The sequence below is a fragment of the Oratosquilla oratoria genome, chromosome 1, assembly GCF_046742065.1.
Source record: "Oratosquilla oratoria isolate Oo_2021 chromosome 1, ASM4674206v1, whole genome shotgun sequence".
Taxonomy (NCBI): Eukaryota; Metazoa; Arthropoda; class Malacostraca; order Stomatopoda; family Squillidae; genus Oratosquilla; species Oratosquilla oratoria.
This window is the reverse complement of record NC_134777.1, coordinates 134,348,463-134,478,968: the sequence shown is the minus strand read 5'-3', so window position 1 is coordinate 134,478,968 and position 130,506 is coordinate 134,348,463. Positions and strand designations below refer to the sequence as shown.

General features: G+C 41.1%; 1 protein-coding gene across 6 annotated transcripts; it reads left to right on the top strand.

Moving 5' to 3' along the window:
• The first annotated feature begins 25,646 nt into the window (after positions 1–25,646).
• Positions 25,647–122,837, top strand: LOC143027242 (SPRY domain-containing SOCS box protein 3). Of its 6 annotated transcripts, none has more exons than XM_076188522.1 (7): positions 25,647–25,815; positions 32,153–32,212; positions 36,050–36,181; positions 59,564–59,763; positions 66,716–66,818; positions 107,708–107,833; positions 122,101–122,837. In XM_076188522.1, the coding sequence occupies exons 2-7, from the start codon at positions 32,185–32,187 to the stop codon at positions 122,712–122,714; spliced, it is 1,203 nt and encodes a 400-aa protein (XP_076044637.1). In that variant the 5' UTR covers positions 25,647–25,815; positions 32,153–32,184; the 3' UTR covers positions 122,715–122,837. The 6 variants fall into 6 exon arrangements, with proteins under 6 accessions (XP_076044637.1, XP_076044661.1, XP_076044616.1 ...); XM_076188501.1 differs by lacking the exon at positions 25,647–25,815 and adding an exon at positions 26,207–26,302; XM_076188511.1 differs by lacking the exon at positions 25,647–25,815 and adding an exon at positions 30,631–30,767.
• The last annotated feature ends 7,669 nt before the right edge of the window (positions 122,838–130,506 follow it).

Here is a 130,506-nt window from a genome sequence, read left to right as displayed (position 1 = left end):
TACTTCGGACCTTAAGGGCAGCCAACACGGGACATGATGGCTACCCCCGATGTATAAGCACAAGTGTCCAGATTCATCCCCCGAAAAAGATACTTTTAGTGGTAAACCACTACAAAGTTGTGATTTGTGCTTCTAGCACCGCACTTTTCACACGGAACACTTCACTACACTATACTTTTAACACCGCACTCGGAATTATAATATCACTTAATCCCTTGCACTGCACTTTTTTCGGAAGTATAATAATTATACTTCTAACTCCACACTTTTCACACGCTAATTTTAAACCACAAAAATCTTCACGAGTTTCACTTCACCACTACGCAACGAGGCGGAGCACTCTGCAGACGAGCGAAACCACGTTGACCGACTGCTGGTCCACGGTGGCCGGAGGTGGAGTGCCGACTGGGTAACGTAAAGATTTCCACTGCAATATGTCAAGGTTCGCAACGAGGACTGTGCCGGTCCTTCTAGACGAGCGCGACGACAGAATCCAAGTTCCTGCTAAGCAGGATGTATCCCACGAGGAAGATGCTCACTTATCGAGACCGCGACGACGAACTCCCACGAGGGAGAGGTTTACTAGACGAAAGCGCTCGCTGAACTCCTGCGCGACGCATCCCGACCTAAGCTTTTATATGACCCATAATGGGCAAGCATAGTCAGCAAGAGCGTCTCCACCGAAAATGAATGGACCAATCAGGACCCAGGACAGTTCGCTTGGGCCCACACCAGCATTCTTTATAAGGAGGGGGACCAAGCCAAAGCAGCAGGCGAACAGCTTAGAGATTCGAGCAGAAGACACCATCGTGTACGGACGTACGAACGCTTGCTCCGCTACAACGCTTCTTCAGCGAACATTACTTCAGACGCCGTTACCCGAGCTAAGGCATTTCCTTCGCCTCTCGCTCTGACGGCATATGCCCTTATAACCCCCCTTTCGATTGAGCATATCCCGTGCGGTCTTAAAACTTGCTCAGTCGACTGGTGGGGAAGGGAACCCCCCTCCCGGGAGACCGGGAGGGGGAACCGGCATAGCGGAACCGGCATAGGTTCGAGATCCGACGACCGAGCCGTTACATTTGCTGCGAGTGGACACTCGGGCACCAGCCGACGCTGTCGCTTCCCCTTAACCACCGTAGGCCAATAGACACGCGAGTATAGACCAAACCCCTGCGACCTTCCCCCCTCCCCAATACCAATTTCTTCTTCCTTTTTTCTCAATTTACACAACTGTCATACACACACTAACAGGAACACACACACTCACAAGCCCAATGTGCTTCGGCGCAATGGGCCGCATTAACATAAGGGAAAACCGGCCCACGGCCGGCCAATCAAAACGCTCCACAGTCTGGAAGCTATTATCCAAATTGGAAATAGCTATCCAGAAACTGTACACCAATGGCACTCAACACACAGCCATAGCTGACGACAAAACAATTGAAGAACTGACCAAGCGTACCACCAAAACTGAATTTAGCAAAGAAGGCCTCGACATCATAGACCCTCCGGAACTGAATGCCAAGAGGACTCTGGTGATAAGACAAGTTGATGACCACATCTACAACGAAGACACAGAAACCATCAAGAATGAAATGGAGCGACTGAACACCTTTATTAAGATAAAGAGTATCATCAAAATGCCAAATACCAAGACAATCATTAAGGCCAAATTAGAAACGACAACCATGGTGACGAAATGCCTGGAAAAAGGAATCTTAATATTTAGCCAGTCATTCCCCCCACACACACTTAGCCAAGAGACATACATACACCTACCACAGTGCACACGCTGCTATGCATATGACCACACACTCAAACACTGTACACAACCAAACATATACACCATCTGCTCAGGCTGCTGCTCTAGAGACCACCGTATAAACAATTGCCACAACGCACTGAAGAAATGCATCGCCTGTGGCCTAAATCACCCAACATACGCAGCCAGATGCCAAGTAAGGAAGGATCTGATCAAGAAGAAGATTCAAGAGAGCAAAGAACAAAACACACACACATACTCCAACACCTCATATGCAAACATAGCTTCAGGCAATACTGCTCAGTCTTCACCGACACCGACACCGACACCCAACCCCATAACCCTCAAGCACCTAACAGTTATTAACACAGCAATCATATATGCCAACATAACAGAAGCTGCAATTCCAGGGACATGTCAACAGACAATAGACGAATACTACAAAGCAAACGGACTCCCCACAATCATAATCCCTTCAGTCATAAAACCCACAGCAATACTGAACATGATAAACAACACAACACACTCAATCACAACCAGAGGCAATGGAAACAGAGGAACAAAGGAATAAAAGACCGCACATCACAGAACATCAGAAACTGAACAACCCACTAAGACAAAGAAAACAGACCACAACACAGACACAATACAAATAATAACACCCAACACAACAAACATGACAGACGAAGAAATCCACCAAAACGTACACACACTCCTACAAAGCTTGAAGATCAAATACATATACACCAAGGAAATGCCTGAAGAAACCGTAGACACCTTAATAACACAAAAGCTAATTGACTTAACCAAAGCCCCTATATAAAGACTGACAGAGACAAAATACAGGAAAACACAACATGGATACTTCGACATCCGTAAAAACAAACCAACAGATACACCTCACTGGACAGTCAACAGCCAATAAATCAAACACACATGAACACAATACGCATAATACAACATAACGTACAACACTGGACATTCCACAGAAGAAACCAACTATGCAACCACTACTAACACAAACACCAGACATCATATTACTCAACTCTATAGGTAAACACACAGTCAAAATATTCAATTACAACACATACACACAAAACACTTACAACGAAGACAACGCAGGAATTGCCACAGCCATAAAACAAAACATAAGATACAAACTATTAGACGACTTTGATGAAGACATGTTAGCCATTGAAATACACACAAACAAAGGACCCATAATCATAGCCACAACATACCTCCCACCACGAAGACCATACCTACCAACACAAGACATACTAAAAATCACACAAAAACCACAACCAACATACATCATTGGAGACTTTAATGCAAAACACAAAACACTAAAACACACATACAACAATCACGTAGGAAAAAGCATACACCAATTAATAACACAGAACCACCTCACCTTCCTCGGCCCAGACTTCCCAACAAGCATTACACACACCGGAACAAGCAACCCAGACATGATATTCACCAACCGACACCACCACCTCACATACAGAATACACCCAGGCGACATAACTTCATCAGATCACATACCATTACACTTCACACTATCCACCACAGCGATCACTATCCCCACACCACCTAGACTACTATACAAACAAGCAGACTGGAAGAAATTTAAAACAATACTAGAAACAACAACAGAAGAATACAACAACACAGAAGCACAAACCAACACAAACACTCAAATAAAAAACACAAAATACATAGACGACAAAATAGAAAACTGGTACAAACTACACAACGCAATCGCACAGAGTATACCTACAACACACCACAAACAACTACCCACCCCAAAAACATCTAAAACACTAAAACAATTAATATAGAAGGCAAACAACATAAAAAATAAAGCCATAACAGAAAACAACTGGACTCCACACACAGCACAAACAATTAAACAATTACAAACACAAATACTAGACAAATACAAAAGAAACTACGAAGAAACATGGAACAAATTAATATCAAACATCAAATTCAACCCCAAAAAACCACAAGACTTCGAGAACACAATAAAGAGACTACAAGGATCCAATACTAACACCTCACCATACATAACACATAACAACGACAAACTACACGACGCTAAAGACAAAGAAAACGCATTCAGACAGGTATGACAAAAAATTATTTCAGATCACACCAACAGAAAACACACAATTTGACACAAACCATGAAACAAAAATACTCACATACATAACACAACTCCACCAACAAACACAACCTTACACACACGTAGACTTAAACAGACTAGACACTGACAACTACATCGGACAACCCATACAACTAAAAGACGTTAAAAACATAATCAAACACACTAAAAACAAAGCTCCAGGACAATCAGGGATAACGAAACAAATACTCGCACACTTACCAAAAACAACAATACAACTACTCAAAGATATATACAACGAAACACTCAGCCTAGGATACTTTCCACAAACATTCAAAAACTCAATCATTACATGCATACCAAAACAAAACAAAGACACCACTCAAATACAAAACTACAGACCCATATCACTACTAGAAACACCTGGAAAAAATATACGAAAGACTAATCACATGCAGACTTATGGCACACTTACACGAACACATGTTAAACCCAAACCAACACGGATTCACACCTGGCAAAGGAACACACACAGCACTCGCCATTATATATGAAACAATCGCAGACGCACAAAGACACAAACATGCATGTAACATAAACATAATATCACGCGACATTTCCAAGGCCTTCGACAAAGTATGGCACGAAGGCCTTAAATACAAAATACTTCAAACACACCTTCCAGACACCATCACGAAAACACTGTGTAGCTTCCTAGGCAATAGAACAGCCAAAATAAAAATAAACCACTACATAGGACCAGCCTTCCCTCTCCACAGCGGAGTTCCCCCAAGGGAGCGTTCTCTCCCCAACACTGTTCAACTTATACACATCAGACATACCACCACCTTCACACGGAAGCTACACAATATACAATACGCAGACGACGTCACACAGATAATCACATACCCTAACACTACAGGAAAACACATGCTTGCCAGAAAGACAGAACACGAAATCAACAAAATTAACACATACGAAAAACAATGGAAACTTTCCACAAACACAAACAAATTCCAACTACTAGCCATCTCAACACGACAACCAGCACCTATAAGAATAAACAACAACATAATACCATATAATAAACAAGCACACATCCTAGGCCTCACCATCAACACACAGGGTATAAAACACCACATCAAAAACAGAATACAAACCACAAAAAACACACTCAATAGACTTAGACGCTTCAGAGGACTCACAACAAAAACACAAATAAAACTTTACAAAACACTAGCACGACCACAACTGGAATACCCCCTAATAATCACAGTCACAGGCGCTCACACAAACATCAAAAACATGCAAACTTTACAAAACAAAACATTAAGGAAAATACTAAAACATAAACCACCATACCTAGAAACACAAGAACAACTTCATAAAACAGCAAACATAGAAACAATACACTCAAGACTCATAAGACTGAGTAGTAAAGCTTGGAATAACATACTAACAAACAATATAATACCACCACCTCCACAATCATCAAAACGAACACAAGATCACAAAAACTGGCCCAGAATTAAAACCATTTTAGGCTAAAATACAACCTTCCCTCCAAAAACGCGGCCAATAGCCAATAGCCAATATCTAATAAAAAAAAAAGGGAATGTTCCGTATATAGATATAAAATAGAATAAAAATAAAACAACATATAAGGCACATTGCCCCCAGAAAAACACACATATCCACAGGATATGTGTGTAACATTTAAGACATCTTAATAATTATATAATTCATACGGCACAGCCAAGTACTAACATACGTAACCTCCCCCCCCAAAAAAAAAAACATGTATATATATATATATATATAAATTAACTGGAAGCAGGTATAACACACTCTAATAGTTGCCTTAATATAAATCAAAATAAACTCAAATTAAATATTCAAACAATACTCAAGGCACAAAGCCACACCACTGTCACACCTGCTCCCACCCCCTGTAAATATTTATTATAAAATGTGCATAACGAAGGAAGTACTTGTAATAAAATAAATTAATCCTAATTAATAACAACATATTAAACTAAATATTCTTCAAACGTTAAGTAACACCAACAATGAATAACTAAATTACGAGTCCTTCCTTCAAATATATAGATATGATTAGCTAGCTAGGGAATAATGATTTAGAGTACATAGGATGACCATAACCATTACAAATAATACCATGCAAGTGGGTCCGCCCCACACTATCACACTTCTACTTCCTTCACTTTCTAAACTTTACCTTCACCTATCCCCCCCCCCTTTTTCTTCCTCCCAGAACTCTCACTTCACTATAATTAATTATTATTATTATTATATTAAGCAGCAGGTCACTCCGGGGTCACCACTTTGTTGTGATATGGTTCGGACAAGCCAGGGAAATGAAGCTCACGTAACACTTCGCACTCGGTTTTTATTTAACTCTAAACAGCAGAGGAGAACTTGAATCTTGGAGATGACTGTTGCTTGGAGAGGAGTACTGCTTCAAGAGGAGAGCTGCTTGTGGAGGAGAGCTGCTTGTGGAGGAGAGCGGGGAGTATTGTGGCGACGCGCCACCAGTCTAGGCCAGACTGACCGCGACGCATTGACATTTATTGATTACAAGAAATACATCTTGCTTGGGTCTCTACGCACTAATCCTAGAAGGCATACTAGTATGCCTTTTACATATGAAGTTATGTGTATATGTGTTTAACAAGTTATTAAATCATGTCGATTGTTACAGCGCTGCACGGTCCTGGTCGTTCCCCTCGGTCCAGCTGACGTGGTTAGTGTCCTCTGTGCCCGTCGAGTCCCATCCGGTCCAGCCGACGTGGTTAGTTTCCGGCACTCATCGCGTCCCATCCGGTCGGTCCAAGGCATCATGCGCAGTTACCTAGGTGGACAAGGAGAAGGTATTAGTCCTTTGGCTTGAATTGTTGTGGTGTGTCATAAGTCAAAATCACAAGTGAGTACAGTTAAGAACCCATCCGTATCTGGGGGCTGGCATTTGAAGGAGGCGTCCCAGCCGACTTGGTTGGTATCCTTTGCACCCGTCGCGTCCCATCCGGTCGGTTCAAAGCATCCTGCGCAGTTACCTAGGTGAAAAAGAGAAGGTATTAGTCCTTGGCTTAAGTTTGTGATGTGTCTTAAGTCAAAATCAGCAAGTAAGTACAGTTAACCAGAACCCATCCGTATCATCTGGGGGGCGGCACTTGAAGGAGGCGTCCCAGCTGATACGAGGTAAGTGTCCTTGACAGTCGACGGATGAGTCCCCCGGCCGAAGTCCTGGGGCCCGCACGCAGAAAACTGGTCGCTGGGCAGAGGGCCACATAATGATTTAGCCCGTTTGCTCCCGCTTCTCCACAGTGTATACAGGCCGCCGGCTGTCCCTTCACCTCCAAGAAACACCGATATCCGAGACGGAGGCGGTGAATGGTGACTTTCTCTACCTTGGAGAGACGGACTCCAGTGGTCAGCCGTTCACACCCTGTGGCAACTTGATACCAGCGTGCTGAAGGCCTCTGGGCTGCCAGGTTCCTGTGGGTTTACAGCTCCCACTTGGCCATCGTTCTCGTTGCAATGGCCAAGATCTCAGTTCGGCTCGGGAGGACACCAATTCCGCCTTCCATGTCTCCTGTGGCCGCTCTTCTAGCCACCCTGTCTGCCGCTTCATTCCCTTGAATGCCGATGTGTCCCGGCACCCAGTTGAGGACGACTGATCTCCCTTGCTGACGGAGGGCCTTGAGCTGAAATAGCAAAGAGGTCATTAGGTGTTTGTGATCATTATGGTAAATTCTAGATACTAGGTGTAATAGAGCTAGACTATCCGTATGCACAACTACATTACGTTGGTGGGTGTTGAGAGCATGGGTCAATGCTAGACCCACTGCAACACCCTCTGCTTGCGTCGAGCAGCGAGTGCCCAACACCCTTACTCCCTGTTGCACATCCTTCGTGACAAACGCTGCACCTGCCACGTTGTGTTCGGCATCCACGGAGCCGTCTGTGAAATAGACGACGCAGTTTTCAGGGGCGACAGATCTCATTGTGTCCTCCGCATCCGCCCGCAGGCGCGGCAGCGGCGTACTGCGTTGTGACGCCATTACACAGATTCTGGCCAGTGGATTCTCCCAGGGGGGAGACTACACATAACCTTCCACCGGCACATCCCTCCTTTTCTGAGGGATAAGGTCATGCAGTTAAAGGTCCCTTATACGGTGTGCAAACCTCGCTGACCACCTCTTCTGCGGGAAGAGATCCGGATCGTGCTGGAGGGCGCTGATTAGCCTTCGCCGCAGGAACGAGTCATGTTCCCTCTGAATGACTCTTATAGCAAAGGCTTCCACCAGTCCTGAGATCCTCGCAGTGATAGGCAAAAGTCCCGCCTCTTGTTGCATATTGGCGACCAGAGTCCAGCGCGGCGCGCCCAGTATTACGCGTAGCGCCTGGTACTGTACTGCCTCCAAGCCAGCCAACCGTGTTTCGGATAAACCAGCCAGAGCACTGCTGGCATAGTCTATCACCGGTCGAATTGCGCTGACGTAGAATGTCCGGAGGACAGCGCTGTTGGCACCTGCTTCTCTGGTCGCCAAGGACTTCAATACGTTAACCCGGCTGAGGGCCCTTCCCCTGATGTAGGCCACTTCGGTCTGGAAGGACAGCCTGGAGTCAAGCCAGACGCCAAGATACATGTGCATGCTGACCCACTCTACCTCATGTCCCTCGGTGTCACGCTAGTGCCAAAACACATGGCTTTAGTCTTTGGTGGCGAGATCTTGAGGCCAAGCTCTTCGCATTTTGAGGAAATGCGGTCGAGGCACAGTTGCGTCCTCCTGGCCTTGGTCCCTCTGCCTACTACCACCAGCGCAACATCGTCTGCGTACGATAGGAGGCGGCATCCTGTAGGCAGAGGGGTGGCTATCAATTCCGCCATCAGCACGTTAAACAGGGTGGGACTAAGAACCCCACCCTGGGGTGTACCATTTTCCAGGGGGTGATAGCAGGACTCCATTCCCTGTAGACGGACTCTGGCAGTTCTGTTGGAGAGGTAATCCGCTATCCACTGTAACAGTTTCCCCTGTACTCCTCTGGCAGCCAGACTGTCCAGAATTGCAGTGGGACTGGCAAGCTCAAATGCCTTCTCTAAGTCAAAGAATACGACCATGGCGTGACGTTGCTCCACATGGATCAAGAGCGTTGCGATGAACTGAGCCGCGCCCACCCCTTTGGTGAAGCCATAGAGGTTCTCTTGTGGTGGTCCCAGTTTCCACAAAAGTCTTTGGAGAACCATCTTCTCCATGGTCTTCCCCAGGCAGCTCGTCAGGGAGATAGGACGATACTTTCCGGGCTCCCTGGGCTTGGGGATAGGCACGATGTCGGCCCTCTTCCAGTTGGACGGAAGTCTTCCACAGGACCAACTACTGTTTACCACCTGGAGGAGTGCTTCTTCTCCAACATCCCCCAGGTGTGCAACCATGGAGTACGTCACTAGGTCGCTACAAGGAGCAGTGTCGGAGGATCTCTTACGTGAGGCTTGTAACTCATGGACGGTGAATGGCGTGTCCGTGTCACCCGGACACCCCATGGCGGCTTGTACCCTGGCCATTCTTGGTTGATGTAGCATGGCCTGCCTCTGCTGTAGCTCGACGGGTAGCGTGGCTGTATGCGTGCGTCTGGCAAACTCATGCGCCAGATTTTCTGCCTCGCACTGTGGTGCACGGGGAGCGCGCCGAGGTGGAGTACGGCTGGTCGCTATGTGGAGTTTCCTCCACAGTTCCTTTAGCGTGGTGGACTCGCTAAAGCTTTGGAACCATTCCAGCCACTTGTCGCTACGCACACGTCGAGCTGTCTCCTTGGCCTCTTCGACGGCACTCCGGAGGTTGGCCAGGTTGGCAGGGTTATGGTGTCGACGCAGGATCTTACGTAGGCGGTTGACCCTGTGGTTGGCATCCTTGATCTCCTGGTTGTAGTACCAACCATCACGATGTCTCCTCCTGTTGAGGGCGTTCTTAGGAATTGCCTCCTCTGCCGCTGCAGACGCATCCCGACCTAAGCTTTTATATGACCCAGAATGGGCAAGCATAGTCAGCAAGAGCGTCTCCACCGAAAATGAACGGACCAATCAGGACCCAGGACAGTTCGCCTGGTTCCACACCAGCCTCCTCTATAAAGAGGGGGACCAAGCCGAAGCAGCAGTTCACTCCAGGACAGATCTTCAAGCAGCTCCTCCCTTCAAGCAGCTCTTCTCCACAAGCAGCTCTCCCCATCAAGCAGCTCTCCTCCACAAGCAGCTCTCCTCTTGAAGCAGTACTCCTCTCCAAGCAACAGTCATCTCCAAGCTTCAAGTTCTCCTCTGCTCTGAAGCTCATCCCTTTACAAGTTTAGAGTTAGATAAAAACAGAGTCCGTAGTGTTACCGTGAGTTTCATTTCCCTGGCTTGTCCGAACCATATCACAACAACACCAGTAATTAAGGTAATTGTGGCACTAAATGAACAGCTCTCGTACGGGGGCCTAATCACTTACACTTAGGTCAGGTGTTGAAATGTGAGAAAAAGTCACCTTTGTTTAAAGACGACATCTAATTGACCCAGAAATTATCCCTAATTGGCCTAGGACACTATAAGAAGGGTCCTGTTCTGAGGTAGAGTAGATCAACTCGTGACCTCGGTACGTACAGATCTCTCTCTCGAATTGGAGATTTCGTCTCGAATTTACGCTCGTTTTTCACGGAACAATTTGAGATTTCGTCTCGAATTTAAGCTCGAATTTCACGGAAGATTTTGAGATTTCGTCTCGAATCACGCTCGATTTTCACGGTTAAGGATTTGAGATTTCGTCTCTGTTCACGATGGCTAAGACTTGAATCAACGAACACGCTATCCATGTGGAGTATGTGGCACTACTTGTAGTGTTGGGAAGGCGATTCTTTGTGACGGCTATAAGTGCTTGTTTCATCGACAGTGAGAATGCCTGTCCGTTGAGGATTTCCAGACGATGGAATCGATACCGCTCGGTTATCTCTGTCGCTCTTGTTGCCGAGATGAATCAGGTGCTTATATTATCGAATTAGCGGAGGAGAGGTTGAAACGGCGTCTGACCTTGCAATAGCTGCGACAAGGGAACGAATTCTCATTCGTGACCTCCCAGCTGAGTTTGGACAGGTGTCATTGGTTAGTTACGAGAAAGGTGACTCATCTCTCCGAAGTGATGATCATGCAGAATCGATTGTGCGTAAAACTGGCGGCGTTGCTGGTCGTATCCCTGTGTTCGCATCAGGCGATGGTGTTGCGAGCTTGCTTCAAACAATACCTCGACCCAGGATTTACCCGCGCGGTGTCCACACAAAGCCTTGACCTGGGGTCTTCCCGCGCGCCTGTTAGCGTGGGTACGCTAACCTCGGATCGCGACCGCGCATGCGCGGTTGTGTGTATTGTTACTGGTTATGCATTATTCTAGTTAGTTAGGAAAGTAGCTAGTTCCAATTATGATTGCTGAATACCTTTCAAGAGTATTCTTATTGTTGTTGCGTGCCTTGCTATGTGTGCTTGTGACTACAGAATGTATTAGGATTCTGTACTACGTCGCCGTATGGTGACGTCTGGCAACTCTCTTCACGCTGACCTCTGTTCAACTCGGCGTGGCGTGGGTTCGCGTCACTTCTCTTTCTACCCCTGACCCAAGTGGTCATGTCTCACCATTATCCTAAGTATTGTGTACCTTAAGTTAAGAAATAGGCTTTAGCTAGGTTGTAAGTGTGATGTAGTATTCTTGTATTAATTAAGTATCACTTAATAATTAGGTATTTTTATACATCACGCTTTTATTCAACCCCCCTCAGTGACAAGTAGAGTTCGTTGTTGTAGTCATATTTACCTAGACTGCAACAAGTGGGCCCACTTGTTGCAGTCTAGGTAAATATGACTACAACAACGAACTCTACTTGTCACTGAGGGGGGTTGAATAAAAGCGTGATGTATAAAAATACCTAATTATTAAGTGATACTTAATTAATACAAGAATACTACATCACACTTACAACCTAGCTAAAGCCTATTTCTTAACTTAAGGTACACAATACTTAGGATAATGGTGAGACATGACCACTTGGGTCAGGGGTAGAAAGAGAAGTGACGCGAACCCACGCCACGCCGAGTTGAACAGAGGTCAGCGTGAAGAGAGTTGCCAGACGTCACCATACGGCGACGTAGTACAGAATCCTAATACATTCTGTAGTCACAAGCACACATAGCAAGGCACGCAACAACAATAAGAATACTCTTGAAAGGTATTCAGCAATCATAATTGGAACTAGCTACTTTCCTAACTAACTAGAATAATGCATAACCAGTAACAATACACACAACCGCGCATACGCGGTCGCGATCCGAGGTTAGCGTACCCACGCTAACAGGCGCGCGGGAAGACCCCAGGTCAAGGCTTTGTGTGGACACGCCGCGGGTAAATCCTGGGTCGAGGTATTGTTTGAAGCAAGCTCGCAACAGATGGCGACTGCCTTTTTAATGGTGCCTCGCTGTCATTATTCAAGTCGGAACGACATACTCGTGAACTTCGTTTGCGTGTCCTGGTGTCGAAAATGATGGTGGGTTGGCTGAGGACGCTTCGTGTCCTGGTATTGGAAGCGAGAACGGAGAAAATGTCTACTTCCTCGTTGACAACGAGCGTAATATAGCGAGCCGGTCACGAGGTGAGAAGAGTGTTTTCCCTGACGATTGCGGTGTGTGGGATTCGAGATCATGCTCTTCGGCCATGAGGTTGTTCCGATTAGTCAAGGGTCGTTTGGAGTCTTCTGTTCAGAAGAACTGCACGGGAAAAATAGGAAGCCGTTCGTCCCATTTGATCCTCAGCCCGATGAGGCATCAATGTATCGGCTACACAGGATGTACATGACCTTGAAGTGGGATAGATCTTACAAGAAACGAATTTCGTGGTTTTCGAGTGGCGTAGAGGATAGTGTCAAGAACGTCGCTCTTCTCGAATATATCGGGTCATACCCCCAAACAATCAGTGTCCATGGCAATGCAAGAAACGGGTTTAACGATGAGTATGTCCGTACAGACCCGACTGTTACGGAAAGAATTCGGGATGCTGTTTGTTCTGGGAGGAAACCCTGTAATGTATACACCGACAAGTTGCTAGAAAACTCGAACTTGGCTCCGAGAGACTCCAAACAGGTCCAAAACACGAAATATAGGAAAGAGTGCGAGGTCAGAAAGCAAAACAGAAATGGCAATTACAGGGTTAACACTGCTGATGACATTCAGGGTTTGATGTCTAGCATACATGACCATGAGTTCGTACAGGAAATCATCCACACCAAGGGCAAACCACCTTCCATCATCCTATACACACCAACACAGATGGAGGATATGATAAAGTGTTGTACAACACAGCACGCTGTAGTTGGTGTAGATAGGACATTTAATCTGGGCCCATGCTTTGTGACGACTATGGTGTTCAAAAATGCAAAACTGCTCAGGAAAAGTACTCAGGCAACCCCCATCACATTAGGACCGATGTATCTTCACTGGGATGGTTCGTTTGCTACATGCCACTCGTTCTTTTCGCAAGTAGTTACGCGTTTCGAGAAGGCGAGTATTTCCAGTGTTGAGCTTAGCTTCGACGATGTCAACTTCGGCTGTGACGAGGAGGAAGCCCTAATTAAGGCTCTGAAGTCCTGCTTCCCAGGAGCCAATCTCCTACTCTGCACCAGACATTTGAAAGAGAATGCAGGGAGACAGCTGAGAGTCAAAGTCGGAGTCGATCAAAAGGTCCATAAGGAGGTGCTAGAGAAAATTTTCGGTTCCGACGGCTTGATAGAGGTGAACGAAAGTTTCGCTTTCGATTCCAAGGCTGAAGAATTGAGTGCGTGATTCGATGAGATTGTGCCACAGTTTGCCAGTTACTTCAGGGGTAAGCTAGTCCCATCGATCCGTGAATATGTGACCAAACCGAGGCTGGAGAACAAGGATCACATTCCCCTGAGGTGGACGAAAAATAAATGTGAGTCAATCAATAATATTCTGAAGCTAAACCTTCAATGGAAACCTCACAAAGTTGTCGACCTGGTGGAAAAGCTGCACGCTGATGTCAAGTTGCACAACAAAGATGCGCGTCGCGCACTATGTGTGAGAGGGTAATTTCAGACTCGCCGATCCGGTATTCTCCCTTAGTGTGCCTATTGCAGTCTGGAAAGGCATGAAATAAGAGCAGAGGGACAGGCATTTTGCTAAGCTGCTTAACTTCTGGTTGGTGGCTAAAGAGGAGGACGACTTTTTTCAATCCACTGATGGCCGCTTCAAGATTCCGAGGACCCCCAAACTTGGCTAATTACCCAGGTCAAACGAAACGAACACGTAATGCAAAGACGACATCGTTGTCTAAAAAGCATAAAAGTTGAAGATGCGAATTCTCACGTCAAGATCGATATCAACCTGGTTTCATTTTAAATGTCTAAAAAAAAAATTTGCTGGGCGTCGGTAGGCCGGGTCCTCGTCCCGCTCGGTGGGTGAAAGTGGATAAGCCACAGCCACTTTCAGCTAAGAGCCTACCAATGATCGTATATCAGCGAATTAGGCCACAGGCCTATCTCGGTAATTGCTCGTATATCAGTAAATGGCCCTAGGCCGGTCGGTTATTCCAAGTTGATCTCGGTGAACGGAAAATTCTCTATATGTATCGGTGATTTTAATACCGGTAAATATTCTATGTCGGCAAATTCGGGTTGATCTCAGTAATTCCTGTTGATCTCGGCAAGTCTTGTCTCAGTGAACGGAACCCACGTGGCTATCTGAGCACAACTCTGACTGCGCTTTCGTGCCTCATAAATGGCTGCCACTGCTCGATCTCGGTAAATCGCTACAACGTGGTTTATAGGACATATTACTCCGAAATTTAACTTCAAAATCTGACGCTCGAACTTCAATCAAATTTCGACTTCTGTTTGATTCTTTTCGCCAAATTACAGTTTGTACAGGCGAGAAATTCAATTCTTTGGATTCCTAATGCCTTATTTCGGTGAATTTTACTACATATCGGTAATTTCCATTTCACCTCGGTAATTAGTGTGACCCCCCCGTCTCGGCTAGGTTCCACTCCTTTTAAAGGAGGCTGGTTGGGAACCCGGCGAACTTTCCGAGCTCCTGATTGGCTGGTCTAGTTTGAGTATGGACATCTTTGCTAACTACGCTTGCCAACTATAGCGGGTAACCTTCATAGGCCTAGCTCGAGTTGTGTGCCGGCCGGTCTCCGGCGAGTTTTCCGAGCTCCTGATTGGCCGGTTTGGTTTGAGCACGGACGTCTTTGCTGACTACGAGTTGTGTGGCGGCCAGTCTGGTTTTGACCAGGGACGCGTCACTACAACAATTCCACTCACTGATTTGTACAATATAATAGATGATGGATAATTGTCGTGCCTCTGCTCTTCAATTTTCATATTCCAATCCTTAAACATCCCTAGGTTTGTTATGTTGTTGATTTCTTTCCCCTTTTCCGTATCCCAATTCAATATTCCTTTAATGTCGCCTCATGTCATTCTGTGAATATCCCTTACTCTTGATTCCATCTTACTCATATGTTACCTAATTTAGTTGTTTTCACACGGACGGTCTTTTCATGTTCATACAGCTCACTTTCAATGTTCTTCAATAACCTATTCACACTTCCGTTTAGAAAATTGTAGTGTATGCTAGTTATTATCATTTCTATTAGTATTTTGTATACATGTAGGAAATGAAAGTGATGCGTAATTGGATGTGTGTGTGTTCGTACGTGTAACGAATTCTGGAAGTTTCGGGAAGAAAGCAAAATTGTCATTTCTATTTACGTAATTAAATGATCATTTCTATTAGTGTATTGCAAAAGTTGAATGAATGTAGAATATATTATTATTAAATTAATTATTGTATTATTTTGAGTGTCTGTTATTTTTTGTGCACAAGTGGATAATTGAAAACAATTTGAGTAAAAGGAAACTCTCGGAGACGCCGTCAGTTCCAGGGTAACGCGCATCAGATTCTCAAGTGAACTCTGAGAGTGAGTGGAAGGAAATGGATAGTGGTGTACAATTTTTTCTGTTCAATAAAACGGTGAACCGGAAGCTCAGCTTTATTTCATTGTTGCCAAGCAACAAACTTGCAGTTCTTTAGTACATCAATGTACAAATATATTCTGCCAGAGATGCTCCAAGTATTTGTCAATTCGGCCGCCGAAGAGAGGTTGATATTTTTTTAAAACTAACAGCATTGAATTTGTGCTTATGTATGTTCATTTGACGAGTTCGGTTGGCAAGTTCAGTCGACGAGTTTGGTCTGCGACTCCGGTCTGCGAATTCCGTCGGCGATCTCAGTTGGCGAATCCGATCGGTAAATAAAGTCAGCGACTCCAGTCTGCGAGTTTGGTTGGCGACTCCGATCGACGAGTTTGGTCAGCAAGTTCAGACTGCGAATTCGACATCTTGTTGTGGTTTGGTTCGGACAAGCCAGGAAAATGAGACTCACAATAACTTTAACACCAAGATTTTATGGTTACTAGGCTCGGAGGTCACGGACGAGGGCTCGTAGAGGGAAGGTCCGGAGTGAGGGCCCCATCAAGTGTCGTGGGCTGGTGCAAAGGGCCGCGTGAAGCTTGGCGACGTTACTTGCTGGAGAGGACTGCGTCCGAGGCGACTTGCTGGAGAGAACTGGTCCCGAGTCGACTTGCTGGAGAGGACTGCTGCTTGGAGATGTGCCCGGGAGAGAACTGTTTGTCTCGGTGTGTGTGTTTAATTTGGGAGTTAAGCTCCCACGGGCTTTGGTTTTGAGCCCGTTTGGTGGGTGATTTGACTTATGAGTGTGTGTGGGCCCAACCACACACACTCATACATTCACAAGATGTGCATACGTATATGAAATACGTATGCACATCCCGGTGAATGCACCCTTCCCAACGTGAACTGTGTTCGGTGTTAAGTGGATGGTAACATGGTATAATAATTTTTAAGAAAAAAGAGGGGGTGATTCAATGTTTGAGTGGTCGTGGTTTGGCCACGCCCACCCATACATTTACCGGATGTGCATGCCTATGTGAAATACGCATGCACATCTCGGTGAATTCACCCTTCCTAACATGAACGGAGTACAAGTGTAAACATATAAAAGAATTAAAGGGGGGGCTGACACTCCACCAGCCGACGCAGTTCGTAAGCGCTTAGGTGGCGGCATAGGCGACGCACAAGACCCTCAGATGTTGTCGGAGGCCCTCTCCTCAGTAATGCAGTTGCGGGGCAATGCTGGAGGTAGTGCTTGAGGGTGGCTTCAGGGTGGCTACAATGGCGGCATCTTCTCTCTTCAGGTGTTGGGTTGCTTTTAATCTGCCAGACACAACGGTCCTCCAGTCGCAGACGGAAGAGCAGAGTTTCCACTTTTCTAAGTGTGGAGCGAGGAAGTACAAGGGGCTCGTAGTCTGTCACTGCCCTGTACCACCTCGCCCTTTCTGACACCTCTGCCTCCAGTCTGTGCTGAAGGAGCCGTTGTACCTGATTAAGAGCCCTGGTGCGTAGGCTCAACTGATTTCTGCTGAGAGGGACGACAACATCGACTTCGGGTCTTTGGCGCGCCGCTTCAGCTGCGGCGTCGGCTAGCTCGTTACCTGGGACACCTACGTGGCTTGGCACCCAGTTGAGCGTAACACTCCTGCCTTGCTGATGCAGCTTCAGCAGGAGTGCTAGGATGGAGGTCAGTAGGCGTACATTGTCGCTGGGCTGTATCGATTCCAAGCTGCCTAGCAGAGACTGTGAATCCGTGGAGATCACCACAGGACCAGTTCGTGATATTAGAGCATGCTCTAACGCTCCTTGGACTGCTATGGTCTCAGCTTGGAGAGTGGACGCATGATCAGATACTCTCCTGCCGTAGGTCAAACCATCCGTCACGAAAGCAGCCCCCGCACTGCGAGGCCTGTTGGGGTCTACGGAGCCATCCGTGTAATAGACCGCCATTCCAGGTTCCGACAGCGCGCGGATGCCTTATAGGGCCTGCGCTAGTACTCTTTCCTGATCACATAACTTCTTCTTACTAGGAAGCTTTGTGACAACGAAGGTTGCAGGTATCGACAGCCATGGTGGTGGGGGCTTGAACTCTGGGTGTGGAGAGTCCCTACCCTTCTCAAGGAGAGTGCTGGTGAGCCTGAAGGAGTCCAGGATCCCAGCCGCCTGTGATAACCAGGTATCGGAGTGGATAAGAGTATCCACCCGTCCCAGAGCTGTCACAAGGCTCTGACTCGGCTCAGTTATCCTGGGGCTCTGGACTATCTTGGCAAGAAAGTCGACCTCCAGCCTTCTGACCCGTGATGTTAATGAAGTCAATGAAGCCTCCATTTGGAGCTCCCAGGATAATCCTTGCTGCGGCATTTTGGCAAGGCTCCGGGTCTTCAAGCTTGGCCGTCGCCACATTTATGAGAGCTGGGGCGGCGTAGTCCACCAAACTGCGGACTGCGTGCACATAGAATGTGCGAAGGACCCGATGCGTGGCAACAAGTGCCTTCCCCGTCATTGCTCTCATAACTGTAGTTCTTGCCTTCAGTCTCTCCTTGAGATAGGTTAGTTCCTTCTGAAAGGTGAGCCTCTCATCAATCCACTGATACTGGTAAACCCAGTCCAGCCTAAGGTCCTGGATAGTGAGGTGCTTCCCTTCTTTCCAGAGTCTCAGTGCCATGGCCTTCGATTTTGTAGGGGAGATCTTTAACCTTAACCTGCAACATTCCGTCGCCAGTGCCGTTTCCCAGTAATTATGAGCGCAATGTCATCTGCATAGCAGATGACCTTGCACCCATGTGGTAGAGGTAGTTCCAGAATGCTGGAGACAAGCACATTGAACAGAGTGGGGCTGAGGACACCCCCCCCCCCACCTGTGGAGTGCCATTCTCCAGCATTCTGGCCTCTGATATATGATCTTGAAATCGTACTTTCGCAGACCGGTGACTGAGATAGTCAGCAGTCCAAGAAAGCAGCAGGCGAATCTTTTAACAAGATTGACCTGGGTTGGTATGGCAGATATGATGTACGAACGTACATCCCTGATCCTCTCCGTTGTTTCAGGTATCAGCGCTATGGTCATCACCAGGCGAGGTGCACTTCGAAACAGCCCAAGTGCGGCATTTGCAGTATGCCTCATGCCACTGAGACTTGTCTTAACAAGTTCAAGGCTGGCACTGAGACTGTTGCCAAATGCCCGAACTGTAGTAAGAAGCACCACGCCTGGAATACCTCATGCGCAGTGCGTAAAACGCAGGCCATTGCCTCTAAGGAGAGAACAGAGAAGCGACAGGACTTCATACCAGGAACATTTGTATGGGGCAGCAGGAAACACTCTCCTACCACAGCACCACCACCACCTACACACAGTGCTCCTGAGCATTTTCCAACACTGAACCCAGCTCCAACACAGACTAACACGAAAACACCACCAGCTCCCAAAAAAGCCACGCTCACCTCTAAACCCGTGCCCGCCTCTAAACCCGCGCCCACCTCCAAATCCACGCCTGCCTCCAATCCCACCCCCAAACCTATGTTTGTCTAATAATAATAATTAACTACAGTTAAGTGAGAGGGTGTGGGGCGAAGAAAGGGGTGGGGGGGATAGGTGAAGGTAAAGTTTAGAAAGTGAAGGAAGTAGGAGTGTTAGTGTGGGGCGGACCCACTTGCATGGTATTTTTGTGTTAGTTGTGGTCATCCTATTTACTCTAAATCATTGTTCCCTAGCTAGCTAATCATATTTATATATTTGAGGGAAGGACTCGTATTTTAGTTATTCATAGTTGATATTGGTTTGGGTTTGAGAATATTTAGTTTGTTGTCTTGTTAATAATTTGCTTTAATTTGTTTATTACGAGTACTTCCCTCGTTATGCACATAATATAATAAATATTCACATTAGGTGGGAGCAGGTGTGACAGTGGAGTGGCTTTGTGCCGTGAGTATTGGTTAGAATATTTAATTTGAGTTCTTATTTTTATTTATATCAAGGTAAGTAATGGAGTGTGTCACACCTGCTTCCAGTTAATTTATACGTATATATATAGTTTTTTTTTTTGGGGGGGGAGGTTACCAAGAGGTCTTGGCTAGTGTGCCATGTGAATTATATAACTATTATGATGTCTTAATTATTGCACATATATCCTGTGGATATGTGTGTTTTGTGGGGCAATGTGCCTTATATGATGTTTTTAATTTTTATTCTACGTTAAATCTATATACGTAACATCCCTTTTTTTTTTTTTTTTTTTTTTTTTTTTTATTAGCTAGTGGCCGCGGTTTTGGCGGGAGGATTGGTTTTTATCCTAAAATGGTTTTAATTCTGGGCCAGTTTTTGTGATCTTGTGTTCGTTTTGATGATTGTGGAGGTGGTGGTATTACAGTATATTGTTTGTTAGTATGTTATTACAAGCTTTACTACTCAGTCTTATTAGTCTTGAGTGTATTGTTTCTATGTTTGCTGTTTCATGAAGTTGTTCTTGTGTTTCTAGGTATGGTGGTTTATGTTTGAATATTTTTCTTAATGTTTTGTTTTGTAATGTTTGCATTTGTTTGATGTGTGTGTGTGTGCTTGTGACTGTGATTATTGGGGGGTATTCTAGTTGTGGTCGTGCTAGTGTTTTGTAGAGTTTTATTTGTGTCTTTGTTGTGAGTCCTCTGAAGCGTCTAAGTCTATTGAGTGTGTTGTTTGTGATTTGTATTCTGTTTTTGATGTGATGTTTTATTCCCTGTGTGTTGATGGTGAGGCCTAGGATGTGTGCTTGTTTATTGTATGGTATGATGTTTATTTTTATTGGTGGTGGTTGCCGTGTTGAGATGGCTAGTAATTGGAATTTGTTTGTGTTTGTAGATAGTTTCCATTGTTTTTCGTATGTGTTAATTTTGTTGATTTCGTGTTCTGTCTTCCTGGCAAGCATGTGTTTTCCTGTTGTGTTAGGGTATGTGATTATCTGTGTGACGTCGTCTGCGTATTGTATAGTGTAGCTTCCGTGTGAAGGTGGTGGTATGTCTGATGTGTATAAGTTGAATAGTGTTGGGGAGAGAACGCTTCCTTGTGGAACTCCGCTGTGGAGAGGGAAGGATGGTCCAATGTAGTGGTTTATTTTGATTTTTGCTGTTCTGTTGTCTAGGAAGCTACACAGTGTTTTCGTGATGGTGTCTGGAAGGTGTGTTTGAAGTATTTTGTATTTAAGGCCTTCGTGCCATACTTTGTCAAAGGCCTTGGATATGTCGCGTGATATTATGTTGCATGCATGTTTATGTCTTTGTGTGTCTGCGATTGTTTCATATATGATGGCGAGTGCTGTGTGTGTTCCTTTGCCAGGTGTGAATCCATGTTGGTTAGGGTTTAGCATGTCGTGTTCATGTAAGTGTGCCATGAGTCTGTTTGTGATTAGTCTTTCATATATTTTTCCCGGTGATTCTAGTAGTGATATAGGTCTGTAGTTTTGTATTTGTGTGGTGTCTTTGTTTTGTTTTGGTATGAATGTGATAATTGAGTTTTTGATTTTTTGTGGAAAGTATCCTAGGCTTAGTGTTTCGTTGTATAGTTGTATTGTTATGTTTGGCAGGTGTGCAAGTATTTGTTTCGTTATCCCTGATTGTCCTGGAGCTTTGTTTTTGGTGTGTTTGATTATGTTTTTAACGTCTTCTAGTTGTATGGGTTGTCTGGTGTAGTTGTCAGTGTCTAGTCTGTCTAAGTCTATGTTTGCGTAAGGTTGTGTTTGGTGGTAGTGTTGTGTTATGTGTGTGAGAATTTTGGTTTCGTGGTTTGTGTCAAATTGTGTGTTTTCTTCTGGTGTGATTTGAAAAATGTTTTGCCATACCTGTCTGAATGCGTTTTCTTTGTCTTTGGCGTCGTGTAGTTTGTCGTTGTTATGTGTTATGTATGGTGAAGTGTTAGTGTTAGATCCTTGTAGTTTCTTAATTGTGTTCCAGAAGTCTTGTGGTTTTTTTTGGGTTGAATTTAATGTTTGATATTAATTTGTTCCATGTCTCTTCGTAGTTTGTTTTGTGTTCCTCTAGTATTTGTGCTTGTAATTGTTTAATTTAATTGTTTGTGTTGTGTGTGGAGTCCAGTTGTTTTTTATTATGGCTTTGTTTTTTATGTTGTTTGCCTTCCATATTAATTGTTTTAAAGTTTTAGATGTTTTGGGGGTGGGTAGTTGTTTGTGGTGTGTTGTAGGTATACTCTGTGTGATTGCGTTGTGTATCAATTTGTACCAGTTTTCTATTTTGTCGTCTATGTATTTTGTGTCCTTTATTTGTGTGTTTGTGTTGATTTGTGTTTCTGTGTTGTATTCTTCTGTTGTTGTTTCTAGTATTGTTTTAAATTTCTTCCAGTCTGCTTGTTTGTATAGTAGTCTAGGTGGTGTGGGAATTGTGATTGCTGTGGTGGAAAGTGTGAAATGTAGTGGTATGTGATCTGATGAGGTTATGTCGCCTGGGTGTATTCTGTATGTGAGGTGGTGGTGTCGGTTGGTGAATATCATGTCTGGGTTGCTTGTTCCGAAGTGTGAAATGCATGTTGGGAAGTCTGGGCCTAGGAAGGTGAGGTGGTTCTGTGTTATTAATTGGTGTATGTTTTTACCTACGTGATTATTGTATGTGTGTTTTAGTGTTTTATGTTTTGCATTAAAGTCTCCTATGATGTATGTTGGTTGTGATTTCTGTGTGATTTTCAGTATGTCTTGTGTTGGTAGGTATGGTCTTCGTGGTGGGAGGTATGTTGTGGCTATGATTATGGGTCCTTTGTTGTGTGTATTTCAATGGCTAACATGTCTTCGTCAAAGTCGTCTAATAGTTTGTATTTTATGTTTTGTTTTATGGCTATGGCTATTCCTGCGTTGTCTTCATTGTACGTGTTTAGTGTGTGTGTGTTGTAGTTGAATATTTTAACTGTGTGTCTCCCTATAAAGTTGAGTAATATAATGTCTGGTGTTTGTGTTAGGTAGTGGTTGCTTAATTGGTTTCTTCTGTGGAATGTCCAGTGTTGTACGTTGTGTTGTATTATGTGTATTGTGTCCATGTTTGCTTGGTTTATTGGCTGTTGACTGTCCAGTGAGGTGTGTCTGTTGGTTTGTATTTACGAATGTCGTAGTATCCCTGTTGTGTTTTTCTGTATGCTGTTTCTGTCAGTCTTTGTATAGGGGCTTTGGTCAGGTCAATTAGGTTTTGTGTTATCAAGGTGTTTACAGTTTCCTCAGGCATTTCCTTGGTGTAAATGTATTTGATCTTTTTGTTTTGTAGGAGTGTGTGTACGTTTTGATGTATTTCTTCGTCTGTCATTTTTGTTGTGTTGGGTGTTATTATTTGAATTGTGTCTGTGTTGTGGTCTGTTTTCTTTGACTTTGTGGGTTGTTCTGTTACTGGTGTATGTTCTGTGTTGTGTGGTCTTTTGTTTCTCTGTTCTTCAGTTTCCATTGATTCTGGTTGTGATTGGGGGTGGGTAGTGTTGTTGATCATATTTAGTACTGCTGTGGGTTTCATGACAGAGGGTGGGATTATGATTGTTGGGAGTCCATTTGCTTTGTAATAGTCATCTATTGTCTGTTGGAATGTTCCTGGTTGTGCTGCTTCATTAATGTTGGCGTGTATGATTGCTGTGTTTATGACAGTGAGGTGTTTCAGGTTTATAGGGTTGGGTGTTGGTGTGGAGGAAGACTGAGCAGTGTTTCCTGTGGCTACGTTGGCATATGAAGTGTTGGAGTGTGTGTGTGTGTTTTGTACTTTATTGTCTTGTATCTTCTTCTTTATCAAGTCCTTTCTTACTTGGCATCGAGCTGCGTACGTAGGGTAATTGAGGCCGCAGGCGATGCACTTCTTAAGAGCGTTGTGACAATTGTTGTTTCTGTGGTCTCTTGAGCAGCAGCTTGAGCATATGGTGTATGTGGTTGGTTGAGGACAATGTTTGTGTGTGTGGTCATAAGCATAACAGCGTGTGCATTGTGGTAAGTGTATATATGTTTCTTGACTTAGTATATGTGGGGGGAATGACTGGCTGAATATTAGGATGCCTCTGTTCAAGCTCGTCGTCACCATTGTCGTTGTTTCCAGCTTTACTTTAATGATGGTCTTCGTGTTGGGCATCTTGATGATGTTTACAACTTTCATGTAGGAGTTAAGTCGTTCCATTTCTTGTTTGATTGTTTCCGGGTCTTCATTGTATATGTGTTCGTCTACTTGTTTAACTATCAGTGTTCTCTTGGCGTTCAATTCCGGGGGGTCAATAATGTCCAGTCCTTCTCTTGCAAATGCTGTCTTCGTTGTCTTCTTGGTCAGTTCTTCGATTATCTTGTCCTCTGCTATAGCCGTATGTTGAGTGCCGTTCGTAAAGAGTCTCTGGATAGCTATCTCCAGCTGGGCCAATAGCTTCCAGATTACAGGGCGTTTGGTTTGACCGGCCGTGGGCCGGATCTCTCTAAGGTTGATTCTGCCCATAGCGCCGAAGCGCTATTGGGCTTTAAAAAATGTGTGTGTGTGTGTCAGTGTCGTGTATAGAAAGAAAAGGAAAGTAAGGGAAATTGTATTGGGGGTGGGGGGTGGGGGGCTGTGGGATACGGTCTGTGCTCACGATTTACTAATGGCCTAACGGAGGTTAAAGGAAAGCGCTACGTTGGCTGGTGCCCGTGTGTCTATCGGTAGAGTTGGAATGGCTCGGTCGCCGGGGATCGAATTCTATGCCGAGTCCGCTAGAATGCGGGAGACCGGAAGGGGGTTCCCTCCCCCACCAGTCGACTGCGCAAGTTTTAAGACCCCAAGGGCAATGCACAGTCGAAAGGGGGGTTATGAGGCATAAAACCGTCAGAGCGAGAAGGCGAAGAGAATGCCCTTAGCTCGGGTAACGGCGTTGGGAAATCTTCGTGGTTCACGTTGGGAGCGAGTATGTACGTCCTCGGTGGTGTCTGAATTATCTCTCCCAAGCGTGTTTGTCTCGGCCAGACGCCGTCCTTTCAAAGGAGTCTGCCAGCTCAGCGATGGTCCCCGGATCCCCGGGGAGCTTTCCGAAGTTTCTGATTGGCTGCTGGCTGGCTGGACGAGACGTCTTGCTAACTACGCTTGCTAACTAAAGTGAGTATACGGGCCTAGCTCGAGTTGTGTGACGGCCAGTCTGGTTTTGACCAGCGGCGCGTCACTACAATACTCTCCCCCCTCCCTTCTTTGGGAGCGAGCGTCACGGAGGGTAGGGCGAGACGCGAGTGATGTGGCAGAATCGGGCCTTTTCACCACCCGACCGGAATGGGTGATTGTACCATCAGATGGCATCAATAAAGGTAAAAGAGCCCTGGTGAGTGCGCATGCTTCCGCTCGCGTTGGTAAGGTCATCAGTCCCGGATCGGTCTGCATGGGAGACGGTTGTCTCAGACGCGGTCGGTGTTGGCGGATGGAGTACCGCCACTACGCCAGTTCTTCGGAGACGGTCTTCATAATTAAGATGAGCTATGGCTGGAATCAATTTCGTTATTCATCGCTGTATTCTCTTCAACAAATCTACGTCATTTTGGTTGTATGGCCGCCAGGTTTGGACAAAGTACTGAAGATGTGGGCGTACCAGCGATTTGTAAAGGCAAATCACTGGTACGCCCAATTAAATAGGGGGAGGAGAAGCGAAACATGGAAGCAAGATGGCCTTTAGGGATCACGTGACGCTTACTCACCAACCACGCACCACCAGTGTAGTCTAAAAATGGCCAGTCTCCCACATACTACAATCAAGTAAATGCAACGGAGTGCCATTAGATTAGTCCCGAATCGACCCATAATCATGGACTCGGACGCCACTAGAAGATAGAAAAATACATCCGACATGATGTAGATGTAAAAAATACTTCACAGTGTTGATGAAGTCAAAGGAAACTTTGTTGAAATTGCATCAGGAACGAGAGCACACGATGAAGCTATTTAACAGCAGGTACCAAAATTCTAATACGAATGATAGTGAATAATTGGATGGTCTCCCGGATTAAATGGTCGCGAACCAGAATAGTAATTATTTTAACATCAGCATAATAAGTATGCTTAGAATAATAAACAAACATGCCAATCACCTTGGGTGACAACTAATTACCATGATTCACTATCAATGAAGGTAAAAGAAATGTTTATTACTATTTTCCCCATTGGTAAATGGATAATTGTAACAGACGAGTAACCACTATCTATGTGAAGGCTTGTAGCTTTCTTTTTAGTGTTTTATAAATCGTATTTTAGTACAATACTCCTTGTGGTTTAGTTTAATCCAAAAAGACATATCAACAATAAAAATAAAAAAAATTCAATGAAAGTTGTTTAGTCGTAAAAACAATATGGAAAAGTATGTTGTAGTACTAATCGATCAAAGGTGTTTGCATGACCCTGCTTTGGAAAAGTTAAGATCTACATAAACAATGAACACACAGGTATCGTAATATGTTGATGTAAAAACAAACCGTAAAGTTAAATGAGCTGTCTTGAGTTTGGTTTACGAGGTAGTCGATGTATTTGGAACACTGGAGGAGAGAAGGTTCGATCCTTTAGTATCAAGGAGTACTTTTTCATTTAATGGTGGCTGCCGCCTCGTCATTTTGTACGTCTCCGATGCATAACATCGACAAGAGAGGAATGATGAGATATTTATTAATAGTTGAACCTAATAGTAATTAACATATAGAGGAGTTCCTGAGTTGCGGAGGGGTCTTGTCACAGGTTACGAAGCAGTAAGGGGTTGCTTGGAATGTGCCAAACAGTTGAAATTGATACAGATGAGATTTTATGGAATGTGTAGATACGGGCGCATCCGCTCGTGGCGCCACTGATGTGTGTGTTTCAAGTTAAGTTAATAACCAGTTAACATTGGCGAATTTCTAGGTGCTTGATCCAAAAAGATAGTATCATAGTAAGGATAAAGGGACAATTTGCGACAGAAATAATGTACACCATTGTTCATATCACATTTCTCACCAGAAACACATAAGCCACATATCAAAATCGTTGGTTGGGTGAAACTATAAATTGTCCCTTTGGGATAGGTCAATTTATAGTTTCACCCAACCAACGATTTTGATATGTGGCTTATGTGTTTCTGATGAGAAATGTGATATGAACGATGGTGTACATAATTTCCGTCGCAAATGCTTACTTTCCAAGTTTTTGATTATTGAAGTTATGCACTTATGCCTACATCTCCCCAACGATCTGGAGGGACCTGTGGGAAATCGGGGTTTTTGGGTGGGGAGCACTAATAAATCGAGTAATGTGCATTGCAAAACAGGTATAAAATGAACAAGAACACATAAAAAAGATAAAAAAAAAAAATCACCTTTGAGGTCTGGAGCGTGATATCTAACATGAGTGGAAGCCATGTTTGTTTGCCAAGGTACCAATGATTCGAAATATTTGTCGCTACATTTAGCGAAGGCCACTCCACCTGCTCAGGAGTTGCTAACCATAAATTAACGTAACCTAACCTATCCTAACATAACCTAACCTAACCTATCCTAACCAAACCTAACGTAACCTAGTGTAACCTAACATAACGTAACCTAACCTAATGTAACCTAGTGTAAACTAACCTAACATAACCTAACCTATCTAACCTAGCATAACCTAACCTAACCTAATGTAACCTAACGTCACGTAACCTAGCGTAACCTAACCTAGTGTAACCTAACCTAACGTAACACCCTAGCGTAACCTAACCTACCTAACTGAACCTAGCTTAACCTAACCTAACATATCTTAATGTAATGTAACCTAGCGTAACCTAACGTAACCTAACCTAATGTAACCTAGCCTAGTGTAACCTAACATAACATAACCTGACATAACCTAACGTAACATAACCTAGGATAACATAACCTAACCTAGCGTAACCTAACGTAACGCAACCTAAACTAGCGTAACATAACCTAGCGGAACCTAACCCAATGTAACCTACCTAACCTAACGTAACCTAACCTAGCAGAACCTAACATAACCTAATGTAACGTAACCTAACCTAACGTGACCTAACATAACTTATCGTAACGTAACCTAGCATAACCTAACCTAATGTAACCTAACCTAGCGTAACCTAACATAACCTATCGTAACATAACCTAGCGTAACAAAACCTTATGTAACCTAACATAACGTAACCTAAACTAGCATAACGTAACCTAACCGAACAGTTAGGTTACATTAGTTTACGTCTAGCAACTCCTGCGCATGTGTAGTGGCCTTTGCTAAATGTATAGTGAAAAATATTTCGAATCGTTGGATACTTGGTAAACAAACATGGCTACCACTTGTTAGCCGACCACACTCCTGACCTCAAAGGTTAAATTTATGTTTTCTATATCTTTTTTCTTTGTTGTTCATTTTATACGTTTTGCAACGTGCATTACTCGATTTATTAGTGCTCCCCACCCAAAAACCCCGATTTTCCACAGGTCCCCCTCCAGATCGTTGGGGAGAAGTAGGCATAAGTGCATAACTTCAATAATTACTTGAAAAGTATGCATTTGCAACGGAAATGATGTACACCATCATTGATATCACAACATTTCTCACCAGAAACACATAAGCCATATATCAAAATCGTTGGTTGGGTGAAACTATAAATTGGTTAGGTTATGTTAGGATAGATTAAGTTAGTTTACAGTTAGCAACTCCTGCACAGGTGGAGTGGCCTTCACTAAATGTAGCGGATGTAGCGACAAATATTTCAAATCATTGGTAACTTGGTAAGCAAACATGGCTACCACTTGCGTTAGCCGACCACACTCCAGACCTCAAAGGTGTAATTTTTTTTTTTTTTTTATGTGGTCTTGTTCATTTTATACCTGTTTTGCAATGCGCATTACTAGATTTATTAGTGCTCCCTACCCAAAACCCCGATTTCCCACAGGTCCCCCCAGATCATTGGGGAGATGTAGGCGTAAGTGCATAATATCAATAATTAATTAATTACTAAAGTATGCATTTGCAACGGAAATTATGTACACCATCGTTCATATCACAACATTTCTCACCAGAAACACGTAAGCCACATATCAAAATCGTTGGTTGGGTGAAACTATAAATTGACTGGATAAAGGCCCTACCTGGTACACTGGGTGTTTCCATAGGGGACTCTTGACTTATGTACCTAGTAATATTATCAGATGTATTATGCCTTATATTGATATTATCTTTGATATTGCACTGATGCCCTGAAAAGTATATAAATGTATCATCTTTGAAGTAAAGGTGACCATAGTGCAACCTGTAAATTGAATGGTATACCTGTTATTATTTTACTTATCACATACAAGTTAATTTTTTCCCAGTGTGCTCTTAAGATTTTTTCTCACAATAGAGTGCCATTGTAAGTAAATAGAAATAGTTCCGGTGTTATGGAAAAAGGCCAGCCATTTAAATGAAAATATGGAATGTTGGTGCCCAAAGTGTGTCAGGATAAAGGATAAGAGTATGACAAAATTTTGAAAGTAATAAAAAAATGTTTTGGATAGAAATTAAGAGAGGAAGAGGAGGTGAATCAAGTAGAGAAGAAAAGGTAAAAGGTACAGACAGAGAGATGATAATGGAAGAGAAGGCAGTGAGAAGAAGGTGCCCAGAGTATTTTAGGGAGTTGTTAAATGTGAAGGATAGGGAGGGAAAGGTAGTTGCAGTGGGAAGCACTAAGAGAATGACAGTGATGAGTGAAGGAAATGGAGGAGAAATAAGGAAAGATAAGTGAAGGCAGCTGTTAAGATGATGGGAGCAGGTAAAGCACCTGGGTTGGATGGATACCATGCAGAATGTCTTAAAAAAGGAGGTACAGTGATGGTGGACAGGCTGGTGAGATTATTTAATGTTTAAGAGAGGGTAGATTGCCAGAGGACTGAAGGAGTGCCTGTATAATTCCACTTTACAAGGGAGCAGGATACAAGTGTGAGTGTAGTAGTTTCAGAGGGATCAGTTTGTTAAGTGTAGTTGGGAAGGCTTAGGAGAGGAACAGAGGGAGTAATTGGTGAGGAACAGTGTGGTTTTAGGAGAGGTAGGGTTTGTGTAGATCAGATTTTTGTGGTAAGACAGATATGCGAAAAAGCTATAGGAAAAGGTAAAGATGTATTTTGGGTTTTTATGCATGTGGAAAAGGCTTATGACAGGGTAGACAGGAAGGCACTGTGGGAGGTATTGCAGATATATGGGATAGGAGGAAAGCTGTTAAGAGCAGTCAAGAGTTTTTACGAGAGTAATAGAGTTTGTATTAGGATTAGAAATGGAGACAGTGGTTTGAGGTAAAGGTGGGACTTCGTCAGGGATGTGTTATGTCCCCCTGGCTGATGGTCAAATCATCCGTATGACATTTCATATTCAATTTCAAATAGGTTTTTATCATATCAAAATTGGCTCTTCTGAAGTCTGGTACTTGGATGTTATTTGTACTTTTTAATTCTTCCCAAATAATATTAAATCTTATTTCTTGATGATCGCTAGAGCCTAGACTATCTCCCACATTTCTTCTCTTGAATTTCCTTTGTTTCTTCTTCCTGTAGACCCTCAAGAGATTGAAATGAGTTCCTGCAATCGAGCAGGCCTGGTGAAGCCTTTTTCCCCATCTTTCTGTATCATATTTTTCACAGTTATCCATCCAGGCTTGGTTTGTCCAACTTGGTTTTTCTTTGGTATTTTTTAGCCTTCGAGCGGAGAACTCGATTCTCCTCTTTAAGGCACTTTACAGCATCCTCTAAGGCTTTAATTCTACTAAGTAGAGATTGTACCTCATCAGCGCTGAACACTTTAACACAACCATTCGCCATATCATTATATGAAGCAGCTACCAGTTGACCTGACCTGAGTGATAACTACTGCACAACTGGACAGAAGGAAGTTCTGAAGAAAGTGATGGCCCTGGAGAAAGTTTGTAGCAGTAGTTATTTGAAGAGGTTTTGTCTTTAACTTAATTGGGGAAAGGAATGATAATAGCTTGTCCCCAAGCAGTTGCGGGTACCCTCCATCCTTATTCTGTGTAAGAGGTGTATAGGATGTTGCAGATGGATTCAGGTACCTTATCATGTCACATGGTATGTTATCTGGGTCTGGGGTAGTTTTTTTACAGTTGAAGAAAATGTTGTATTCTGCTCTTGTGAATGGATGGTTGCAATCTTGTGGGGAGTGTGTGGGAGTTCCAGGGATGGCTCTGATTCAAGGGATATAAATTTGGATCTGTGATTTGTGTGGCCTAATGGTAGGGAGTGTTAACTATTTTGGATACATGGGGAGGTGAAGATATAATTTGACCATTGATTGGATGATTAATAAGGGTGTTCTACTGGAAATGTCTTTTTTTTTTTTTTTTTTTTTTTTTTTTTTTTTTTTTTTTTTTTTTTTTTTTTTTTTTTTTTTTTTTTTTTTTTTTTAATCTTTAAGAGATTGGGGTTTAGGAAGTAATTAATGAAATGTATGTTTGCTGTGAGTTTCAGCATGCTTGGCACATTGTTGTGCTTAGAAATTTTTATGGTTGTGCATCAGTTCTTGTTGACAAATATTTGAGTTAGGCCCTTTTTTGCCAGTTTCTTCTAATGTTTTTTTTTTTTTTTTTTTTTTTTTTTTTTTTTTTTTTTTTTTTAATGAGCACCACCTTTTTCACTCATTTCATCAGGAAATAGCATGATGAAATAATAATTATTATTTCATCATGCTAAAATGAAATGAGGCCAATGTTCTAAAATATGCTAATGTTAAAGATACGTTAATTTTTTTTTTTTTTTTTTTTTTTTTTTTTTTATAAATTAATGAGAAATAAGATTTGAGAAGTTAAATTTTAGAATAAATGGGTTGATGTTCCCATCATAGGACAGTGATGAGAACTAAACAGCATATTGCCATTCCCTAATCCAACTAATGTAACTAGCTGCTGACAGTGATATTTCATTTTGCTTACTTTGCCCAGTACCAATATTTTATCATCCAGTGGCAATGTGGTATTAAAAGAAACTTTAGATAGTGATAGAGAATTGAAAATACACTTGGCATTCTAGTTGATATTGATTGGGTGGGCTGAAAAACTTTGTTTATAATGGCTTTGTAGAACATTGAACATTTCAGAAAATACAAGAACAGTTCAGATGCTTACAAACAACTGCTACCATGGTAGATTTTCCTGAAATGATCTTAAACTATCAGGAAACTATTAGAATAACCTACCATGATTACTTCAAGAAATTTCATGATGCTGTAGTTGAACATATGAAACTATGTTTACAGGGATAATCATAATCTAGACTTGTTTCCAAAATTTTCAGAAAATTGAGTGACATTTCGACTGATTGATGATATGACAGACAGGCAACTGCACCATAAAGGTACAGAGACTCACATTGAATTTTATTTATATTGATATTTTCATTTTCATTTATTGTTGATTTAGTTGAGAATTTTATATTCAGTACTCAAAAACTGTACTCAGGTACTCATAAACTGGGAAAGGAGATGTGGGTTTTTGTAAGTGCATATGGGCCTGGTAGTGAGAAGAGTGTAGAAGAAAGGGAGGCTTTTTGGATAGATTTAAATGAGTGCATAGAGGGATTAGGGAGGAATGTCAATGTAGAAATATTGGAAGACCTTAATGCTAGGGTAGGAAATGAACCAATTGACGGAGTGGTTGGGAAATGTGGAGTCCCAGGAAAAAATTGCAGTGGAGAGTTGATGGTGGAGATGTGTCTAGAAAGAGAGTTGATGATAGCAAATAATGTTTTGGAAGAGAGTCAAGCATAAGTACACATGGGAGAGGGTGGTGAATGGAAGGGTGGTAGATAGAGTGTTAATGGACTATGTAGTGGTAGATAGGAGTATAATACGAAGAGTTAAGGATGTACATGTACTAAGGGGAGAGAGTGGGGGAATATCAGATAATTTTTTAGTGGAAGGCAAGTTGAGAGTGGAGGATAGATGGAGAAAGAGGAAAAGGACAAAAGATAGGGAGGTGCTTAGAGTGAACTCTTTACATGAAAAGGAAAAGGAGAAGGAGTACAAGAAGCAGCTGAGAAAGTTGAGTGATATTTCAACTGATTGATGATATGACAGACAGGCAACTGCACCATAAAGGTACAGAGACTCACATTGAATTTTATTTATATTGATATTTTCATTTTCATTTATTGTTGATTTAGTTGAGAATTTTATATTCAGTACTTAAAAATTATTCAAAAACTGTACTCATAAACTGGGAAAGGAGATGTGGGTTTTTGTAAGTGCATATGGGCCTGGTAGTGAGAAGAGTGTAGAAGAAAGGGAGGCTTTTTGGATAGATTTAAAGAGTGCATAGAGGGATTAGGGAGGAATGTCAATGTAGAAGTATTGGGAGACCTTAATGCTAGGGTAGAAATTAACCAATTGACGGAGTGGTTGGGAAATGTGGAGTTCCAGGAAAAAATAATAGTGGAGAGTTGATGGTGGAGATGTGTCTAGAGAGTTGATGATAGCAAATACAGTGATAGGAAGAGTTAAGGATGTACATATACTAAGGGGAGAGAGTGGGGGAATATCAGATCATTTTTTGGTGGAAGTTAAGTTGAGAGTGGAGGATAGATGGAGGAAGAGGTAAAGGACAAAAGGTAGGGAGGTGCTTAGAGTGAACTCTTTACATGAAAAGGAAAAGAGTTAAGGATGTACATGTTCTTAGGGGAAAATGGAGGAATATCAGATCAGTTTTTGGTGGAAGGTAAGTTGAGAATGGAGGATAGATGGAGAAAGAGGAAAAGGACAAAAGGTAGGGAGGTGCTTAGGGTGAATTCTTTAAATGAGAAGGAAAAGGAGAAGGAGTACAAAAAGAAGCTGAGAGAGGAGTGGGAGGGAGTGAAGGATAGAGTAGAACTAAGAGTGGAGGAGGAATGGGGATGATTCAAGGAGGGAGTCACAAAGTGTGTTAAGATGGTATGTGGAACAAGAAAGATGGGAGGAAATAGAAGGAAGGGTAGTGAGTGGTGGGATGAGGAACCAAAGAAGGTTGTAGAAGAGAAGAAGCAAGCTTTCACAGACTGGTTACAAAATAGGACGAGGGAGTCGTATGAGAGGTACAAACAAAAGAAGAGAAGTAAAGCACAAGGTAAAGGAGGCAAAGAGGAGAGATGTGAAATGGGGTAAGAGTATGACAGAAAATTTTGAAAGTAATAAAAAGATGTTTTGGAAAGAAATTAAGAGAGGAAGAGGCAAATCAGGTAGAGAAGAAAAGATAAAAGGTGCAGATGGAGAGATCATAATGGAAGAGAAGGCAGTAAGAGGAAGATGGGCAGAGTATTTTAGGGAGTTGCTAAATGTGAAGGAGGATAGGGAGGGAAAGATAGTTGCAGTGGGAGGTGCTAAGAAAATGAGAGTGATGAGTGAGGAGAATGGAGGAGAAATAAGGAAGGGTGAAGTGAAGGCAGTTGTTAAGATGATGAGAGCAGGAAAGCCACCTGGTCTGGATGGATGCCATGCAGAATGTCTAAAAAAAGGAGGTACAGCGATGGTCGACTGGCTGGTGAAGTTATTTAATGTTTGCTGGAGAGAGGGTAGAGTGCTGGAGGACTGGAGGAGTGCCTGTATAGTTACAAGGGAAAAAGAGACAAATGTGAGTGTAGTAGTTTCAGAGGGATTAGCTTGTTAAGTGTAGTTGGGAAGGCTTATGGGAAGATCTTGATTGAGAGGATTAGGAGAGGAACAGAGGGAGTGATTGGCGAGAAGCAGTGTGGATTTAGGACAGGTAGAGGTTGCGTAGATCAGATTTTTGTGGTAAGACAGATATGTGAGAAAGCTATAGGAAAAGGTAAGGATGTTTTTTTGGGCTTTTATGGATCTGGAAAAGGCTTACAACAGTGTAGACAGGAAGGCACTGTGGGAGGTTTTGCAGATATATGGGATAGGAAGAAAGCTTCTAGGACCTGTCAAGAGTTTTTACGAGAGTAGTGGAGCATGTGTCAGGATTAGAAATGGAGAGAGTGAGTGGTTTGAGGTAAAGGTGGGACTTCGTCAGGGATGCGTTATGTCGCCTTGGCTGTTCAACTTGTACATGGATGGGGTGGTGCGAGAGGTAAATGCAAGGGTGGTGGGTCAGGGATTGGAGATGTTAAAAGAAAATGGAGAAAAGTGGGAGGTGAGCCAGCTGTTGTTTGCAGACGACACTGCACTTTAGCAGGATTGGAGGAGGTATTGAGGAAGTTGGTCACAGAGTTTGGGAGAGTGTGTGAAAGAAGAAAGTTGAAGATAGATGTGGGTAAAAGTAAGGTGATGAGTTGTACAAGGGGTGAAAGTGGCAGCAGACAGGAAGTGAGCATTAAGAGAGAGCGATTGGAGGAGTTTGAATGTGTATGAGATAAGGTGTCTGAGAAGTATGATAGGCTAGATAGAGTGATATAGATAGATATGATAGGCTAGATAGTGAGGAATGAGGAGGTCAGGAGGAGAACAGGGGTGGTAATGGAGTTGGGAGATAGGGTGGAAGAAAGAGTATTGGGATGGTTTGGACACATGGAAAGAATGAGTGAAAAAAGACTAGTAAAAGAGGTATGGAAGGCAGATGTGGAGTGAGTGAACATGAGGGGATGACCTAGGATGAGATGGATAGGGTGAAAGGGGCTTTGGGGAAGAGGGGAATGTCTGTTGAGGAAGGACGGGAGAGGACAGAAGACAGGGGTGAATGGAGAATGGTTGTATATGGATGATGATGTGATGCATGAGGTGGAATGGGTGTGGGGATGGGGGTAAGGTAGTATGTGTGAGAAAAATTTGATGCAGTCCGAAGACATTTTTCCCCGTCTTCTGCTTTTCTGCATGAGGGGATGGAGAGGGGGGGGGGTCATTGATTTAATGAAGCGGCCTTGCTGTGGACGTGCTGTGCCTTGCAACATTGCCTCTGACCCAGGGGAGTGGAGTGTGTTGGGGATGGAATGGGTGGGAATTGTTTTTATGCCTTTTTCTTTTTGGCTATCTCCCTTGTAAGGGGGAAAAAGCCTTTGGTATTTGTATGTATGCATAAAGGTATAGACTTCGTTTCTCCCCAGTGTCTATAGTGTTCATGAATTCCTCCCTGTTGGCTTCTTCAAAGAATTCTACCAAACCCAAAGAAAGTATGTCTTGCTAGATATTTATGTAAATATTTACAACTACAAATCTTTGTATTTGAAGAAACTTCTGGATTTATATGGGAATAACCTTTATTGCAGGTTGCAGAATGAGTCACGAGAAACCATGCATCCTTTGTGTATCTGCTCGTTTACGTAACGTGCAGAGCAACTCTTTTTGTTCTCATATTGATGAAGAAATATTATCCTGTGCATGTGGGGAAGATGAGACAGGTAAGAGAGGTTTGATATGGTCATAAACTTTGTTTTATTTTGTTGGTATGCCGGTATCCTGCTAAGAAATCAAACGCTGGATGGGATTATTGTTTATTTTCCTACTATTGCAGCTTTATTTTAAACTAAAGGTTTGTTTTTCTTTCCTGTTGCTCAACAGACATTCCCCTCATGATCAAAACCTCTTTCACTCCACCTCATTCTCGGTCATCCCTTCAAGTTCACTTTATCCATCTCTGCTTTCCACACTCTTTTTGTTAATCTTTCTTCACTCACTCTATCCATGTGTCCAAACCATCCCAATACTCTTTCATCAGCTCCCTGTCCACACCTGTTCCCATAGTCTTATTTGGATTTGTTTACACTCCATAAGTTTTTTTTAACAAGAGGATTATTTCTGGTGAGTAAAGATATGGGGTAGTTTGATATACAGTGGACCCCTGCCTATCAGCTACTTGCCATTCATGACCCATATCTGCAGCTTTTCCCATGGAAACTAACTAATGCATATTCGCAATTCTCCCACCCATCTGCAAGGCTGCGCATCATGGCATTAATACTTTATTTTTTATTTATTTATTTTTATTCTTTTTTTTTTTTTTTTTTTTTTTTTTTTTTTTTTTTTTTTTTTAATTCAAACCAAGATTTTTTTTTTTTTTTTTTTTTTTTTATAACTACATTTATTAGTTAAAAGCAAGCAAAAGAGCAATATACAGTACATAAACTAATATTAGGTTTAAATATAAACAGTAAAAATGTAGTGTGGGATGCCAGTATCTCCAGAATCAATGTTTCTGGTCACGCTATTGGCTGTGATTTGAGAGTAGTCAATCAGTGCAAAAGATTCAATCAGTCTTTCATTATTGATGAGTACAGGTCTATTTTACTATGATTTTTAGAACAGGAAAGTCAAAAATGATCTTTTAAAGAAATAGTGGAGCAACAGGTCAAGGAAAATGCTAAAAAAAAACGGGTTTGCTTAGTCAGAATACATACACACACACACACACATACTCCAGCAGCAGTTGAAGTAAGACACGGAAAACAAGCTTCGAAGCACTAGGCAGCGCTTCACTGATGGACAAATTTGGAGCCAACCCTACCTAGTTGAAAAAAAAAATTGAAAATGGAGAAGTATACTACGTGTGACCAATAATGTAACTGTCTTTGTGTCTTTATTTTATTTTATTTTTATTTTTTCCACATCAGTTACTCAAAAAAATGGAAAAAAAAATAGAAACCCAAGGGACAAAGAACCAACAAAAAGATGCCTAGAAGTAAGTAGGATCGAATCGCCCTTGGGGGTGATCCCAAAAAGACATGCCTGAATGAAACACCAAAGACATACCAAAGGTGTGAAAAAAAATAATTTTATGGCTTTGATAGAGTGAATTATGTATAGAGGGATAGAAATGGAAAGAGAACCCATGTTTGAAAATATAATGAGAAATAGGGAAATCAACAACTTGCTAGATAAAATAATTGAACTCAAAAGTGAATATAAGATTATGTACAAAGAGGGAACCCTATTAATGAGGGCCAATGAAGAAAATAACAGGGAAATAGATGAGTTGAAAAAGGAACTAAATAGGATAAAGGGAGAGAATGAAAGATTGAAAAATGAAGATGTGAATAGGAATGAGGCATTAAAAAAAAGATGAAGGATCAAATGCAGGCAGTGACCGAGAAAGTGGAAGAGATCAAAGAAAATGACTTCCAAGAAATAGAGAAACAGTGGAAAGTAGAACAGGAAATACTGGAGCAACAGGTCAAGGAAAATGCTAAAAAAAAAAAAAAAAAAAAAAAAATGGTAATCCAAGTAATGAAAAAGAAAGGTAATTTGGTCACGGACACGGTAGATAAAAAAATATGCATTGTAATCTATGGTATTAAAGAGAAACATGATGTTCCTTGATATCAGAGAGAAAAGGAGGAGAAAGAGACCACTAAAGAAATTCTAAAAGAGATTCAAGAGAAAGGACAAAGTATAGATAAAGAAATTTAGGAGACATAGAATAAGATACTCAAGAAAAACCATATAGGCCACTAAAAGTAAAACTTAGGTCACAAATGATTGCAGAGGAAATACTATCTAGAAAAGCAAATCTAGCAAATAATGAACATTATAAAAATGTATGGATAAAGAAAGAAATGAGTGATGAAAAAAAAGAGAAAGAAAAGAACTTAGAAATGAAGCAAATGAAAAGAGAACTGAGACTGAATAGAATTATCTTTTTTTTTTGGAGAGTGGTGGACCTAAGGCTGAGAAAATGGTATTTCAAGAAAAAGGAAACAAAGCAGACAGAAGAAGACAAGAAAGGAAAAAATTAAAGTTAGCCTATACCAACATAGATGGAATGATTTCAGGACTAAATGAATTAAATTACTATCTGGCATTAGAAAAACCAGACATAATGGGAATAGTAGAAACTAAATTAAAAAGTACTCTACCACCAAATACTGTGGGACAAGGTCTATACAACTGTTGGATGAAGAATAGAAAGGAAAAACAGGGTGGGGGAGTATTATTTTTGACTAGGAAAGACTTAAATGTGATAAAGATAACAGAAGGAAAAAAACAATGTAGAATCAGTTATGATCAAAGTTGAAAGCAGTTACACAAAAAGTAGAAAAATTGTAGTACATGTGCCCCCCAAAACAGTCCTGGACAGAATGCGATAATTCCAAGCTGTTGGAAGATACCGAATATGAAGTAACTAATAAACTGAATGAAAGAGGAAATATAGTAATTATGGGTGATTTTCATTCTAAAGAAAAATATTGGGAAAAAATGACAGTGAAGGGTGGAAAAGACCTCTGGGGCAACATACTACTTGGTATGACCATTGAATACAAAATGACTCGGTGGATAAAAGAAAATACAGGATACAGAAACAATGAGGAACCATCAAGACTGGATTTAATACTTACGTCAGAACCTGAAATTGTGGACAGAATTGATTGCAAAACTCCAATAGGAAAGAATGACCCTGTACTAATAGAATTTGAACTAAAAGAGCAAATGGACTTAAGAAGAAATGAGAAACATAGAAAAAAACAGACTAATGTATAACAAAATGAATTTTGAGAAACTCAAAAAATTCTTTCATGACGGAAACTAGGAAAAATTCCTAAATGAAGAAACAAGGATGGAAGAGAAATGGAATATACTAAAAGAAATTTGTAATGAGGGAGTGAACAAATATGTACCACAACAAAAGCAAGAAAGAGTATACATAAAAAGCTGGTACAACAAAAAATGTAGTGAGGCTAAGGATAAAAGAGACAAAGCTTGGAAAAGATGGAAAAAAGACAAAAAAAAAATAAAAAAGAGCAAATGGCAAACATGCATCAAACTAAGAAATTATGTAAAAATATGCAAAGATTAAAAGAGAAACTATGAAAGAGAAATAATAGAAAAATGCGAGGAACAAACTAAACTATTTTATAGGTATGTAAATGGTAAACTAAAAAATAAACAAGAAATGGAAAAGCTGCCCCAGGGAAATTATGAATATACAGAAGAACTAGAAATGGCTGAAATTATGAGCATTCATTTCAAATCAGTATTCACAATTGAAAATTCACCTAAGTGTGAGGGAATAGAGAGAGAGAAATCACCCCCAATGAAGGAAATAACTGTAACACAGAAGGAAATCAGGGACCAAATAAAAAACCTTGATGTCAGAAAATCACATGGTCTGGATGGAATTGCAAATTGGATACTGAAAGAATGCATAGTGTTGATGGATAAAATATACAATATAATTAAATACTAACTCAAAGAAGGAAAGGTACCACAGGACTGGAAAAATGCAAATATTGCACCAATATATAAAGGAGGAAACAAGGAAGATCCAACCAACTATAGACTGGTCTCCCTAACAAGCACAGAAGCAAAAATATGAAAAAGTTATCAAAAGTAGATGGATTAAACGTCTGGAAAAAAAAACTATACTGAATCGAAATCAATTTGGATTTAGACAAGGAAGATCGTGTACAACAAACCTGACCTGCTTCTATTCGAGACTAATAGAAATAATACAAGAAAGGGATAGATGGGCAGACTATGCCTTTCTAGACCTACAAAAAACATTTGATAAGGTACCACACAAGAAACTAATAAGAAAAATAGAATCAATAGATGGCATCAGAGGAAAATTATTGAAATGGATGGAAGACTTCCTGACTGGGAGAAAAATGAGGGTAGTAAGTAGAGACAAATACTCGATTTGGGAAGAAATTATAAGTGGTGTCACGCAAGGTTCGGTACTGGCTCCAATCCTGTTTGCCACATATATAAATGACATGGATGAAGGAGTAGAGTGCTATATGAATTTCTTCGCAGATGACACAAAAATACTAAAGAAAGTAAGAACAGAGGAGGATTGTGAATCATTACAGTCAGACCTGGACAAAATCTGGAAATGGACTCAAAAGTGGGAAGTGAACTTCAATATCAAGAGTTTGGAAAAAGTAAAAATAGAATATCAAGAAATTATAAAATTGGTGAAGAAGTCAAAAAAGTTAACTTGGAAAGGGACCTTGGAGTAATAATCAGCAAAGACATGACACTGAACATATCAATAAAATAGAGAAACCTTCAACCTATTAAGGTCAATAAAAGTGGCATTTGATTTCTTGGATGAGGAAATGATTTAAGAAAATATTAGTTATACTAATAAGACCAAAACTGGAGTACACAGCAACACTATGGACACCCAGTACTAAAAAGAATATAAAGAAATTAGAATACAAAGAGCAATGACAAAGTTGGCACCAACTCTCTCCAAATTAACATACAAAGATTGTACAAATTAACTCTGGAACAGAGAAGAGAAAGAGGAGATCAGTTGACCATTTATAGAATCATGAAAGGAATGGAAATCCTAGATTGGAAAGGTTTATTAAAATGGAACAATGGAAAAAGCAAGAGGACATGAAAAAAACTCAAAAAGGATAACTATAGAAGAGATCTAAAAAAAAAAAAAAAAAAATAGCTTCACACACAGAGTACTGGATACCTGGAGTAATTTGAATAAAGAAACTGTGATGAGAATAGCTCCCTTCCCATGTAATACAACTAGGTAAATATACACACACATACTGACGAACCACAGTCTGGAACGGACATCTAGAATGAGCTCTGGAGTGTAGCGCTTTTATCGACAAGTTGGAGGAAATGCCAAGTCTGGTATTGTATTGGGACAGGGGAGCTTTGCTTATCAAGTGACCGAAATGATATGTTAGAGTAAATTCACTTAGTGGTAACAATTCAAAATGGAGGATGGTGAAGATAGAAAAAATATGGTGAACCAATGAAAAGAAGACTAGATGTGAGGAGGGTTGAATTGCCGTTGAGTGTCATCCCAGAAAAGAGCTGCAACATGGAAATGCCACAGAGGAATCAAAATTACAAAGATATTACATTTTCAGGGTTTGCAAAAGGAGGTAGAACACATGGCAATTTGGAAAAGGAAACAGGTTATAAAAATATTCTAAGAAATCAAGAGATTACAGAACTAATAAATGAAATTATAGATCTGAAACCAGAATACAAGGCAGTGTATAGAGAAGTGAACGAGTTGAAAAGACAAAATGCTGAAACAGACGGAGCTTAATGACCTAAAAAAAGGAATTGAACATAGTAAAAAATAAGGATGAAAGGGTGAAAAACGAAGATACTAACAAAAATGAGGCTTTAAAAAAAGAAGTAAAAGAACAAATACAATCAGTGACCGAGAAAGTTGGAGAAACTATAAAAGAGACAGATCTTCAAGAAATCAAACATCAATGGAAAATGGATCAGGAAAACCAAAAACTAACTTTTAAAGAAATTGTACCAGGGGAAGAAAATGCAAAGGAAACAGTCATTAAAGTAATTAAAGAGAAAGAAAATTGGATGAGAAACACAGTTGATAAAAAATTTTTTTTTATAGTAGAATATGGTATAAAAGAAAAACACAATGTAGCTTGATACTGAAGAAGAAAAAGAGTAAAAAGAAATTCTGAAAGAGATACAAGAAGGGCAAGAGATGGAAAAAGAAATAGAGGAAGTGCATAAAATGAAACTACTCCAAAGAAAAAAATAAAGCACTAAAATTTAAGATAAGTTGTCAAATGATAGTGGGAGTACAAAAAAAAAAAAAAAAAAAAAAAAAAAAAGTGAAAATTACAAAAAAATATGGATAAAAAAAATAGCAATAAGGAAAAAGAGAGGGAAAAGACACTAAAATGAAGCTAATAAAAAAAAAAAAAAATGAGAGAAGAACAGAGACCAAAAAGAATGAGTATTTTTTTTAGAGTACTGGACTTGAGGCTGAGAAAATGGTATATATAAGAGAGAGAGAGAGAGAAAAGAAAAAAGGAGGAAAAAATTAAAAATTAAAAGTAATGTATACCAACATAGATGGCATGATTTTAGGATTAAACTAATTAGACGATTATCTGGTGGAAGAGAAACTGGATATAATGGGAATTTGGAGACAAAATTAAAAAGACCACTACCACCAAATACTGTTGGACAAGGTTTATAAAATCACTGGATAAAAAAATAGAGAGGAGAAACAGGGTGGTGTCATGTTTTTGACTAAGAAAGGCTTAAATGTGACAAAGATAACAGAAGGAAATAATGTGGAATTGATTACAATAAAAGTTGAAAATAGTGACATGAAATGTAGAAAATTTGTATTGATATAAGTGCCCCTGAAAACATATTGTTGGAAAGAGAGTGACCATTCCAAGATGCCGGAAGACACAAGACATGCATTAAATTAAATACTGAAAGTAGGAGGGAACTTAGCAATTATGGGTGACTTTAGCTCCAAAGAAATATGTTGGGAGGAGATGACAGTGAAAGGTGGAGAGGACCATTGTGGAAATATACTGCTGGACATAACCAATGAATACGCAATGACTCAGTTGGTAAAAGACAATACCAGATATAGAAATAATGAAGACCCATCGAGACTAGACTTAATATTTACATCAGAGCTTGAAATTGTGGATACAATGGAATACAAGACACCAATTGGGAAGAGTGACCACATACTAATTGAGGTTGAACTAAAAGAGGAAATTTATTTGGGAAATAAGAAACACAGAAAAGGAAGATTAATGTATAACAAAACTGATTTTGGAAAACTCAGAAAATTCTTTCAAAAAACGAGTTGGGAAAACTACTTTAATAAAGAGACACAGATGGAAGAGAAATGGACAATATTAAAAGAAATCTGTAATGAAGGAGCGGATAAATATGTACCAAAACAAAAACAGGGAAAGGTGTACATTAAGTGCTTGTACAACAAAAAATATAGTGAGGCAAAAGATAGAAGAGACAAAGCTAGGAAAAAAAAAAAAGGATAAGTGACAAATATAATTATATCAAATTAAGAAACTAATATGTAAAAATACGCAGGGAAGAAAAAGAAATTATGAAAAAGACATAATAGACAAATGTGAGGATCAACCTGAAAGAGAGAAAAATCCTTGGTATATGTATGTATGTAAATGGTAAATTAAAAGATAAACAGGAAATAGTAAAACTACATCAAGGGAATACAGAAGATATAGAAATGGCTGAAATTATGAACAAACATTTCAAATCTGTGTTCACAAATGGCAAATATATATCAAACTAAGAAATGAATATGTAAAAATACATAGGGAAGAAAAGAGAAACTATGAAAAAGACATGATAGAAAAATGCAAAGACCAGATTAAACTCTTCTACAGGTATGTGAATGGCTAAAAGATAAATAAGAAATTGTAAAAATGTGTCAAAGGAATGATGAATATATAGATGTAGAAATGGCTGAAATTATAAACAAACATTTTAAATCTATATTCACAATTGAAAGTACACAAAATTGGCATGAAGGACAGAAAGACCCCCCCCCCCCCCATGAAAGAAATAACTGTGACACAGAGGGAAATAAGGGACCAAATAATAAACCTTGATGTCAGAAAATCACACGGTCCGAATGGAATTGAAATTGTATATTAAAAGAATGTATAGATGAACCAACGGAAAATATACATAAAATAATTGATTACTCAAAGAAGGAAAGGTACCACAAGATTGGAAAAATGCAAATATTGTACCAATATATAAAGGGTGGGACAAGGAAAATCCAACTAACTATAGACCAGTCTCCTTTACAAGCACAATAGCAAAAATATGTGAAAAGGTTATCAAAAGTAGATGAATTAAACATCTGGACGAAAATAATATAGTGAATCCAAAACAATTTACAAAAAGTATTTCGTAAAGTGCCACACAAAAAACTCCTAAGAAAAATTAAGAAATGGATGGAAGATTTCTTGAATGAAAGAAAAATGAGAGTGGTACTTAGAGACAAAAACTCCACCTGGGAAGAAATGATAAGTGGAATCCCACAAGGTTCTGTATTGGATCCTATAATGTTTGCCATATACGAGGTGTGTTTTTTAAGTACTGTTTTGAAATAAAAATGAAACAAGTAGACTTTTCGTAACTTTTATTTTTACATTAAAGCCTGTACTGTAATCTACTTTTCAACGTAATTACGTAATCATCTGACCGTGTTTAAGTTTGTATTTGAAATGCCTCCGATTGAGAATACTGCTGACTGAAATACGTGCTGTGATTCGTTTTCTTACTGCTAAAGGCGCGAAAGCGGCTGAAATCCATCATGAGATCAGTGAAATGTATGGAGAAAACATTATGAGTGATGGGATGGTGCAGAAATGGGTGAGAGCTTTTAAAGATGGCCGTACAAATGCGCCTGATCAGGAACGAAGTGGACGACCTTCACTCATTACTGATAGTTTGGTGCACGTTTGTACAGCCATCTTTAAAAGCTCTCACCCTTTTCTACACCATCCCATCACTCATGATGTTTTCTCCATACACTTCACTGATCTGATGAATGAATTTCAGCTACTTTCATGCCTTCAGCAGTAAGAAAACAAATCACAGCGCGTATTTCACAGCATTCTCAATCAGAGGAGGCATTTCAAATACAAACTTAAACACAGTCAGATGATTCCATAATTATGTTGAAAAGTAGATTACAGTACAGGCTTTCTTGTGAAAATAAAAGTGTTACATAAAGTCTACTTGTTTCATTTTTATTTCAAAACAGTCCATCCATATACCAAAGGCCCTTTCCCCCTACATGGGGGGATAGCCAAAAAGAAAAAGGCATAGAAACCACTCCCACCCATTCCATTTCCTATATATTCCACTCCCCTCCACCCTCCTCCCTCCTTCTTATCTTGGCACCTCCTGGATGATGGGTCATCCATCCTGTCCACTGCCCTGGGTCAGAAGCAGTGTCGCAAGACACAGCACATCCACAGTAAGGCTGCTTCATATATTCGGCAACCCCCCCCCCTCTCCGTCCCCTCATGCAGAAAAGGAGAAGATGGGGAGAAATCCCTTCGAGCTGCGTCAATTTTTTTTTTTTTTTTTTTTTTTTTTTTTTTCCTCATACTTCCTCACCCCCATCCCCCACCCACTCCCCCTCATGCATCACAGCATCATCTATACACAACCCCTCTCCATTCACCCCTATCTTCTCTCCTCTCCCGTCCTTCCTCCACAGACATTCCTCTCTTTTGTAATGCCCCTTTCACCCCATCCATCCATCTCATCCTAGGATGCCCCCTCATATTCACTCCTTCCACCTCTGCCTTCCACACTTCTTTTACTAATCTTTCTTCACTCATTCTTTCCATGTGTCCAAACCATCCTAATACTCTTTCATCAACCCTATCTCCCAGTTCCCTTTCCACCCCTGTCCTCCTCCTCACCTCATTTCTCACTCTATCTAGCCTAGTAACCCCTATCATACTTCTCAGACATTTCATATCAAACACATTCAAACTACTCCTCTCTTCCTCTCTCATGTTCCATGTTTCTGCCCCATACAATGCTGTTGGCACAATCACTCCTTCATATAACCTCCTCTTATCATCCATTCCCAAGTGTCTATTTCTTATTACACTTTTCAATAAGGCATTTACTCTCTTCTCTCAATCTACATTCTACCTCCACCCCCACCCCTCCCTTTCCTGTCACATTCACACCCAAGTATCCAAAACTATCCACTTCCTCCAGTCTTTCACCCTTAATGCTCACCTCCAGCCTGCTGTCACTCTCTCCCCTTGTACATCTCATCACCTTACTTTTACCCACATTTATCTTCAGCTTCCTTCTTTCACACACCCTCTCAAACTCTGTCACTAACTTCCTCAATCCCTTCTCTGATCCTGCTACAAGTGCAGTGTCATCAGCAAAAAACAACTGGCTCACCTCCCACTTTGCTCCATTTTCTTTAATCATCTCCAACCCCTGACTCACTACCCTTGCATTCACCTCTCGCACCACCCCATCCATGTAAAGATTGAACAGCCAGGGCAACATAACACATCCCTGATGAAGTCCCACCTTTACCTCAAACCATTCACTCTCTCCATTTCTAATCCTAACACAAGCTCTACTACTCTCATAAAAACTCTGGACTGCTCTTAACAGTTTTCCTCCTATCCCATATATCTGCAGTACCTCCCACAGTGTCTTCCTGTCTACCCTGTCATAAGCCTTTTCCAGATCCATAAAAGCCCAAAATACATCCTTACCTTTTCCTTTAGCTTTCTCACATATCTGTCTTACCACAAAAATCTGATCTACAAATCCCCTACCAGTACATACTTAAAAGTACATACTGTATTTAACGGCTTACAAGATGCACTTGTTTTCCTAAAAACTACCCTGAAAAATGCTAATGCGTCTTCCAAGACGAATGTTGTATTGTAAGGCAACACCCAAGCTCAAGTGAGCTTGGACACTTGACCGATAGCGACCTGGATTTGTATGTTGAGTCATTACACTATGATGTTAGCTTAAGTACTATTTAATTCAACCTTTTATATGATGTAAACTCAGTACTTAGCTGTTACAAGTATTTCCAATACCATAATCTTTCCTGGAGCCTACCTGGCATGTGAAGAAAACAGGCCATTCCCTCGTCTCATAGCAACACACACATACACACGAATGCACGCACAAGGCAGGTGCCTTTATCAGTTACCACCAGGCTATTACACATGTCACAAGATTTTTTGTCCTGGAAATTATCACCCATGGCTAGTTCATCAAAATGATTTAGTTATACTATCGCATACAAGCTACAAGTTGCATGATATGCCAAAGAACACTGTAAAAGAGCAGCAGAAAGACACTTTGGACCACCGCCTACCGAAAAAATTATTCGGCAGTTGAGTTTTATATGTCTACATGCATATTTTTGAAATTTGTTGTTTATTTTTATGAAAATAAAACCACCCTTGGACAATGAAGAATGTATAGTATATTTACTAATCACCGACTAGTATCATCGCCATACAAACAAAATCGGACAAGTGATTTCGCAATATAAACAATACGTCCAATACGCGGTCTCACTAAACGTCGACCAAAGCCGACCAAACCCGACCAAACCCAAACAATGACGCCTTTTGCTCAAATGTATAATTTTATATAGAAATTAGCATATGGTTGCATTATTTGACCGATTTTCTTCGAAATGTGTGATTTTCATGTAATTTGATTAAAGAAAATTTACGTTTTTATCCTCTGCAAAATTACCAAAGTCGACCAACGCCGACCAAACAAACAATGACGACTTTTGCTCAAATGCATAATTTTATATAAAACGTAACTTCTCTATTCAAATTTCATGAAAATCACACATTTTAAAGAAAATAGGTCAAATAATGCAACCAAATACTAATTTTTATATAAAATTATGCATTTGAGCAAAAGCCGTCATTGTTTGTGTTTGGTCGGCGGTGGGTGACTTTGGTAATTTTGCAGAGGATAAAAGCGTAACTTTTCTTTGATCAAATTATATGAAAATCACACATTTTTATGAAAATAGGTCACATAATGCAACCATATGCTAATTTTAATGCATAATTATATGCATTTGAGCAAAAGCCCTCGACGTTTAGTGAGACCCTCCAATACGTGTTGTCATTGCTTATGTTTTTGTGTTCAGTGGTCAGGTATATGGTGAATGTGTTCTTGTATGAGAATTACTTCTTTTTTTTTCTTAGAAATTTCTTTCAATAGGGTGCATCTTCCAAGATGCAGCGTCTTGCAAGCCGTAAAATACAGTACTTAAAAATCATGCCTCGTATATAAATGACATGGATGAAGGTGTGGAATATATGAGCTTTGCAGATGACGCAAAAGTACTTAAGAAAGTAAGTACAGAAAAAGACTGTGAATCACTACAGAAAGATGTAGATAAAGTCTGGGAATGGAGTCAAAAGTGGGAAGTGAACTTCAACATCAAGAAATGTAGTATAATGGAAATTGGAAAAAGTAAAAATAGAATATTAGGGCAATATAAAATTGGTACAAAGGAAGAATTTTTTTTTTAGCTTGGAAAGGGACCTAGGAGTAATTATCAGCAAAGATATGTCACCAGACATGCATATCAACAAAAAAGATAGAGAAACCTTCAATTTATTAAGATCAATGAAAGTGGCATTTGATTACTTGGATGAGGAAATGGTTAAGAAAATATTAGTCACACTGATAAGACCAAGATTGGAGTATGTTGCGACAATATGGACATCCAGTACAAAAAGAATATAAAGAAATTAAAAAGAATCCAAAGAGCAATAACAAAGATGGCGACTCCACTCTCTTAATTGACATACGAACAAAGATTGTTCAAACTGGAACTACCAACCCTGGAACAAAGAAGAGAAAGAGGAGATCTACTGGCTATTTACAGAATTATGAAAGGGATGGAACTCTTCGATAGAGAAGATTTATTAAAGTGAAGAGCAAAACAAGAGAACATGAACAGAAACTCAAAAAGGATAGTTATAGAAGAGAAAAAGAATAGTTTCCCACACAGAGTGGTAGATATCTGGAACAAATTGGATGAGGCAACAGTGTGTGCAAAAACTATATAGGAATTTGAGAACAAACTAGATGCTGAAAGATACAAAGATGGGTCACTATGAGCATAACTCTCTTCCCATGTAATACAACTAGATAAATACAATTGGGATGAAGGAAAGGGAAAAAGATCCCTCTCAATGAAAGAAATAATTGTGACACAGAAAGAAATAAGGGACAAATAATAAACCTTGATGTTGGAAAATCACACAGCCTAGACAGAATTGCAAACTGGATATTAAAAGAATGTATAGATGAACTAACAGACGAAATATATAAGATAATAGATTGTTTACTCAAAGAAGGAAAGGTACTACAAGACTGGAAAAATGCCAATATTGTGCCAGTATATAAAGGGGGAGATAAGGAAGACCCAACAAACTATAGATCGGTCACGCATACAAGCACAATAGCTAAAATATGTGAAAAAATTATCAAAAGTAGCACATCTGTAAGAAAACAACATACTGAATCCAAAACAATTTGGTTTTAGACAAGGAAGATCATGTACCACAACTTGATTTGTTTTTATTCAAGGTTAATAGATATAATGCAAGAAAGGGATGGATGAGCAGATTGTGCTTTCCAGGATTTACAAAGTGCTAAAATAGCTATTAAGAAAACTCAAAACAACATGAGGTGTACAAGGAAAATTATTGAAATAGATGAAAGATTTCTTGCATGGGAGAAAAATGAGGGTGGTACTTAGAGATATAAACTCAACTTGGGAAGAAATAATAAGTGGGGTCCCACAAGGTTCAGTATTAGCTCCAGTAATGTTTGCTATGTATATAAATGACATGGATGAAGGTGTAGAACGTTATATGAACTTCTTTGCAGATGACACAAAATTACTAAAGAAAGTACAGAAAAAGACTGTGAATCACTACAGAGAGACCTGGACAAAGTCTGGGAATGGAGCCAAAAGTGGGAAGTGAACTTCAGCATCAAGAAATGTAGTATAATAGAGTTTGGAATAAGTATAAAAAAAAAATAATAATAAAAAATAAAAAATAAAAGAGTATCAGGACTACAAAATATGTACATAGGAAGTAAAGAAAGTTAGCTCCAAAAAGGACCTAGGAGTAATTGTCACCAAAGACATGTCCCCAGACAAGCATATAAACAAAATAGTTGGAGAAACCTACAACTTACTAAGATCAATAAAGGTGGCTTTTAATTACTTGGATGAAGTAATGATAAAAAAAATATTAGTCACACTGATAAGACCAAGATTGGAGTACACTGTGACAGTATGGACACCCAATACATAAAAGAATATAAAGAAATTTCAATCCAAACAGCAATGACAAAGATGGCCCTAACCCTTTCCAAATTGACATACAAGCAAAGATTGTCCAAACTGAAACTACCAACCCTGGAACAAAGAAGATAAAGAGGAGATCTACTGGCCATTTACAGAATCATGAAAGGCATGGAAGTCCTTGAAAGAGAAGACTTATTAAATTGGAGTAAAGGTAAAACAAGAGGACATGAAAAGAAACTCTGAAAGGATAGTTATAGAAAAGATCTGAGAAAAAAATAGTTTTCCACATAGAGTGGTCGATGTCTGGAACAAATTGGATGAGTCCAAAAGCCATACAAGAATTTATGAATAAACTACCGTATTTTCCGGCGTATAGTGCGCGACTTTTTTCCGTTGGAAGGGACTAAAAATGGGGGATGCGCGTTATCCGGTGGTGCGCATTATCTACAGCCTACTATAAAAATTCTGCGGCTGTGTAATCTTTTTCACAACGTGACGATGTTGGCCGTCACAAAGTCGGGACGGCACACTTCTCCGTGACGTTCCGTGAGAACAAGAAGAACAGCCATGGTGACATGAAAGAATACGCCAGCATGGGCTATATAAATATTTGGTATAGATAGGTATCTATCGAATCTTATTTTTCATGTTTAAATAGGCCTAAACACCATGAAACATGATCAATATTCATGATATTTGCCCATGTTCACAGCATCCTAGTTTGAATTTTTATGTTGGCTTTGTTGCTTCACTTTAGGTATGGTACAAATTCCATTGCGGCCGTTCATAAACTCGTGTCAAACACCTGACTACAACACCCTCTTTTGGGAGTTATATTAACTAAACGTCACCTCGATGAGAGACTGTCCTATTTCACCACTGTCATTGCAGGTTCAAAGCTAAAACGAAACAGTCCGTAGTTTGTTTCAGTATTAAATAAAAAATTGTAAAGACGAATTATTTCCTCAAGATATAAAATGAAAATTTTCTGTAAAAATCCCAAAATTTTTCTATATATTTTACTTTCAATAAACTTTTTTTAGATCATATTTCCTACAAACTATTTAAGCTACAAAGTAATAAGGGACCAATGCACAACATGAGTCATATACCGGTACATGTAGTTCCAACTTTTTCTTAGTTGTGTCCTGATTGATGCCTAAACTGACAATTTAGTGATAAATCAACAGATTTCCCAGTGGTGGCTCTAGCCAATGAAAAATACTTCTCCATGTAACCTCGTTCACATGATACTAAGTAATTAATCACCGTTATTTCATTGGTTTATTTTTACTAACATTAATTATCGTAGTCTATGCAAATATTTGGGATCCGTAAAACAGCACTGGTACCAACATCATGAACGTTGGCCATTTTAGCTCGCCCGGTATATGCTAGATCAGGGCCGAGATTGACAGTTCTATTGCCAATCTAGCCTACACTAAACACCCTCTTGCAAGAGTTTGTTAAACTAAACGTCACTTCAGTAAAGACACTTATGAACCGAAACATAGTTTGTTGCTGCATGGCGATAAAAACTTGTACACGGTGATAAAAACTTGTAAGATGAATTATTCCCTCAGGATAGTAAATTACAATTTTTCTGTAAAAATCCGAAATTTTTCATGTACATTTTGTATTCAATAAACTTTTCATGGCTCAAATTTCACACAAAACAATGGACCAACGCAAGCAGGAGTCGCATACATGCAGTTCACGAGCTTTAGCCACCAGTGACTTTTCCTGGCATGCGCATTATAAGTCGGTGCACGCTATCTGTGTACTGAGATAACGAAGTGCATGGGTGCGCATTTTAAGCCGGAAAATACGGTAGATGCTGAGAGATACAAAGATGGGTCACTACGAGCATAGCTCCCCTTCCTGTATAATACAACTAGGTAAATACACGCACACCATACACACACAAAGCTCATTTACAACACCACTACTCCTATTTTAGCAGTTGGTGGATGTAGCATCATCCCTGTCCTCTTCTAACAGGAGGGCCCAAAAGCCATAACTGGTTAACCCCACTGTTTTGTCATATGGTGACAAAGGTTTAGAAAAAAAGAATCTTCATTTGTATGCTTCAAATTTTGGAGTTATAATTACCCTTGAATAATCAATTGTATAAATTGATACTACGAATGTCCCTCCATTATGCTGTCCCCCAACCCCTTGTTACTGTCCTGTACCATTTCTCTGAATATTCATTTTCTTTTTTTGCCTACCTTGTGGTGGGGGAAGAGAATGCTACCACCAAGTCTTTCCACGTGAGTCGTAAGAGGCGACAAAAAAACAGGACGGGGGATGGGGTTAGGAGTCCTGGTACGTGTAGCCCCAAAGGGGACATTCCTAAAAAAAGTAAAGGCATAAGAGGGTCTGGGAGTTTTCCAACCAGTACCCTAAAGTTTGGGTCTTTTAATGTGTGTGGATGTGATAGGAGAGATAGGCAGTATGTTTGCGAGAAGAAAGATGGATGTGCTGGCTTTGAGTGAAACTAAAATGAAAGGGAAGGGCAAGTGTGAGTTTGGGAGTGTAGCTGGGAGGTACTCAGGAGTGAAGAGGGGACGAGGGAGAGAAAGGGTGGCTATACTAGTAAGTGAAGAGATAAGTAAGCATGTAGTGGAGTGGAAGGAGGTTTCATCAAGGTTGATGTGAAGGTGAAGATGGGAAGGAAGATGTGGGTTTTTGTAAGTGTGTATGGGCCTGGTAGTGAGAAGAGCGTAGAGGAAAGGGAGGCTTTTTGGGTAGATATAAATGAGTGCATAGAGGGATTAGGGAGAAATGTCAATGTAGTTATATTGGGAGACCTTAATGCTAGGGAAGGAAACAAACCAATAGACAGAGTGATTGGGAAGTATGGAGTTCCAGGTAAAAATGGTAGTGGAGAATTCATGGTGGAGATGTGTCTTGAGAGTTGATGATACCAAATACAGTGTTTCGGAAGAAAATCAAACATAAGTACACATGGGAGAGGGTGGTGGATGGAAGGGTGGCAGATAGAGCATTAATGGACTATATAGTGGTGACCAGGAGTATGGTAGGAAGAGTTAAGGATGTAAATGTTGTAAGGGGAGAGGGTGGGAGAATATCAGATCATTTTCTGGTGGAAGGTAAATTGAGAAAGAGGAAAGTCCATGGGCCAGGAGGGTCCACAGTGCACCCCCCCCCCATAACAGTATAGGACCATTTTTTTTTAGTCCCTGGGACCTTATGAAACAACAATGTATGATGCCCACAGCAGTATTTTGGGATCAACTACCCATTAGTGGACATTTTCAAAATGGCTGCCGGCGTAACTCTAAAAATCACATTTTCGCTTAGAACTTTCCTTCTATGACAGATAGAGACATGGTTTCGGTGTCTTTACCTATGTTTTCGAGTACCAGCAATCCAATAATGCATCTTAGAACACTCTATCACGTTTACCTTATTCCCAAATTTTGAAAATAATTCATTTCAAGTACAAATTTGGATTTCTTTCTTTAACCTTACAGAATCATATGGAAATCACATACAAAAAGACAAGAGAAAATATTATAATTTTTCCAATAATTTTCAAACAGCTAGAAACCAGTACATTCTCATTTAAGTTGAGACAATTAGAACATTTATAAAGCATTGGCAGCATCATAAAAATCATAGTGCACGAAACATGATTCTCTTGAAGCCTGGACAATCCAACAAACTTAATAACGTTATCATCACTGTCACTTGACATGACATATTCATCTATGTCACTTATTTCCATCTCATCATCAGAAGTCATTTCTTCGTCATTAGCAATGGCATCATCTTCAGAAGCAACATCTTCTGTCACAACTGGTCCATCAAACCATAGTGGTGTCATTTTGCCATCGGATGATTTCCATCCATGTCCTGTGGGTTCAGGTATTACAGGCAGGGCAACATCAGCACACTTCCAGATGCCAGTCTGGTAGTTCACGTGTTGTATATGCTGATACAGAGACTTCCTACATGGTGGGAACTGGCCGAGTTTATTACTGGATAGTAGTCTATTGTGGTTTTCTTCTTCAGTTTCTCACCAGTGACAGAAATGAAACCAGCCCATCCAGGCAACTGTTGTTCTGTCTTTGAGCTGTGCAGACGTACCAGGACCCATAACATATCTTTGGTACGAGCAGTATGGCTTGAGATTTCACCCTCAGCACAGGTCCAAGTTTTAACTGTGTAAGATGGGCTCTGCTTTTGTGTGACATAGCATTCAGACAGACTTTGTGAGTATTCTAATTTGACAGACCTGCTCTTACTTCGCTCTGTGATTAAATTGGTATCCATGTCCCCTGTTTCAATGTCTCTAGCAGTGGTCCTACTTCTTGCAGCATGATTCCATGACTGGTATGCACTGATCCTGATGCGGTATTTTGATTGAAGTTATCAAAATCTGAATGGAATACGTCTGGAAGAGAGGGGTTTTTCATGATGCGAAGAGGGAGGATCTTTGGTGATTCCTGAAGAACCTTGGCCAATGCACTTTCAAGCTCTAGAGAGAAGCTGTAGTTTTCTGAATGCCCAAACTTGTTTATGAGGTTGGTAAGTTCTGCACTTCTGAATAAATGTCGCAGTGTCATACACAGAAGTATGTGTTTTGGCAATTTCCACTGGCCATTTGTGACAGCATGGCAAAGGTCTTGTCCAATCGATTGTGTCAGTCGATTGACTTTGGTGCCATCTTCCTGCATTTGTTTGCCAGCTATGAGGAAGTACAGGAACTTCATTAATTCCTCAGGGATGTTAGGATTTACTCCCTCCAGATATTGAGCTGTTGGTGACCATTTCAGTGGTTCGGCACATTGAAAGGCTTTTTGAATATCATACCTCAAATTCAAGGCCACATCTTTTGTTTTGTCAGATGTACCAAGGATATACGCCTGTTTCACAGCCTCTCCTCCTTTAATGTCAGTGTTGAAAAACAAGGTAAGAACCAAACCGGCCTGATTGGGATTGGATTGGCTCAAATGATAGTTTGTCCCCATAATGCACAACAAGTTTTGCTTTTAGTTTCTCAGGTCTGTACTGAGTGTTTCCAGACTGGGTTTGAGCTAATTCTTGGACATAAATGTCCTTCAAGAAATCTAGCTTTACAACAGTGTTATTGTGGATAACATTTTCTTCAACAAAGGCACAAGTACTGGCAAATGCATTGCGGTGTGCTTCCTCCATCATGGCCTGCTGAGACAGCTTCAGGGTCACTGCTGCACCACCACGACGGGTCTCTTGTGTACTTAGCTCTGCAACTCCTGTGGTATTGAGCCTTACAGGCATAAAGGTCATAACCCTTGATCCTTTGCAGCATCTCAAAATCTTTTCGTTGCTCTGCAACTTTGAGAACAGTTGCACCTCCATCATATTCAAATCCTGATGTTGGTTCAGTTGTCCAGCTGCCTCCATGTTTAACCTTTTTTTTGCCGGTCTTGTGGCAGAAAATGCAGTCTGGGTTAAAAATTAATTTCTCACTTCCATCAGAAGGGCATTTTGGTGGACGTGGACGACAAACATCAGTTTCTGTTAATGATGATGAGGTCAATGAGGATGAAAGTCTTTCTAGATTAGATGTGAACCGTTTGTAACATTGTCGATGATATCCATGGTTTTCCTCGACTGTATCTGGAATTTGTAAACAGACATACGACATCCAATGAGGAGAATCTACTGGCTCAGAAAGTCTCCGCTTTTGGATTTCTTTCAGCTTTGATAGTCTCTCTTCTGTCAGTGTTGTCAATGGTCCTGATGAACTGTCTCTGTAATGTATAATGCAATGTTCAGTTTTGGAAGAAGCACCTGCCACACACTCATCCCTCTTGCGCTTCTTGGATGCCATGTTCGTTCAGGATAGACAGTTTACTGTAAAACAATAAGAAGATAAATTGTAATTTCTAAACAGTATGTTGAATAAAATCTTGCACTTTGCATATTGTACTACAGGATCACTAAAATGTGGCCCGATTAGGCCCAAAATCGAGGTTTTTTTCAAGTTTAACAATAAGGTAAAAGTGATAGAGAGTTCTAAGATGCATTATTGGATTGCTGGTACTCGAAAACATAGGTAAAGACACTGAAACCATGTCTCTATCTTTCATAGAAGGAAAGTTATAAGCGAAAATGTGATTTTTTGAGTTATGCCGGTGGCCATTTTGAAAATGGCCACTAATGGGTAGTTGATCCCAAAATACTGCTGTGGTCATCATATATTGTTGTTTCATAAGGTCCCAGGGGCTAAAAAAATATGGTCCTATACTGTTATGGGCGGGGGGGGGTGCACTGTGGACCCTCCTGGCCCATGGACTAAAAAGGGCAGAAGGTAGGAAGGTACTTAGAGTGAACTGCTTAAATGAGAAAGAAAAGGAGAATGAATATAAGAATAAGCTGAGAGAGGAGTGGAAGGGAGTGAAGGATAAAGTAGAACTAGGAATGGGGATGGTTCAAGGAGGGAGTTATAAGGTGTGCAAAGATCGTGTGTGGAACAAGGAGGGCAGGAGGAAATAGAAGGAAGGGTAGTGAGTGGTGGGATGAGGAAGCAAAGAAGGGTGTAGAAGAGAAGAAACAGGCATTCATAGATTGGCTACAAATTAGGACAAGGGAATTGTATGAGAAGTACAAAGAAAAGATAGGAGAAGTTAAGCATAAGATAAAGGAAGCAAAGAGGAGAGCAGATGTGAAATGGAGTAAGAGTATGACAGAAAATTTTGAAAGTAATTAAAAGATGTTTTGGAAAGAAATTAAGAGAGGAAGAGGAGGCGAATCAAGTAGAGAAGAAAAGGCAAAAGGTGCAGATGGAGAGATGATAATGGAAGAGAAGGCAGTGAGAGGAAGGTGGGCAGAGTATTTTAGGGAGTTGCTAAATGTGAAGGAGGATAGGGAGGGAAAGGTAGTTGCAGTGGGAAGCGCTAAGAAAATGACAGTGATGAGTGAGGAAAATGGAGGAGAAATAGGGAAAGATGAAGTGAAAGCAGCTGTTAAGATGATGAGAGCAGGTAAGGCACCTGGGTTGGATGGATGCCATGCAGAATGTCTGAAGAAAGGAGGTACAGTTATGGTGGACTGGCTGGTGAGGTTATTTAATGTTTGTGTAACCCCTTCCATACGGTGATGCCTACGTAGGCATCATGAGGAGCAACTGGATGCGCGAGGATGCCGACGTCGGCGTATTGATTATATTTATTGTAGTTGTACCTGTGTGACCCCAATACTCTGTAAACTGGCTTCATCATATTTTCTATGGATATCAAAATTCACGGGTGAAATAGAAAACGATTAATACAGCGGTGACTTTATTTTTTGTAATGCGAGTATTATGACGCAACATCGCACGTCTGGCAGCTAATGCTCATATTGAAGGGGTTAAGAGAGGGTAGAGTGCCATAGGACTGGAGGAGTGCCTGTATAGTTCCACTTTACAAGGGAAAGGGGGACAAGTGTGAGTGTAGTAGTTTCAGAGGAATCAGACTGCTGAGTGTAGTTGGGAAGGCTTATGGGAGGGTCTTGATTGAGAGGAGTAGGAGAGGAACAGAGGGAGTAATTGGTGAGGAACAGTGTGGTTTTAGGTCAGGTACGGGTTGTGTAGATCAGATTTTTGTGTTAAGACAGATATGTGAGAAAGCTAAAGGAAAAGGTAAGGATGTTTTTTGGGCTTTTATGGATCTGGAAAAGGCTTATGACAGGGTAGACAGGAAGGTACTGTGGGAGGTACTGCAGATATATGGGATAGGAGGAAAGCTGTTAAGAGCAGTCAAGAGTTTTTATGAGAGTAGTAGAGCTTGTGTTAAGATTAGAAATGGAGAGAGTGAATGGTTTGAGGTAAAGGTGGGACTTCGTCAGGGAAGAGTTATGTTGCCCTGGCTGTTCAATCTATACATGGATGGGGTGGTGCGAGAGGTGAATGCAAAGGTAGTGGGTCAGGGGTTGGAGATGGTTAAAGAAAATGGAGAAAAGTAGGAAATAAGCCACTTATTGTTTGCTGATGACACTGCGCTCGTAGCAGGATCAGAGGAGGGATTGAGGAAATTAGTGACAGAGTTTGAGGTATGTGACAGAAGGAAGCTGAAGATAAATGTGGGCAAAAGTAAGGTGATGAGGTGTACAAGGGGAGAGAGTGACAGCAGGCTGGAAGTGAGCATTAAGGGTGAGAAACTTGAGGAAGTGGATAGTTTTGGATACTTGGGTGTGAATGTGGCAGGAAAGGGAGGAGTAGGGGTGGAGATAGAATGTAGATTTAGAGAAGAGTAAATGCCTTGGTGGATTAAAAATTGTAATGAGAAATAGACAGGAATGGATGCTAAGAGGAGGTTATATGAAGGAGTGATTGTGCCAACAGCATTGTACAGGGCAGAGACGTGGAACATAAGAGAGGAAGAGAGAAGGAGTTTGAATGTGTTTGAGATGAAATGTCTGAAAAGTATGATAGGGGTTACTATGCTAGATAGAGTGAGAAATGAGGAGGTGAGGAGGAGGACAGGGGTGGAAAGGGAACTGGGAGATAGGGTTGATGAAAGAATATTAGGATGGTTTGGACACATGGAAAGAATGAGTGAAGAAAGATTTGTAAAAGAAGTATGGAAGGCAGAGGTGGAAGGAGTGAATATGAGGGGGCATCCTAGGATGAGATGGATGGATGGGGTGAAAGGGGCATTACAAAAGAGAGGAATGTCTGTTGAGGGAGGACAGAAGATAGAGGTGAATGGAAAAGGGTTGTGTATAGATGATGCTGTGATGCATGAGGGGGAGTGGGTGGGGGATAGAGGGTGAGGAAATATGTATGAGAAAAAAATTGACGCAGTCCGAAGGGATTTCTCCCCATCTTTTCTGCATCAGGGGACAGAGAGGGGGTTCGCCAAAGTTATGAAGCGGCCTTACTGCGGATGTGCTGTGTCTTGCGACACTGCTTCTGACCCAGGGCAGTGGACAGGATGCAGGGATGACCCATCATCCAGGAGGTGCCAAGATAAGAGGGAGGGTGGAGGGGAGTGGAAAATGTAGGGAATGGAATGAGTGGGAGTGGCTTCTATGCCTTTTTCTTTTTGGCTACCTCCCCGTGTAAGGGGGAAAAAGCCTTTGGTATATGTATGTATGTATGTATGTATATATAAATTTGATAAATAAAGTTGAAGTATGTTCTCTCTTTTGTTGACAGAGTTTTGTTGGGTGTGGGGCAGTAAGGAAGGAGGCTGCCAGGCAGGAAGTGTGGTGCTTTGTAGCAAACAGCGACAGATTCACTTCAACCCAGAATATAGTTCTGGAACTGCAGCAGTTCGTGGAGCAAAACCTCTTGAAGGAGGTTTTCATCATTATTGGGAATTGAAAATGACATCAGCTGTATATGGGACAGATCTGGTGGGCTTTTTATCAGTAGTATATTTTAATTAAACTTATATACATTTCTATTGATAATAATACACTTGACCCCTGAGGGGGTAAGGATTTCCTTACCTGCTATGAATCCTGTTTCAAGGGTTTGCAGCCCTCTCCATACTATCTCCCAAAAATAGGGGGGCAAGATCTCAAAACGGGATTTGGAAACTGGAAGGCAAACCAACTGCTACCTCACCAGCCCCAGGTGCTACCCTTGGGTGATGCTGAGAATGAGAAGCAACTGAGACTGAGAATATATTCACTCATCATCTCTCCCACTAACAATAACTTCATTTGTTGTACTAAAACCCACAAATCCTCCAGCACTGATGCATGATGGTGGGAGCAGATGATAATAATGTCTGGAAACCCTTAGTCACAACTTGCATGGTAGATGGTGTAAGCCCAGTGGTCACAGCTTGACAGGAGCCTGCATTACTGAGTAGTCCTGTGTAAGATCTGCTCAGTGCACTCTGCATGGGGTATGGACTTGGAAATGTGCCTTATACATAGTCTCTTTGAACCTAACCAGGCTGGAGAGCCAACCCTAGTATGGTCACCCATAATGCAGTGTGAATAATGATACTGAAACCTCCTAAAACCAACATTCCTTTGCCCTCTCCATCTGCCCCACAACACTTCCCAGTGTGTGAAGCAAAGAGGCCTCCTGGCCCCAGACCCAAAAACAAACTCATGGGTAACACCAGAGCAACTACCCACCTTCACAGCAGAAGGTAATACACTGTCTGTGTAATCAGTAGACCCAGTTGCGTCAATAATGACAGCCTCAATCCCACTAAGGGAATTTGCATTCCTAACCAATTTGACCCATACTAAGATGAAGTGAACCTGGACGTGTACTACCCAAGATTCTTGGTCCTGAATTCTACCAACAATGAATTAATAATAAAGACATGTTCCATAAGGGGTATATGATGAATTTGAAGACCAGTGTGGAACTCCATGTAATCTGTGGACCCAAGAAGAAACCATAATAATAGAACTAGAATCAAGGACTCAGTACGACAAAATCAATTTTCCAACAACCCTAGCAAACACTCTTGTGAGAGTTGTCCATATTTCACCCCTATGATACCACACAGTGTAGATGGAGAGAGAGAATTGTCCCCAGCAATGAAAGAAATAAATGTAACAAAAAGACATCAGTGATCAAATTAAAACCCTTGATGTCAGAAAATCACATGGCCCAGACGGAATTGCAAACTGGATACTGAAGGAATGTATGGAAGAATTAACTGACAAAATATATAATATAATTAAATCCTCACTTAAAGAAGGAAAAGTACCATTGGACTGGAAAAAGGCAAACATTGTACCAATTTATATGGGAGGTGATAAAGAAGCTCCATCTAACTACAGACCGGTCTCACTAACAAGCACAATAGCAAAAATTTGTGAAAGAGTTGTCAAAAACAGATGGGTTAAATACCTGGAAGAAAAATCTATACTGAACCCAAATCAATTTGGATTCAGACAAGGGAGATCATGTACAACAAATCTGATCTGCTTTTACTCAAGATTAGTAGACATAATACAATAAAGAGATGGATGGGCGGACTGTGCTTTTCTGGACCTGCAAAAGGCATTCGATAAGGTACCTCATAAGAAATTAATAAATAAGATAGAATCAAAGGGTGGAATCAGAGGAAAATTATTGGAATGGATGGAAGACTTCCTGTTTGGTTGGAAAATGAGAGTTGTAATTAGAGAAAAATTCTCCAACTGAGAAGAAGTAAAAAGCGGTGTCCTGCAAGGATTGGTACTGGCCCCGATCATGTTCGCCGTATACATTAATGACATGAATGAAGGCGTGGAGTGCTATATGAATTTTTTTTGCAGATGATGCAAAATTACTTAAAAAGGTAAAAACGGAAGAGGACTGCAACTCATTGCAACAAGATCTGGACATGATATGGAATTGGACTCAAAAGTGGGAAGTGAAATTTGATATAGAGAAATGCAGTATAATGGAATTTGGAAAGAGTAAAAACAGAATATCAAAAGAATACAGAATTGGAGAAGAAAAAATAAAAAAGCAAACTGAAAAAGATCTTGGAGTGATGATTGGAAAGGACATGAAACCTGATAAGCATATAAATAAAATATTCGGAGAAACCTACAACTTATTGAGGTCAATCAAAATGGCATTTACTTATATGGATGAAGAAATGATAAAGAAAATACTAACTACACTAATAAGACCAAAACTTGAGTACGCAGCATCACTTTGGACACCCAGCACCAAAAAGAATATTAAGAAACTAGAAAGATTACAAAGAGCAACAACCAAACTAGCACCGACTCTCGCCGAACTAACATATGAGCAAAGACTATCCAAACTGAACCTACCAACACTGGAACAAAGAAGAGAAAGAGGAGATTTGCTGACTATCTACAGAATAATGAAAGGAATGGAAGTTTTAGACAGGAACGACCTGTTAGTGTGGGACAACGGTAAAACGAGAGGACACGGAAAAAAATGAAAAAAGATAGCTATAGAAAAAACTTGGAAAGGAACAGTTTCCCACACAGAGCGATTAATACATGGAAGAAATTAGACAACAAAACAGTATGTGCAAACACTACAAGATTTTAAGATAAAAGATGGGTCACCACGAGCATAGCTCCCCTCCCGTATATTACAACTAGGTAAATACAACTAGGTAAATACACAGAAGAAGAAATAATGGAAAGAATAGTGAGATGATAAAAAGAAATTTATATAGAGTTAAAAAAAAAAGTGCTTAGATCAATTAATGACCTTCAATAAACCCCATCTTCCAACCTACCTGACTAGGATTTTTTTAAGATACAGATAGATTGCAGCAGAAGATTAAAGTGACTTTTCACTTAGGATGAAGAGATGATAAAAAAAAAAAAAAAAAACTGGAAACCCTGATCCATCCAAGACTAGAATATGTGTCAGTGGATATGATCCCCATACAGAGTGAAGGCTGTAAACAAGATCAAGAGATACAACAAAGGGCAGCAGCAACCAAACTGGTTCCCTGCCTAGAAGGTAGACCATATGAGGAGAAACTAAAAGCACTGGGTCAACCAATGTTTGGAATATTGAAAACAAAGAGATGATATAATTACAGTATACAGGTCACTAAAGGACATAGACCATATTGACAGAAGAGAGGTCTTGATTAAGGATAAGAGGGCTTTAAGAGGTCATGCGAACAAATTAAAGAAGACTACAAATCTAGAGGATGCTTGCTGGCTGAGTGGGTTAGGGCACTGTTACTTGCGGGTGAGATCAAGGTGATGGTGGTTTGAATCCTGCCACTGATGAGTTGAACCAAGTGCATGGTTCATTAAATTCCATACTACAAAATTGTCTGTAAGGGGTACCATCCTAGCTCCTGATAGGGGGAGTTTTGCATTATTAAACTGAATCATCACATATCTAAAGGATGAATTTACCCAATTTACCAAATAGTAGTATACAGAAAAGGAGTAATGCTTGATGGGTCCCATCTCCTACTCTCCAATTTATCATACCTAGCCTCAAATTCATGTAGCTCCAAATTGAATCCATATCCTTGATTTCCAGTCATATTTAGACTAGAATTTATGTATTGTTCCAGCTTGGGCTATATCACCTAAGCTATCCCAAGTATTTATGCATTTATGTGGAAAATTTGTATTTCTTCATATACTTTAGACATGTAGTCTTCCTTAATTTGTTCTCATGACCTCTTAAAACTCTCTTATCTTTAATCCACCTGCTCTCTCATATGCCTCCACAAACAACAATCCTGAGATCCTGGTAACAAAACATTAATACCTCTATCATCCTTCCACAACAGGACAGGCACCTGCGCTTGTCATGATCCTGCCAGATGGACAGTGTAGCCAGGCGCGGATACAGGGGTGGGACAATGCCTTGAGTATGGTGCACTCTTCTCGAGTTTGATTCTCCTTGGATAAACACTTTTTAGTGCGAATTTATGATTTAGATTATACATACATACATGTACCAAGGCTTTTTCCCCCTTACAAGGGAGGTAGCCAAAAAGGAAAAGGCATAAAACCATTTCCACCCATTCCATCCCTGAATACACTCCACACCCCTCCACCCTCCCTCTCATCTTAGCACCTCCTGGATGACGGGTCATCCCTGCACCTTGTCCTCTGCCCTGGGTCAGAAGCAGTGTCGCAAGACACAGCACATCCACAGCAAGGCCGCTTCATTAAATCGGCGACCCCCCCCTCTCCGTCCCCCCATTGCATAAAAGGAGAAGATGGGGAGAAATCCCTTCGGGCTGCATCAAATTTTGCTCACACATACTACCTCACCCCCCATCCCCCTGCCCATTCCACCTCATGCAATCACAACATCATCCATATACAACCATTCTCCATTCACCCGTCTTCTGTCCTCTCCCGTCCTTCCTCAACAGACATTCCCCTTTTCCCCAAAGCCCCCTTCACCCCATCCACCTCCCCTCATGTTCACTCCCTCCACATCTGCCTTCCATACCTCTTTTACTAGTCTTTCTTCACTCATTCTTTCCATGTGTCCAAACCATCCTAATACTCTTTCATCAACCCTATCTCCCAGCTCCCTTTCCACCCCCATTCTCCTCCTCACCTCCTCATTTCTCACTCTATCTAGCCTAGTAACCCCCATCATACTTCTCAGACACCTCATCTCAAACACATTCAAACTCCTTCTCTCTTCCTCTCTTATGTTCCATGTTTCTGCCCCATACAGTGCTGTTGGCACAATCACTCCTTCATAGAGTCTCCTCTTAGCATCCATTCCCAAATGTCTATTCCTCATTACACTCTTTAATCCACCAAGGCATTTACTCGCTTCTCTCAATCTACATTCTACCTCCACCTTCACTCCACCTTTTCCTGCCACATTTGCATCCAAGTATCTAAAACTATCCACTTCCTCCAGTCGCTCTCCCTTAATGCTCACTTCCAGTCTACTGCCACTTTCACCCCTTGTACATCTCATCACCTTACTTTTACCCACATTTATCTTTAGCTTTCTTCTATCACATACTCTCCCAAACTCTGCCACCAACTTCCTCAATCCCTCCTCCGATCCTGCCACAAGCGCAGCGTCGTCCGCAAACAACAGCTGGCTCACCTCCCACTTTTCTCCATTTTCTTTAACCATCTCCAATCCCTGACCCACTACCCTTGCATTTACCTCTCGCACCACCCCATCCATGTATAAGTTGAACAGCCAGGGCGACATAACGCATCCTTGACGAAGTCCCACCTTTACCTTGAACCACTCACTCTCTCCATTCCTAATCCTGACACAAGCTCTACTACTCTCATAAAAACTCTTGACAGCTCCGAGAAGCTTTCCTCCTATCCCATATATCTGCATAACCTCCCACAGTGCCTTTCTGTCTACCCTATCATAAGCCTTTTCCAGATCCATAAAAGCCCAAAAAACATCCTTCCCCTTTCCTATAGCTTTCTCATATATCTGTCTTACCACAAAGATCTGATCTACACAACCTCTACCCGTCCTAAATCCACACTGTTCCTCACCAATTACTCCTTCTGTTCCTCTCCTAATCCTCTCAATCAAGATCCTCCTATAAGCCTTCCCAACTACACTTAACAAGCTAATCCCTCTGAAACTACTACATTCACACTTGTCCCCTTTTCTCTTGTAAAGAGGAACTAAACAAGCACTCCTCCAGTCCTCCGGCACTCTACCCTCTCTCCAGCAAACATTAAATAACCTCACCAGCCAGTCCACCATCACTGTACCTCCCTTTTTCAGACATTCTGCATGGCATCCATCCAGACCAGGTGCCTTACCTTCTTTCATCATCTTAACAACTGCCTTCACCTCATCCTTCCTTATTTCTCCTCCATTCTCCTCACTCATCACTCTCATTTTCTTCGCATTTCCCACTGCAGCTATCTTTCTCTCCCTATCCTCCTTCACATTTAGCAACTCTCTAAAATATTCTGCCCATCTTCCCCTTACTTTCTCTTCCATTATCATTTCTCCATCTGCACCTTTTACCTTTTCTTCTCTACTTGATTCGCCTCCTCTTCCTCTCATACAATTACGAGCAAAACAGACTTATGTTTCTGGACCAATCTCCAAGCCAACAGCATTATTCTTGAGGTTAAAATATTGGCGTGTTTCAAGTATCGGTTATCACTTATCGGTTCGGGCCCCCCCAAATAACATTCCTGGATCCATGCCTGAGTGTAGCTGTCCATTTTCAAAACCTTTCAACCCCCTCACCTCTCCCCATCAGGAGGTGAGGGGGCTGAGACTTGGTCTCCAGACTGGGGTCAAGATTTCTCTTATCAACTTCAGATCTATTTCTTACTCTTTCTCATACACTGAGAGCTGACAGCTGATGACTTCAACTCTCCTTCTACTACTTTCAGCTGGTTACATGGAAATCATCACATGCCAGTACAACACAACAAGGTTTCAATTTTTCTTCCCAAAGAGAATAGTAATAAGAAAAAGAAAAGTCTTTATTGTGTATACAATGTTTTTCAGTAACTATAGTTTTTATGTGTTTACATTTCTTAAATTACTTATCTGATTTTGATATATTTTAAGAAAGTTTTCAATTTGAAGTAGGTAAAAGTGGGTGAAAATCAAGGGAACCTATACAACTGCTTGAACAAACAATGCATTTAATGAATAACATAAAATGAGTTCTGTGGAACTTTAGTTACATCTGTGATGGTTTCGATGGTGGATGTGTGAAACTTGTGAACCCATTGTATTTGCCAGTAAAATAAGATTGCAGTTAAACTTCTTGGCTGAAGCTTCATGTTAAACTTCTTGGCTGAAGCTTCATGCAAGAGTTGTTTGTTGATGCCATCTGAAATACCATTCAGGTGCACATGTACAAAGAATTTTCTTCTTGCCTACTTATTTTGAATGATTCCTTTATAGATGGTTGGAGTGGGAACAAACAAATGTGACTTGTCGTATGGAATTCGGCGCTTTTGTTCCTTGTTGGGACGTGACCGAGAATCATGGGGATATTCCTATTCAGGTTAGCTTATATGTTATATTTGTGATCTACTTTAGCCATATTCTAATAGAACAAACTCTTGAGTAGTGCAAATCTTACAGACATTTTTTTAACCATGCACACTAGAAGTAAAGTATATTTATTTGAGGTACATTCTCTAGCTCTGTCTATCTCTCTCTCCCCTTTCTTGCTCTCCCCCCTCTCTCTCTTTCTCCTCTTCCCCCCATCTCTCGCTCGCTCTCTCTCTCTCAATTCTCTCTCTTTTTATGGTCTGAGAGTGTCCTGTGTACTTAACCTAGTTGTATAATACGGGAAGGGAGCTATGCTCGTGGTGACCTGTCTTTGTATCTTTCTGCATCAAGTTTTTTCTTAGAATCTTGAATAGTGTTTGCACACTGTTTCTTTGTCTAATTTGTTCCAGGTATCTGTCACCATCTGGGGGTATTGGCTGCATGTTGTTATGGCAAAGTAGCATGCAGTTGATACTTTAGAGTCTGTATGGGGTGCCCCTATGGACCAGAGCCACACATCATTTTGTCTGTGATAGAGGAGGACTCTGCTCACAGAGAAATTATGAAACTTTTATTATATTGCTACTGTCCCTCCATTATGCTGTCCCCCAACCCCTTGTTGCTGTCCTTTACCATTTCTCTGAATTCCATTTCCTCTGCCTACCCTGTGCTGGGGGGAAAAGAATACTGCCACCAAGTATGCCCATTTGGATCATAACAGGCGAGAAAAATGGGACAGGGATTGGGACCAGGCATCCTTCTCCCTGTAGCCCCAAAGGGGACATTCCTAAAAAAAGTAAAGGCATAAGAGGGGTCTAGGAGTTTCCAACCAGCACCCTAAAGTTTGGGTCTTTTAATGTGTGTGGATGTGGTACAGATGAGAGTAAAAGGGAAGAGATAGTATGTTTTTGAGAAGAAAGATGGATGTGTTGGCTTTGAGTGTAACTAAGATGAGAGGGAAGGGCGAGTGTGAGTTTGGGAGGTTCTCAGGAGTGAAGAGAGGGAGAGAAGGGGTGGCTATACTAGTAAGTGAAGAGATAGGTAAACGTGTAGTGGAGTGGAAGGAGGTTTCTTCAAGGTTAATGTGGATGAAGGTGAAACTGGGAAAGGAGATGTGGGTTTTTGTAAGTGCATATGGGCCTGGTAGTGAGAAGAGTGTAGAAGAAAGGGAGGCTTTTTGGATAAATTTAAATGAGTACATATAGGGATTGGGGAGGAACGTCAATGTAGTTGTATTGGGAGACCTTAATGCTAGGGTAGGAAATTAACCAATTGACAGAGTGGTTGGGAAATGTGGAGTTCCACGAAAGAATCGTAGTGGAGAGTTGATGGTGGAGATGTATCTAGAGAGTTGATGATAGCAAATACAGTGTTTCAGAAGAAAGTAAAACATAAGTACACATGGGAGAGGGTGGTGGAGGGAAGGGTGGTAGATAGAGCATTAATGGACTATGTAGTGGTAGATAGGAGTACAATAGGAAGAGTTAAGGATGTACATGTTCTAAGGGGAGAATGGAGGAATATCAGATCATTTTTTGGTGGAAGGTAAGTTGATAGTGGAGAAAGAGGAAAAGGACAAAAGCTAGGGAGGTGCTTAGGGTGAACTCTTTAAATGAGAAGGAGGAGTACAAGAAGAAGCTGAGAGAGGAGTGGGAGGGAGTGAAGGATAGAGTAGAACTAAGAGTGGAGGAGGAATGGGGATGATTCAAGGAGGGAGTCACAAAGTGTGCAAAGATGGTATGTGGAACAAGAAAGATGGGAGGAAATAGAAGGAAGGGTAGTGAGTGGCGGGATGAGGAACCAAAGGTTGTAGAAGAGAAGAAGCGAGCTTTCACAGACTGGTTATAAAATAGGACGAGGGAGTCATATGAGAGGTACAAACAAAAAGAGAAGAGAAGTAAAGCAAAAGGTAAAGGAGGCAAAGAGTAGAGCAGATGTGAAATGGGGTAAGAGTATGACAAAGAAATTGAAAGTAATAAAAAGATGTTTTGGAAAGAAATTAAGAGAGGAAAAGGAGGCAAATCAAGTAGAGAAGAAAAGATAAAAGGTGCAGATGGAGAGATCATAATGGAAGGAAGGCAGTAAGAGGAAGATGGGTAGAGTATTTTAGGGAGCTGCTAAATGTGAAGGAGGATATGGAAGGAAAGATAGTTGCAGTTGGAATTGCTAAGAAAATGAGAGTGATGAGTGAGGAGAATGGAGGAGAAATAAGGGAGGATAAAGTGAAGGCAGTTGTTAAGATGATGAGAGCAGGTAAGGCACCTGGTCTGGATGGATGCCATGCAGAATGTCTAAAAAAAAAAAAAGGAGGGACAGTGATGGTGGACTGGTTGGTGAAGTTATTTAATGTTTGTTGGAGAGAAGGTAGAGTGCCAGGGACTGGAGGAGTGCCCTTATACTTCCACTCTACAAGGGAAATGGGGATAAGTGTGAGTGTAGTAGTTTCAGAGGGATTAGCTTGTTAAATGTAGTTGGGAAGGCTTATGGGAGGATCTTGATTGAGAGGATTAGGAGAGGAACAGAAGGAGTAATTGGTGAGGAACTGTGTGGAATTCGGACAGGTAGAGGTTGCATAGATCAGATTTTTGTGGCTAGACAGATATGTGAGAAAGCTATAGGAAAAGGTAAGAATGTTTTTTGGACTTTTATGGATCTGGAAAAGGCTTATGACAGGGGAGACAGGAAGGCACTGGGAGGTTTTGCAGATATATGGGATAGGACTAGGAAGAAAGCTTTTAGGAGCTGTCAAGAGTTTTTATGAGAGTAGTGGAGCATGTGTCAGGATTAGAAATAGATTGAGTGGTTCGAAGGAAAGGTGGGACTTAGTCAGGGATGTGTTGTCGCCTTGGCTGTTCAATGTATACATGGATGGGTAGTGCAAGAGGAAATGCAAGGGTGGTGGCTCAGGGATTGGAGATGGTTAAAGAAAATGGAGAAAAGTGGGAGGTGAGCCAGCTATTGTTTGCGAATGACACGGCGCTTGCAGCAGGATCAGAGGAGGGATTGAGGAAATTAGAGAGTTTAGGAGAGTGTGTGAAAGAAGAAAGTTGAAGAGAAATGTGGATAAAAGTAAGGTGATGAGATGTACAAGGGATGAAAGTGGCAGCAGACTGGAAGTTAGCATTAAGGGCAACTGGAGGAAGTGGATAGTTTTAGATACTTGGATGCAAATGTGGCAGGAAAGGGAGGAGTGGAGGTGGAGGTAGAATGTAGATTGAGAGAAGTGAGTAAATGCCTTGGTGGATAAAAAAGTGGAATGAGAAATAGACATTTGGGAATGGATGCTAAGAGGAGATTGTATGAAGGAGTGATTGTCCTGACAGCACTGTATGGGGCAGAAACATGGAACATAAGAGAGGAAGAGAAAAGGAGTTTGAATGTGTTTGAGATGAGGTGTCTGAGAAGTATGATGGGGGTTACTATGCTGGACAGAGTGGGAAATGAGGAGGTGAGAAGGAGAATGGGGGTGGTAAGGTAGCTGGGAGATAGGGTGGATGAAAGAGTATTGGGATGGTTTGGACACATGGAAAGAATGAGTGAAGAAAAGCTAGTGAAAGAGGTATGGAAAGCAGAGGTGGAAGGAGTGAATATGAAGGGGCGACCTAGGATGAGATGGATGGATGGGATGAAAGGGGCTTTGGGGAAGAGGGGAATGTCTGTTGAGGAAGGACGGGAAAGGACAGAAGACGGGTGAATGGAAAATGGTTGTATATGGATGATGATGTGATGCATGAGGTGGAATGGATGGGAGGTGAGGTAGTATATATGAGAAAAATTTGACGCAGCCTGAAGGGATTTCTCCCCATCTTCTTTTCTGCATAAGGGGACGGAGAGGGGGGTCGCCGATTTAATGAAGCGGCCTTGCTGTGGATGTGCTGTGTCTTGAGTCTCTGATTCTGACCCAGGTCAGTGGACAAGATGCAGGGATGACCCATCATCCAGTAGGTGCCAAGATAAGAGGGAGGGTGGAGGGGATTGGAGTGTATTAGGGATAGAATGGGTGGGAATGGTTTTTATGCCTTTGTTTTTTGGCTACATCACATGTAAGGTGGAAAAAGCCTTTGGTATATGTATGTATGTATGCAAAGAAATTCATATAACACTCTATTCCTTCATTCATGTCATTTATGTATATGGCAAACATGATCGGGGCCAGTACTGTTCCCTGCGGGACACCACTTATCATTTCTTCCCAATTTGAGAATTTATCTCTAATTACTACTCTCATTTTCCTCCCAGTCAGGAAGTCTTTCATCCATTCCAATAATTTTCCTCTGATGCCACCTATTGACTCTATTTTCTTTATTTTCTTTATTAGTTACATGTGTGGTACTTTATCAAATGCCTTTTGTTGGTCCAGAAAGGCACAGTCTGCCCAACCATCTCTCTCTTGTATTATATCTATTAATCTCAAGTAGAAGCAGATCAAGTTTGTTGTACATGATCTTCCTTGTCTGAATCCAAATTGATTTGGATTCAGTATAGTTTTTTCTTCCAAATGTTTAACCCATCTATTTTTTATTACCTTTTCACAAATATTTGCTACTGTGCTTGTCAGGGAGACCGGTCAGTAATTTGTTGGATCTTCCTTGTTTCCTCCCTTATAAATCGGTACAATATTTGCATTCTTCCAGTCCTGTGGGACCTTTCCTTCTTGAAGTGAGAATTATATTGTATATTTTATCTGTTAATTCCTCCATGCATTATTTCAGTATCCAATTTGCAATTCTGTCTGGACCATGTGATTTTCTGACATCAAGGGTTTTGATTTGGTCACTGATTTCCTTCTGTGTTACAATTATTTCTTTCATTGAGGGGGATATCTCTCAATTTTCTCACAGGTGAGTTTTTTATTGTGAATACTGATTTGAAGTGGTTCATAATTTCAGCCGTTTCCAGTTCTTCTGTATATTTGTATTTACCCTGCCGCAGTTTTTCTATTTCTTGTTTATTCTTCAGTTTGCCATTTACATACCTGTAAAATAGTTTGGGTTCTTCCTTGCATTATTTTTTTTCATCTCTGCATATTTTTACATAATCATTTCTTAGTTTGATGTACATTAGGCATTTGCTTGTTTTCTTGTCTTTTGTCTATTTCTTCCAAGCGTTGTCTCTTTTATCCTTTGCTTCACTACATTTTCTGTTGTACCAGGTTTTTATGTATGTTCTTTCCTTTTTTTATTGTGGTACGTATTTATTCACTCCCTCATTATAAATTTCTTTTAGTATATTCCATTCCTCTTCCATCCCTGTTTCTTCATTTAGGAATTTTTCCCAGTTTGCATTGCAAAAGTTTTTTATGAGTTTCTCAAAATTTGTTTTGTATATTAGTCTTCCTTTTTTATGTTTATCATTTCTACCTTGATCCATTTACTCTTTCAACTCAAATTCTATTAGTACATGGTCACTCTTTCCTATCGGAGTTTTGTAATAAATTTTGTAGACAATTTCAGGCTCTGTCGTAAGTATTAAGTCCAGCCTTGATGGTTCTTCACTACCTCTGTAACTGGTATTTTCCCTTATCCACTGAGTCATTTTGTATTCGATGGTCATGTCGAGCAGGATGTTGCCCCAGAGTTCCTCTCCACCCTTCACTGTCATTTCCTCCCAACATATTTCTTTTGAATTGAAGTCACCCATAATTACTATATTTCCTCTGTCCTTCAGTATATTAGTTAGTTCATATTTTGTATTGGGAAGTATGGAGTTCCAGGTATAAATGGTAGTGGAGAATTCATGGTGGAGATGTGTCTTGAAAGAGAGTTGATGATAGCAAATACAGTGTTTAGGAAGAAAGTCAAGCATAAGTACACATGGGAGAGGGTGGTGGATGGAAGGGTGGCAGATAGAGCGTTAACCACTTCACTACGGGACTTAAATCTCGCGGGCAGCAGCCAATGCCAGCCGTACGACGTGTCGTAATAATACTCGCATCATAAAATATAGCCACCGCTTATATCGATCGTTCTCTCTTTCACCCGCGAATTTTGAAAACCACAGAGAATGGGATTCAGGGCACATTTGAGAGAATGTAAAAACACAGGGGCGACTACAATAAATATAATCAAGACGCCGATATGGCAGCGTCGCGAATCCACTTGCTCCTCATAACGCCTACGTAGGCGGCACCGTATGGAAGGGGTTAATGGACTATATAGTGGTGACCAGGAGTATGGTAGGAAGAGTTAAGGATGTACATGTTGTAAGGGGAGAGAGTGGGGGAATATCAGATCATTTCCTGGTGGAAGGTAAAATGAGAGTGGAGAATAGGTGGAGAAAAAGGAAAAGGACAGAAGGTAGGGAGGTACTTTGATTGAACTGCTTAAATGAGAAAGAAAATGAGAATGAGTATAAGAATAAGCTGAGAGAGGAGTGGGAGGGAGTGAAGGATAGAGTAGGACTAGGAGTGTAGGAGGAATGGGGATGGTTCAAGGAGGGAGTCATAAGGTGTGCAAAGATGGTATGTGGAACAAGGAGGGTGGGATGAAATAGAAGGAAGGGTAGTGAGTGGTGGGATGAGGAAGCAAAGAAGGGTGTAGAAGAGAAGAAACAGGCATTCATAGATTGGCTACAGATTAGGACGAGGGAATCGTATGAGAGGTACAAAGTAAAGAGAAGGGAAGTTAAGCATAAGATAAAGGAAGCAAAGAGGAGTGCAGATATGTAATGGGGTAAGAGTATGACAGAAAATTTTGAAAGTAATAAAAAGATATTTTGGAAAGAAATTAAGAGAGGAAGAGGAGGTGAATCAAGTAGAGAAGAAAAGGTAAAAGGTTCAGATGTAGAGATGATAATGGAAGAGAAAGCAGTAAGAGGAAGGTGGGCAGAGTATTTTAGGGAGTTGCTAAATGTGAAGGAGGATAGGGAGGGAAAGGTAATTGCAGTGGGAAGCGCTAAGAAAAAGAGAGTGATGAGTGAGGATTATGGAGGAAAAATAGGGAAAAATGAAGTGAAAGCAGCTGTTAAGATGATGAGTGCAGGTAAGGCACCTTTGTCTGGATGGATGCCATGCAGAATGTCTAAAGAAAGGAGGTACAGTTATGGTGGACTGGCTGGTGAATATATTTAATATTTGTTTAAGAGAGGGTAGAGTGCCGGGGGACTGAAGGAGTACCTGTATAGTTCCAGTTTACAAGGGAAAGGGGGACAAATGTGAGTATAGTAGTTTCAGAGGGATCAGCTTGTTGAGTGTAGTTGGGAAGGCTTATGGGAGGGTCTTGATTGAGAGGATTAGGAGAGGAACAGAGGGAGTAATTGTTGAGGAACAGTGTGGTTTTAGGACAGGTAGGGGATGTGTAGATCAGATTTTTGTGGTAAGACAGATACATGAGAAAGGATGTTTTTTGGGCTTTTATGGATCTGGAAAAGGCTTACAACAGGGTAGACAGGAAGGCACTGTGGGAGGTACTGTAGATATATGGGATAGGAGGAAAGCTGTTAAGAGCAGTCAAGAGTTTTCATGAGAATAGTAGAGCTTGAGGATTGAGGAAGTTAGTGACAGAGTGTGAGAAGGTGTTTGAAAGAAGGAAGCAGAAGATAAATGTGGGCAAATGTTAGATGATAAGATGTGCAGGGGGAGAGAGTGACAGCAGGCTGGAAGTGAGCATTATCCACTTCCATACAGTGACACCTACGTAGGCGTCATGAGGAGCAAGTGGGTACGCAATGATGCCGACGTCAGTGTCTTGATTGTATTTATTGTAGTCGTGCCTACGTAACCTCCATTCTCTCTAAACTGTCTTCATCATATTTTCTATGGCTATCAAAATTCACGGCTGAATGAGAATGAACGATTGAGCACTGACTTTATTTTTTATAATGCGATTATTATGACGCAACATCGCACGTCGGGCAGCTAATGCTGCCAGACGTGCGATGTGCCCTGGAGTGAAGAAGTTGAGGGTGAGAGACTGGAGGAAGTGGATAGTTTTAGATACTTGGGTGTGAATGTGGCAGGAAAGGGAGGAGTGGGGGTGGAGGTAGAATGTAGATTTAGAGAAGCGAGTAAATGCCTTGGTGGATTAAAATGTGTAATGAGAAATAGACATCTGGGAATGGATGCTAAGAGGAGGTTATATGAAGGAGTTATTGTGCCAACAGCACTATATGGGGCAGAAACATGGAACATAAGAGGAAGAGAGGAGTTTGAATGTGTTTTGAGATGAAATGTCTGAGAAGTATGATAGGGGTAACTAGGCTAGATAGAGTGAGAAATGAGGAGGAGAACAGGGGTGGAAAGGGAGCTGGGAGATAGGGTTGATGAAAGAGTATTAGGATGGTTTGGACACATGGAAAGAATGAGTGAAGAAAGATTAGTAAAAGAGGTGTGGAAGGAGTGAATATGAGGGGGTGGCCTAGGATGAGATGGATGGATGGGGTGAAAGGGGCATCATAAAAGAGAGGAATGTCTGATGAGGAAGGACGATAGAGGACAGAAGATAGAGGTGAATGGAAAAGGGTGGGGGATGGGGGGTGAGGAAGTATTTATGAGAAAAATTTGATGCAGGCCAAAGGGATTTCTCCCTGTCCTCTCCTTTTCTGCGTGGGGGGACAGAGAGGGGGCATCGCCGAGTTTATGAAGCAGCCTTACTGTGGATGTGATGTGTCTTGCGACACTGCTTCTGACCCAGGGCAGTGGACAGGATACAGGGATGACCCATCATCCAGGAGGTGCCAAGATAAGAGGGAGGGTGGAGGGGAGTGGAATATGTAGGGAATGGAATGGGTGGGAGTGGTTTCTATGCCTTTTTCTTTTTGGCTACCCCCTATGTATGGGGGGAAAAGCCTTTGGTATATGTATGCATGTAGTAAAGCTTGTGTTAGGATTAGAAATGGAGAGAGTGAATGGTTTGAGGTAAAGGTGGGACTTTGTCAGGGATGTGTTATGTCGCCCTGGCAGTTCAATCTATACATGGATGGGGTGGTGCAAGAGGTGAATGCAAGGGTAGTGGGTCAGGGTTGGAGATGGTAAAAGAAAATGAAGAAAAGTTGGAAATAAGCCAGTTGTTGTTTGCTGATGACACTGCACTTGTAGCAGGATCAGAGGAGGGATTGAGGAAGTTAGAGTTTGAGGTGTGTGAAAGAAGGAAGCAGAAGATAAATGTGGGCAAAAGTAAGGTGATGAGGTATACAAGGGGAGAGAGTGACAGCAGGCTGGAAGTGAGCATTAAGGGTGAGAGACTGGAGGAAGTGGATAGTTTTAGATACTTGGGTGCAAATGTGGCAGGAAAGGGAGGAATGGGGTGGAGGTAGAACGTAGATTGAGAGAAGCAAGTAAATGTCTTGGTGGATTAAAAAATGTAATGAGAAATAGACATCTGGGAATGGATGCTAAGAGGAAGTTATATTTACCTAGTTGTATTTTGCGGGAAGGGGAGCTATGCTCGTGATGTCCCGCCTTTGTATCTTGCAGTGTCTAGTTTGTTTTTAAACTCATGAATGGTTTTTGCGCATACTATTTCATTGTCCAGTTTGTTCCAAGTGTCCAAAACTCTATGAGGAAAACTGTTTTTCTTCAGTTCTCTTCTATAGCTATGTTTTTTTATTTTCTTTCCATGTCCCCTTGTGTTTCTTTTGTCCCAGTTAAGTAAGTTCTCTCTATCGAGTACCTCTGTGCCTCTCATGATTCTGTAGATGGTCAATAGGTCACCTCTCTCTCTTCTTTGCTCCAGTGTCGGTAACTCCAGTTTAGCCAATCTCTCCTCGTATGATAGGTTTGCAAGTGCAGGTGCCATTTTTGTAGCTGCTCTTTGGATTCTTTCTATTTTCTTTATATTCTTTTTGGTACTGGGGGACCACAATGTCGCCGCATACTCTAATCTAGGCCTTATCAATGTAACCAATATTTTTTTTATCATGTCTTCGTCCAAGTATGTAAATGCCACTTTTATTGATCTTAGCAAGTTGTAAGTCTCCCTGACAATTTTGTTAATCTGTATATCATAGGACAAGTCGTTCGTGATAATTACTCCCAAATCTTTTTCGGATCCTACTTTCTTTACTTCTTTGGTTCCAATTGTATATTTTCCTGATATTCTGTTTTTGCTTTTTCCAAACTCCATTATGCTACACTTCTTAGTATTAAAGTCCACTTCCCATTTCTGACTCCAGTTCCATACCCTATTTAGGTCTTCTTGCAGTGCTTCACAGTCTTCATCAGTTTCTATTTTCCTTAGCAGTTTGGCATCATCGGCAAAGAAGCTCATGTAGCAGTTCACGTCCTTGTCCATGTCATTCATATAGATAGCAAACATTATTGGTGCCAGCACAGATCCTTGCGGTACTCCACTGATCACCTCTTTCCAATCTGGATATTTTTCTCTGAGCACTACTCTCATCTTTCTACCAGTCAGAAAGTCCTCTATCCATTTTAGTAGGTTTCCTTGTATTCCTCCTATGTGTTCCAGTTTTTTTAGTAGTTTTCTGTGTGGTACTTTGTCAAAGGCTTTTTGCAAGTCTAGGAATGCACAATCAGCCCATCCATTTCTTTCTTGCACTATGTCTATTAGTCTTGAGTAAAAGCATATTAAGTTTGTGGAGCATGATCTTCCTTGCCTGAATCCGAATTGTCTTGGGTTTAATATGTCATTGTCTTCCAGGTGTTTTACCCATCTATTCTTGATTATTTTCTCACAAATTTTGGCTATGGTGCTTGTTAGTGATACTGGCCTATAGTTGGTGGGTTCTTCTTTGTTTCCTCCTTTGTGTATTGGTACAATGTTAGCGTTTTTCCAGTCCTCGGGTATCTTTCCTTCTTTGAGTGAGCTGTTTATCAAGATGTGTATTTTGTCTGTTAGTTCTTCTTTGCACTCCTTTAGAATCCAATTTGCAATACCATCCGGGCCATGTGATTTTCTGACATCCAGCCTTGATAGATGTTCTGATATTTCCTTTAGTGATGCTGTAAACTCATTCATGAGGGGAGATTTCTTGTTTTTATCTATGTCACAATTTGGTATTTTCTCTCTGGTGAAAACAGATTTAAAGTGATTGTTCATGACTTCGGCCATCTCTAAATCTTCTGTGTATTCTATGTTTCCTTGGCATAGTTTCACCATTTCCTGTTTGTTTTTAAGTTTACCATTCACATACCGATAGAATAGTTTGGGTTGCTCTTTGCATTTGTCTATAATATCCTTCTCATGGTTCCTTTTTTCCTCTCTTCTCACATTGACATACTCATTTCTATAGTTAACATAAATTTGCCATTTGCTTTGTTTTTTGTCTTTTCTCCACTTTTTCCAAGCTTTGTCCCTTCTGTCTTTTGCCTCACTGCATCTTTTGTTGAACCAACATTTAATGTACTCTCTCTCTCGCTTTTGTCTTGGTACATGCCTGTTTACACCTTCATTGTAGTTTTCCATCAATATATTCCATTTCTCTTCCACTGTTGTTTCTTCCCTGTAAAATATTTCCCAGTTTGCATTCCTAGGATGAGATGGATGGATGGGGTGAAAGGGGCATTACAAAAGAGTTATTGTGCCAACAGCACTGTACAGGGCAGAAACATGGAACATAAGAGAGGAAGAAAGACGGAGTTTGAATGTGTTTGAGATGAAATGTCTGAGAAGTATGATAGGGGCTGCTAGGCTAGATAGAGTGAGAAATGAGGAGGTGAGGAGGAGAACAGGGGTGGAAAAGGAACTGGGAGATAGTATTAGGATGGTTTGGACACATGGAGAGAATGAGTGAAGAAAGATTAGTAAAGGAGGTGTGGAATGCAGAGGTGGAAGGAGTGAATATGAGGGGGCGTCCTAGGATGAGATGGATGGATGGGGTGAAAGGGGCATTACAAAAGAGAGGAATGTCTGTTGAGGAATGACAGGTGAGGACAAAAGATAGGGGTGAATGGAGAAGGGTTGTGTATGGATGATGCTGTGATGCATGAGGGGGAGTGGGTGGGGGATGGGGGGTGAGGAAGTATGTATGAGAAAAAATTTGACACAGCCCAAAGGGATTTCTCCCTGTCTTCTCCTTTTCTGCATATGGTGATGGAGAGGGGGGTTGCCAAATTTATGAAGTGGCCTTGCTGTGGATGTGCTGTGTCTTGCGACACTGCTTCTGACCCAGGGCAGTGGACAGGATGCAGGAATGACCCGTCATCCAGGAGGTGGCAAGATATGGGGGAGGGAGTGGAATGTGTAGGGAATGGAATGGGTGGGAGCAGTTTCTATGCCTTTTTCTTTTTGGCTACCCCCTTGTGTAAGGGGGAAAAGCCTTTGGTATATGTATGTAATATTTTGGAATGATCACTTTCTGTCCAGGACTGTGTTTTGGGGGGCACATACACCACTACAAATTTTCTACTCTTCATATATTTGCTTTCAACTTGTATCGTAATTGAATCTGCATTATTTTCTTCAGTTATTTTAGTTACATTTAAATCTTTATTGGTCAAGATTAATACTCCACCATCCTGTTTATCTTTTCAAACAATTGTATAAACCTTGTCCCGCAGTGTTGGATGATAGAGTACACTTTAATTTAGTTTCCATTATTCCCATTATGTCTGGTTTTTCTAAGGCCAGATAGTCATTTAATTCATTCATTCCTGAAGTTATTCCATCTATATTGGTATAAGCTATTTTTATTTTCTTTTCTCCTCGTCTTTTTCTGCCTGCTTTGTTTCCTTTTTCCTTATATACCATTTTCTCAACCTCAGGTCCACCACTGTCCAAAAAAATCATTCTTTTCAGTTTCAGTTCTTTTTTAATTTTTTTCATTCGCTTCGTTTCTAAGTTTTTTCTTTTTCTTCTTCACTCATTTCTTTTGTTATCCATATATTTTTGTATTGTTCACTATTTGCTAATTTCATTGTTTTGGATTGTACTTCCTCTGCAATTGTTTGTGTTCTAAGCTTTACTTTCAGTGGCCTGTATTGTTTTTCTTTAGATTATCTACCCATTCTATAAGTCTCCTCGATTTCCTTATCTAAACCCTGTTCTTCCACTTGTAATTCTTTCAGAATTTCCTTAGCGATCTCTTTCTCCTCCTTTTCCCTCTGATATCTAGGAACATTATGCTTCTCATTAATGCCATAGATTACAATGTATCTTTTTTTTATCCTCCTTTTCCCTCTGATATCTAGGAACATTATGCTTCTCTTTAACCTCTTCACTCCGGGGCACATAGCACGTCTGGCAGCATTAGCTACCCGATGTGCGATGTTGCGTCATAATAATCACATTATAGAAAATAAAGTCAGTGCTCAATCGTTCGTTCTCTTTCACCCGTGTATTTTGATAACCATAGAAAATTGATGAAGCCAGTTTAGAGAGAATGGCGATTACATAGGTACGACTACAATAAATATAATCAAGATGCCGACGTCGGCATCATCGAATACCCACTTGCTCCTCATGCCACCTACGTAGGCGTCACCGTATGGAAGTGGTTAATGCCATAGATTACAATGCATCTTTTTTTATCCCCTGTGTCCCTAAGTTGCCTTTCTCTTTAATCACTTGGATCACCGTTTCATTGGCATTCTTCTGGACCTGTTGCTCCACTATTTCTTTGAAGGATACTTTTTGACATTCCTGTTCTACTTTCCACTGTTTCTTTATTTCTTGTAAGTAATTTCCTTTGATTTTTTCTTCCACCTTTTCAGTCACTGCCTGCATTTGTTCTTTTATCTCCTTTTTTAATGCCTCGTTCCTATTTATATTTTCACTTTTCAACCTTTCATTTTCTCCCTTTAATTTACATAATTCCTTTTCTAAGTCATCTATCTCCCTATTGTTCTCCTTATTGGCTTTCCTTAGCAGAGCTACTTCTTTGTACATTATTTTATACTCACTTTTGAGCTTTATTAATTCATCCAACATGTCATTAATATCTCTATTTCTCATTATATTTCTATACCTGGGCTCTCTATCCATTTCTAACCCTCTACACATAATATTTCCTTCCCCCTTCAAACCCTGAAAAAGCTCTTTCAAACCCTTGGTGTGTCTGTAGTACTCTGTAAATAGCTACATTTTTTGTACTAAATTTGATGCTTGTTGAACATAATGAATTTATTAAAAAAAGATTATATGAAAGAACTTGTATCTTCTGTCTCTCCTCTGTCTCCCTTCTCTCTATCTCTCTCCCCTTCTCTCTTTTTTTCCTGTCTTTCTCTCTCCCCTTTTTCTCTCTTCCCTTTCTCTCTCCTCTCTAAACTAATATATGTATTTAAGCCAGCAATGTGACTTGTAGCGGTGACAGCAGTCTTTGTGCTAACCATCCCATGCAGTTTTTGAAGAACGTGACTGCCACCTGATTTGGCAAAGTAAACATCAACTTTATTGAATGTACAATATTTTAGTTTAGCTTTTTCAAGTACAGAGACAAAGAATACAGGGTTTATAAAAGCTTCAGAAGGATGAAAAGGGATAGGGTGAGTAAGATACAGGGAAGAGATAGGTGAAAAGTTGCAGAAAGCCATATGGCTGGCACAAACCATGGATGGCCTTCCAATTTTTTTTCCACCATAGCAAATAAATGAATTAATATCTATGTACTGAGGGTTTCCCCCATACCAGGGAGGTACATACCCACGCCCACCCATTTCACTCCCATCCAACACTTCTCCCTCTCATCTTAGTTCCTCATGGATGATGTGTTATCCCTTTATCCCACCCACTGCCCTAGGTCAGGGGCAACACAGCAAGACACAGCACACCCACAGGAAGGCCACTTCTATTTATTGGTGACCCCCCCCCCTCACCCTCCCCTCATGCAGAAAAATAGAAGACTGGGAGAAATCCCTCTGGGCTGCATCAAAATATCATTCACACATGAATGGGCAGACTGTGCCTTTCTAGACCTACAAAAAGCATTTGATAAGGTACCACACAAGAAACTAGTAAGAAAAATAGAATCAATAGGTGGCATCAGAGGAAAATTATTGGAATGGATGGGAGAATTCCTGACTGGGAGAAAAATGAGGGTAGTAATTAGAGACAAATGCTTGAGTTGGGAAGAAATGATAAGTGGTGTCCCACAAGGTTTGGTACTGGCTCCAATCATGTTTACCATATATATATAAATGACATGGATGAAGGAGTAGAGTGTTAAATGAATTTCTTCTCAGATGATGCAAAAATACTAAAAAAAAGTAAGAACATAGGAGGATTGTGAATCATTACAGTTAGACCTGGAAAAAATCTGGAAATGGACCCAAAAGTGGGAAGTGAACTTCAATATCAAGAAGTGTAGTATGATGGAGTATGGGAAACGTAAAAATAGAATATCAATAAATTATAAAATTGGTGAAGAAGTCAAAAAGTTAACTCGGAAAGAGACCTTGGAGTAATAATATAATTAGCAAAGGCTAATGGACAAACATATCAGTAAAATAGTTGGAGAAACCTTCAACCTATTAAGGGACTGTAGGGCGCGAAAACACGAAAAATTCTGGAAAATCAACGAATTTTAGGTAAACATTTCAAAAGATTCTCTATGATGGTGGTAACACTTTAGCCAAATATTACAGCTCAATTCCGTTTCTTTTCTTATATATAAAATAAAATAGATAAATTTTTGGCAACCTCTGGCAACCCCATTGCATGAAAAAACATTCTGTATATTGAAATAAAGTCAAAATTTTGATACCCAGTTCTGTTTTGTTTACTATAATTAATATATATGGAGATATCTGGCAACTTGCCCAACACTAATCGTCAATCACCACAAGGATCTCGGTATCTCTTCAAAGCTAAAGGAGAAAGGATGTCGCCCTGTCGCGTATCTGTTAGCCTACCAGTCATGCATGCGATCGTATTATCTTTTTTTCTACCAACAGGTATTCAAAAGATTCTCTATGATGGCTGTAACACTTCGACCAAATATTACAGCTCAATTCCGTTTCTGTTCTTATATATAAAATGAAATAGATAAATTATTGGCGACATCTGGCAACCCCATTGCATGAAAAAACATTCTGTATATTGAAATTAAGTCAAATTTTCGATAGCCAGTTCAGTTTTGTTTAAAGTTTTAAACGGAAACGTAAAAAAATAGACAATGTCACGAGTGAGTACGCGGCCGGAGGATTTTAAATGCCGGTGCGCTCCTTTAAACTTTAAATGCCTCTCCTGCGGTGGGCAGGGTGCAGGGATGACCCGTCATCCAGGAGGTGCTCAGATGAGAGGAAGGGCGGGAGGGGTGTGGAGTGTATTTAGGGATGAAATGGGTGGGAGTGTTTTTATGCCTTTCCCTTTTTGGCTACCTCCCTTGGAAGGGGGAAAAAGCCTTGGTATATGTATATGTATATATTTAAATAGCCATATCTCTGTTTCTTTTTGTCCGATTTCATTCATTCTTTCGAATTTGTAAAGAGAAAGAGTAATTCTTTAATTTGATCAGAAAAAAACAAAGGAAACTGTAACTTAATTTTTTTGTTTAATTTATCATAGCAGATTTTCACTGAAGTTTCTACTATTCAAAATAAAAAAAATTATAAAACAAAAATAAAAGAGAGTAGGAAAAAATCTAACTTGATGAAGTTGTTTCCAAGACTCTAATCTTTCATTTCCTACATAGTAGGCTGATTACCTATGCCTGTGGATACTTCAATGATTACAGATACTATCATAAAAAAAAGAAAGAAAAAATTAACTACACATAATATATACATGTTACTAAAACAATTTAGTATGCAATAATACTCTTTCCGATAGAGTAAGTATACATAAGTTCACCAAAGAAATTGAACAACTTTTATGACACGTTCACCTATAAGCACTTCCCACAGTCCCTTAACCCCTTCCATACGGTGCCGCACACGTAGGCGTCATGGACTTAGATCTCGGTGGCAGCAGCCAATGCCAGCCGTACGACGTGTCATAATAATACTCGCATCATAAAATATAGTCACCGCTTATATTGATCGTTCTCTCTTCACCCGTGAATTTTGATAACCATAGAAAATGCAATTACAAAAGAATTAGAAAGAATGTCATTATGGAGGGGTGACTACAATAAATATAATCAAGACGCCGATATGGCAGCCTCGCGAATACACTCGCTCCCCATGACGCCTACGTGTGCGGCACCGTATGGAAGGGGTTAAGGTCAATGAAAGTTGCATTTGACTATTTGGATGAGGAAATTATTAAAAGAATATTAGTTACACTAATAAGACCAAAACTGGAGTACACAGCAACACTATGGACACCCAGTACTAAAAAGAATATAAAGAAATTAGAAAGAATACAAAGAGCAATGACAAAGATGGCACCAACACTCTCCAAATTAATATACGAACAAAGATTGTCCAAATTGGAAATACCAACTCTGGAACAAAGAAGAGAAAGAGGAGATCTACTGACTATTTATAGAATCATGAAAGGAATGGAAATCCTAGATAGAGATGATTTATTAAAATGGGACAATGAAAAAAACCAGAGGACATGAAAAGAAACTCAAAAAGGATAATTAAAGAAAAGATCTGGAAGAAAAGATAAGGAAACAGTGTGAGCAAACACTATTCAAGATTTTAAGAAAAAACTTGATGCTGAAAGATACAATGATGGGTCGCCACAAGCATAGCTCCCTTCCTGTATGATACAACTAGGTAAATACCAGTCATGAGGTCCTTGTCCTTTCCCCTCATCAGTATTGTAAATTCTTTTATTGTCTTGCTGGTTTGGCATATCACTTACATAATTACATATACCAAAGGCTTTTTTTCCCCCTTACACGGGAGGTAGCCAAAAAGAAAAAGTCATAGAAACCACTCCCACCCATTCCATCCCCAACATATTCCATTCCCCTTCACCCTCCTCCCTCCTTGTCATCTTGGCACCTCTTGGATGATGGGTCATCCCTGCATCTTGTCCACTGCCCTGGGTCAGAAGCATTGTCACAAGACACAGCACTTCCACAGCAATGCCGCTTCATTAATTCGGCGACCCCCCCTCTCCATCCCCTCATGCAGAAAAGGATAAGACGGGGAGAAATCCCTTCAGGCTGCGTCAAACTATTTCTCATACATACTTCCTCACCCCTCATCCCACATGAAATCACTTACATGGTGCAATGAAATGTTGTGGCAGCATCATGGTCTTTTGTCACTTTCACCGCCTGGCCTAAGTAATTATACTCCTCAACTTCTTCAAGACTCTCACCATCAATTACAATCTCTTTACTTTGAACTTTTGTGTTGAACATTACTTTGGAATGTCATAAACATAGAAATTAGTGATACAATGAAATAGTAATAATCAGAGAATGGATGCCCCACGAGTTCCATATCAATTGTCTCATCTTGGCGGGGAGTGTGGAGGAGGCCCAACCGAGCCATTCGTGATTATTATGATCCTGAATGTCACGAATACACCAGGGTCCATGAGAGGCCTGCACCGTGGTTGCAGTCCTGTCAGATGTGAAGGGCAGGCAGGGCAGTCATTCCAGCTGGACAGTACCTTGAAACAGGACAGACCCACCTAGGGCCGTGAAGGGCCCATCACTGTGGCGGCTGCTAGGGCCCTCAAAGGAACGATGTTGACATCAGAGCAGATGGCCCAGATCCTAGACATGCCCTGCAATGGTGCTGCAGGAGGGTGGCAGTTGGAATCGTGTGGTATCTATCCCCGTCTTACTCCAAAGGGGCCATCTTGCCAAGGATATGTTATGAGACTCACGAACAGTAGGGGTCCCACATATGCATCATAGAAACAGATAATTAGCAACTGTTCCTCTTGCCAGGTCACTGCAGCATTGTAACCTCACTCTCCCAAGCACTCTAACACTATTTGGTTAGGAATATTGAGGGGAAACTCTTAGTTAGTATCAGAAAGGATTAAAACTATCAATCAATCCATTTAGTAAGGATGGGAGAAACTACTCCAACATGTATGTATTGAGTACTAGGAATAGTAATTGGAGAAATACATAACTAAGATACTCTAAAGCAACTAATGTTAGTTCATCCCTTGTTAGTAAAGGTGTTGGGATTTACACACCTTATGTGAATGAAGACCCACAGATGGTCCGTCGTGGTTTTGCACTTGATCACTTTTGCACTTACAAGTCCCTTCTCATCCTCAAAATCACCTTCATGCACCGGGTATACACATCCTACATTTTTGTTTTCCATGGGCGACATGCACTGTTCAACCTTGATTTGATCTGTGTGGCTAGAAATCTCTCTGCTTGTTCTAATATTTTTGAGTTCATACACAACCTCACTGATTTTCTTTCCCACACAGTATGGGCCGTCATAAAGAGGTTGTAGCTTCCTCCATACGCCTTGCTTTGGCACGGCGGGGATGTAGATACATTGACCCAATGCTATCTCCTTGTATTTTGACCTTGGGCGATACTTTTCACATTCCACTGTTCCCTTTTCTAAGAATAATTGACAGTGGGTAAGGGCCTTGTTTGGAATTTGGCAAGTTCACGCATTTAAGTTGTCAACGTTGTACCATGGTCTTCGGTCACTAAAAAAGGTCAAGAAGTGAGGCGAATCTGACACTGTTCAGTGATATGCTGAATTGTAAGCAAAGACTGCCAAAAGGAGCATAACATCCCAGTATACCGGGTTTTCCATAGTTAGGCATCTTAAAATTTTGTACAATTGTCCCATTTAGCCGCTCAGTGAGCCCATTACTTGATGGATGATATGGTGCTGTTGTCCACTTCTCAACCTTCAGAAGTGTGCAAACTTCTTTCAAAACCTCATTTACAAATTCACCTCCACCATCTGTTATGATTTGTTTCGGGGCTTCGTGAATACTAATAAGGGGGATGACAAAGGCCTGAGCTTTTTTTTTTTTTTTTTTTTTTTTTTTTTTCCTCATTGGCAATGCGAAAAGAAACCATGTGAGCACATCAATGATCGTAAGTATATATTTGTAACCATCAGAAGTGGTAGGAAATGGTCCAACCACATCTAAGTGAGCCCTTTTGAATTTCTCCAACACATCAGGGAATAGCTGCAAAGGAGCCGGTGCATCCCATGAGGGCTTGCACTTTCCACACACATTGCAGCACTTCACAAATGTCTTAACATCACAATCCATCTTCCTCCAAAACGCGAACTTCCGAAGCCGCTCCAAGGTTACTCTATGACCCCCATGGCTGGAAAGGGGAAGACAATGTGCGAGGTGTAATTGCAGTCTCTATAAAACAATCCGGTAGAGCTACCCTGTACTGTTTCTGGTCATAAACATTTGTGAGTGTGGTATAGTATGCCATCAGGCATTATAGTAAAATCTGATAGAGGGAATTTTGATGTAGGTGGGTCCTCTGTCTCTCCACGTAGGTACTGCTTTATGTTACCCCATAGTGGGTGTTCATCCTGTTTCCTTCTAATTTCACATAGGTCCCATAATTTCGTCTGGAGCTTGTGCACGGCTCTCCTTTTCCTCTGTTATTTGTGATAATATACAAGTGTTAATGGGATGGTCTGCCTCCCTTATTCTGGATAAGGCATCAGCCACAACATTTTCCCTGCCTGATATATACTGTTGTAGTACACCTTCAATCACAAAGTCACTTGCATCTGTGTTGAGAACAAAGATCTTTGTGATGTCTGGGTATGAAAGAATTACATCCTGTGTATTTACCTACTTGTATTTTGCAGGAGAAGAGTTATGCTCGTAGGGACCCGCAGTTGTATCTTTCCGCATCCAGTTCTTTCTGGGGATCGTCCATTAGAAAATCGAACTTTTTTAGTTTGGGGTGAAAGTGGCTGAGATTTTTTCCTAGTAACTGTCTTGTCTCAGAGAAGATACCACCGAGTTTTCAAGTCATTTATGCTTATACTTTTTTTCCCGCGGGGTAATTTTTGAAAATTTTGAAATTGATTCAGAGGATAGACCTTTGACTGGATATTGATTATTTTTTGTCTTTATAATGGGCTAAGATAGATGAAGAAACGGAGGCAGAATTATGATGTTCTGATCAGTCTGTTATGAGAAAAAAAAAATCCAAAGTAAGTTGATGAAAAAAGAAAAAAAAAATGTATATATGAAAAAATCCTACTAGTCCTTGACAGGACATAAATCTGCCTCCAAATGTTCTCCCAATTATGCTGAATCCGAAAAGGATTTGCAGTTAAAAATCAGTGAAGGCGTTTTGGATATGAATCAAGTTAAATGTGCAAAAATCAAGTTTTTCAGGAATGAGCGTCATAGTTTTTTTGTTCATGGTTACTGGTCCCCTTTCATCATTTAGGATGTTATGGTGTTGAAAGGGTATCATAGGCACAACCCTACTCTTTGTTGCCAGATTTTGATTAATTACAGGTTTATATGATGAATCCAGTTAGTATCCACCAGGGTTATATTGCACTTTTCCTTTTCTTGGCGCGATGCATCTTTGGCAACAGACGATCGTTATCTGCCATCCTAAGCTGTTTTATGGCATCACTGGTTGTTGTCCCTCTTGCTGATGGCATATATGCAAGTTCATAACCAAAGATGTGGTTCAAAACTGCAACTTAAGCACAGAATTGAACTCAAGCTGCTGATGCAAACTTCCTCTTTGAACTCAAAGCCCAGATCTTTGCATGGAAGCTTTCATTTTGATTTTGTGTCCTTCCCTTGTGGCATTTCTCTAAAAGATCTGTAGAGGTGAGGTCTTGATATATTGCCAGGATGGATTTCCGCTTCTCAGTGGGAATCTTCGCCAGGAATGGCTTCTTGACTCTGTGAGACTCGGGTTCCTCTTGCCTGGCTAGTGCACTCTGGAAAAAAAGACCACGAGTCTTCTCCCTTATGACAGTAAGAATGCAATGGCTTCTCATCTGTGCTGACAGAATGCAGGTAGGAGGCCATGATAGCTTTACACATTGTCTGAACGTCAGTATTCACACAATCACATATTGCCTTCCCATAATACTGTGTCAACTGTCACAGCATCTGTCAACATATTAGATCGTATGCTATTATTTATCATATAAAAGCATAAACATTGTGCAAAATACACAGCTTCTTTTGTTAGCAAATATATGTAACAACAGAAAACGTAATATTCAGTACGCAGCGCACATGACCCAGGCACAGTAGGGGGGGGTACTGTATTATATTTTTTTTAGATAGTAAAAATTAAGATACAGCTTTCATACTCAGCCACGAGATAGCTTATGAGCAACACTTTTAGAGGAAATATTTTCAGATTTTTTTTTTTTTTTTTTTTTTTTTTTTTTTTTTTTTTTTTTTCTGATGGACGATACCCTTAAAGTCGTGTATACTTTTAGCACACTTTTTCTCTTTCAATTTATTCCATGTATCTATCACTTATGTGGAAAGCTATTCTTTTTCAGATCTCTTCTGTAACTGTCCTTCTTAAGTTTCTTCTTGTGTCCCCTTGTATTTCTTCTGTCCCATTTAAGTATATCATCCCTGTCAAGGATTTCCATCCCTTTCATAATTCTATGTATGGATATCAAATCACCTCTTTCTCTTCTTTGCTCCAAGTTAATAAGTTTAGTTTGTCCAATCTTTGTTCATATGTCAACATGCTGAGTGTTGGTGCCATCTTTGTTAGTGCTCTTTGAATTCTTTCGTTTTTTTTTTTTTTTTTTTTTTTTTTTTTTTTCTGGGTGTCCATAGTGACGTTGCATACTCTAATTTTGGTCTTATCAGTGTAACTAGGATTTTCTTCACCGTTTCCTCGTCCATGTATTCAAAGGCCACATTCATTGATCTTATTAAGTTGTAGGTTTCTCCAACTATTTTGTTTACATGTTTGTCTAGTGTCATGTCATTTGAAATTATCACTCATAGGTCTCTTTCTGAATTTACTTTTGTAACTTCTTTTGTTCAAATTTTGTATTAACTGGATATTCTTCTTCATTACTCACTCTCTTCAATAGTTTTGCATCATCTGCAAAGAAGTTTATGTAGCATTTAATTCCTTCATCCATGTCATTTATATAAATAGCAAACATTATCGGAGTCAATACAGAGCCTTGGGGTACTCCACTTATCAAGTCTACCCATTTTGAGTTCTTTTCTCTATCACTCTCATTTTTCTTACTTTCAAGAAGTCTTGCATCCATTCCAATAATTTTCCATGTATCTATTAGTTCAATTTTTCTTAGTAGTTTTTTGTGTGGTACTTTGTCAAAAGCCTTTTGTAGGTCCAGGAAGGCACAATCTGCCCAGCCATCTCTTGTATTATGTCTAGCAATCTTGTGTAAAAGCATATTAAGTTTGTAGTACATGATCCATCACTTCTAAATCCAAATTGGTTGGGGTTTAATATTTTGTTCTTTTCCAAGTGTTTAGTCCATATTTTTGCAATTGTGCTTGTAAGGGATACTGGTCTATAATTTGTTGGATTTTCTTTATTTCCTCCCTTATATATTGGTACAATATTAGCATTCTTCCAGTCTTATTGTACTTTTCCTTATTTGAGTGAAAAGTCAATTATCTTGTGTATTTTGTCTCTGAGTTCGTCTATGCATTCTTTTAATATCCAGTTCGCTATTCCATCTGGCCCATGTGACTTTCTGACATCGAGTTTCTTTATTTGGTCCCTTATTTCTTTCTGTGTTACCATTATTTCTTCCATTTTAGGGGATTCTTCCTGGTGACTATCATCCCACAATTGTGAGCTTTCAATTGTAAAAACAGACTTAAGTGTCTGTTCATTACTTTGGGCATTTCTACATCTTCTGTGTATTCTTGATTTCCTTCATGCAGTTTTATTATTTCATGTTTGTCTTTTAGTTTGTCGTTTACATATCTGTAGAACAGTTTAGGTTGGTCTTTTTATTTTGCTATTATATTTTTTTCAGTGTCTTTTTTCATCTCCATGTGTCTACGTATTCATTTCTCAGTTTAATGTATGTTTGCCATTTAGTCTCTTTTTTGTCTCTTTTCCATCTTTTCCAAGCTTTGTCTCTTCTATCTTTAGCATCGCTACACTTTTTATTATACCAGCACTTTATATACTCCCTTTTCTGTTTCCACTTAGGCACATATTTGTCTGTTCCCTCTTTATATATTTCTTTGAAAATGTTCCATTTCTCTTCCGTCTTTGTTTCATCATTTGCAAATTTTTCCCAACAGGCATTTTGGATTTTTTTTTCTAAGTTTTACAAAATCAGTTTTGTTGTACATCAGTCTTCCTTCTCTATGTTTCTCGTTCCTTCTTACCACATTTTGTTCCAAAAGTTTGATCTCTATTTATATGTGGTCACTCTTCCCAATTGGTGTTTTATAATTTATTTCTTCCACTATTTCTGGTTCAAAGGTGAATATCAAATCTAGTCACGATGGTTCTTCATTTTGTCTAAATCTGGTATTTTCTCTAACCCATTGCGTCAATGTGTAATCTATGGTCATATCCAGTAGGACATTTCCCCAGAGTTCATCTCCACCTCCCATTGTCAATTCGTCCCAATTTATTTCCTTTGTGTTAAAGTCACCCATAATTACTATATTTTCTCCATATTTCAGTGTCTTGGTTAATTCATTCTTTGTATGTTCTAGTAATCGTGAGTGTTCCCTGTCAGTCCAAGTCTTAGTTTTTGGTGGCACATAAACAACTATAAACCTTCTATTTTTCATACTGCTGTTTTCTACTTTAACTGTGATTAATTCCACATTATCTTTTCCTTCTGTTGCCTTTATTACATTTAAGTCCTTTCTAATCAATATCATGACTCCGCCCCCTGTTTGTCTGTCCTATTTTTTTACCAAATGTTGTATAATCCTTGTCCCACCATACTTTCAGTTTTGTCTCTGCAATTCTCAGGTTTCTCTATTGATAGTCATTCAATTCATGTAATCCTGATATCATACCGTCCATATTTGTATATGCCACTTTTAATTTGTTCTTCTCTTTTTTTGTTGTTGTTTAAGTTTCCATTTTACTGATGTACTATGATAGGAAGAGTTAAGGATGTACATGTGCTAAGGGGAGAGGGTGGGGGAATATCAGATCATTTTCTGGTGGAAGGTAAGTTGAGAGTGGAGGACAGATGGAGAAAGAGGAAAGGGACAAAAGGTAGGGAGGTGCTTAGAGTGAACTCTTTAAATGAAGAGGAAAAGGAGAAGGAGTACAAGAAGAAGCTGAAGGAGGAGTGGGAGGGAGTGAAGGATAGAGTAGAGGTAGGTGTGGAGGAGGAATGGGGATGGTTCAAGGAGGGAGTCACAAAGTGTGCAAAGATGGTGTGTGGAACAAGAAGGACAGGAGGAAATAGAAGAAAGGGTAGTGAATGGTGGGATGAGGAAATGAAGAAGGTTGTAGAAGAGAAGAAGCGAGCTTACACATATTGGTTACAAAATAGGACAAGGGAGTCATATGAGAGGTACAAAGAAAAGAAAAGAGAAGTAAAGAAAAAGGTAAAGGAGGCAAAGAGGAGAGCAGATGTAAAATGGGGGAAGAGTATGACAGAAAATTTTGAAAGTAATAAAAAGATGTTTTGGAAAGAAATTAAGAGAGGAAGAGGAGGTGAATCAAGTAGAGAAGAAAAGATAAAAGGTGCAGATGGAGAGATGATAATGGAGGAGAAGGCAGTAAGGGGAAGATGGGCAGAGTATTTTAGGGAGTTGCTAAATGTGAAGGAGGATAGGGAGGGAAAGAGAGCTGCAGTGGGAAATGCTAAGAAAATGAGAGTGATGAGTGAGGAAAATGGAGGAGAAATAAGGAAGGATGAAGTGAAGGCAGCAGTTAAGATGATGAAAACAAGTAAGGCACCTGGTCTGGATGGATGCCATGCAGAATGTCTTAAAAAAGGAGGTATAGTGATGGTGGACTGGTTGGTGAGGTTATTTAATGTTTGCTGGAGAGAAGGTGGAGTGCCGGAGGACTGGAGGAGTGCTTGTATAGTTCCACTTTGCAAGGGAAAGGGGGACAAGTGTGAATGTAGTAGTTTCAGAGGGATTAGCTTGTTAAGTGTAGTTGGGAAGGCTTATGGGAGGATCTTGATTGAGAGGATTAGGAGAGGAACAGAGGGGGTGAGGGACAGTGTGGATTTAGGACAGGTAGAGGTTGTGTAGATCAGATTTTTGTGGTAAGACAGATATGTGAGAAAGCTATAGGAAAGGGGAAGGATGTTTTTTGGGCCTTTATGGATCTGGAAAAGGCTTACAACAGGGTAGACAGAAAGGCACTGTGGGAGGTTATGCAGATATACGGGATAGGAGGAAAGCTTCTCGGAGCTGTCAAGAGTTTTTATGAGAGAAGTATAGCTTGTGTCAGGATTAGAAATGGAGAGAGTGAGTGGTTCGAGGTAAAGGTGGGACTTCGTCAAGGATGCGTTATGTCACCCTGGCTGTTCAACTTATACATGGATGGGGTAGTGCGAGAGGTAAATCCAAGGGTAGTGGGTCAGGGATGGTTAATGAAAATGGAGAAAAGTGTGAGGTGAGCCAGCTGTTGTTTGCGGACGACAATGCGCTTGTGGCAGGATCGGAGGAGGGATTGAGGAAGTTGGTGGCAGAGTTTGGGAGTGTGTGATAGAAGAAAGCTGAAGATAAATGTGGATAAAAATAAGGTGATGAGATGTACAAGGGGTGAAAGTGGCAGTAATCTGGACGTGAGCATTAAGGGAGAGCAACTGGAGGAAGTGGATAGTTTTAGGTATTTGGGTGCAAATGTGGCAGGAAAAGGTGGAGTGAAGGTGGAGGTAGAATGTAGATTGAGAGAAGCGAGTAAATGCCTTGGTGGATTAAAAAGTGTAATGAGGAATAGAAGTTTGGGAATGTATGCTAAGAGGAGACTGTATGAAGGAGTGATTGTGCCAACAGCACTGTATGGAGCAGAAACATGGAACATAAGAGAGGAAGAGAGGAGCTTGAATGTGTTTGAGATGAAGTGTCTGAGAAGTATGATAGGGGTTATTAGGCTAGATAGAGTGAGAAATGAGGAGGTGAGGAGGAGAACAGGGGTGGAAAGGGAGTTGGGAGATAGGGTTGATGAAAGAGTATTGGGATGGTTTGGACACATGGAAAGAATGAGTGAAGAAAGACTAGTAAAAGAGGTATGGAAGGCAGATGTGGAGGGAGTCAACATGAGGGGACATCCTAGGATGAGATGGATGGATGGGGTGAAGGGGGCTTTGGGGAAGAGGGGAATGTCTGTTGAGGAAGGACGGGAGAGGACAGAAGACGGGTGAATGGAGAATGGTTGTATATGGAAGATGTTGTGATGCATGAGGTGGAATGGACGGGGGGATGGGGGGTGAGGTAGTGTGTGTCAGCAAATTTTTGACGCAGCCCGAAGGGATTTCTCCCCGTCCTCTCCTTTATATGGGGGGACGGAGAGGGGGGGGGGGTCGCCGATTTAATGAAGCGGCCTTGCTGTGGATGTGCTGTGTCTTGCGACACTGCTTCTGACCCAGGGCAGTGGACAGGGTGCAGGGATGATCCGTCATCTAGGAGGTGCTAAGATGGGAGGGAGGGTGGAGGGGTGTGGAGTGTTTTCGGGGATGGAATGGGTGAGAATGATTTTATGCCGTTTCCTTTTTGGCTAGGTATATGTATGTATGTATGTATGATGTACTATTTCCTCAGTCTCAGATCTAGCGCTCTCCATTTTTTTTTTTTTTTTTTTTTTTTTTTTTTTTTTTTTTTTTTTTTTTTTTTTTTCCGTCTCCATTCTTTTCTCATTTTTTTCCTTAGCGTCACTTCTCAGTTCCCTATCTTTCTCTAATTCCTTGGCATTCGTTTCCTTTTTTATCCATACATCTTTGTATTTTTCACTGTTTGCCAGTTTTGCCGCTTTTGATAGTACTTTTGCTATCATTTGTGTTCTTAGTTTGATTTTCATTGATCTGTGATTTTTTTCTTTTGAGTACTGGTATGTACCCATCCTGTGTACATCATCAATTTCTGTATCTAAACTTTGTTCTTCTTCTTGGAAGTCCATCTGTAGAATTAAGTCCACTGGAGTTCGAGGCAAAAAAGCATAGTGGAGAGTTGTTGTTGTTGTCGTTCCCTATACTGTCTGTCCGAGCAGTCCCGTCTCCCCAAGGAAGGCCACAGCCGAAACTGGGTTTTCCCACAAATCCTTTATAGAGTGTATGTTGTGTTGTTTGCGTGCATGATTGTGTATAATGCAGTCTTCCATTATGTGTTGTATGGTATGGGGTGAAGTGTTACATCCTGGGCAGCTGTTCACAACACGGTCGTCCAGCCTCTTCTGGTAGCTTAGAAGTGCTGGGTGGTGACCGCATCGCAGTCTGGCCAAGTGGACTCTGTCCTTTCGTGGGAGAGAGGATTCAGAAGGGTGGATATCAGGGGGTCTGGCATGCAGCAGTGTGTTGTCTTTCAGTGTGTTAATGGAGCGGTGAGTGATATGATTATGAATATGTTTCCGGAGGCTGGTATTTGGTGGTTGTGGAGGAAGAGAAGAGAGTATCTGTGCGTAATAAAGGTCTTTGGGTGTAGTTTTAATGTTTCTTGGTGTGTGTGGGTGTTCTGCTATGTAGTGTAGCGGGTGTGATGTGTTTGTGGTGGCTGCAGCAAGTGTTTGTGTGCCTCTCATGTCGAGGTGGTCCTTGACTTTGAGGACTTTTGTTTCATGGTGTAAATGGTCTGTAGGTGATGTATATGTGCAGCCTGTAATTGTTTTTAGGGCTTTGTTTTGTATGATTTGAAGGGTGTTGTGGTGTGTCTCACTGAGATTAGGAGCCCATGCAGGTCTCGCACAATTCATCACTGAGCGTATGCATTGTTTGTATATTGTTATATTAGTTTCTTTGTTTTGGGCCAATCAGCAGCAACCACCCCTGGCCATCAGCTCTACGCAGATGGTAGTGGAGAGTTGATGGTGGAGATGTGTCTTGAAAGAGAGTTGATGATAGCAAATATAGTGTTTAAGAAGAAAGTCAAGCATAAGTACACATGGAAGAGGGTGGTGGCTGGAAGGGTGGCAGATAGAGCATTAATGGACTATATAGTGGTGACCAGGAGTATGGTACGAAGAGTTAAGGATGTACATGTTGTAAGGGGAGAGAGTGGGGGAATATCAGATCATTTCCTGGTGGAAGGTAAATTGAGAGTGGAGAATTGGTGGAGAAAGAGGTAAAGGACAGAAGGTAGGGAGATACATAGAGTGAACTGCTTAAATGAAGAAAAAAAGGAGAATGAGTATAAGAAGAAGTTGAGAGAGGAGTGGGAGAGAGTAAAGGATAGAGTAGAAGTAGGAGTGGAGGAGGAATGGGGATGGTTCAAGGAGGGAGTCATAAGGTGTGCAAAGATGGTGTGTGGAACAAGGAGAGTGGGAGGAAATAGAAAGAAGGGTAGTAAGTGGTAGGATGAGGAAGCAAAGAAGGGAGTAGGAGAGAAGAAGCAGGCATTCATAGATTGGCTACAAATTAGGACGAGGGAATCGTATGAGAGGTACAAAGTAAAGAGAAAGGAAGTTAAGCATAAGATAAAGGAAGGAAAGAGGAGAGCAGATGTGAAATGGGGAAAGAGTATGACAGAAAATTTTGAAATAAAAAGATGTTTTGGAAGGAAGTCAAAAGAGGAAGAGGAGGCGAATCAAGTAGAGAAGAAAAGGTAAAAGGTGCAGATGGAGAGATGATAATGGAAGAGAAGGCAGTGAGAGGAAGGTGGGCAGAGTATTTTAGGGAGTTGCTAAATGTGAAGGAGGATAGGGAGGGAAAGGTAGTTGCAGTGGGAAGCGCTAAGAAAATGAGAGTGATGAGTGAGGAAAATGGAGGAGAAATAGGGAAGGATGAAGTGAAAGCAGCTGTTAAGATGATGAGTGCAGGTAAGGCACCTGGGTTGGATGGATGCCATGCAGAATGTCTGAAGAAAGGAGGTACATTTATGGAGGACTGGCAGGTGAGGCTATTTAATATTTGTTTAAGAGAGGGTAGAGTGCCAGAAGACTGGAGGAGTGCCTGTATAGTTCCACTTTGCAAGGGAAAGGGGTACAAGTGTGAGTGTAGTAGTTACAGAGGGATCAGCTTGTTGAGTGTAGTTGGGAAGGCTTATGGGAGGGTCTTGGTTGAGAGGATTAGGAGAGGAACAGAGGGAGTAATTGGTGAGTAACAGTGTGGTTTTAGGACAGGTAGGGGATGTGTAGATCAGATTTTTGTGGTAAGACAGATATGTGAGAAAGCTATAGGAAAAGGTAAGGATGTTTTTTGGGCTTTTATGGATCTGGAAAAGGCTTACGACAGGATAGACAGGAAGGCACTGTGGGAGGTACTGCAGATATATGGGATAGGAGGAAAGCTGTTAAGAGCAGTCAAGAGTTTTTATGAGAGTAGTAGAGCTTGCATGAGGATTAGAAATGGAGAGCGAATGGTTTGAGGTAAAGGTAGGACTTCGTCAGGGGTGTGTTATGTCATCCTGGCTGTTCAATCTTTACATGGATGGGGTGGTGCGAGAGGTGAATGCAAGGGTAGTGGGTCAGGGGTTGGAGATGATTAAAGAAAATTGAGAAAAGTGGGAGGTGAGCCAGTTGTTGTCTGCTGACGACACTGAGGTTGTAGCAAGATCAGAGGAGGGATTGAGGAAGTTAGTGACAGAGTTTGAGAAGGTGTGTGAAAGAAGGAAGCTGAAGATAAATGTGGGCAAAAGTAAGGTGATGAGATGTACAAGGGGAGAGAGTGACAGTTGGCTGGAAGTGAGCATTAAGGGGGTACGCGACACCTGGGGGGGGGGTGAATTTGGTCAAGATATAGCATTTTTCAAAACTGTGTTCAAAATTGTTTGTATACCATTTAGAAATAATTTTCCAGCCGCGCGCAATTTAAATGTCTTGGGCGGGGTTTAAATGGACAGAGTTAAAGGCGCAACCCACACTAGAGGGAGGCGTGCCACTTAGGACCTTCAGGCGCATCGAATAACGTTGAAATTCTATTGAATTTACGCTCGCCCAATGCTTCAACGGCCAGTATGAGGGTGGAGGGGAAGGGAGGAAGGTGGAGGGATAGCTCTTGCCAACTTTGAGCTCAGCTGGACGTCAGTTACCTACTAGCTTTGAAAAAAAAAGTACGCATGTCTCATGAGCTCTCCTGGCAATATATTACCTTAGCTAGTACATATTACTCATTAGTACAGTCATCATGGGTAGCAAAAAGAACATCTACAATGACAAAAAAAACAACAGTTAAAGATGACAAACAGTCAAAGACGACTAGCCTAGACCTCGCCACCTCTCACTCCACCACTGCCCTCACTTCCACCTCTCTCAACATCTGTAGCCAGGTTCTACACCATGAAGTACTTTATTCATCTCGAATACAGCAAGAAAATTAGATATTAGTTATGAAATTGTACAGAGGGGAGATAAGAATGAACGTGAATTTATAATTGTGGAGAAGAGCAGTTTTTTGCCGTGGATAAATTCACTTGTTAGATGCCAGTGTGGTGAGAAGATGTATGTTGAAGTGATAGGAGAATGTGGAATGGTGAAGACATTTCAGGCAGAATAAAAGTTGTGCTCTGAAAAGAGCAAATGGTGTACTTCACCAGGCGGTAGAAATGAAAGTTTTGAAGTACATAACAGAGTTGTTGTTGTTGATGATGAGTGCAGGTAAGGCACCTGGGTTGGATGGATGCCATGCAGAATGTCTGAAGAAAGGAGGTACATTTATGGTGGACTGGCTGGTGAGGCTATTTAATGTTTGTTTAAGAGAGGGTAGAGTGCCAGAAGACTGGAGGGGTGCCTGTATAGTTCCCTATCTTTCTCTAATTCCTTGGCATTCATTTCCTTTTTTTATCCATACATCTTTTTATTTTTCACTGTTTGCCAGTTTTGCCGCTTTTGATAGTACTTTTGCTATCATTTGTGTTCTTAGTTTGATTTTCATTGATCTGTGATTCTTTTCTTTTGAGTACTGGTATGTACCCATCCTGTGTACGTCATCGATTTCTGTATCTAAACTTTGTCCTTCTTCTTGGAAGTCCATCTGTAGAATTAAGTCCACTGGAGTTCGAGGCAAAAAACCGTAGTGGAGAGTTGATGGTGGAGATGTGTCTTGAAAGAGAGTTGATGATAGCAAATACAACCATATTGCAGTAAAGGGTCACTGCTGTCATGTGATGCATTTAGTGTTCCGATAAGGGCTTTCAGAAGGGCTTTTAGAAAGGCTTACCTAAGCACAATTTAATTATGTTATGGTTTTGCTCTTCACGAGTAGGGGCCACCCACGCTATGCTAGTGCATCTGAAGCAGTGAGAATCAGTTTCTCACAAGGGTATGGTTCAACAACAACAACACTTCACCCCATACCATACAACACATAATGGAAGACTGCATTATACACAATCATGCACGCAAACAACACAACATACACTCTATAAAGGATTTGTGGGAAAACCCAGTTTCGGCTGTGGCCTTCCTTGGGGAGACGGGACTGCTCGGACAGACAGTCTAGGGAATGACAACAACAACAACAACATAACAGAGTTGTGGAGGCCGGCTTACTCTGTGGGGATGTTGCAGTACAGAAAATGTGCATGGCAATGAACATGAAAATGATACATCACAAGATGTTTAGTAAACTTTGCCATCATATTATAGAGACCAGCATAAAGAAGTATGAGGAACTCTTGGAAAAAACAAGGGAACATGTTCATGCAGCATTAGAAAAGGAAGACCCAACTTTACCAGAAGATAAAGAAGTAAAAGTTACTATCGATGGTTCGTGGAGTAAGAGAGGATTCACTTCCAAAGGCACCCACTGCTGGTTAAAGTAAACCTCTTTCCAATGATTTAGATACCCCGAAGACCCCCAGCAGTGAGGTTTCATATGAAGAAACCGACAAAGGTGCAAAAAAGCAAATTATATGATGGTGTCGTCTGTGCGTCGCCACTACTGTGACATACTTATACTTAAGTTTTTCATTTAAAGTACTTATAATTAAAATATGTTGATGATTTTTACTGTACTTATCCATTATATAATAAGAATTAAGCCATGAAAAAATCAGTCAAATTGGTGAAACTATAAGCAAGTTACAGATATATTTATATTTCAAGTCGCCATATCTCCGTTCGATATTTTTTTACTTTTTTTTAATCATAAAAAATCTAAAATACATCAGATTTAGATGAAACTTACAGGGAATATTACATTCAAATATTTTGAATAAGATGAAAGAGTTAGGAGTAATAATGCAAACAAGACCAAAAAAATGTAATTTTTCACGATTTTTGCCGGACATTAAAATTGAAATGCCTGTATGCCAGAGTATAAAGGAAATTTTTCAATTACTCAATGACCGGCCCTAGGTGTGCCTATTGACTAATCATAGCCAAAATATAAAACAAATTGGTCCACGTATTATGATGCTGTGCACTTTTAAATGTCGCTACTGGTATATGTACATGTGTACATACATCATTCTGTTTTACCTAAAATGTAGGCAACATGGATACCTATTTACCTGAGAAGTTTCAGCTCTTTACTCTAAATAGTTAAGAAAATGACCCCTAGGTGTTGCGTACCCCTTAAGGGTGAGAAACTGGAGGAAGTGGATAGTTTCAGATACTTGGGTGCGAATGTGACAGGAAAGGGAGGAGTGGGGGTAGAGGTAGAATGTAGATTGAGAGAAGCGAGTAAATGCCTTGGTGGATTAAAAAGTGTAATGAGAAATAGACATCTGGGAATGGATGCGAAGAGGAGGTTATATGAAGGAGTGATTGTGCCAACAGCAATGTACGGGGCAGAAACATGGAACATGAGAGAGGAAGAGAGAAGGAGTTTGAAGGTGTTTGAGATGAAATGTCTGAGAAGTATGATAGGGGTTACTAGGCTAGATAGAGTGAGAAATGAGGAGGTGAGGAGGAGAACAGGAGTGGAAAAGGGGCTGGGAGATGGGGTTGATGAAAGAGTATTAGGATGGTTTGGACACATGGAAAGAATGAGTGAAGAAAGATTAGTAAAAGAAGTGTGGAAGGAGTGAATATGAGGGGGCGTCCTAGGATGAGGTGGATGGATGGGGTGAAAGGGGCTTTACAAAAGAGAGGAACGACGGAAGAGGACAGAAGATAGGGGTGAATGGAGAAGGGTTGTGTATAGATGAGGCTGTGATGCATGAGGTGGAGTGGGTGGGGGATGGGGAGTGAGGATGTATGAGAAAAAATTTGACGCAGCCCAAAGGGATTTCTCCCCGTCTTCTCCTTTCCTGCATGAGGGGATGGAGAGGGGGGGTCACCGAATTTATGAAGCAGCCTTGCTGTGTCTTGCGACACTGCTTCTGACCCAGGGCAGTGGACAGGATGCAGGGATGACCCGTCATCCAGGAGGTGCCAAGATAGGAGGTAGGGAGGAGGGTGGAGGGAAGTGGAATATATGGGAAATGAAATGGGTGGGAGTGATTTCTATGCCTTTTTCTTTTTGGCTACCCTGTGTAAGGGGGAGGGAGCCTTTGGTATATGTATGTATGGAAGTTTGGTTTCATTCACAACAAGAAAGTCATGTTCAGTCTCAATAGATGGAAAGGTTAACTGTTCATAACTCGACCCCTCCTTCTCCGTAGTGGTTCCATATAGCTGGGGCCACTGCCACCTCTTGCACTAAGGACACCTCCACACCTGTATCTAACATAATCCTCTGTGTCTCACCATCAACTCGTGCATTCAGTATGATCAGGCCTTTCCCTCTCGCTTGGTTTGTTTGTGCAACTTGTACCAGCAGGGTTGAACTCCCTCAGTTTCCTTTCTCTGTTGTTAATGGCTTCTCCATTTCCTCTTTTAATGGTCTCATCCCCCCCCATTTTTTTGGAATTTCCTGTAACCTCCCATGTTTTTTGAAACATTATATCTCTGGGTTGCCCTACCTTGTATTAACACCCATTTTCTCTTGCCTGCCTCTCTTATCAAAGGGCAGTTTGCCCTGTCATGTCCCCATCCCCAACACTTTAGGCATTGAGTGTCGGGGTGGGACTGCCCTTGCCACCTAGGGGCGACCACTGTGTACATCCCTGCTAGGTATGCTTCACCTCTGAACCAGCATCTCTCCTTAGGATGGACAGTACAGTGGCACACGTTGCAGTAGGGCATGGAACACCTCCTTTTCTGCTCCCTCTCTCCTGAACTATGTTCTAGTTCCCTTTTCGTTCTACCAGAGCTAAGCCCATGTGCTCTGCTGGCCATGGTTCTTCCATCATACCTTCTCTCAATCTTTCACTTCCCTGGAACTTCAAGTTGAGACCTAGTATTAACAACAGTGTTTTTGGGGATCATCATGTTAACTTCTTGTGCTGACGACTCCCTTAAACTGAGTGCCCTTGTCATTAATTCAGTATAATTTTCAGTAGATATATCAGATACAGATTCTGCAAATCCTGCTGGAAATATGCTAAGGAACCTCCTCTGAGCCATATACTGAGCAGGTACCTCTTTCATCGGATCATGGTCCATGATTTGGGATACCAGAGAATGTAATTGGATATTGAAATCCTCTAGAAGCTTGCCTGCAAATCGCTTTGCTCTTTCTAGCTCACCAAACAACTCATACTTGAGGTTGATTGGGAGTAGAAACTTAAAAACATAGTTTTGAACCTGTCCCAATCATTTGGAAAACTGCTTTTACACATGTGAATAGCTTTTGCTGTGGTCGACCCAGGTAGGCTTCTCAAAATGATGACCCTTATGCGCCCTACATCTGTCCAATCAGCTGATTGGCATTGGCTCACAATCATGAGTATCCACATATGCATCTGGGCAAACAGTGTATTTTAGATGTTGATCCATTCCTGGCACAGTGAAATATGGAAGATTATCAACTCTTCCAAATTTATCCTTATCTCTTTTGTCTAATTGGTCTGATAGGGTTTTACAGATCATATCCAAATCACCCTCCATGTGCCTTGACCCTTTTTGACCCTCCAGCACATGTGACTTGGTTAATGATAAGTGCATCACCACCCCATCACTAATTAACTCCATATTGAGGTCAATAGTGCACTCTTCTTGCTCCATTCATTCTATGACGTTGTTGAATTCAGCCATTTGGCTATTTCAATTGTCTCCCACTTTAAATGTTGACCAACTTTAATTTATTTATTTATTTACTTAACTTCTAATATTTTTGTCACTCTGTTTCACTTGTATGCCACATATACACACATATCACTTGTTATTATATACCACTGATTTTACACATGCTACAAACAGCAACAATGTTGTTCTCTCCTGTGTATAGGTATGTATGTGGGTGATTTGTGCTGTATACTGGGCAGGTATCCCACCATTAGGCCACCACTGTTATGCTTCTCCTGAGCCCTTTTAGTCGACCTGATGATTGGAGCAGCTGCCTCAAGACTGTTCTCCTATTTTCAAACCTTAAGGATAACTCTGTACTGCTAGGCACCTCCCTCTAAGGCTGTACCTCTCATCTTAGGATTTACATATTGGCTGTGGACAAAACACTAAAACACATTTGGCCAACCATATTGCAGTAAAGGGTCACTGGTGTCATGTGATGCATAGTCTTCCGATAAGGGCTTTTAGAAAGGCCGTCCCTACATACATATACCAAGGCTTTTTCCCCCTTACAAGGGAAGTAGCCAAAAAGGGAAAGGCATAACATCATTTCCACCCATTCCATCCCTAAATACACTCCACACCCCTCCACCCTCCACCCTCCCTCTCATCTGAGCACCTCCTGGATGACGGGTCATCCCTGCACTTTGTCCACTGCCATGGGTCAGAAGCAGTGTTGCAAGACACAGCACATCCACAGCAAGGCCGCTTCATTAAATCGGCGACCCCCCCCTCTCCATCCCCCCATTGCATAAAAGGAGAGGACGGGGAGAAATCCCTTCGGGCTGCGTCAAATTTTGCTCACACATACTACCTCACCCCCCATCCCCCCATCCCCCCACCCATTCCACCTCATGCAATCACAACATCATCCATATACAACCATTCTCCATTCACCCCTGTCTTCTGTCCTCTCCCGTCCTTCCTCAACAGACATTCCCCTCTTCCCCAAAGCCCCCTTCACCCCATCCATCCTCCTCATCCTAGGACGTCCCTTCATGTTCACTCCCTCCACATCTGCCTTCCATACCTCTTTTACTAGTCTTTCTAAACTCATTCTTTCCATGTGTCCAAACCATCCTAATAATCTCTCATCAACCCTATCTCCCAGCTCCTTTTCCACCCCTGCTCTCCTCCTCACCTCCTCATTTCTCACTCTATCTAGCCTAGTAACCCTCATCATACTTCTCAGACACCTCATCTCAAATACATTCAAACTCCTTCTCTCTTCCTCTCTTATGTTCCATGTTTCTGCCCCATACAGTGCTGTTGGCACAATCACTCCTTCATACAGTCTCCTCTTAACATCCATTCCCAAATGTCTATTCCTCATTACACTCTTTAATCCACCAAGGCATTTACTCCCTTCTCTCAATCTACATTCTACCTCCACCTTCACTCCACCTTTTCCTGCCACATTTGCACCCAAGTATCTAAAACTATCCACTTCCTCCAGTCGCTCTCCCTTAATGCTCACTTCCAGTCTACTGCCACTTTCACCCCTTGTACATCTCATCACCTTACTTTTACCCACATTTATCTTTAGCTTTCTTCTATCACATACTCTCCCAAACTCTGTCACCAACTTCCTCAATCCCTCCTCCGATCCTGCCACAAGCGCAGTGTCGTCCGCAAACAACAGCTGGCTCACCTCCCACTTTTCTCCATTTTCTTTAACCATCTCCAATCCCTGACCCACTACACTTGCATTCACCTCTTGCACCACCCCATCCATGTATAAGTTGAACAGCCAGGGCGACATAACGCATCCTTGACGAAGTCCCACCTTTACCTCAAACCACTCGCTCTCTCCATTTCCAATCCTGACACAAGCCCTACTACTCTCATAAAAACTCTTGACAGCTCCTAGAAGCTTTCCTCCTATCCCATATATCTGCATAACCTCCCACAGTGCCTTTCTGTCTACCCTATCATAAGCCTTTTCCAGATCTATAAAAGCCCAAAAAACATCCTTCCCCTTTCCTATAGCTTTCTCACATATCTGTCTTACCACAAAGATCTGATCTACACAACCTCTACCTGTCCTAAATCCACACTGTTCCTCACAATTTTATTATGGTTTTGCTCCTCATGAGTAGGGGCCACCCATGCTATGCTAGTGCATCTGAAGCAGTGAGAATCAGTTTCTCACAAGGGTATGGTTCATTAAATTCCATGCTACTAAGTCTACTATAAGGGCACTGTCCTAGCCTCCTGATAGGGGGGAGTTTGTGACATTAAACCAAATCATTCACAACTAGGTAAATGCAGAACACCATACTCTACAATTTTTTACCCACTACTTCCTGACAGCAATACAAGATCTTTTCACTGAGTGATATAGGTTGAAGAAGTGGCCATGGCCATCTTCTATGGGGGTTGTACAGTCGCCGCCAAAAAAATCTATACATTTTTTCCGCAAAAAAATCTATACACAGGATTTTATGAATAGATTTCACTTGATTTCCCGCCATAATAAAAAGTGGGCAGAGTTACTGATGATGTGGGTGTGTAGAGCGCGCCTTTTTACACTGTTCGCCAACACATCACGCTGCATTAGATGAGAGAGGAGTCTATGCATGCTGCTCTTTAGTGCCCTTTTGTTCACTTTTTCACTGACTTTGGTGCCCTCTAACTCTACTTCTGGTGATCAAAATGGGTCGTTCCAAGCTTTCAATGCAAGAAAAGGCCCGCACCCTAGCTCTGTTAGAGCAGGGAATGTCTGTGATATGTGTTGCCACAGACCTGCAGGTGACAAGAATGGTCATTTACAGCCTGAAGAAAGCAGCCGCCACACACCCTCCTGGTACGGTACCACCAAGAAAGCCAGGCTCTGGAGCCCCAAAGAAGACATCTACTCGCACTGACAAGATCCTAAAACGAGAAGTGATGTCAGATCCATGTATAACAGCTGTTAGTCTGAAGCAAAAACATCCTGCTCTCCTTAAAAACGTTGCTGTAAGAATGATCCAACATCGGCTGCAGAAGGACCTCAAAATGCCAGCTCGACGTGCCGCCAAGAAGCCCCTGCTCACAGAGGCCATGAAGAAGAAACGGATTGATTTCTGTAAGAAATACAAGGACTGGACATCAGAGCAGTGGCAGAAGGTGATGATCAGTGATGAAAGTACCTTCAGGCTGATCAGGGGCAGCTCCAAGATCGTTCGTCGCCCCAGTGATGTGTCCAGATTCGACCTGCGGTACACAGTTAAAACAGTGAAACACCCAGACAGTGTGATGGTGTGGGGTGCCTTTAGTGGTAACAAGGGCAGGGGTGGACTATATTTCCTCCCCAAGAATGTGACCCTGAAAGGGAGAATTATATCAATGTTTTGAGGGATCACATCCTCGAATTTTGGGACATCCATGAGTGTGATCATTTCATGCATGATGGTGCCCCTGCCCATAGGTCTAAGGAAGTGATAAAGTTCCTTAATGACAACAATATCAGTGTGATGGAGTGGCCAGGCAATTCTCCAGACTTGAACCCAATAGAAAATGCCTGGAATCTGATGAAAAACGAACTGGAGAAATTGCGACCCACCAGTATTCCAGACCTGAAGGAGGTGCTGAAGAAGATCTGGGTCACTATGGACAGCGCCTACTTCACCAAACTCGCCTCTTCAATGCCCAGAAGGATCCAGATGTTACTCAAGAACAAGGGGAACATGACAAAATACTAAATGTAACTCTTAAGTGGAAATAAAGCACATGTTAGTTGTACTTTTGAGTTTTATTGTCCAAAAGTCCTTAGTGTATAGATTTTTTTTTGCGGCGATTGAAGGTGTTGTGCAAGAGAAAGCAGAAGCAACAGACTGATTGCAGCCAATACCCTCATCTAGGGGTACTGGCTGTAAAATTTTGCTCAGTACCATGCAGCTGATACTTTAGGGACTATATGGGGCATGGCCACACATCATTTTGTGTTAGAGGAAATATCTACTTATAGAGAAATTATGCTACTTTGTCCTGCAACTCTCCATTATGCTGCCCCCCCTCTTAATACTGCTCTGTACCATTTCTTTGAATATGTATTTCCATTTTTGCCTCTGTCCTTTTTGGTAGAGGGAAAAAGAATGCTGCCACCAAGATTTCCCACTCAGGTCATAAAAGACAGCTATAATGAGACAGAGCAATGGGATTAGACATCCTGCCCTCTGTAACCTTATGAGAAGTCAAGGCATAAGACGTCTGGGAGTTTTCAACCAAAACCCTAAGGTTTGGGTCTTTTAATGTGTGTGGGTGTATTACAGATGAGAGCAAAAGGGAAGAGATAGGCAGAGCATTTATGAGAGGGAACATGGATGTGTTGGCATTAAATGAAACTAAGGTGAAAGGAGGGGTGATTTTGAGTTTGAAAGTGTAGTGGGGAAGATGTCAGGAGTGAGGAGAGATGAAGGAGGGAAGGGGTGGCTCTACCAGTAAGTAAGGAGATAGAAGCATGTGGTGGGGTGGAAGGAGGTTTCTTCAAGGTTAATGTGGATGAAGGTGAAACTGGGAAGGATGTGGGTCTTTGTAAGTGCATATGGACCTGGTAGTGAGAAGAGTGTAGAGGAAAGGGAGGCTTTTTGGATAGATCTAAATGAATGTTTAGAGAGTTTTGGGAGATGTGTCAATATAGTGGTATTAGAAGATCTCATTGCTAGAGTAGGGGATGAAGCAATAAATGGAGTGGTTGGGAAGTTTGGAGTGACAGGAAAAAAATCATAGTGGAAAGTTAATGGTGGAGATGTGTTTAGAAAGAGAGTTGATGATAGCTAACACAGTGTTTAGGAAAAAAGGTCAAGAATAAGCTCACACTGGAGAGGGTGATGGATGGAAGAGTGGTTAATAAGGCATTAATATACTATACAGTGGTATCCAGGAGAATAGTAGGAAGAGTTTTGTATGTCTATGTTCTTAGGGGAGAGAGTGGGGGACTATCAGATCATTTTATGGTGGAAGGTAAGTTAAGATAGCATAGTTTATTATATTTAATTGGTTTCCATTGTCTATTTTTAGGACTGATACACCATGATGGAGTTGTTTACCGCTATGGTCCCAGATGGGGCAAAGGAAGCATTGTAGGCATTCATCTTGATACATGGCGAGGAACTTTACAGTTTTTCCTCAATAGAAGACCTCTAGGTAGGTGTCTTTATGCCTAAGGGGCTGACATTCAGTCTCCAGATTAGGCCAGATATCTCAAATTGAATTGTGCTTTTTTTTTTTTTACACATATTCATGCATAAAGAGCTAACAACTGGTGACTACTGCATTTCTACCACTTTCAGCCAATAGAAACCGTGCCACATCACTACTTTTTAGAATGTGTGTACTCTTCATTTACCCATCTGGGATATTGGCTGCATATTATTGTGGCTAAGTAGCATGCAGTTGATACTTTAGGGTCTATACGGGGCACCCCTATAGACCAGAACCACATATAATTTTGTCTGTGATAGAGAAAACCTCTGTTCATAGAAAAATTATGATACTTTATTATAGTGCGTCTCTGTTATTCCATCCCTTCACCCCTTGTTACACTCCTGTACCATTTCTCTGAATATTCATTTCCTTTTTTTGCCAAACCCTGTGTTGGGGGAAAAGAATACTGCCACCAAGTCTTCCCACTTGAGTCATACGAGGCAACAAATAATAGGACAGGGATGACTAGGCATCCTTCTCCCTGTAGCCCCAAAAGGAACATTTCTAAAAAAAAAATAAAGGCATAAGAGGGTCTAGGAGTTTTCCAACCAGTACCCTAAGGTTTGGGCTTTTTAATGTGTGTGGATGTGGTACAGATGAGAATAAAAGGGAAGAGATAGACATTATGTTAGTGAGAAAAAAGATGGATGTGTTGGCATTAAGTGAAACTTAAGTTGAGAGGGATGGGCGAGTTTGGGAGTGTAGTTGGGAGGTTCTCAGGAGTGAAGAGAGGATAAGAAAGAGAAGGGGTGGCTGTGCTAGTAAGTGAAGAGATAGATAAGCATGGAGCAGAGTGGAAGGAGGTTTCTTCAAGGTTAATGTGGGTGAAGGTGAAATTGGGAAGGGAGAAGTAGGTTTTTGTAAGTGGTGGGATGAGGAAGCAAAGAAGGTTGTAGAAGAGAAGTAGGCTTTCACAGATTGGTTACAAAATGGAATGAGGGAATCATATGAGAGGTACAAAGAGAAGAGAAGTAAAGCATAAGATAAAGGAGGCAAAGAGGAGAGCAGATGTGAAATGGGGTAAAAGTATGACAAATTTTTTAAGTAATAAAAAAATGTTTTGGAAAGAAATTAAGAGAGGAAGAAGAGGCGAATCATGTAGAGAAGAAAGGGTAAAAGGTCTAGATGGAAAGATAATGGAAGAGAAGGCAGTAAGAGGAAGATGGGCAGAGTATTTTAGGGAGTTGCTAAATGTGAAGGAGGATAGGAAGGGAAAGGTAGTTGCAGTGGGAAATGCTAAGAAAATGACAGTGATGAGTGAGGAAAATGGAGGAGAAATATGGAAAGATGAAGTGAAGGCAGTTGTTAAGATGATGAGAGCAGGTAAGGCTCCTGGGTTGGATGGATGTCATAATGTCTGAAAAAAGGAGGTACAGTTATGGTGGACTAGCTAGTGAGATTATTTAATGTTTGTTTAAGAGAAGGTACTATTACATTGATGTTTCTCCCTAAATCCTCTATGCACTCATTTAAATCTATCCAAAAAGCCTCCCTTTCTTCTACGCTCTTCTCACTGCCAGGCCCATATGCACTTACAAAAACCCACATCTCCTTTCCCAGTTTCACCTTCATCCACATTATCCTTGAGGATACCTCCTTCCACTCCACCACATGTTTACCTATCTCTTCACTTACTAGTATGGCCACCCCTTCCCTCCCTCGCCCTCTCTTCACTCCTGATAACCTTCCAATTACACTCCCAAACTTACACTTGCCCTTCCCTTTCAGCTCAGTTTCACTCAAAGCCAACACATCCATCTTTCTTCTCACAAACATATTACCTATCTCTTCACTTTTACTCTCATCAGTACCACATCCATGCACATTAAAAGACCCAAACCTTAGGGTGCTGGTCGGAAAACTCCCAGACCCTCTTATGCCTTTGCTTGTTCTTGTAGGAATGTCCCCTGTGGGGCTACAAGGAGAAGGATGCCTAGTCCCAATCCCCGTCCCTTTCTTCTTGCCTCTTGCGATCCAAGTGGAATTATTTGGTGGCAGTATTCTTTTCCCCCACCACAGGGAAGGTAGGTGAAAAAGGAAATTAATATTCAGAGAAATTGTACAGGACAGTAACAAGGGGTTGGGGGACAGCATAACAGAGGGACAGTTGTAGTATAAAAGTGTCATAATTTCTCTGTGAACAGAGTTTTCCTCTGTCACAGCCAAAATGATGTGTGACTCTGGTCCGCAGGGGCACCCCATATAGACCCTAAAGTATCAACTGCATGCCATTTTGCCACAATAACATGCAGCCATTACCCCAGACGGGGTATGTATATCAATGTAATAGTACTGGGAGACCTTAATGCTAGGGTAGGAAATGATCCAATTGATGGAGTGGTTGGGAAATGTGGAGTTCCAGGAAAGAATCGTAGTGGAGAGTTGATGGTGAAAATGTATCTAGAGAGTTGATGATAGCAAATACAGTGTTTTGGAAGAAAGTCAAGCATAAGTACACATGGGAGAGGGTGGTGGAGGGAAGGGTGGTAGATAGAGCGTTAATGGACTATGTAGTGGTAAATAGTAGTTCAGGATGTACATGTGCTAAGGGGAGAGGGTGGGGCAATATCAGATCATTTTTTGGTGGAAGGTAAGTTGAGAGTGGAGGATAGATGGAGAAAGAGGAAAGGGACAAAAGGTAGGGAGGTGCTTAGAGTGAACTCTTTAAATGAAGATGAAAAAGAGAAGGAGTATAAGAAGAAGCTGAAGGAGGAGTGGGAGGGAGTGAAGGATAGAGTAGAGCTAGGTGTGGAGGAGGAATGGGGATGGTTCAAGGAGGGAGTCACAAAGTGTGCAAAGATGGTGTGTGGAACAAGAAGGACAGGAGGAAATAGAAGAAAGGGTAGTGAATGGTGGGATGAGGAAACAAAGGTTGTAGAAGAGAAGAAGCGAGCTTTCACAGATTGGTTACAAAATAGGACGAGGTAGTCATATGAGAGGTACAAAGAAAAGAAAAGAGAAGTAAAGCAAAAGGTAAAGGAGGCAAAGAGGAGAGCAGATGTGAAATGGGGTAAGAGTATGACAGAAAATTTTGAAAGTAATAAAAAGATGTTTTGGAAAGAAATTAAGAGGAAGAGGAGGCGAATCAAGTAGAGAAGAAAAGGTAAAAGGTGCAGATGGAGAGATGATAATGGAAGACAAGGCAGTAAGGGGAAGATGGGCAGAATATTTTAGGGAGTTGCTAAATGTGAAGGAGAATAGGTAGGGAAAGATAGCTGCAGTGGGAAATGCTAAGAAAATGCGAGTGATGAGTGAAGAAAATGGAGGAGAAATAAGGAAGGATGAAGTGAAAGCAGTTGTTATGATGAAAGAAGGTAAGGCACCTGGTCTGGATGGATGCCATGCAGAATGTCTAAGAAAAGGAGGTACAGTGATAGTGAACTGGCTGGTGAGGTTACTTAATGTTTGCTGGAGAGAGGGTAGAGTGCCGGAGGACTGGAGGAGTGCCTGTATAGTTCCACTTTACAAAGGAAAAGGGGACAAGTGTGAATGTAGTAGTTTCAGTGGGATGAGCTTTTTAAGTGTAGTTGGGAAGGCTTATGGAAGGATCTTGATTGAGAGGATTAGGAGAGGAACAGACGGAGTAATTGGTGAGGAACAGTGTGGATTTAAGACGGGTAGAGGTTGTGTAGATCAGATTTTTGTGGTAAGACAGATATGTGAGAAAGCTATGGGAAAGGGGAAGGATGTTTTTTGGGCCTTTATGGACCTGGAAAAGGCTTACGACAGGGTAGACAGAAAGGCACTGTGGGAGGTTTTGCGGATATACGGGATAGGAGGAAAGCTTCTAGGAGCTGTCAAGAGTTTTTATGAGAGTAGCAGAGCTTGTGTCAGGATTAGAAATTGAGAGAGTGAGTGGTTTGAGGTAAAGGTGGGACTTCGTCAAGGATGCGTTATGTCGCCCTGGCTGTTCAACTTATACATGGATGGGGTAGTGCGAGAGGTAAATGCAAGGGTAGCGGGTCAGGGATTGGAGATGGTTAAAGAAAATGGAGAAAAGTGAGAAGTGAGCCAGCTGTTGTTTGCGGAGAACACTGCGCTTGTAGCAGGATCGGAGGAGGGATTGAGGAAGTTGGTGACAGAGTTTGGGAGAGTGTGTGATAGAAGAAAGCTAAAGATAAATGTGGGTAAAAGTAAGGTGATGAGATGTACAAGGGGTGAAAGTGGCAGTAGTCTGGAAGTGAGCATTAAGGGAGAGCGACTGGAGGAAGTGGATAGTTTTAGATACTTGGGTGCAAATGTGGCAGGAAAAAGTGGGGTGAAGGTGGAGGTAGAATGTAGATTGAGAGAAGCGAGTAAATGCCTTGGTGGATTAACCTCTTTCACTCTTGGGCACATCGCACATCTGGCAACATTAGCTGCCCGACGTGCGATGTTGCGTCATAATAATCGCATTATAAAAAATTAAGTCAGTGCTCAATAGTTTGTTCTCTTTCACCTGTGAATTTTGATAACCATAGAAAATATGATGAAGCCAGTTTAGAGAGAATGGAGGTTATGTAGGTACGACTACATTAAATATAATCAAGACGCCGACGTCGGCATCATCGCGTACCCACTTGTTCCTCATGACGCCTACGTAGGCGTCACCATATGGAAGTGGTTAAAAAGTGTAATGAATAGACATTTGGGAATGGATGCTAAGAGGAGACTATATGAAGGAGTGATTGTGCCAATAGCACTGTATGGGGCAGAAACATGGAACATAAGAGAGGAAGAGAGAAGGAGTTTGAATGTGTTCGAGATGAGGTGTCTGAGAAGTATGATGGGGGTTACTAGGCTGGATAGAGTGAGAAATGAGGAGGTGAGGAGGAGAACAGGGGTGGAAAGGGAGTTGGGAGATAGGGTTGATGAAAGAGTATTAGGATGGTTTGGACACATGGAAAGAATGAGTGAAGAAAGACTAGTAAAAGAGGTATGGAAGGCAGATGTGGAGGGAGTCAACATGAAGGGACGTCCAAGGATGAGGTGGATGGATGGGGTGAAGGGGGCTTTGGAGAAGAGGGGAATGTCTGTTGAGGAAGGACGGGAGAGGACAGAAGACAGGGGTGAATGGAGTGGTTGTATATGGATGATGTGACGCATGAGGTGGAATGGGCGGGTGGATGTGGGGTGAGGTAGTATGTGTGAGCAAATTTTGACGCAGCCCGAAGGGATTTCTCCCCATTTTCTCCTTTATGTATGGGGGGGACGGAGAGGGGAGGTCGCCGATTTAATGAAGCGGCCTTGCTGTGGATGTGCTGTGTCTTGCGACACTGCTTCTGACCCAGGGCAGTGGACAAGGTGCAGGGATGACCCGTCATCCAGGAGGTGCTAAGATGAGAGGGAGGGTGGAGGGGTGTGGAGTGTATTCAGGGATGGAATGGGTGGGAATGATTTTATGCCTTTTTCCTTTTTGGCTACCTCCCTTGTAAGGGGGAAAAAGCCTTGGTATATGTATGTATGTTAAGAGAAGGTAGAGTGCCAGAGGACTGGAGGAATTCCTTTATAATTCCACTTTACAAGGGAAAAGTGGACAAATGTGAATGTAGGAGTTTCAGAGAAATCAGCTTGTTAAATGTAGGTGGGAAGGCTTATGGGAGGGTCTTGATTGAGAGGATTAGGAGAGGAACAGTGTGGGTTTAGGACAGGTTGGGGTTGCATGGATCAGATTTTTGTGGTAAGACATATGTGAGAAAGCTATAGGAAAAGGTAAGGATATTTTTTGGGGTTTTATGGATCTGGAAAAGGCTTATGACGGTAGACAGAAAGACACTGTGGGAGGTATTGCAGATATATGGAATAGGAGGAAGGCTGTTAAGAGCAGTCAAGTTTTTACGAGAGTCGTAGGGCATGTGTCAGGATTAGAAATGGAGAGAGTAAGTGGTTTGAGGTAAAGGTGTGACTTTGACGGGGATGAGTTATGTTGCCCTGGCTGTTCAACTTGTACATGGATGGGGTGGTGCAAAAGGTAAATGCAAGGGTAGTGGGTCAGGGATTGGAGATGGTTAAAGAAAATGGCGGAAAGTGGGAGATAAGCCAGTTATTGTTTGCTGACGACATTGTGCTCATAGGATCAGAGGAGGGATTGAGGAAGTTAATGACAGAGTTTGGGAAGGTGTGTGAAAGGAAGTTGAAGATAAATGTGGGTAAAAGTAAGGTGATGAGATGTACAAGGGGAGAAAGTGGTAGCAGACTGGAAGTGAGTATTAAGGGAGAGAGACTGGAGAAAGTATTTACCTATTTGTATTTTGCGGGAGGAGAGATATGCTCATAGTTGTCCACAGTTGTATCTTTCTGCATCCAGTTTTTTCTTAAAATCATGTATAGATTTAGCACTCACTGTTTCCTCTTTCAGTTTGTTCCATATATCTATTACTCTGTGTGGATTTTTTTTTTTTTTTTTTTTTTTTTTTTTTTTTTTTTTTTTTTTTTTTTTTTTTTTTTTTTTTTTTTTTTTTTTTTTTTTTTTTTCCCAGATATCTTCTGTACCTGTCTATCTTATGTTTCTTCTCGTGTCCTCTAGTGTTTCTTCTGTCCCATTTTAGTAGGTCATCCCTATCAAGAATTTCCATCCCTTTCATAATTCTGTAGATGGTTATCAAATCGCCTCTTTCTCTTCTTTGTTCTAGGGTTGATACTAGGTATCCATAGAGACACTCGTATTCCAATTTTGGTTTTACCAGTGTAACCAGTATCTTCTTTATCATTTTCTCATCCATGTAGTCAAAGGCCACTTTGATCTTATTAAGTTATAATTTTCTCCAACTATTTTGTTGACATGTTTGTCTGGTGTCATGTCATTTGAGATAATAACTCCTAGGTTCCTTTCTGAGTTTACTTTTATAACTTCCTTTTTACGAATTTTATATTGAACTGAGATTCTATTTTTGCTCTTTCCAAATTACATTATACTACATTTCTTAATGGATAGTTTTAGATAACTGGATGCAAATGTGGAGGGAAAGGGAGGAGTGGAGGTAGAATGTAGATTGAGAGAAGCAAGTAAATGCCTTGGGGGATTAAAAAAGTGTAATGAGAAATAAACATTTGGGAATGGATGCTAAGAGGAGATTGTATGAAGGAGTGATTGTACCAACAGCACTGTATGGGACAGAAACATGGAACATAAGAGAGGAGGAGTTTGAATATGTTTGAGATGAGGTGCCCGAGAAGTATGATAGGGGTTACTAGGCTAAATAGAGTGAGAAATGAGGAGGTGAGGAGGAGAACAGGGGTGGAAAGGGAGTTGGGAGTTTGGGTTGATGAAAGAGTATTGGGATGGTTTGGACACATGGAAAGGAGTGAAGAAAGATTAGTAAAAGAGGTGTGGAAGGCAAAGGTAGAAAGAGTGAACACAAGGGGGTGACCTAGGACAAGATGGATGGATGGGGTAAAAGGAACATTAGAAAAGAAAGGAATGTTTGTTGAAGAAGGAAGGGAGAAGACAGAAGATAGGAGTGAGTGGAGAATGGTTGTGTATGGATGAAGTTGTGATGCATGAAGTGGAGTGGGTGGAGGATGGGGGGTGAGGGAGTATGTGTGAGAAATAAATTGACCCAGCCTGATGGGATTTCTCCTCATCCTCTCCTTTTCTGCATGAGGGGTCACTGATTTAATGAAGCAGCCTTGCTATGGATGTGCTGTGTCTTGTGACACTGCTGCTGACCCAGAGCAGTGGACAAGATGCAAGGATGACCCTTCATCCAGGATGGTGCCAAGATTAGAGCAGGGAAGGGGGTGGATGGGAGTGGAGTATGTATGGGATGGAATGGGTGGGAGTGGATTTTATGCCTTTGTTTTTTTGCTACCTCCCTTGTAAGGGGGGGAAAGCCTTTGGTATATGTATGTGTGTGTATTCCTCTTTCGGTACCTTGTTCTACCTTGCAACCAGTTCACATATACTCACTTTTTCTCTTCTTCTACCGCCTTCACCTCATCATCCCATCATTCTCTGCATTCCTATTGGTGAAGTGACTTTAAAGTGTCCTATGTTATTTAACTGTACTATTTATTACATGAATCAGTATTTCTTTATACATCATACATACATATACCAAAGGATTTTTTCCCCCTTACATGGGAGGTAGCCAAAAAACAAAGGCATAGAAACCACTCCCACCCATTCCATCCCCTACATACTCCACTCCCCTCTACCCTCTTCCCTGCTCTAATCTTGGTACCTCCTTGATGACAAGTCATCCCTGCATCCTGTCCACTGCCCTGGGTCAGAAGCAGTGTCATAAGACACAGCACATCCACAGCAAGGCCGGTTCATTAAATCGGCGACCCCCCCCCCCTCTCTGTCCCCTCATGCAGAAAAGGAGAAGATGGGGAGAAATCCCTTTGGCCTGTGTCAGTTTATTTCTCATACATACTCCCTCACCCCCCATCCCCCACCTACCCCCCCTTTGATCACAGCATCATCCATACACAACCCTTCTCCATTCACCTCTATCTTCTGTACTCCCCCGTCCTTCCTCAATAGACATTCCCCTCTTTCCCAATGCCCCTTTTACCCCATCCATCCATCTCTTTATGGAATATTTATTTGTTAATGACCTATAAACATGTAGTCTTTCAATTTCAACAAATGTAGTTTGGTTTCGATCTCACATGACTTGCTCTAAACATTACTCACCTCTTGAGATGGCAGGTGTTCCTCATGCTGGATTAGCTTAGTCGAGCATGAACCATATGTACTGTTTTTGTGTATTGATGTATTGTTATTAAATTGACCAGTCTTTTCAGGTGTATTTAACTAATTGTGAAATACAGGAAAGGAGTAACACTTTTTGGATCCTATCTCCTACTCTCATACCTAGCCTCAAATTCATCTACAGTTCCAACTTGGTCTATATCCTTGATTTCCAATTATCATGGAAAAAATGAGTGAAGAAAAATTAATGAAAGAGGTGTAGAAGGCAGAGATGGAGGGGGTGAACATGAATGGGTGACCAAGAATGAGATGGATGAAATGGGTAAAAGGGGCATTAGGAAAGAGGGGATGTCTGTTGAGGAAGGACGGGAGAAGACAGAAGATAGGGGTGAGTGGAGAACGGTTGTGTATGGATGATGCTGTGATGCATGGAAGGGAGTAGGTGGGGGATGAGGGGATAAGGGAGTATGTGTGAATGATATATTGATGCAGCTCGAAGGGATTTCTCTCCGTCTTCTCTTTTTCTGCTTGAGGGGATGGAGAGGGGGTGTTGCCAATTAAATGAACCAGCCTTGTTATGGATGTGCTCTGTTTTGCTGCATTTCTTCTGACCCATCATCCAGAAGGAGACAAGAAGAGAGGGAGGGAGTAGTAGTGAATGGGAGTGGAGTATGTGGGGATGAAATGGGTGGGAGTGGATGCCTTTGACTTTGGCTACCTCTCTTGTAAAGGGGAAAAAGTCCTTTGTATATGTATTTATTTATATTTCAATTTGAATTAATGTATTGTTCCAGCTTGGACTATCACCATATATATATATATATATATATATATATATATATATATATATATATACATATATATACATATATATACATATACACACACCAAGGGTTTTTCTTCCCTACAAGGGAGGTAGACAAAGTCAAAGTCATAAATCCACCCCCACCCATTTCATCCCCACATACTCCACTCCCATTCACCACCCCTCCCTCCCTCTTTTCTTGGCTCCTCCTGGATGACAGGTCATTCCTGCATCTCGCATACTGCCCTGGGTCAGAAGCAATGCAGTAAGACACAGCACATCCATAGCAAGGCCTCTTCATTTCATCAATGGCCCCCCTTCCCAACCTTTCATGCAGGAAAAGAGAAGAGAGAAAAATCCCTTCAGGCTACATCAAAATATCATTCACACACCAGATGCTGAAGCGCAAGGAAGTGCTGCGATTGAGCACACCTATCTAGTGGTTTGTCGCCAATAATGAAGGAAACCAGTTGTTATTGTACAGGATAGGTAGGCTATGGTACTCATATGACTGATTAAACCCCTTCCAGTTCTTAAAATAAGTATAGTTTTTGGCAAAATGGAGAAAGAAAAAGAGGAAAGAATAACAAATGAACCTACAAAGCGAGGACTGGACATAAGTATAGAGGAAAGTCCTAGAGGTGTCATCCCCAAATGCCATTGTTTGATAGATACTCCGAGAAAAAACCAAAGGTGGAAAAGTACATTTTTTTCATGGTTTCAAAGAAACCCAGGTGAAATAGGTAGAGAAATTAGATATAGAAATGCATTAAGAAATCACAAAGTAAATGACTTAATGGAAGAAATTATAGATTTAAAACTTGATTACCGAGCTGTACATAGGGAATTGATTACTTTGTGGAAGAGTCAATCAAAGAAACAGACCTCATTGAAATAAAAAATCAATGGAAACAAGAACAGGAAAATAAAAAAATTTGTTTTAGAGAAATATTACAAAAGCAGATGGAGGAAAATACAAAAGAAACAGTAATGAAGGTAATTAAAGAAAAGGAAAATTGGGTGAAAGATACAGTTGACAAAGGTAAGTGCATTGTGATCCATGGTATCCAAGAAAAACATGGTATGTATAGATATCAGAGATAAAAAGAGAAGGAAACAGCTAAGGAGATTCTGAAATACAGGAAGGACAAAATTTCGATAAAGAAATCAACAAAATTCAGAGGGTAGGCAAATATTCTAAAGAAAAACAACATAGACCTCTGAAAATAAAACTAAGAACTCAAATGATAGCCAAGGAGGTATTACCGAAAGCGGTTAAACTGGCAAACAGCAAGAAATTCAAACATATATGGATACAAAAGGAAATGAGTGATGAGGAAAAAGAGAAAGACAAAGCTCTCAGAATTGAAGCCAATGATAGAAATGAGAAGAGAACAGAGACGGGAAAAAACGAGTTTTTTTTTTTTTTTTTTTTTTTTTTTTTTTTTTTTTTTTTTTTTTTTTTTTTTTTTTTTTTTTTTAGAGAGAGAGAGAGAGAGTGTGAGTGAGTGCAGGACTTGAGACTGAAAAAATTGTACATAAAAAAATGGAAAATTAAACCAAAAAAGAAAGGAAAATATGAAACAATTAGTGGCATATACAAATATCAATGGCATGATCTTTGGAATCAATGAACTAAACGACTATCTAGAAACGGAAAAACCTGACATAGGAATAGTGGAGACAAAATTGAAAGGACCTCTTATCAACAAGCATAGTGGCACATGGTCTATACAACCATTGGGTGAAAAATAGAACAGACAAGTAGGGAGGTGTCATGATATTGACCAAAAAGGGTCTAAATATGACAAAGATTATTGAAGGCTAAGGCAATGTAGAATTAACTATGATCAAAATTGCAAACAAAAAGATGTAAAGCAGAAAATTTGTAGCAGTGTATGCACCACCAAAAACACGTGTGTCATACAGCGAACATTCTAAAATACTGGAAGACACAATGATCGTACTAAACGAGTTACTGAAAGAGGGTGGAAACATAGTAATCATGGGCGATTTTAATGCAAAAGACATAATTTGGGAAGAAATGATAGTTAAAGGGGAAGATGAACTTAGGACCAACATTCTACTGGATATGACCATTGAATACACCCTAACACAATGGGTCAAGGAAAATACTAGATATAGAAACAATGAGGAACTGTCGAAACTAGAGTCAATATTAACTTCTGAACCAGATATTGTGAACAAAATGGAGTATAAAACACCAATTGGAAAGAGTGACCATGTACTAATAGTTGGAATTAAAAGAACAGAACAATATAGATAGGAATGACAAACATAGAGAAGGAAGATTAATGTACAACAAAACAGACTTTGTAAAACTAAGAAAAAATTTCCAAAACACAAACTGGGATAAATTCTCTAAAGAACCAAGATGGAAGACAAATGGAACATATTCAAAGAAAAGCACAAGGAAGGAATTAACAAATAATTACCAAAAAAGAAATAAAAAGAGATCTACATAAAATGTTGGTTTAACAAAAGGTGTAGTGAGGCTAGAGACAGGAGAGACAAAGCCTGGAAAAGATGAAAAAAAAATATAAAGAAAAACATCCAAATGGCAAACATATATCAAACTTAGGAACGAATATGTGAATATACGCAGGAAAGAAAAAATATATTATAGACAAATGTAAGGATCAACCTAAACTCTTTTACAGATATATAAATGAAAACTAAAAGATAAACATGAAATAGTAAAATTGCATGGAGATAAAGAATATATAGATGACACAGAGATGGCAGAAGTTATGATCAGACATTTCAGGTCTCTTTTTACATTTGAGAGCTCACAATCTTGGGAAGATGAACAACAAGAATGATCACCAACGATGAAAGAAATAAAGGTAACACAAAAAGAAATAAGAGACCGGATAAAAAACCTAGATGTCAGGAAATCACATGGACAAGATGGAATTGCAAATTGGATACTGAAAGAGTGTATAGACAAACTGACAGATAAAATATAGAAGGTAATTGACTTCTCACTCAAAGAGGGAAAGATGCAAACATAGTACCAATATATAAAGGAGGAAATGGGGAAGATCCTACAAACTTCAGACCAGTATGTTTGCCATATATATAAATGATATGGATGAGGGAGTAAATTGTTACATGAACTTCTTTGCTGATGATGCCAAATTACTCGAGAGTAAGAACTGAAAAAGATTGCAGATCGCTGCAAGATGAGCTAGACAAAATATGGGAATGGAGTCGGAGATGTGAGATGAACTTCAGCATTAAAAAATGCAGCATAATGGAATTTGGAAAAAGTAAAAACAGAGTATTGGGTCAGTATAAAATTGGAAACAAAGAAGTCAAAAAAGTTGATTCAGAAAGGGACCTAGGAGTAATTATCTCAAGTGACTTGACACCTGATAAACATGTTAATAAATTATTCAGAGAGACAACTTATTGAGATCAATGAAAGTGGCCTTCGACTACATAGATGAGATGGTAAAAAAAAAATAGTCGTTACACTGATAACACCTAAACTAGAATATGCAGCAACATTATGGGCACCTAGCACAAAGAAAAACATAATAAAATTAGAAGGAATCCAAAAAGCAGTGACAAAAATGGTACCTACACTGTCAAATCTGACATACAAATAAAGATTGGAGAAATTACATCCATCAACATTGGAACAGAGAAGAGAAAGAGGCAATTTGTTGACCATTTTCAGAATTATGAAAGGGATGGAAATTCTCGATAGAGACGACTTATTAAAGTGGGACAGAAGAAAAACAAGAGGGCATGAAAAGAAACTAAAGACAGTTACAGAAGAGACCTGAAAAAAAGTAGCCACCCACACAGAGTGAATGACTGGAACAAACTGAACGGAGAAACAGTGAATGCCAGAACTATACACAATTTGAAGAATAAACTGGATGTGGAGAGATACGAAAATGGGTCACTACAAGCATAGCTCTCATCCTGTAAAATACAAGTAGGTATATATATACTCCCTCCCCCATCCCACACCCACCTCCTTCCATGCATCACAGCATCATCCATACACAACCATTCTCCACTCTCTCCTATCTTCTGTCTTCTCCCTTCCTCAACAAACATTTCCCTCTTCCCCAATGCCCCCTTTACCCCATCCGTCCATCTCATCGATAGTCACCCCCTCATGTTCACTCCCTCCACCTCTGCCTTCCACACCTCTTTACTAATCTTTCTTCTTTCATTCTCATTCTTAATTTGTTCTCACAACCTCTTAAAGCACTCATATCCTTAATCAGGTTTGTTGCATTTGTGCATAATATTCATTATGTATGGTATAAATATCATGGAGGTTTTGTATATGAAACCAGGTATTTTTATAAGGTGTTTACAAGTTGTTGAGTGTGAGGTTTAGTTTGAGGCTGTGGTTGTTGTTGGAGGTGAAGGTATTTATAGAATTTGAAGACAAGCAATGAGATTGTTTTATCTTACCTTCTTCTTGCTGGGCTACCATGTACAGGTACCCATCATCCCAAGTGCTATAAATGAGAGATAATATGTTTTGGTCATTGCTATTTCATAGTTTATTTATGTGAAGATTTTGTATTCTGGATATAATTTATTTATTCCCAGCTTCCCAGGGTGGGATGCTTTTGTGTTATTGACATTCTGCATTTTTAAGTAATTCATCACAAGTTGAAAGCAGTAGTCCATAATCTTTCTTGGTTCTGTTGATTACTAAAGCATGTAAAAAAGTCACAGTTGACATTCTCGTTATGTTGTTTTACATTCCAGGTATTGCCTTTATGGGTCTACAACACAAGGAACTATTTCCAATTGTATCTTCCACTTCTGCACGATCAGGGATGAAGCTGGTGTCAAGCTGTGCCTTCCCTGTCAGCCTACAGTTTCTATGTGCTGAATCTTTGTGCCTCAAATTACGTCGGAAGCTTAGACTGAGACCAGAGGACTTGGGTCTTCCACCTGGACTACGTGCATTTGTGGAAAACAATTACTGGTGGTTCTTGAGAGCACCACTACCAGATCCTGAGGATACAGAAGAAGAAGAAGACCCAGGAAGTGCAGTTCCACAATTGAAACATCGTGGATTGAAGAGGCCACAGATACATTGGGGATGTGAGGATGTAGATGCACAGCCAAAACGCCTCAAACAGCATATAAGAAGTCCACACACCCATACCACTACTACTGGTTCCAGTGCCTCTTCCTGTTCCTCAAACTCTTCAGGTTCAACATCATACCACACTTCAGAGTATTCATCACCACAAATGACATCCTCATCATCATCAACTGGAAACTCATCCGTGTCATCAATTTCATCATCGCCCACATCCTCCTCCTCCCCATCACCTCTTAATAGCAAAGGTACAGATGTGGAAGAGGAGTAAGCCAGGGCTAGGTAAACTTATGGAAAAGAATAAGGAATGGATGAAAGGAATGACAGTTTTAAAAAATAATTGAAGAAAAGTGAGGTAGAGCTAAATGACTGGTTATTAAATAACTACATCTATTTTTCAGTCTTTTTCTGGTCCTTTTGTTCACTGATATATAATATTAGGGACCAGCAATAGGTGCCTGTAAGTGGTGGCCTTGTAACTTCATCCTGCCTTCTGTCTTCAAAACTTGTTAACACCCTCACCGCCATCTGGGGGTACAAGGGCACACTCAGTCTCTGAACTGGTCCCAAGATCTCTCTAACAACTATGACTGTATCTCCTCCATCATTTCACATAAGGAAAGCAGATATCTGACAACTGCTCCCCTCCTGCTGCTCTGGTAAGCTGGTAAAAGAGAAATGCCCTTGCACAAACACAGACAACAACTGATTGTTTCTTCCCAGAACAATCTAGAGCCCAAAAACTGTTGCCAGCCATTGTGGGGCTGCACATATCCATACAGTTAAACTTTATGCAGCCATTACTATTGTTAGGTTTACCTGAGCCTAGGATTACTTGACGTGTTGCATCTGGGAAGAGGGAGAATGAGCTTTTCCTGCCTGCTATGAATAGTTTTTCAAGGTCTTGCCACCCTTTCTATCTTCTCTCCTGCTTATGAAGAAGGCAACAAGATACTGAAGTGGGATTTGAAAGTAGTGAAGGGAAACCTGCTGCAGCCTTCCCACCTCATGGTGCTCCAAGGTTGATTCCCATCTGGGAGTTGTTGTTGTTGTCATTCCCTAGACTGTCTGTCCGAGCAGTCCCGTCTCCCCAAGGAATGCCATAGCCGAAACTGGGTTTTCCCACAAATCCTTTATAGAGCGTATGTTGTGTTGTTTGCGTGCATGATTGTGTATAATGCAGTCTTCTATTATGTGTTGTATGGTATGGGGTGAAGTGTTACATCCTGGGCAGCTGTTCACAACGCGGTCATCCAGCCTCTTCTGGTAGCTTAGAAGTGCTGGGTGGTGACCGCACCGCAGTCTGGCCAAGTGGACTCTGTCCTTTCGTGGGAGAGAGGATTCAGAAGGGTGGATATCAGGGGGTCTGGCATGCAGCAGTGTGTTGTCTTTCAGTGTGTTAATGGAGCGGTGAGTGATATGATTATGAATATGTTTCCGAAGGCTGGTATTTGGTGGTTGTGGAGGAAGAGAAGAGAGTATCTGTGTGTGATAAAGGTCTTTGGGTGTTGTTTTAATGTTTCTTGGTGTGTGTGGGTGTTCTGCTATGTAGTGTAGCGGGTGTGATGTGTTTGTGGTGGCTGCGGCAAGTGTTTGTGTGCCTCTCATGTCGAGGTGGTCCTTGACTTTGAGGACTTTTGTTTCATGGTGTAAATGGTCTGTAGGTGTTGTATTTGTGCAGCCTGTAATTGTTTTTAGGGCTTTGTTTTGTATGATTTGAAGGGTGTTGTGGTGTGTCTCACTGAGATTAGGAGCCCATGCAAGACTCGCATAATTCAACACTGAGCGTATGCATTGTTTGTATATTGTTATATTAGTTTCTTTGTTTTGTCCAAATGTTGTTCCAGTGATTGACTTAAGTGCGTTAAGTCTGGGTGTGCATTTGTTTTTTATGTTTGTGATGTGTTGTTTGAAAGACATGGATGTATCGTATGTTACACCAAGAATTTTCGGTGTGTTTGTGTGTGGTATTAGAGTGTTGTTGATGTAGAGATGAGGTATGTATTTGTGTTCTTTTGTCCAGTTGGTGAGAAGTGTTGCTGTAGATTTGGTTGGAGCTATTTTGAGTCTGTTTGTGATGAACCATGTGTTGAGTGTGTCAAGGTATGGCTGGATTATTTCTGCAGCTTTGTCTGTGTTACGATGTGTGCATGTGATTGTTATGTCATCTACATAGGAAGAGATTTGTATTTCTGAGGTGTCTGGTGTGGGTAAGTCATGCATGTATAGATTAAATAGTGTGGGGGATAGAACTGAGCCCTGTGGTACTCCGTTCTTAATGTTTCTGATGTGCGATGATTGGCCATTATATGACACGTAAGCATTCCTACCTGCCAGATAATTGGCCAGCCATCTTTTGGTGTTATTGTGCATGTCTGTGTTATATATTTTATTTGTTAGGTTGTGGTGGGGGATAGCATCAAAAGCTTTACTAATGTCTAATGTTATAAGAAGTGTTCTTTGGTGGGGCCTATCTGAATTGATGCCATCTAAAATTCTTTGTGTGAGGTTTGTCAGAAGAGTGTTTGTGGAGTGTAGTGGCCTAAAACCGTGTTGTGAGTCAGCAAGGGGAATATGTGGTGTGACAAGTTTAAGTATTAGGCGTTCAGTGACTTTAGAGGGGGTGCAGAGAAATGTGATTGGGCGGTGCAATGTTGGGATTGTTGGGTCTTTGTTCGGTTTTGGAATGGTGATTATTTTACTATGCTTCCAGATGTCGGGTATAGTGTTGTGTGAATAGCTGTAGTTTGCAATGTTTGTGAGTGTGTGTATACCTTGTGGTCCAATGTGTTTTAGGTGGATGTTGCTTATGTTATCAGGGCCACAGGCAGATGAGTGCTTGAGACTATGTATTATGAGTTTTGTCTGACTGTCTATGAAGGGTGTATAGTCTGAGTCTGTGGGAAAGTCTTTCTTACGTCGAATGGTGCGTCGGTCGTCAGGGTGAGAAGTGAGATGGCTTGTCTGTGCAAAATGACGTATGAGTGCATTTGCTTGTTGTCTGTTTGAGGGTAGATTATCTGTTGTTGTGATTATTGCTGCATGAGAGCGTGTAGTGTTACTGTTGGATAGTGTAATGCTGTTGAGTGTTTTGTACAATTTGCTGGTGTTTGTTTTGTGATCAAGTGTATTGATAAAGTTTTGCCAATTTTGTGTTTTTTGTTCATGTATTTTATTGGCAATCACAGTGTTTAGTGTTTGTATTTGGTCTGCTATGTTTTGAGGGATAGGTGTGGGGGTATCGTGTTTAAGTGTGTCACGTTGTCTGATGAGGCCTTGGATTTCTGGTGTGAAGTTGGGGTTGTGTGATCTGGAGCTGCAGCGTCTACGTCGTGGGACCACCCCCCAACACCAAGAGTTGGGGGCCAAACGGCAGCAACCACCCCTGGCCATCAGCTCTACACAGGTGGCACCGATCCCCAAGAGGAGCTACGCCTACCTTGGGGAGTACCACAATCCATCTGGGAGTTGATGCTGAGAGTGAGGCAATGACTGGGATTAACACTATAATCAGTTACTGTCAAACTTCTCTCCCACTGACAATAAATCATTCTTCCAGCTAACATTCAAAAGTCTACCTAAAATTCTTGGTCATGAAATCTATTGATTCATTAAAATATGGTGCCCCTTACAGAGGACTTTGTAGTGTGGAATTTAATTAACCATCCCCTTGGTTTAAATTCACTGTTGGTAGGGTTTGAACTGCCATCCTCTTAACTTTCATTGTGAGTAACAGTCTCTTATCCTGCTAAGTCAGTGAGCTTCCAAATAATAGAAATGAAATTAGGAGTTCAGTTTGACAAAATCAAAGCCAAAGCAGTCCTGGCAGACACCACAATCCAAACAAAACCACATAAAAGTTTTGACACTAGTATGAGAGTAGTCCACATTCCACCAATATGTTACTACACAAAAGAAATAATGAAAATAGTACATACAAGGGAAGTAGCCAAAGTCAAAAGGCATAATTCCACTTCCACTCATTTCATTCCCACCCACTCCATTCCCATTCACCACCCGTCCCTCCCTCTCTCTTATCTTGGCTCCTTCTGGATGACAGGTCCCTGTGTCTGGCCTACTGCCCTAGGTCAGAAGCAATGCAGCAAGACACAGCACATCCATAGCAAGGCCACTTCATTTAATCAATGACCCTCCCCATCTTCATCAGGGTGCGTCAAAATATCATTCACACGCAACTACTCCCTAACCCCCCCCCCATCCCCGACCTATTCCCTTCCATGCATCTCAGCATCATTTATACACAACCATTCTCCACTCGCCCCTATCTTCTGCCTTTTCCCTTCTTGTTTAGCTCCCCTTTTACCCTATCCAACCATCTCATCCTCAGTCACCCCCTCATGTTCACTCCATCCACCTCTGCTTTCCACACTTCTTTTACTAATCTTCACTCATATTTTCCATGTGTCCAAACCATCCCAATACTCTTTCATCAAACCTATCTCCCATCTTCTTTTCCACCCCAACTCTCCTCCTCACCTCGTCATTTCTCACTTTATCCAACCTTGTAACCCCTACCACACTTCTCAGACATTTCATCTCGAACACATTTAAACTCTTCCTCTCTTCCTCTTTTATGTTCCATATTTCTGCCCCATAAAGTACTGTTGGCACAATCACCCCTTCATACAATCTCCTCTTAGCATCCATTTCCAAATGTCTATTTCTCATTACACTAAGACAATCAAAAGTAATGTTGGGTTAAGGAAATCATAAGTAGCACAAAGATCAACACTCGTATACTGATAGTGACCTTCAGTCAACCACAACTTCCCATCTATCTAACTGACCAAGAGGAAGAGAGTCTGACAGAGAAGACCCAGAAGCGTCCTGGCCACAAAGGCATCATGCTACCCCTACCTTCACAAGGAGGTGCAGCCCTAAGGGGCTGATACTTGGTCTCCAGATTGAGCCCAGAAACTCAATCTATCCCGTCATATTACTTGATGTTAACCTATTTCCTCTTTTATTTCTGTATTTTCCAGTAGGTATTTCTTTACTTGCTATGAATCCTGCATCAAGGTCTTGTAGGTCTTCTCCCCTTTTTTTCTCTATTTTCCAATAAGGATTTCCTTACTTGCTATGAATCCTGTATCAAGGTGTTGCAGGTCTTCTCTTTTACTTCAGTTTTTTCACTTAAGGAAGGGGGTTAGGATTTTCCTCCCAGCTAGGAACCCTATTTCAGAGTTTTGCAGACCTCTCCATCCTATTTGCTATCTAAGAAGGAGACAAGATCTCAAAATGTTTGAAAACAACTCCTCTAAGTAACTTCTCACTTCAAACACCTAAAAAAAATTCTGCCTCCAAGCTTGTGATCTCTTAAAACTACTATCTCGCACAAGATAGGGAGTAGATAGACAATCACCCTGGAACTTTTACCAGGCTCTTGTACAGAGGAAACCTTACTATCAAGCCTACTCTGCAACACTTACAGCTCTCTGAATGCTAGAACCTATATGCTGTTTTAACCTATGCCTCAGCATAGGTGCCTTTTGCAGTATATACATATGGGGTGTGGGAGTGGTTTTTATGCCTTTGTTTTTTCACTATCTTCCTTGTAAGTGGGAAAAAGCCTTTGGTATATGTATGTATGTATATACATATACCAAAGGTGTTTCCCCCTTACAAGAGAGGTAGTCTTTTGCAGTACTCCACTTAAAACCTTTTACACAGAAAGTGGACACCTCCACCCTTTTGATTCCTCCGTAACTTGACAACACTTGAGTATCTCTACCTTATCAAGAGCACTCCTACCAATCCAATCTCACACACCATTGAAACCTCAGCTACTCATCAAGAATTCAACAAATATCCATGTAATGGAAAGGTAAAGTGCCATCTACACTGAAAATTGCTGGCAAAATCCTTCCCACAACAATGCCATAGTGAGACCCCAGCCTACCTCCTCCAGTACATCCATGCTTCATCTTAGCTACCTTACAAAAGATCAAATGCCAACTGAAGTCATCCAACAAGTATATCTCTCACCTGTCTACCCCTTCAGTGAATATCAACATATACACTGATGGCTCCCACTCAAACCATGGAGAAGGTTATGCACCAATGGTTTTACATACATACCAAGGCTTTCCCCCTTAAAAGGGAGGTAGCCAAAAAGGAAAAGGCATAAAATCATTCCCACCCATTCCATCCCTGAATACACTCCACACCCCTCCACTCTCCCTCTTATCTTAGCACCTCCTGGATGACGGGTCATCCCTGCACCTTGTCCACTGCACTGGGTTAGAAGCAGTGTCGCCAGACACAGCACATCCACAGCAAGGCCGCTTCATTAAATCGGCAACCCCCCCTCTCCGTCCCCCCATGCATAAAAGGAGAAGACGGGGAGAAATCCCTTCGGGCTGTGTCAAATTTTGCTCACACGTACTACCTCACCCCCCATACCCCCGCCCATTCCACCTCATGCATTACATCATCATCCATATACAACCATTCTCCATTCACCCGTCTTCTGTCCTCTCTCGTCCTTCCTCAACAAACATTCCCCTCTTCCCCAAAGCCCCCTTCACCCCATCCATCCATCTCATCCTAGGACGTCCCCTCATGTTGACTCCCTCCACATCTGCCTTCCATACCTCTTTTACTAGTCTTTCTTCACTCATTCTTTCCATGTGTCCAAACCATCCTAATACTCTTTCATCAACCCTATCTCCCAACTCCCTTTCCACCCCTGTTCTTCTCCTCACCTCCTCATTTCTCACTCTATCTAGCCTAGTAACCCCCATCATACTTCTCAGACACCTCATCTCAAACACATTCAAACTCCTTTTCTCTTCCTCTCTTATGTTCCATGTTTCTGCCCCATACAGTGTTGTTGGCACAATCACTCCTTCATACAGTCTCCTCTTAACATCCATTCCCAAATGTCTATTCCTCATTACATTCTTCAGTCCACCAAGGCATTTACTCGCTTCCCTCAATCTACATTCTACCTCCACCTTCACCTTTTCCTGCCACATTTGCACCCAAGTATCTAAAACTATCCACTTCCTCCAGTCGCTCTCCCTTGATGCTTACCTCCAGTCTACTGCCACTTTCACCCCTTGTACAACTCATCACCTTACTTTTACCCACATTTATCTTTAGCTTTCTTCTATCACATACTCTCCCAAACTCTGTCACCAACTTCCTCAATCCCTCCTCCGATCCTGCCACAAGCGCAGTGTCGTCAGCAAACAACAGCTGGCTCACCTCCCACTTTTCTCCATTTTCTTTAACCATCTCCAATCCCTGACCCACTGCCCTTACATTTACCTCTCGCACTACCCCATCCATGTATAAGTTGAACAGCCAGGGCAACATAACGCATCCTTGACGAAGTCCCACCTTTACCTCGAACCACTCACTCTCTCCATTTCTAATCCTGACACAAGCTCTACTACTCTCATAAAAACTCTTGACAGCTCCTAGAAGCTTTCCTCCTATCCCATATATCTGCATAACTTCCCACAGTGCCTTTCTGTCTACCCTATCATAAGCCTTTTCCAGATCCATAAAAGCCCAAAAAACATCCTTCCCCTTTCCTAAAGCTTTCTCACATATTTGTCTTACCACAAAAATCTGATCTACACAACCTCTACCTGTCCTAAATCCACACTTCCTCACCAATTACTCCCTCTGTTCCTCTCCTAATCCTCTCAATCAAGATCCTCCCATAAGCCTTCCCAACTACACTTAACAAGCTAATCCCTCTGAAACTACTACATTCACACTTGTCCCCTTTTCCCTTGTAAAGTGGAACTATACAGGCACTCCTTCAGTCCTCCAGCACTCTACCCTCTCTCCAGCAAACATTAAATAACCTCACCAGCCAGTCCACCATCACTGTACCTCCTTTTTTTAGACATTCTTCATGGCATCCATCCAGACCAGGTGACTTACCTGCTTTCATCATCTTAACAACTGCCTTCACTTCATCTTTCCTTATTTCTCCTCCATTTTCCTCACTCTTTTTTGTTTAGGAATGTCCCCTGTGGGGCTACAAGGAGAAGAATGCCTAGTCCCAATCCCCGTCCCTTTCTTCT

What these genes read in the sequence shown, in the direction of transcription:
- LOC143027242 (XM_076188522.1), top strand. Translation starts at nt 32,185, where the DNA reads ATGACAGACAGGCAACTGCACCATAAAG. An exon ending in CAGGCAACTGCACCATAAAG is followed by an intron (nt 32,213 to 36,049) that starts GTACAGAGACTC and finishes CCTTTATTGCAG; the next exon opens with GTTGCAGAATGAGTCACGAG. An exon ending in CTGTATATGGGACAGATCTG is followed by an intron (nt 59,764 to 66,715) that starts GTGGGCTTTTTA and finishes ATTCCTTTATAG; the next exon opens with ATGGTTGGAGTGGGAACAAA.